Here is a 125,488-nt window from a genome sequence, read left to right as displayed (position 1 = left end):
AATTCTGTTTCAGAAGCTTCTTTTTAAACTATTTTTTAAAAAGAGTGGAAAAAATGTTTGTCTTCTGTGTCTAGTGGCAACATTGGCAAAGTTACTAGTTTAAATGTGAAGTATGTCCTGGAAAATTCTGTCTGAAACCACTGCCTCTGCCATTCCGGTGTCCCTTTTGTCCTATCACTGAGGAGCAGAGATGCCTAGCCAAAGAATAGGACAGCATGATAACAGTAGCAGGATGCAAACAAACACTGCAGTGCTATTCAGCATACTATGGGAGTGCACTGTCATTTTCTTCTCCATTGGCGGAGACAAAAACCCTCAAGTTCAACATCTGATATGAATCACTTTCTTGCTATTAACTCAGTAGATATGTCAAAAGGATGGCTGATATCTTGACAGTGAAAAAGTGAGTAGTGGTAAGCCTTGAACCTGTGTCTTGTCACATTTCTACATAGGTAGCACCTCACTTGCACTATGCTGCTGGCTGTCAAATTGAAAAATAGCAGTGATGTTATTGAACAGTGACAGCCTGCTCTGTCTCCTCCTCCACTTAATAGAATGTTGAAAGATTATGGCAAAACGTTGTGAAGCTGACAGAAACCAAAACCTCATAGCTGCTGAGATGATCCATGTGTAGCTAATTTCATCCTAAACAGTGTGTGGAAGAAACTAGAAAATATTTTGAGAATTGTTTGTGTGTAGTGGGGGCGGATCTATGAGAAAGGGACAATAGCTGTGGCTGTGGATTCTTGAGACCAGTAGATATAGGTGCTAGGGGTGCTGCTGCATCCCTGGCTGGAAGTGGTTTTCTTCATATACAGGGTTTAAAGTTTGATTCAGTGGCTCTCAGCTGTAGGCTATATTTTAGTTCTCTCTGCGGAAAAGCTGTGCATGTTGTCCTTTGCTCCCCATCAGATAACGAGTGCCCTAATTTTTCCAGTGACTATGAATTCTGTATTTGTCCTTTAGGGCTAATCCAGGCTAAGCATCTGGGGATCTTTTGCTTATGCCTAGAAACACTTTGCCCCCATCAGAAGCCCAAGAAGCATAGAGATCCTTAGCTCCTTTAATTTGGGGTTTTTATCCCCCTCTTGCCATGTGCTCTGAGCTGCAAACACAGCTGATGAGAGGAATCCATTTGTATGACTCATCTTCACAGGGAGAAGAGCAGAGCACAATATGAATCTTTAGTCCTTGTATTGACAATTCCTCAATACAGATGTGGGGAGTTTTCAGTTGCAAGATTCAGCTGGGTCGTGTCTAGTATTGATAGGTCTCCTCTTTTAGGAGGAGCGTAACTCTGTAAAAGAGCAGTTCTTCATGCTAATTAATGTCGCTCTCCTATATGACGATTCCTATAGTCACAGAGGCTCACAGTACAAACTTCTAAAATATTACATTATAGTATGGAACACAAATATTACAAATAAGATTCATGCATACAGCAACTCAGAAGTAATAGATACAGTCCAAACACTAAACACATGCTTAGAATTCTAGTATCTTTTTTATCAATATTAACCCACAAGTGAGCCAGACAGATTCCAGCTATGTATCTGTAAATGTCCAGTTCAGACATGCGGACCTTGATATGAGCTGGCACATGGCCAGCCAGTGTCACACCAACATGTATTTCTCTGAACAACGTCATGATTTTTAAGCTTAATCTCCTGATTTTTTGAGGCTGACCTTTGAATTTTGAATGCTTGGGGTTGCAATACTGTAATGATATTTTGTATTTGCAGTTACATAACAGCTTCCATCTGAGTAAAGTGCTTTACAATGATAGATATGTATTATGTTTGTTTATAGGGAAGGAAACTGAAGCACAGGGGTAGCTATGGTCAAATTGTGAATACTTAGTACAGCTGGGAAGAGGTCCCAGGTCTATAGATTATCATATATCTGCTCTATCCATAGACCATGCTGTCTCCCTAATCCATCTGTTCATCCTAATCATCCTTCCTTCCCAACTCAACTACAATATACACTATAGGTCTGTCACATCTTAGGCGCATTTAACTTGCACGATTTCAGCTTTATGCGGTCGGCAAAAACAAGAGAAAAACAAAAAAAAGAGAAATAATTTAAATACTGTTTCTGTAATGCAGGCGATTCTGTCCGCCATTACACTCAATGTAATTTTGACTATAAGTAATTTTCACTTTACACGCTGACTGCGGAACATAACCCCAGCATAAGATGAGACAGACCTGTATATGCTAATTGCAGTGGTGGCAGTTGCTTGAAAGAAGTACAGTGAGTCCTGCCTACCCATCTCAGATATAGTAAAACCACTGACAGTGAAGTAGAATGAAAGTCTCATGGCATTTCAATAGACTGCAGTGTACAGATAGAAATTCTAATTCTAGAGAATTTTCACTTCTAGGGTGAAATCCTACATTCCAGATGACCTCCTGAGGTCTCTTCCAACCCTAATATTCTATGATTCCTTACTAAATCAAAGTCCCCCTTAAGTAAAAGTTGCAGGATCTGCCCGTCATTGAATTACTCTCTGAAAAGACACATCATTTGAATATACATGAGTTCCATTGTAAAACAACTCTACAGGATACCTGTGCCATTGGGAAGCAATGAAAGCAGGAAGATGTTACATTTTAAAGTAATATTTGCAAAATGTAATAATGATAAAATAATGGTTTTACTTTTAACATAGAAATCAGGTGCCTTATTTAGACCTTGTAGTCTGAAATAACATGAATATTATGAATCTCATTAACTATAATGTTGTTAAGACAAACCGCTCTCCTGAGTAGTAAAAAGAAGTATATATATTTATTATTTTATTTTTAAATGCTAGGTTCTCTCTTCAGTTAGGAGATGATTCGGTGCAAGCTGTGGCTGGACCAATGGCATCTTTTGGCAGACACCTTGGCTTGACAGTAAAAGTCAGTTTCAGCAAATATCAGAGAGATAGCGTTTGTTTATTCCTTTTAATTTAATGAGAATGGATTAAAATGGGTGAATAAATCAGGAAAAAAACTAATGTGGCTAATCACTTTTGACCCAGCCTGACTGGTTTATTCCATCAGTCCTGCCTGTTTATCACATTGGCCTCCTTCAGATCTAGTCACTGGTTTTTAATTCATTCCAGTCGATTTAAAGTTAAGAGGAGCTTGAAAACCAAAGGAACCTTCAAATCAAATGGCCAGGGATGCAGAAACAATCCTATTAGTTCACAAAAATTTCAATATATTTAAAAAGAAATGAAGTAGTAGTAGTGCATAAGAAAGTTAGGAGCCTTTGGTTCCTCTGGAAATGCCAGCATGAGTGAATACGTTAAAGTACAAGTACTGTTAGTATGATATCTTTCTATGCCATGCCTCTCTTGTACTTATTCATTCTATGTCCCCCAAATTCTAATGATTTGATAGGTGCTCCAAAACCAACTTATGAATAAAAATGTCTGGTTACACCATTCTTATCATACTTTAATCAAAGTAATGGAGCATATGCCTTTGATTTATAGATGTTAAGGCCAGAAGGGACCATTATAATCATCGTCTGACCTGTGCAACAAAGGCCTTAGACTACTCCCTAGCAATTTCTGCATCAAACCCATAACTTGTCTTTTAGAAAGAGGCCTCCAATCTTGACGTAAAGATTTCAGGTGACCAAGAACCTACTGCCTTCCCAGGCAAGTTATTCCATTGGTTAATGACTCCTACTGTAAAAAAAAAAAAATCTGTGCCTTTCTGATCTGATGCATGCATCTCACGAAGTGGGTATTCACCCACGAAAGCTCATGCTCCAAAACGTCTGTTAGTCTATAAGGTGCCACAGGACTCTTTGCTGCTTTTTCTGATCTGAATTAGTCTGGCTTCAGCTTCCACCCACTGGATCTTTTTCTGCCTTTATCTGTTAGATCAAAGAGCCCTCTACTATCAGAAGTCTTCTTCCTGTGTAAGTACTTATAGGGCATGCCTATGCTACAAACTTTGGTCGATACAAGTTATGTTAGCATAAAGCACTGCAGTTAGTGTATCGCTTATGTGTGTGCAAACTTTGTTCCTTGCGTTGGTGCTGCACGTGCTCACCAGGAATGCTTGTGTTGATGCACAGTGCGGTGCACCTGGGGTAGGGATCCCAGTGTGCAACCCACCACTGTCCAGTGCAGTGTCTTTTGGGAAATTTTAGCAGTGCATGGTGGGCAGAAACGAGTCACACAAGGGGTAACTGGGAGCAAAGGTCAACTTCCCTGTTTGCAATTGTCTCCATCCCATAATGGTATCTATATCCCATAACTTTTGCACCTTTTCAAAAATCCCACAAACCCATGGAGCCCTCCTCATTGTCCACAGTCTGACAGAAGCATGGAGCCTGAACAGCTTTGCACTGTTTTCTTAAGCATTGCAAACACAGGAAGCACAATCCTCTGGTATTTGCAGAACTGTATGAAGAAGGAAATCAGGAAGGAACAAGAAGTTTTCTTGAAGGACAGATTGCTGTGGGACATAGCAAGAACCAATTCAAGGTTGTTGGTGGCATTCATGGAGCAATTACAGATGATGGAGTGCCACATCTGGGTCTGAGATTTGGCCTGCACATCCCTATTTTGGCACCAGACCACCTTGCCACAGAGCACAGGAACAGAAATGGCTACTTTTCAATGGTTATGCAAGCATTGGTGGCTCACTGGGGATGCTTCATCAACATTGGCCAGTTAGGGAAGGTGCCTGATGCTCACATCTTTAAGAACACAGAACTGTTCAGAAAGCTGCAAGCAGGGATTTTCGTTCTTGACTAGTGAATTATCATTAGGAATATTGAAATACCAATAGTGATCCTGGGGACCCAGCCTACTCCTTACTTCATGAAGCCATAGACTGGCCACCTCGACTGCACTAAGGTGAGAGTTCCTTGACAGCACTAAGGAACGATTCAGCAGGTGCAGCATGACAGTTGAATGTGCTTTAATTTTGCCCTTAGAAATGACTGCTCCCCTTAGAGAAGAGAGTGGTTAATTGATTCTTCACAGCTTTGTTCAAATATGGTAACAGTTTGTACTGTGCACAAGCCCACTGGGAGAGAGAGTTCTCCTTAATAAAATGGATATATTTAGCAATCGAGATTCTCTTTATGAAAGAGAATTTCCCTTATAAAATAATTAATATTTAAGCCTACTTATTTATCCATGATCTCTGCACAATGTAAATTTCCGTTATTTAACTTGCCTTATTTGCTACATTTAAAGCGATTGCTATCGGTCATGATAAAAGAGCTTGTTGGCTAGAAAATCCAAAGATATATGACAGCTGCTAGAGTGGTGAAAGTTTACCACTGGATACCACGCAGGGATTGCTTTCTTCTTTTTAATATTTACAACTCATTTGAAGGAGAACAGCAACAGCACAATGCTAACATTTTTCCAGTTAAATGAAAGATGATGATAAAGTGAATGATGAGGGACAGGGGAACATGATGTAGAGATAGGTGGAGCTAGTAGAGCCCGGTGTCAGATCCAGTGAGTGACAAAAGCACACTTTAGACCTAGCCAATATAAGAAGTCTGCTAGCAACAAATACATATTAAGATTGAGAGTATATGAATAGAACCATGCTGCAGGGGAAAAAGGCTTAGGAGGAGATCACAGTGAAACAAGCCTCAACTCCAGTCAGCGTACACAGGATTTGTTATGAGGGGAGACTAAAATGTTTGCACATTATTGCTGAGGCACAGTCTTTCTTGAATTTCCCATGGGGGATATATGGCTCCACACCTCCTACTCAGGCCAATGGCTAAATGCCAGAATTTGACCTTTCAGGTAAAAAGACAACTGCTTAACTTACATTTCTGCCTCATGGAGCTAAAGTGGAGTTTCCTATTGAAAACAAGAGGAAGGTGCTTAAAAATTGATTGCCTGAGGTGTCCTTCTGTATTGTGGAAATGTTTTCCCTAGTCAATGGATTACAAAAAGTTAAGGAAATGAAAATGAATTTAAAGAGATAATTTGCTGAGGTAGGGGGCATGTGGTGGTGGAAAGCAACTCTGTAACACACCTGAGATTAATGGTCTCTAGCAAAATCTCTAGAGAAAAGAGATTCAAATACAAAGGCTTGTGAGACTGAAAGTAGGAGAAAATAAAGAAACCAACACTGACTAGAGAATTTTCTTGAGTTCCCAGAGAAAAGGGGAAGGAAGAAGAGCTTCTCTTCATCTTCTGAGTCTACATTTGTTTAGGGAAAAACAACTGTACAGTCAAATGAGAAACTTAACAGTGAGGGGAAAAGTTCTGATTACAGGCAGGTAACAGCTTGAAACTTCTTGCTGAATTAAAGCTGATTCATACAGATGAATAACAGATGCAAGGGCAATGTGACTATAAGATGGTACATTTTCTCTAAAACCCAGGCTGATGGGATTTTATCTAAAGATAAAATGGAAGGAATTCCCTGTGCAAGATCAGTCTGAAAGGTGCTCAGAGAGAGAGCAGCTGCCTATACGCTCAGGTGACTAATAGAAGGATACGGTTCTATTACACTGTATTATCTCACTGAAGAATCAAGTATGGCCTAAGGTTTAATGGGGACAGTGTCCATATATGACTTGGACTGAAAAAATAAAAGTTCTTTGTTATAAATCATTTCTTTATAAGCATCTAAATCCCTGTCCAAACTAAAACACTAACAAAACAAAACAAATATAGTACTTAAAAATCCCTCAGGTTGCTTTAACACAACCTTTAGATGTCTCGATCAGTCTTTTAGGGTGTTTCAGCACCCCTCCTGAACTGCTATATTGCAAATCCTCTTTAGGCAAGTCCTTGTCTGTAACAGACTGTTCAGTCTCATAGTCAATAAGAAAATCAATTTGTGAATTGTTTTCAGTTTTTCAAGTGTGTCTGCTCTCACTTCACTTGTCTCTGCCAACTCCTTAGTCTTGAGTAGATGCTTACGACTCTTTCATAAGATTTTGCCTTTATCAGAGGTTACTGACTATGAATGAGATGACTCTTCTTTGGTCACTCTAGCTGGCCAGTGCCCATCTTGCCAAATTCTCACCATCCCTGGAACTGATAGCCAACTGCGATGGAACATCATCGTCAGCAATGAAGACCAGAAGAAGATCATCCTGGTGGATGTCACAGTGCCCTTTGAGAACAGGACCCAGGCCTTCCATGATGCCTGAGCTCGAAAGGTGGAGAAATACGCTCCTCCGGCCAACACGTTGAGAACTAAGGGTTACCAGGTTCAGACAGATGTGCTGATCTTTGGATCATGGGACCCCAGTAATGAACGAGTGTTGAGAGAATGCAGAATCGGACAGTGATACGCTTGGCTGATGCGGCAACTCATGGAGTTGGACGCCATCAAGTGGTCAAGGGACATCTACATAGAACACATCACCAGACATCAGCGATATCAGGAGGGATGGGCTGGAGTGCCGATGAGAAGCACAGTGGGGAAAGTAACTGAAATAATTTCCTCATGGATTGTATTTTCCAAATGGACAATCTACCCTAAATGCTCAATTACTGAGGGACAATCTACACTCATCCCTATATTTGCTTTTTTCAACCAACTCTCTGTACAACTTTTCATGAGTGATGTACCCGAGTATTCGGATTCTAATATCTAAAGCATATTGTTAAATTTATTCACCTTAATTTGGATTATTGCTGATTTATGCACTATATGTATCTTATGATTTTTTAAAACATTGTGGATAATCTAAGCACTATACCCAGATGTACAGACACTCTTTTCTTAACTTGTGTACTATATATATTTTTTAACAATAACTTTAATTCATTTTTTAATTCCTTTTTATAGTTTAGGAGCTCAGTTGTGGTGCTCACTATGTTCTGTGCTTCAGTAGCTGCCAGAAACCCATCAGAGCAACCTCATGTATGTAGCTAGATGTGGTGAAGTGGTGATGGGTTAACTGGGTTACCCAGAATATTATGAGATGGAGCAATGCTTTACCCTGTTGGGATTCCCTCTGAGACCTTTTCCACTTGGCTTACCTAGAACACCTCATCCGGTTCTGAGAGAACACTTTATTCAGTTCTCTGAAATCCAAGAAATCAGTTAAACTCCAGACTCATCACTGAAGATTCTTGATTGGCATACAATCAAACTGAAGTTGAGTTGATCAAGCTCAAGTGTAAGGGGTGGATACAGGGTATAATACACATCCAACACACACAAATCATGAATCAGCTCATGAATACACTTACAAAATATTAACTGTTAGTATTAAGTGTATCACACACTTTATGATTTGTCTATTAATTTTTGTAACCAATCCTATGAACTATCCATGAGCTGCAAAATATGGTAGTAAGCAAAGCTGCAGCTGCAAGCTAATTACACTTTACTCATCTTACCATTTCTATATCTACTAGCTACATGTTATTTACAAGGCCACTTATAACTTTATGCTTTGTCTCTTGTTAACCTGTTTCCCAACTTCTCTTCCTTACTTCTTCATGCATTGTTCATACGAGGTCTACACTTCCCACTCTAACTTCCTGTTTGATTCAGTGGAAGGTGCACCTGTACTGTTTGTGATGCAGCTGAATAAAGCAGCAAGTCCCCAGTCTTCAGTCCTGTGAGTAGGCTTTATTATCATTGTTCTTATTTTTGAACTGAGTGGTCCCTTTCAAAACTAGGGCTGGCATATTTGTGTCTGTTTAGTATAAACATGGTTATTTGGGACCCAACTGTGTTCCTGTGGTTTCCTCATATTGTGGTTTGTTGTGTAAAGAGCAAAAGACACAATATCCAGCTGCAATTCAAAATGCCTTGTTATTTGCCTTTGCTGTGGTGTGCCCTCTCCCTTTGGACACTTATTTCAGACAACTTCATCTGACTCTTGAAGAGCAACTTCATTTCCCCCAAAAGGTGTTTTTAATAAGATCACTGTTTGACCTGTAGTCAGTACCTTCCCCACCTCTGTTATATTTCCCCCCCCTCCCCATTTGTAATAGGCGATAATATCACACTAGCTTTAAGTGCCCTGATTTTTACAGATGAAAAGTGTTCCAGCAGCACTAAGTATTTTATTATCACTAGGAGGACAACAATTCCACTTCATGGCAGCTTTTAATGATTTTGCAGAAATTGAATTGTCTCCATTTCCATTTTTGGATTAAAACCTGAGTTTTGCAATTTGGGAAGGCATATGTAGCCAGGTGCCTAAGGTACTGGCTAGGGATATAGGAGGCACAGCTTCAAGTCCCTCTTCTCCTTGATTCAGAGTTGAAATTTTCTTTCCAGATCATTCTCAATCAGCCAGAGAAGGTCCTCCCCTATCCCAGGTCCCTACCCTGGAGCAAAGCTACAGAGTGTGAGAGCATCGCTTGCTCTCTGGAACTGTGGCCAAGGAAAATGTCATAGAAACTGATATGTTTCTGCAAAACATTTTGTCTTTGATGAAACAGCATATTTCAACAAAATGAAAAGTCATTGAAATTGTTCTGACCAGCTCTGTGGCAAGAGACCAGAGCAGAGGATCAGATAAGTCGCTGCCACGTTTAATTTCTATGAATGGAACACATAGAGGAGCAGCCTTGGATAATGCACCATTCATAATTCAGACTAAGTTCTAGACCAGTCATTGTTCATCATACAGCACGGAGCCAAAGATTTTGTTACTGAGAGCATAGCAGCTGATGCTAATTTAGATTTACAGCCAAAGACAATGGCTAGCTTCAGGCCCTAGGCAACCCAAAAAAAGCACCAGTGACTGCACTGGCATTCTGGAAGAACAATTCAGTAATAACTCTTGAGACACAGGAGCTGTCAGTCCTGATATATTTATTACTATTTGTTATTGTTTTTGTGGTTTATGGCCCCCTCCCTTAATTTTTGGACTGTCTTTCTGCCAATGTATTTTGAAAATATTCTCACATGTTGTCTGGTCTGCTCCGGAAAGAAGTGCTAAATTGGAATTAACAATTCTTCTATATTTGAAAGACAGTGTTGACGCTTTTCCTGCTGTTAAGCAACAGACAATAGAGGCTGATCTGTCATTATTTACCTTGTGTGCTCTAATTACACTGCGACGCACACGACACACATACAGAATAAGTTAATCTGTTGAGGGGACGGGGTTGGGACAGGAAAATGTAGGAAAGAGGAGTGCTGAACCAGCCAGCCAGGCACAATGGCTGTAGGTACTAAGGACTTGCAGTTTGTTTGACTTCAGCTTTCATTGTGGGTCCTTAGCCAATCAGAGCAACAGAAGATAAATCCACAACAGATCCTCAGCTGCTGTCAATTGTACCCTGATTTATGGCAGCTGAGAATGTGGCCCATTGTTCTTAATGAATACCTCTACAAAATAGAGCAGTTGGCTTTGTTGGCTAAGCTGTATGCAGGATTGGTACTTTTCCTCAGTCTATACAAGAATATGCTTGAATTTATAAACTTCAGTATGTAGTGTTTCTGATAGGATCTTTTTAGGGAAATCTCCCTTTCTCCTCTTGTTTTATACCCATCATCCTTCACAAACTTCTGCTTCAATCAACTTTCTTCCATCTGGAGATGAAGTTCCTTTTGAAGCCCTGCAGATTAATCTAATGGAGTTACTAGAGGCACATGCCACCCCACCAGAGCTCAGCTTCCTGCTTGTGCACTCAGTCTCTGACAGTCTGGGGTGCAGAAAGGTAGACCCAGAAACAAATCTTTGTGTAGCAGGTCTGGAGCGACAGAACTGGGAGAAAGGAGAGGGCTCATGGGGAAGATAAAAAGATTTTGTTGTGGTTTTTGTTAAAACTAAAAATTGGAAATGTTGGTTTTCGGCAACTAAAAGCCAAAACATTTCCACTCATATCTTCTATTTTTCAGTTGTCAGAAGTAAACATTTTCCAGTTTTTTGGGGCTGAAATTATTGGTTTTCAGTTGCAACGATTCTTTCTCTCCATTTTCTTTTGAAGGCAACATTTACATTGAAATTTGTTCCTAGGCCCAAAAAACATTTCTCAACCAACCAGCTGTACTGAGGACTAAGCTATGCCATTCAGGCACAACTCATTATTGGGGGGCAGTGTGGAGTCACATTGCAATGGGGGATCTTGGGGAGGGATTTCACCTGGGAAAAATACAATTCCTTCCTGAACATGTCTGGTGCACAAAAGGATTGTGCACTATTTTTTTTTTTTTGGTCTCCCTCTGAAACCACTGCTTACCCCAATCCCTTAAAATAATCAGTTGTCCTAGTCTGAACAATGCTGTACAGACCCAAGCCACAGATTTAATGGTGAGCTCCCAGAATAGGATACAGCTGCTCTATCTGCAGTGCAGACATCGGTAATGTGCACCTTTCATCCTCAGACAGTGCTCAGTAAAAGCACACTTGTATTTTTTATACTGCTCAGCAACTGTTTGCTAAGTCTGGTCTATAGCAACGAGTTTCTATAAAGCAGCTGAACAGAAACCTTTTGTCACTCTCATTCTGCTATTTTTAGCAATATTTAGTCTGCACTAAATCTTAACAAATCGTCAAGGTTTATTTCACCTTCCAGAACAATGCACTATGATAGACAAGATAAAGATTTCTGGGAACCATCCCACACAGAAAATTGGTCCTATTTTGTGTGCACAATTTAGGGACTCATATTTTTCTTTTCATTTTTTTAAGGTAAATCAGGAAGTGAAATATGTATTTTTTTAAAATGCAGTCTTTGCAGATATAGCAAATTCATTGACAGTTTCCCCCAGTTTTAAATAGAAAGTGTTGCTCTCTGCATATCAATGCCAGCACAAATCAACACAAACAATTAAGTCATTAGCAAAGACTGTGAACACCAGTAGTCCTAATATTAAGCCTTCTGGTGCTCTCCCTGGAATTGTTTGACTTGATTGCATCCTGTTACATTTACAATCTGTTTTCTGTTATTGGCAGATAGGCTGACAGCCATTTAAATTCTTATTCAGAAAAATCCAAGAACACCCACCTTTTGCTCTCAGAAGGATGAGTCACTGAAATCAGTGACTGATGCAGGGCATTAAAGATAAGGGTCCATTTCTGCGAGGTGCTGAGTACCCTTAACTGAAGACAACACCTCACAGAATCAGGCCATTAACTATTATGAATGAATAGCCTAGTAGAACAGCCTGGGAGAGATGATGACTCTCTTTCTGCACAGTGAAGTGCTATCTGCTCCATTCATTAAAATGGAGCAGATTGTTCCTTGTGGATGCTCACCAGGCCTGTATGTGTGAGACTGTCCCAAACAAGGAGAAGCAGGAGTGAGTAGTTCCTGTGCTCCCTGAAGAACACACTGTTATTGCAAGTAGCCCCAGTGCAGCCATTCAAGGTGTGGGGAGGGAGAGAAGGAAGTTTCTTTCTTGTCTTCCTGCCCCTCTGTGGCCATGAAAACTCACAATCAGGGTTTTAGAGTCCGAGAGAAAGAGAGGTTCATGTTTCCATGCAGTGAAGATTTCAGTCCTTGCTTGTAGACAAATCCAGTATCAGGTGACAAAAGCAATTGAAGGAATAGGTAGCTTTAACATGTATGGAGAGTTCCTAACTATCCAAACAGTCTTTAATTCCTCACTTCACTCTGATGATCCACTTGACATAAAACAAACAAAGCCGATAACAACCAAGAATGTTCTATTCTTGAGCTGACTCCTTAGACAGATTGAGACACGTCCAAGATGCAGGATAAGTCTAATATACCCTTTAGAGCTGGTAACACAAAACAAACTCTACTAACTAGACTTAATATTTCTTCAGTTAAATCTTATCAACCAAAGTGCTCATTTTAACAGTGATTGCTTTGGATTCTTGCATTTGGTGAGATGCGTTTTAAGATCATTCTAATAGTGCACTGGATTGTGATGCCCCAGAAATATGTTCAAGTGGTTCCTTTTTTACCTGTGTGTTTCAGTTGCCTTTGGAGCACTCTCCCTTTCTCTGCATCCAAGGAAGGCCTACACTGGGGTTGGGTAAGGAGTAGATGGGCTGGGCCAGGACTAGGGAGATGCAAATTATACTCACATTAACTCTATCTGTGGGAGTGGGGTTTGGGAAGGAGTTCCTACAGGAAGCAGTAATCAGGAGCTTGGGTCTGTTGGAATCACCCTGTGGAGGTGGAGAGAGAACTGGAGTCTTGTAGTACAGGACAGTCACACAGATGGATTTGTACTGGTGGAAGATCTTCTTGGATCCACACACCTACATGGTCATTCTGTGGAGTGCTGGGATGGGGCAGGATCCTGTCCTGTTGTGCTGACTGTGGTAAAGTGGTTTTAAGGGGTTAACTGGCTTACTTGGAGTATAATGAGTTGGAGCCAAGCTCTACCCTGCCTTACTTCCTGTTCAGTTAGTGGCTGTTTCCCTCCCTACTCTGTTTGTCATGTAATTGAATAAAGAAGCATGTTCCCAGCCTGCAGTACTGTAAGTTTTGTGCATTGAGTGGCCCCTTTACAAAATGGACAGAATTCTCTGGAGGGAACCCTACTGAATTTTTCTCACCAGCAGCCCTGCCAGAGGGCAGTCTGAAACTCTGTTCCAAGTCCTGTTTCCACTGAAGTCATGATAAAAACCACCACTGACTTGAACAAGTTCAATATTTGGCCTACAGTCAGTGTAGCCGGCTGATTTGGAATTAGGTTCTTCTTTCTTTTCCTTGAGGGGTTTTTCAACACCTTGTTACTCTGTTGTGCATGTTGCTAAGCCCATTTTGTTTCTCTCAGTATGGGATATGTAAAAGCAACACTTTCAGGCACAATATACTTTTAGATTAGTATTACTCTACTAATACAGGGAATGAAAGATTTAAAAGTGTTTACCACAATTGTGTTTAGATAGGTCCAAAACCAGGAGTCACCATTTGCTATGGCCAATTGCCTTTAAGTCTGGAAAAAATTGACAAAAAATTATGACCTTTCTTAAATCTGTGCAGTCCCACTAATGTGGGTGTAGGTGTAATTGAGGGCTGGATTTAGTCCCAAATGTTTACTTCAGCATACAGTATATGAAGGATAGTATGAAGAGCCTTTGGATATTGTTCTGTCTTAATCTGTTCTGTGTTTCAAGAAAAAGCAAAGTTTGAAAGAATAAATGTCAGGCTTGCTTATTGATACTTATTCTTTCTGCGGCTAGACTAGTAACTAACTGTTAAACAAATGAATGTGTGTCTTGTTCAGCCTATCAGAACTGATCACAATTGTGTTAAACATTTTTAAATCCTTCACTCCCTATATAACCAGTAGACGTTAGAAGTTCCCCTAGTTATAGCTGCAGACAATTCTCCCTTTTATATGTTTGAACAATGATATGCCAGACAATTGGCATTTGGACAAATGTTGTGGCTCATGTTTCATCTTGCATATCTCATGCTTGAGAAGCAGCCAAGAGAGATGAGCGAGTATCAGCGAGGGCTAAGAGTACAGCTGGGAAAGCCTCAGGAGCACTAGGGGACAGAAGTGGCACAGAGAACAGGTGGGAGGTGCTGACAGTAACAGTGAAGGCCAGTTGTTCAACTAGGAGAGTGGTGGAGCTCTCGGAAGCCATTCCAAAATCTTTCAAACTAAATCTATTCTTCCTCCAAACTTTCATTTCACAGAAAATGAGCTTGAGCCCGCTCCTGTTCAAATGAATGGCAATTTTGTCATTGGCTTCAGTAGGAGCAGTATCAAGTTAATATGCAATTATGTTCTGAAAAATAATTTTGATTTATGTTATTAATTGTATATGGGTGTATTAACTTACCCAAACAGTATTCATTATGCAATAGTTTATGTTCCTTAATAACTTTTAGATATTACTACCAGTATATTGCATGATTCAGGTCTGCCTAAGCCTGTTGTATGCTTCAGGTATTTGTTACACACAGTCTTCTGACATTCTCTTTAGATTTGTACAAGCTAGATCCTGAGTGTGTATGGATCTCAAATGATATTATTATTATAGCACAAAAACTGAGCTAAGGACATTGTACAAAAGTGTAGACAATCCCTGTCGACAAATGCTTATGATCTAAATATCCCCAAACTGTAGTCAGATCATTAACAGTAGGGAATGTGGCTGGGGATCTCAAACTTTTTCAAAGTGTGCATCATATTTTAAAAGAAGGTCTGAAAGATTTTGCACTTGCAGTGGCCATCGTCCCTGACATTAGATGTTTGGATAGGGCTATCAATCACAAGAACTGAACTCACTTGGATTGTGATGTGTGATACTTGTTATAGAATCCAAATAAAAAAAATTCATTTCCTCTTTTCATTCTATTTTCCATCTAAATTTTCCATTCCACCTTTTTCTTTCCCTTCCCTTCCTTGATATCTCCCTTAGTTTTGCTCTAGAGTAGTCTCAAGTGAGCTATCTCCAGGCCAGTTCCCCTCAAATGCTCTATGAATCATTTCAAAGAAAGAAAGATCTTAAAAATCGACACATGCCCTCTCCAATGAGTTACAAGTAGAGCTGCTTGGAAAATGGTCTTCTCTGTGGCAAATTTAGAAAGAATTGAATTTTTTTTTCAAAAATTTCACAGATTTTTTTGTTTTTTGACAAGCATATGAAAAATGTTTAGTTTTTGAAAACCAAAAACCAGAAAAAGTATAAAGAACCAACAGTTTTCCATCAAAATGTTCATTTTGAAAGGCTGTCTTTTGTCATAAAGTTTTTGATATAGACTCATAGACTCATAGACTTTAGGGTCAGAAGGGACCAATGTGATCATCTAGTCTGACCTCCTGCACAAAGCAGGCCACAGAATTCCACTCATCCACTTCTATAACTAACTCCTAACCTATGTCCGAGTTATTGAAGTCTTCAAATTGTGGTTTGAAGACATCAAGCTGCAGAGAATCCACCAGCAAGTGACCCATGCCCCACGCTGCAGAGGAAGGCAAAAAACCTCCAGGGCCTCTGCCAATCAGCCCTGGAGGAAAATTCCTTCCCGACCCCAAATATGGCGATCAGCTAAACCCTGAGCACGTGGGCAAGACTCACCAGCCAGCACTCAGGAAAGAATTCTCTGCAGTAACTCAGCTCCCATCCCATCCCACATCCCGTCACCGACCACTGGGCATACTTATCTGCTGGTAATCAAAGATCAATTGCCAAAATTAAGCTATCCCATCATACCATCCCTTCCATAAACTTATCAAGCTTAGTCTTAAATATTGCTATCAAGTGTAGTTACAAAATTTGTTTGTGCATAGTAACCATGTAGAATTGATTATAGATTAAGATTTATAGGAAATGGTGTACATTTACCTACAGTACTACTACATGTATACACTTTCAGACTAGGGTCTCAAAGTACTTGACAACCTTAAGCTTCACAATACTTCCACAAGGCAAATATTATTATGCCCATTTTACAAATGTGGAAAACTGCAGCCCTGAGAAGTGAAGTGACTTGCTCAAGGTCACAAAGTGAGTCAGTGGCAGTGCCAGTATAAAATTCAGTTCTGTGCTTTAACCATTAGACACTGCCCCCCCCCCCCTTTTCGAGTTGAACTAGATGGTGAAACTGGGAACAGAAATGTCCTGGGGTAAAATCTTCTGATTAGAAATATTGTTCTATTTAATTTGTTTTAACGAAACAAGCAAAATTTTCAATTCTTCCCACAGCCCCTAATCCTGATATTTGAACAGACTACACTTTCTATTACAATTTTGCAGCTGAATGAGTCCTTTGATTTTCTGTTTTCACCGTTTGTCTACCAATCAAGAGAAATCTGTGGTTAAAAAGCAATGTCTACAGAACAGATACCAAGACTAAAATATATCATTCTGTTTCCAAAAAAGACTTCTACCCGAGCAAGCACTTTCTGTTAAAATAGAAGGAGTGTATCTGGAATAAGTGCATAGAGTGTGGTATCTGTGATTAATAAAATGTCTTATCTCCTTTGGCCAGTGCACATCTTGTAATTGGTTAGGAGCCAGGGTGACGTTCACTAAGGCAAACAAGTGCATGGAAACAGGACAGATTTTGCAGTTCATCAGAGAGATAGGCCTATCACACATCAATAACAGATGGTGCTCCAGTTGACTACAGGAAAAATATGACTCAGCTAATACAAAATGGGAAGTTCCAAGGCTGGATTTAAGCAAGGTTGCCTGCCAACTCTCACTCTTTTGCTAGTAATTCTCACTCTTTAAAAAAACAGAGGACATAAAGACTCAGAGATCTCACATGTAACCTAGCCAATATGCCTTGCTGTTAATGATAGCTAGGAAGAAATTACAGATATTTACAGTGAACACGGTAGGGGCCTTGGTAGGAAAATTGTTATCCAAAACTGAGAGGGGAAACTGGAAAGGAAAGGAAAAGGAAAGGCTGCAGATTTACATGATTCTCTTCTTTAGGAAAGTAACAAGATGCAACAACATCCTGAAAGAAGCAGTTAAAATCCCTTAGCTGCCATAAATGAGGAGTACAAAGAAAGAATGGATCAGCTATAAAAAGTGCAGCCACAGACAGACACTTTTGCCCTTCCAAAAAAACTGTTTCAGGTCCTTGCTCAGCTCCCCTGAGCCCTGTACCTTTCCCCCCTTTCTCTGAAGTTGTCAGCAGGACAGAAAATTCTCACAAGCAAGAAGAGTAAAATAATGGCAAGTCTTGAAAAGTCAGAAGGGCCTGATCCTCTTCCCTGTTCCATCCCATCTGTGCCACTGCAGATGCACAGAGGGGATAGTAAGATGGTTTCAATTGCAGTCTGGGTTTGTTTCCCTTTGTGAATGGGAATCCTTAGGTCACGCAGAGCTTTGGCAAGGAAGGAATCCTTCAGTAGTCATGAGGAACTTGAGGGAAGCATGGGAAAGAATATTTTTAAGTGAAGGCATCAAATTTGGGGTCTGCCAACCTGGACTATGGTCATTTAATCCTAATCCCTTGCATGCCCTATTTCGGCTCCCCAGACCTTGGATCTCACCACCTCTATTCTCCAACCCATATTCACCATCTTTCTTATCTTTCCCTCTTCTGTTATGGACAGAACTGGCCTGGCCTAACCCTGCTCCCCACCTAAATGCATTTCTCTTCCTTTGACCCTTATCCCTTTGCTGAAAAAGATTCCGCTAGTGTCTTCTTCATCATTTTACCTCTGCAGCTATCTCTGGCTGTGAGTCCCATGCAGAAGGCTTCAGATAGTATTTGTATACCTAGAGGCAAACCTTGTTCTTTATTACAGCTGGTTGGGGGGAAAAAGTCAAATTTTTTAAATAAGAAGGGACATTTTCCTGCAAAAAAAATTGTGACAATGTTCCTGTTTTCCTACAGCTCTGTTCCTCAGAATTTGGGATCTGTGGTTTCTGTGGGACAGTTTGACAAACAGTTGGTGATGTGATGAAGTGGCTGAGCAGTGATCGGTCAACAGAGGGCAGTATGGTAAATCTGCTGGGGAGGAAGGGGCAGTGTATGTGTAATTCTGCTGCTACTTTTTTCCTCCTGCTCAGGATGGTGATAGGGTTACCAGCAGAAGAAAAATTAATGGCAATTCAGGGACAGCTGGGAGGAGTGATGCACAAAAGCAGGTTTGCTGGGGGCACTGAGAGGAACATGATGCTGAAGGCAGTTGACAGAGTGTGCACAGGGATCCACTAAGTGTTGGGCCCCATAGAGCATTAGCCCTGATATGGCCACACCACTAGCCTGAGCCATTGAACAACTGGCAGGCTATCAGGGACTGCATCAAGTTAAAGGCTGGCTGGGACCCTCACTTACATTACATTAATCAAAGGTGAACTTTTATACATAATTTTGCAGCAGAAATCCACTCTCTGGGCAAAGCTGTGTATTTTCTCAGCAAGTTGCAATTTTAACATTTAAAATTCCCTTTTCTTGCCTACAGCAGTGATTTTTACCTAATACTTCACGGAAAGATGACACCCTACCAACCATCATGTGCACTTTGGGCTGACTTTTAAGGTGTTTATTCAAGGTAAGCTCCCACTAATGTGTGGTGGATTTTTTGCCTGTGTTAGGACAGCAGGATAAAGCCATTGGTTTAGTTGGACTTTTATGTGAAAGACAAACTTCCTTCCTTCACCTTGCAAGTGATCATCACATGGTATAAAACATGAAAATGTTATTTTTTTCTACAAGGTATAAACAAGCTGTAATACGTAAATTACACATATTTTGATATTTACATGCTACTGTGGTAACAAATCTAGTGACCTCAATAACTTTTGCATTAGTTCCTAAAATGTGTGTCTTATTACTGAATCCATAAGCATTTTTTTTTAATATACAGCGCTTAAAAGAGTGTTTTTAAAGAGAAATTTATGCTAGTGAGAAGTTCTGACTTGACAGCTCTGGAACCTAAAATGTTCTGTTTATCCACAAGACAGATACAGTGTGGACAATGGGAGTGCAAGCTTCTCCACCCATATGCTTCTTTCCTATTCTGGGGGCCCCCTAAGAATCGAGTCAATCGATTGATGTCCATTCAGTAGTAGGCCTCTCTGAGGCTGCTAACTAGAGTGCCAGCAAGGCCAACTGTGATGGTTGGATACATGTCCAGTGTGAACAGGATTGAAACCATCAGTTCATTTAACATATGCAGCTGAATGCAGCCAATCACTACCAATCTGATCTAAGTCTCAACCAGTGGCCTGCAGATGAAATGCTCTGCCCCCTCTTACCATTCATATGAACCACCCAGCTCAATCTCTTGACAGCTTTTGCCCTGATTCTGTCAAAGGGCTTGTCTATACAGGGACACTCAGGCAATTTAAGACAAATCAACTAAAGCTATGAAATGAATGTGCATAATCTGAAACATTAAACCCTGGTGTGGATGGATTTACTCAGAAGTGAAGTAGCCTTCATTTGCTGTAGCTTAATCCTTCTTGGATTTACTGCCATGTCCTTGAGGTATTAAGCTACAGTGAACTAAGGCCACTTCTGAATGAAAGCATGCAGATGGGTGCATGCACATGCACACGTAATGTGCTCTCATTTATGCGCATTATTTTCACAGCTCTAATTGATTGGTCTTATCTTTCCTGAGTGTCCCTCAGTAGACAAGTCAGCATTGTCTTGTGTCAGAAGTTTCTGTGAAACTAATCAAGAGAGAGACAGAAGAAGAACACTGTGTAGCTCAAAAACCTGTACCTTCCACCAAAAGAATTTGGTCTAGATAGTACCTCACCTACCCAGTCACTCTTATATTGTTTTGTCTCTCTCGTATCCTGGGACTAACACGGCTACAGCAACACTGCAAAAAACTAACCATTGGTATATTCTGATTCTGATTTGCTTGCCGTTGAAGCAGGTGCCAGATGATTCATCACTACAGTCATTATGACTTTCATTTACGGATTCTCAGGTTAGATAGTGTGACGAACTGGGAAAGTTCTTAATGTTTTCTCTGAGTACTGTGTTGGTGCCTCAGTGTCCCCATGGCAGTTCTTAAGTATCTGGCAGAGCAAAGGGCCAGTGCACCTAAATGCCTGACACTCTGACAGCAACTGATGGCCTGGGCCCCTCCTCTGCAAAGGTGCCAGCTGAAGGTGTTGGAGACAAAGGGATCAGGTGACCTCCTGGCCCGGGAAAGGGGCTGAGGAGAGAGGAGGGGCTGGGAGGGGTTGTTAGTCTGGAGCTGGCTGGGGTCAAGGGTGGAGGGCAGACCTGGGGGTCTGGCTCACTGCCCCCCAGAATGGACCCAGCCGAGGGGTCCGGTTCGCTGTATCTACAAGCTCTGTTTTAGACCCTGTTCCTGTCATCGAATAAATCTCTGTTTTACTGGCTGGCTAAGAGTCACGTCTGACTGCAAAGTGGGGGTGCAGGACCCGATGGCTTCCCCAGGACCCCGCTGGGGTGGACTCGCTGTGGGAAGCACACGGAGGGGCAGAGGATGCTGAATGCTCCAAGGAGAGACCCAGGAGGTGAAGCTGTGTGAACTTCTTGCCCTGAACAAGTCTGCTCCAAGGGAGAGGAGGCTCCCCAAAGTCCTGCCTGGCTTGGTGGGGAGGAGTTCCAGAACATCGCCCGGTGACTCCGTGACAGATAGCTTACTATTTTTTCATCTCTGGATGATTCATCTGAGTAAGTTGACACTACTATCAGAGGCTTCCATCTCAGAACCATTATCTTCTGTGGTCTCCAGCTAGGTGGTTCTAACTGCTCACTCTCTAATCTACTTGCTCTTCTCTTGTGCTGCCCACAGATCTCTGATGAAGGAGATAGTCTTGGGCTTTTGTAACTCTGCTGTTCTCTCATATAGGGCTAGATTGTGACTTGGACTACATGGTCGTAGTGGGGAGCCAATCCTTATGTGGTTATCCAGATCCTGGGTCCAGGCCATTGCTTACTCCCTTCCCAGAGCAGGGAGGTGTGGGAAACGCGTGAAGCCTGGCTTGCGTCTCACCCCTATTCAGGAAGCAAGACTGGGATTGAAAGAGGGGTCTATCTTCAAGGATAAGAAGAAAAGGAAGAAAAGTCTTGTTCCTAGGCCATTCACTGACATTTTCATGTGTCCAGATCTCATTTTCTGAGAAGACATGCATAATTGCTGCTGTCTTATCATTTGTAGGTGACCCTGTGGATACAATTGGTGGCAATAAAAATAGAGACCTCCTTGTGTCATCATATTTTTATACTATATATGTATATATTCTGTAAAATGATTCATATTTATCTAACATTACATTCCATCTGATTGTCTGTGACAGAGCAATACGTCAGGAATGGAAACCCCTTCTGTAATGAGAGACAGTAGCCATACTAGTCTTATATCAGGTTAAACTTTCAGCCATCTGGGTAAATGGTAGAACTTTCTTAGTCTGTTTTTGATCTGGAATACACTTTCCTTAATTTATCTTTTCAGGATTTTCTATCTTTTCTTCAGCCCTTTTGAGCCTCTTAATTTAGGAGACAACTTATATTTTAGTCAGTGATATACACACATTTCATTTTACTGAGCACCTTGCCAAATAAATACATCCAAAAATATTGTAATACTTCATTACTAAAAATACCTTTTTCTAGCAGGTGTGAAATAGTTCTTTTGGATATTCTTTCTCTGCTTCCTTTCTGTCTAAAAACAAGTACTGCAGAAAAACCCTATGTTTTTAACTGAATGTGTGTGCAGAGAATAAAGGTGTAATCTATTATAATTAATGCTAATTAATTATTACATGGTCAAATAAGCAAGAAATACACATGCAAAATCTTTAATTATATGAAAATTGGATAATCAATTGTGCATTCAAATACATGTTTGAGCATGCATGTACTTAGCCCTTTTAAAAAAGATTAGTTAAGATAAAAAAGGCATGAAAATAAAACCCTTCCAAAAATACTTCCTACCATCTATGAAAGAAACAAAACGAGCAAAAAACAGACATAATTAAGAAAAATAGGCCACTTCAAATATAACCCATCTTCAGAAGAGAAAATATTTACAGTAGTCATATAGAAAGGACATCAAGCCAGTTCTGTGATTTTATCATCCAGTGTTAGTCCAGTGCAGGTAGTCCCATTGAAACGAGGCAATGCAGAGAGACAAGGTTGCAGAATAAACTATTGAAACAATTAGGGCAACTTGTGTAATAAGATAAATCTTGATATAAGTAAGGCTGGAAGAATTGGGCACATGTGCTGCATAGAGTTAGCAAACCTGTCGAAATACATCTGTTGTTACAAACTTGTATGGGGAACACCCAGCGGGGTCAGAACCAGAATTTTCTTGTCATCCTGATTTTACTATTCTCACATAGCTTCATGTACATATTTTATGAAAGTCCCTCTCACAAGACCAAAGAGAAGATTTGTCACTAATGGAGATAGTTGGTTATTTATTAAACAACCCATCAGGATTGGTGAAAACAGAATAGGAAAGGCTGCTGCTTGCAGTAGCATAGACCTAGGGCATAACACAGAGATAGAGACGGGCATAACAACATTACCTGGAGCCACAACATCCTGTGGGATGAGCTATACTGCATCCATAAGCAGTATGGAATTTGGGTTTATCAGACAGTACTATCAGAGACACCCAGAAGTGAAAGGGGAAGGTGTTTGTAGAGGGAGGAAAGAGGAAACTGGCCACTGCTAGTGATGTGACTATCAGAGGAGATGAAAGTTCAGAAGTACAGTATGTTCAATACTGACAAACAGAAGCTGCATTGGAAGCAATGCCTACAGGCCTAAATAGCAAACACAACATGGACAGAACAGCAGATATCTGTGAATTACATGGTGATTATTTTTATCAAACTTTCTGGCAGTGCATAAATCAAAAGAATAAAGCTCAAGTGATTGTATAAACAAGAGACCTCCAAAGTGGACGTGGTCCCACATAATTTAAAAATGTACAATTAAAGTTATACAGTGAATGGATTCAAGTCCACTGTAGGCTACTTTAAAGTCCCTCCATTCTGTGTGCCTTCCTCTATTCTACTCACCATTGCTTCTCTCACTCCTACTGCCGTACATTCTCTGCCCAATCTAGCAACCTGGCTTCATCGTCTTCATTTTTTTTTTCTTGCTGTGCGATCACCCATTCTGCTCTTCTGGCTCATCTTTGCCAATGAAGTATCTCACTTGCTGATCTGGTGGTCTGGCCCTTAGCTGGGCATGCGAGGGTCATTTCCAGCTGATGGACTGTTGAATGGGAAATGAGTGGACAGTCCATGCCGCTTGTATAGCTGTCACTAATTGGGACTCTTATTGGCAAGGATTACATGCATGCTGAGATTGAACTAGTTTTTCTTCCCTAAAGGTGGATCTGCCAGTTGAGATTTGAGGGTAGTGAAGAAGCAATTATTGATGCTCTTGTTAAACTGTAGATTGGTCTTGGACATATAGAATATTTGTCCAGGGCTGACAAACTGGAAACTTTTACCACATTTAATTTGCTTAAAATTGTATGTAATGTGAAACTTTGAACAGAAAAATCTATTCTGAGTCAACTTGTGGGCTATCATACAGAGAAATGGTTCACAGATTGGATTTTTAGAAGTAGCCTCTTGTTACCTGCTCCTGTTGAGGGCTGCAGGACTGCAGAAGCAATGTAGTCAGCTGTTTGTTAGAAGGTTGAAACAAATATTTCTTTGGCAGTGACTTCTGGGATGGTGTCATTGATGAGTCCTGAAGGATGTAATCAACTGTGAAACAAAACAAATATTAAACTGGCAAACTATTTAATATGCTTTTCCCTATAGAGCGGGTTGTCATAGAAGCCAGAAACATAAGAGAAAAAAATCACCAATTTCCTTGCTCAGTGGTAATATAAAACACATAAATAAAAAGATGCAGAAACATTAATGCCTTTCACAGTCACTATCACTACGCTAAACCATTCCTGATTTTACACCTTCACCTTAATGAAATAAAGCAGCCTACAAACGATTAAGACAATGAACACCTGTAATTTGAAAAATAGTAAATTTAATCTCACTAGGAGCTGGATTGGACTATGTGCCATCATAGGAGAATAAGAGGAAGTAAAACCTGCCTCACTCCCCTGCAGAGGCTACTTGGTTTCAGTGGGCTGGAGCTGGTTGGAAAATAGGCTTCTATTCCTCAAAAAATGTTGACCAAGCAAAATAATTTTAATAGAAATTTTCCTTGGAAAAGTTCAACTATTAGGTATAAAATAATAATAAAAAAAGATATATTTTGGCAGAAAACCAAAATATTTTGTTTTGGAAATACTGCCATGGTGCCTCTGGGAATTGTAGTTCAGGTTCTGCATGCTTCCATTCTCCTTAATAAGCTGGGCTCACTGTTTGGACTACATCTCCCATGATGCACTATGGCTTTCCCTTCTGGTGAGGGAAGCTGTTGTCTAGCTGGGGAGCCGAGCCTATAAATGACAAAGAAGACCAGAGGAAAGCAAAGTACACTCCTACAGCCTCATGAGGCATAGTGGCAAGATATCAAATCAAAATTTTTTTTCAGCCAAAATATTTTTTTGGACAAAATATTTTGGTGTTTGGGTGTGTTGTTTTTTTTTTAATAAAGAATCAATATTTTCCATGAAAAACAGACACTTTAATAAAATAGCTGAAAACCCGATTTTCTGTTGAAAAGCAGTTTTGATGGACATTTTTTGAACAGTCCTAGTCTAGGCACATAGGTGTAAGCAAGCATTCCAAACCCTTCTGCTTGTTCTTCATCCACTAAAAACTAGTGGGTGAAGAGTGTGCCTTGGCTTTTTCCCATGGAGTGTGTCATAATTTACTGTTGGTATAGGCCAGCAGTATACTGCCGTCTCTCACCCCTGGGTACAAGGGAGATGCAGGGAGGGAATTGTACTTCAGAGAGGTAGCTATAGTCAGAGTGCTTCCTAGGGTCTACTTGGAGGGTGATGAAACTTGCTCTGGGATGTGCCGAAAGGCACAATAATCTAGTCCTAAGAATGTAATTATTATATATTTCCTGACCCTGAAATGTATCAGCAGCGCTGATTTGGGATTCATTGAATTTTTAATCCATTCACAGACTTTAAACCAACTTCAAGGAACAGAGTGGGTGAGTGTTCCCTTTTCACTCCTCCTCTACATGCCTAATGTGATTTGTATTCAATTAAAAATAACTAGTTAAGCCAATATCAATCCCCAGTAGTCAGAAGACCATTGTCTATAAATGATTTTCTGGGGCTTTATATTGTTTGGCATAGAGGTTTTTATATTCTGTCTGTTCCTTGGTAATTAACTGCATAATTCCTCTAGCAATTATGTATGCTCATAAATGATGGTCCCATAGTTTCAAACTTTTTAGGAGCAGCTTTAGTTTATACACTTGTATTATTTGCTCTTTTGGATCAATTCTACCTCTGTTTCCATACAGCATCTAGCCCTTGTAGAATTTATAACGCACAACTCCCACCTCTCCACATTCTTCTTCCATTGTTGATTCCCAATCAAGTTCATGGATTACTATGTAATTTAAATGTTAGAACTACATTACATCTTCTTTATTTTTAATTTAAATGAAAGACTGCATGGCTTCTGCCTCAGACTTAGTTCAGACACCAAATCTTGTTTGTCATGGTTAAGTCATAGTTACCCCTGACTGAAGTGTGGTTACAATCTGTGGTTATTTCAGGCATGTCTAGCTTTATGAATCAGGCCTGACCACTGTCTCTCTTTCCATGTTATTTTACTATATATATAACAAATATTAAACTGCAAGTATGGTTAACAGTGACAGATTTTTAAGATAATATGTGGCCCAGTGTATAGGATACTGGAATGGGAGTCAGGAGACCTGATTTCTATTCCTGGCTCTTCTATTGACCTTCTGTGACTATTTAGATTCGGGATAGGGCCCATCTAATATTACATGCTTGTACAGCACCTAGCACAAGGAAGCCCAGATCTCAGCTGGAATCACTAATACAACGAACGTATCATTTTCATATAAATAACAAAGATTAACTGTTATCCTGTCAACCATGTCAAAATAGCTTAACTACTGAAAAGAGCCTTAGGACAATGTTTCAAACATGAATAGCAGCGCATCACCATAGGAAAAAAATAAAGTATGGGGACTTGTGATGAGTCCTTGAAAGCGCTAGATTTTACCTCACATGTGAGCAAACCGTCCTTCAGAGGAAAAAAATTATAATTAAAAATATAAAATTATTATTTCCCTATAAGGTGACTTCCCTCATAGGCATTCAAGCATAGGTGATGTCTATCCTGTTCTAAGCTGGCACTGATTTTCCTCTTCTCTCTGATTCCATCTCTGTTGCTCTGTACCCTGTCTCTCTCCTATGGGAAATTATGCACCTTATTGAAGTTAATGGGAGTTGAGGGCACTGAGATTCACAGGATCTGGAATAAGGTGCTAAACAGAAGTGCATTCAGCCTACTTTCCATTTCCTCTCTTACCTCCGTAGAGACAGATAGTGGATATTGCCAGGAATTTCATTTCTTCTGTGTTTCTCAAAAATGGTCTTTCTCATGGCGTTTCATGCAAAAGGGACTGAGAGCATAATGTTTGCTGATGTTGGTGATTTAGCAAATTTCCCACATAACAGATGTGTGACTTGGTTCTCTTTTCTAAACAGTTATAACATCTTGTGCTTGTAGTTTGTATTTATAATTAGTCATATAAGGAATGTACAAACAGACTTGTGGTAGAGAGCATTGCATGGGCAGCAGAAGAGGAAGCCGGTTGTGTGGATGTAGTAATAGCATTGACCTTCCTGGTCCACTTTGAGATAGTGTCACAATTGCCAGTTTACTGAAGATGACAGAGATGGCATACACAGTTATATTTGTTTCAAAAGTGTTTACATAACTATGAAAATAACAGAGGGGACACTTCTCTTTCTTCTCTGTCAATGGGAGCTGCTAGTGTGTAGCATCTCAGAAGAAAGCAATTAACTTGAGAGCATACCACTGAGATAAGTCTTCATGGCCACTGGCCAATGACAAATGGTAAAAAACTAGCAGGAACACCTACTTCCTCTAGTGTTTTTATAAACCAGCTAGTTATCCTTTAGCTTTGATGAGTCATCAATGCAATGTTGGCTTGTCAAGTTGTCAAGTTTTAGCAACAGGAAATTTCTTCTGTGAATGCTTAAAACTTTTGATCATTATTTACTAAATAGGTAGAATGAGAGTGAGGATGATACAGAAATGTTTGGAGCTTCTCAGGAGTCTTCCAGACCCTTTGAGATATTAGCAAGTCCAGTGATAAAGTTTTTAAAATGAATAATTTCCTTTAATTTAAAGCGTTTGGCTATTTACCTTACTCTCTCTCCTTCGTGTACCTGGCAAAATCCCTTTTTTCACTGAGTCTGTTCACTCTTCCTTTATTTTAGAAATTCTAATCTATTTAATTCTATAAACTGGATCCTGGCCCTGTGATCTTGGTGGAAAAGATAGAAGAGCAGAAGTAAAATCACACCACCTGAGCTTATTCCTAGAGGTGGGGAGTTGTTGCTGCTAGTCCTGAGATAGACATAGATACTCCAGTAATTAAAGTTAAGTGCTTTTGTTTGATCTGTATAATAATTTCTGCGTTTTCAGGTAATTTCCCTTATGTGCTCACAAGCAAGTTGGAAGAAACTGTTTGCAGGCTGTATTTTTTTTCAATTCGCTCCTTTACTAGCTAATAAATAGGTTTCCTCTCCCACATTTTTATGACATTTTCCTCTCAGATTTAGCATAACTGAACAGAAAATATGTATATTTATAATTTTATGCTTTACATTCCCCCAGATAAATTAACTATCCCTTGGCCTTTACTCACTCAATAACATACTAAAGTACTGAAGACTTTCACAATGATCCAACATATGGCAAGTGTTTACTATTACAAAGTTATAAAGCCCCCCTCAGGATAGGGGTTTCATTGTGCTGGGAGCTATACAAATTCTCCTTCTGAAAAGAACCACCAGTGGTGTAAATAACTGGAACCTCTGAGCCTAGCATACCCCATGCCTCTCACTCGTATCATCTCAGATTCTCCAAACCCCCCACCCCCACCCCCCCGCCGATAATGCAACTTCCAGAAAAGGTGTGTTCATAGATGATGATACCCCATCAGTTACCATTCACCAGATACATCCTCCTTCAACACATACCTGAAAATAAGCACGCTGACCACAGTCAGTATTCAGACAACTAGAAGAGATGTTCCAAAGGGCCAACCTTTTCAAATGAGGGTGCCTATACTTAAATTGGGCACCTAGGTCCATAATAAGGCACCTGATTTTTCAAAAGTGCTGAGCAACAAACAGAGCCAAAATCTTGGTCCAGGTTGATAAGCCAAAAATGTGGCCTACCTGTTGTGTGTTGATGGTAGGTACAGGTGTGGTCATGGATGGAAGACTGTTCCTGCCACATGTATATCTGCTCTGTTCTTGTTTCCAAGCAATCATAAGAAATTTAAGAGAATCATGTTAGCAATGGGTAAGATTTCTTGAATACATTCTGAGCTCTGAGAATGGAGGCTGCCTGGATAAATAACTGGAACTGAAAAATTGTTGGTTTAATATTGTTTGGACAACTGTTCAGTCAGTAACATGGGCACCCAGTAAAAGTGTGTACAGGAAACAAACAGTTGTAATTGGTTATTGGAGATTAAAATCTCTCTCCTTTCTGCAAAGTACATTCCAGTTGACTATTGAAGCTGTGATGTTACTCCTAAATAATAGCTCTCTTTGGGGTTAGTTTTAATCTTTTTGGCCTGACTTTGATGGTATCCCCAAAAGATGCTGCCTGTGATAATAGCCTCCCAAGAGATAACTACTCATTGCTTACTATGACTAACCATTCAAAGTCTCCCATGGTTGTAGGAAATGCCATGAACTTGGCAATGCTATAGCTGAGAAGCATGTTGCCGCATGCATAAAAAGTCTATGTAATTACATTTCAGTTAGCTATTCTTGCAATGAATTTTCAAATAGATTTTAGTCCAGTGAATACTGTAGTTCCCTGGCTACCTGAATTATGTCTTGGATGCCGCCGCTCATCTTAAAGTAAAATATGGGGATGAATTGGCTGAGCAGAGATATGTCAGCGGAGGGCAGTGTGATGAATCTACTATGGTTACTCTCCTGGCTCCTGATGGGAGGCTTATAGCTCAGCCAAGGGGTGGGGTTGGGGAAACGTTCCATGGTATCTGGGAGGGCAGTTGGAGACTTGTGAGGGGGAGGGCAGTGATGAAGGCAGCTGTTCCTATGGCAGCTCTGGGAGATGGAGTCAGAGTTTCAGGAGCTATCTGTGTACGGTTGGATCTATCTGGTTTAAAAACAGCAGGACTTGTGTGCATAGTATAAATTAGGAAGTTACACCAGACTTGATTCCATGATGTCAGTGTCCCTCCAGTAATGGAAACCATCCGTATCACATATTGCTCCAAATTAATCCTTCGTGTAACACCAATGACTTCAGTGGTGTTCCACTAGAGATGACCCTGGTCCTTTGTTTCTTGCCAATGAGAAACGAAAATCTTGGTGCTTGAATGTGTCAGTCTATTGTCCTCCAGAACAGAAATTACACTAACCAAGAGAAATGACTACTGATGTAAGATAGCAATGGGCCAGATTTTCAGCTGGTGTAAATCCTAGTGGCTTCACTGAAATAAAGTGAGCTACAATAATTTACATCAGGATATGAAATGCCCAGAATGTCTGAAAATATGGACTTAGTATCATGTTGGGAGTAGCTCCCAGGCTCGTCTAACATATCATTGTTCTCCTCTAACTTTCACAGATGCTTTCGGTTCCACTCGGGCTCCTAACCCATTGTGACTAACCCTTACTAGACTTTCCCTTTGCTCTTTTTGTCCTCCATGCTTTCTATGGATATTCTCTTGGTCTAGACAAATTGAGGATGATATGACACATGTCTGGACCAAAGAATAGTTAGCAGAATAATGTTTGACAGAATAATTGTGTCGGGAAGTGAAGGAACACTGATGTTTAACTGTGGGCCATGTTAATGTCAATTAGGTGTATAGAGAATGAGTGACTAATAAGTATTTGACACAGTTCATTATCAGTTCTGGTATATTAAATAACAATACATACTTTAACTCACTTAATAATTAGCTACCATCATATCAACTTGATAAAAGAGTACCATGAAGCAAGGCTGACATTGTATTAATACAACGTTTTAATATTTATTTTTTTCAACATGGAAGATTAAGTTAAATCAACTGCCAAGGATTATCCCATTATACCTTTTCCTTTTCCTTTGAAGTAAACCCATTTTTAACAGAGTTAAAGGCTAACTGGAAGTAGTTAATGTTGATTCCTAGTTTTGGACTCTGTCTGAAAGTATTTCATTACTGATTTTACAAAAGTGAGACTCAAACTATATTTCCATGGAAACGTATAAAATTGGATATGGACCTTAGCGGGGACAATAGCTCTTATTTATGTGAAGAAAGCTTCAGGGTATGGTAACAATATTCAGATGACACAAGATCACATGTGGGGAATCAGTAAGAGGAAGGATGGTCTTGTGATTGAGTCACAGGGCTGGGACTCAAAAAATCTGTGTTCAGTTCCTAACTCTGCTGCAGACTTCCTTGGTTACCATAGCCAAGTTATTTCATCTCTCTGTGCCTCAGTTTCCCATCTGTAAAAAAATGGAGATAATATTTCTTCCTCTCTCCTATTATTTATCTGTCATGTAAACTCATTGGAACTGGGACTTTCTCTTACTGTGACATGATAGCAAATTATTAAGTGAGTTAGTGTTTGTCTTGTTATTTAATCTACCAGAACGGATAATGAACATCTTGGAGTACAATCTCTTATCACTGACTGTGTGGAAAGTGTTTGTTTATATTCTGAATATGGATAAAGATTGTATCTGTGGTTGTTGCCAAACTTAACTAAGTTGATTTCTTCTATCACATATCATTCTGATAGCAAAATACAAGTGGGTGTTTTGATGGGGATCAGTTGCTTCACTTATAATTAGGCTTCTGATTTTCACTTTTAATCAATAAATACTGACCACCATCCCTGATTTAAAAAAATGAAATTGATTTTTATTCAATAAACACTGGAAATGGTTACTAGTATCTAAGGGCTTGTCTACACAGAGCACTAATGTGGACTTCGTGGATGTGATTTCTAAAGTGCACTAATGTGTTGTGCTTTAATTGGTCTGTGTAGATCCTCTCAGTGTGCACTAAATGTTCCCTACCGTGCTTTAATGTAGGGTTGTTTGAAGTAATACTATGTTAAAGCACACTAAGGGACATTACAAAGAGATTACTCATTACAGCATATATATGTTACGGTATATACAAAGAGAAAGCCCCAACCTGCCCCCTTCCCTCCCCGTTTTTGGACATCTACATAAAACTCAAAAATTGCTTTAAAAAAACCCCAAAATGAAATTAATAAAGTCAGAAAATCAGAAGCCATACTTATAATCAGGCTGGGTAAACTGGCTATTCAAATTTTCTATTTTCCACTAGTTTGATTATGGGATCTATTGCTAAAATATATAGTCAATACTTTGACTATTCCAGTTCAATTTTAAAAATGTTCAAGAGACCAAATAACCAAGCACAGCCAATATATTGTCTAAAGACTAAGCAGCACAGTACAGGAAAGAAAGCTAATATGTTATAGTCTTTCTAGGAAACAGTTTATCTCAGGCTACGTCTTCACTACCCGCTGTATCAGCGGGTAGCAATCGATTTCTCGGGGATCAATATATCGCGTCTCGTCTAGATGCGATATATCGATCCCTGAATGAGCTCCTGTTAACTCTGGAACTCCACCAACGCGAACGGCGGTAGTGGAGTCAACAGGGGGAGCCGCGGATGTCGATCCCACGCCGTGAGGACGATAGGTAACTTGATCTAAGATACTTCGACTTCAGCTATGCTATTCACGTAGCTGAAGTTGCATATCTTAGATCGATGTCTCCCACTAGTGTAGACCAGCCACCAGTCTGTTCAGTTCACCTTACACAGAAGGCGTGCTCCCAATACTACCTCTATTTACACCAGACCTGTTTTCAAGTTAGGAGAGCTTTCCATTCATCACTGTGTTCTAACACACCAGTCCTTGCAAGTTTTGTGCCTTTCCTTATTTCTTGTTTTCAGTATATTCCAGGTACCAATAGGAGTGAAGTCATCTCCTAAGCATGGACCAGGGCAGAAATTTGTATATCTTGTCTCTGGCCAGGTCCAGACTAGAGCTTTAAATCGATTTTAAGAGCTTTAAATCGATTTTAAGCTGTAACCGTCCACACTACAGAGTGCATAAAATTGATTTTAAGGGTCCCTAAAATCGATTTTGGAACTCCATCAAAACGAGAGGAGTAACCCCAAAATCGATTTTTTAAAATCGATTTTATGATAGTGTGGACGGCCATCGAAGTTAATGGCCTCCGGGACGTATCCCACAGTGCTCTAGTGGCCGCTCTACACAGGTAAAGGTACTCTTCTGCTGGCCAGGTAAACAGGAAAAGCCCCGGGAACTTTGAAATTCCATTTCCTGCTTGCACAGCGTGGAGCTCTCAGCAGCAGAGAGAACAATGCAGTCTCCTGAAAATAGGAAAAGAGCTCCAGCATGGAGCACACAGGAGTTACAGGATCTGATAGCTGTATGGGGAGAAGAGTCGGTGCTTTCAGAACTGCGCTCGAGCAGAAGAAATGAGAAAACCTTTGAAAAAATTTCTAATGCCATGCGGGAGAGGGGACATACCAGGGACTCGTTACAGTGCCGAGTGAAAGTGAAAGAGCTCAGACAGGCGTATCAGAAGACCAAAGCAGCAAAGGGCAGGTCAGGCTCTGCCCCCAAAACATGCCGGTTCTACGACGAGCTTAACGCAATATTGGGGAACAGCGCAACGACGAACCCCCCCTTGTCTGTTGATTCAGAGGTGGGCGTCGTGATTCCTGCAACTACGGAAGATTTATTTGATGGCGATGATCAGGATGATGAGGACCAAGAGGAGGAGGCTCCAGCAGAGAGCACAGAGCATTTTATCCCCCCAAACAGCCAGGATCTTTTCCTCACCCTTACTGAGGTTCCCTGCCAGCCATCTCAAGGCAGTACTCCAGAAAATGAAGCTGAGGGACCGTCCTCTGGTGAGTGTAATTTTTCTTACCTTTCCTAAAACACTGACCCCTGAGGTGGTTTTTAGAAAAGTCTCCATCCTGCTTGTTCGGGGAATGCGAGAGCAAAGAAGGGAAGGAGAGCAGCCTTGCCGCGGTTTGCTCTCCCGTTCCACGAACCACCCAGCAAACCGCAGGCAAGGAGACCTGCTTGTTCGGGGAAGGCGAGAGCAAAGCAGGGAAGGAGAGCAGCCTCGCCGCGGTTTGCTCTCCGGTTCCCCGAACCAACCAGCAAACCGCAGGCAAGGAGACCTGCTTGTTCGGGGAAGGCGAGAGCAAAGCAGGGAAGGAGAGCAGCCTTGCCGCGGTTTGCTCTCCCGTTCCACGAACCACCCAGCAAACCGCAGGCAAGGAGACCTGCTTGTTCGGGGAAGGCGAGAGCAAAGCAGGGAAGGAGAGCAGCTTGATTACCAGTACAATCTACTACAGGGATTACTAGCCATTATTAACTTCCCATTTTCTCCGGACAAGGTCTGTGTGCTTCCCTGACCTGCGTCTGAGCAGAACTCTCTGTCCTCAGCCACAAGCAATAAGTATTAAAGGAATCCTAAGGTGACCTTGTGGTAAAGTAAAATGTTCAAGGTTCGGTAACAGGCACAGGTCAGTGAGGAGAAAGACTGTATGAATGGTTGTGTGAAATGTGTCTCATGATTCTTTTATCACTCTTTCCAAACCCCACCCCCCCACACACAGCTGCACATTTCTCCAGCCTCCCTCTCGCTTCTCATCCACGTGGGGGGGGTATCATAAGAAGATTGAGGAAAAGGAGGACGCGTGAGGACATGTTCACCGAAATTATGGCAGTGACCCGTACAGAGAGAGCTCAGCAGGGAGACTGGAAGCAATTGGTCGCAAAGTACAGGGAGGCTGCCAGTCAACGCGAAGACAGGAGGGACCAACGCGAAGACAGGAGGGACGCCAAAAATGATGTCAGGTGGCAGGAAGATCAGCGCTGGCGAGCAGCAACTCTGGATCTTCTTCGTGATCAGACTGACATCCTCCGTGATATGCTGCAAGAGCTCCGTGGTTTCAGAATACCCCTACAGCCCGTGTATAACCTCCCTCAGTACTCACCCTGTCCCACACCTTCCAGAACCAGGCGTGTAAGAACGCGTGGGGGAAGGCTCTCTACACCAGCCCCCTCCACTGCTGCGGACACTCCAACCAGAAGGCTTTCATTAGATTGAAAAGCCCTTTGTGTCCTGTTTTTTCCCTCCTCTAATGATCCAAACTTCTCCCATGGCACCTTTGCCTATTTTTACTCTCAGGTCATGCTATTAAGGAAGTGTGACTGTAGTTTGATAATGAACTGAAGCAAGCAGCTTTGGAAAGCTGCACGGAAGCTAGTTATCAGCATCAGGATTTGACAATTGGGGATATGGGTAATAAAGGGAAAACAAAGAAAGCAGCCATACCGTACCCTGGTCCATGAGAATTCTTGTTCTGTCTGCTCTGATGCACTTTCTTCTTTCAAACCTCCCTCCCCCTTCCTCCAAACCTCCCTCGCTCCGTCCCCCATAGAGCGCTGAGTTATGAAATTTCAAGCACAGTATTGTAACAACAAGCATGATGCTTGATTGATGAAACGATCTGTTTTTAAATAAAGAACACAATTCTTGTAACACATAGTAATAACTTTATTTTCAATAAAAAAGCAGTTAAGGAAGGTTGCAGGTCCTGTGCCTAGCAGCAGACGGAAGCAGCTAATGGTGGAGGTAGGTAATAATTGGGAAATACAGAATTATATGTTTTCCAATGGACAGCTCTCGCAAGTAAACTAAGCAAGCAATTGAGGAATGCTGCAGGCAAAGTATCTTGCAGCAGCAACACCGCATAGACGGGGAGGGCAGCAATCAATTGAAAGGAAAATCAGCAGTCAAACTGTACCCTGGCCCATGAGGAAGCTACTTTTCAGTGCTTCTCTGATGCGCACAGCATCCTGGTGAGATCTTCTAATTGCCCTGGTGTCCGGCTGCGCATAATCAGCGGCCAGGTGGTTTACCTCAGTCTCCCACCCCGCTATAAAGGCCTCCCCCTTGCTCTCACAGAGATTGTGGAGCACACAGCAAGCAGCAATGACAAAGGGGATATTGGTTTGGCTAAGATCTGAGCGAGTGAGAAGCGTTCGCCATCTCGCCTTAAGCCTGCCAAATGCACATTCTACCACCATTCTGCACTTGCTCAGCCTGTAATTAAACAACTCCTGAGCACTGTCAAGGCTGCCTGTGTATGGCTTCATTAGCCAGGGCATCAAGGGGTAGGCTGGGTCCCCAAGGATAACTATAGGCATTTGGACATCTCCAACTGTTATTCTCTGATCAGGGAAGTAGGTCCCTTGCTGCAGCCGTTTAAACAGTGTAGTGCTCCTGAAGACACGTGCGTCGTGAACCCTTCCTGGCCATCCCACGTGGATGTTGGTGAAACGTCCCTTGTGATCCACCAGGGCTTGCAGAACCATCGAAAAGTACCCCTTGCGGTTAATGTACTGGGCACCCTGGTGTTCCGGTGCCAAAATAGGGATGTGGGTTCCATCTATGGCCCCCCCACAGTTAGGGAATCCCATTGCAGCAAAGCCATCCACAATGGCCTGCACGTTTCCCAGAGTCACAACCTTTCGAAGCAGCAGCTTAATGATTGCTTTGGATACTTCCAGCACAGCAGCCCCAACAGTAGATTTGCCCACTCCAAATTGATTCCCGACTGACCGGTAGCTGTCTGGCGTTGCAAGCTTCCATATGGCTATTGCCACTCGCTTTTCCACTGTGAGGGCTGGTCTCATCCTGGTGTTATGCCGCTTCAGGACAGGAGAAAGCGAGTCACAAAGTTCAAAGAAAGTGCTCTTACGCATGCGAAAGTTCCGCAGCCACTGCGAATCGTCCCACACCTGCAGGACTATGCGGTCCCACCAGTCAGTGCTTGTTTCCCGTGCCCAAAAGTGGCGCGGAACGGGTAGAACCTCACCCATAACCGTCAGGAGCTCCAACGTGCAGGGACCCGGGGTGTCAGAAAACTCGTTCTCCAGTTCGTCATCGCTGTCGTCCCCACATTCAAGCATTCTCTCTTGCACTTCTGCATCATGGGTCAGCAGTGATAGAACGAGAATGCGTGAATTATTTACAGCATTCGCGATCAAGGACAAGAGCAGACCTGGATCCATGCTTGCTGCAAAATGGCGTTTCCCTCACTGCAGCCAGTAAAAACAGCGCGAACTGACTGTCTGCCGTTTACAGGAAGGGGGGGGGGGCTGTACCCAGAACCACCCAGGACGGGGACTTTGATCCCATCATGCACTGGGCTAGTAACCCATAATTCCAAAGGGCAGGGACCCGTGCAGGAACTGTGGGATAGGTACCCAGAGTGCAACGCTCAGGGAAAACATGGACGCCAGGGAACATGGACGCTCAACATCGATGTAAGTAGCCCTAGTGTGGACGCGCAAAATCGATTTTATAAAGCCTGCTTTATAAAATCGATTTTAATAACATCGATTTTACCCTGTAGTGTGGACGTGGGCTTTGACAGGTTTCCTGTTTTCTAATGCCAAAGCTGATTTCAGCTTTGCAAAGTGGTATGGGATACTTGACACGTGTAAACAGAACTGTGGGAGAGCTTAATACATTCACTTGATTTAACTTTCTGACACCTACATTTACGATATCACAATAACAATATGTTAATATTGTGCACATAATACCTATTAATGTGTGTGTAACATCTATATTCGGTAACAGAGCTTATTGCTTTTGCTTTCTAGTAAGCCTTTTTCTTTCCTGTGCAATTTAGGTGGTGCATCAATTTATTTGATTTTTCAGCCCAGTTTTAGAGAATTAATTTATGGAAACCAAATGCAATGGTGTGTACTTTCAAGGCCACAACACTATTTAAGACTTCTCTTGTGGCCTTAAAGGGACACACCATTACATTACTTCTGGTAGGAAATTTGGAGAGACATGGAGTGTTGCTCCATGTCTATCTCAAGGTCCATCAAAGCTAGATTAATTTTAGAAGCTAGATTTAAATACCTTCCTGGTAATGAGATGAGGCCAGATCCTAGAGCTCCTGATTTACACAACATGAAGATCTGGTCCATTATTCATTATATGCCACTTTAATATTTGTTTTTATTGTTTAGGTTTATGCTGCTGTTAAAGTTTAAGCTGTTGTATTGTAGAGGAATTTGAGGTGCCTTCATGGAAGATACTTTAAAATATTGATATTAGTGCATTCCCCAGTAGATATTGACGTAATGCCAACCTCAAATAGTCTAAAATCATATCAGGCCCTGAAAATCATGATACTTAAAAAAAAACATTTTTAGTTCTTTTTTATTTATTTTCTGGTTTTTCTGAAGCCACATGGGCTAGAAATTTGCTTTTGTAATAATGAAACCCAAGGTTCTCATATTATCACCTGACTCCAAGAGCTGAGGCTTTATGAAAAATAAGAAATGTTATAACACTGGTACTGTGATTTCTGAAAATATCTATTTGTATTGGATCAAATTTCTAAATAGTTGGGGTGAAAAGAGGGTACATTTATATTGAAATCGCATGAACAAAGTTCAGACAGGAAAATGAACTCTTGATGAGAGGTTCTAATTAGTATTGACCCAGAACATTAAAACAATAAATTACTTATTGAGTAGGCAAGATTACAATAAGGGAAATTAAATAAGTTAATAAATCAAAATTAATGGGTGTCTGAAACAATTATAGTCATTAATGGAACTGCAGTTACTTTCGATATGTAAAATGAAGTCCATAGGAACTAATAATGTTATTATGCAAAAGACATTTATGTGGTAAAAGGAGGAGATATAGGCCACTTTTTTCTAAATAGGTGACTAAACTTAGGTATCTAATTTAAGTGGCCCGATTTCAGAGGTTGTGAGCTCTTGCGGCAACCCCTGCAAGTCAGAATGTGGGTTATTTTTTCCGGTTGCTTTTTCTGGTAGCTTATATAAAATGCTTCTGAAGCCAGTGAGAGTTGTGCTCTCAGAATATGTCAGAATCAGGTTCTTCTTGATGTGGCTTTTCCCTAGGGATTTGTAAAAATATACACCAGCTAATTAATAAGGTCTAGATCCTGTTCCCTGCACCAAACCAAAATAGACAGGTTCAGTGCTCAGTGACTCAGGGAGGGCTTAGGGGACAGAATACTTTTCCACAGGTCATGAAGCCACTCTGTGGATGCTACTACAACTCTGAGGCAGTAGTCACCCCTGCCACTCGTGGTTCCCAAATGCCTAAAAACCCAGATTGTCCCTGTTTCACTCCCAGACACTGCTTTTGTGTAATGCAACTGCACCAACTTGCAGTTCTAACTCCTTTGTGATATGTTGCAGTTCATAGCTCCTTTGGTTAGAAAACCTACTGCACTGCTGTCCATACTGGAAACAGACTCTTTAGAGAAGGAATAATGTCTGCAATAGGGCTTCATAGACTGCTCTTGAAATCCTTTCCTACCCATCACAGAATTTCTTACCAAGGGGACTGCTAACATGACGTAGAGCCTTGGAATGGGATTTCTCATCTATGGGGAAACTGAAAAACAATCAAGATCAGATTGAAAAAGGCTTATTTACATACACATTTTTGGGGTCTACGTTTGCTCCTGCAATCATTGCAATTGCACACACAAATCAGGTAGCTGAACTTGCAGTTGACACCTGCAGATACCCCACTTGCAAGTATGATCACACATACTTTGCACAGCCTCGTTTTTTTTTGTTTTTTTTTTAAATTAGCTATGAAATCCTGGCTCCATTGAAGTCAGTGGCAAAATAATTTCCCCAAGTTTGCTAATGATGGAATCTAATATATTGCTGTGAACTTTCCAACAAGGAAATGTTCAGTCTATATAAATATATATCCCATATAAAGAGGCTTAGATCCATAGCTAAAGATATATGGAATTTGATTTTTGGTTATGTTGAACTGCCATTGACTTTTTAATTGGAGTTGTGAGTGCTAGACACCTCTGTACATCAGGCCCTTGTAGCCTTTAAGTTTAAAATTAAACGAACTTAAAAAAATAGTGGGGTGTTTTCAGGTATGAAAAGAGACACAAACAAATTCTGAAGTCAATGCTGGGAAACAGAGGTAATGTGTTATGCCTTTGATCTCCCCTATAGCTGTCACACCATATTGTTAGCTTATTTGAAAATGCAATGATGCATTAAAACACAATAGCCAGGAAACTGAAGACCTACAGCCATTTCATATCTAGAAGGAGAGCTGTATAATGTTACGGAGGCAGATTTAATCAACAGGAACCAATGCTGGAGGGCAGTGATAGATAAGCAAAGAAATAAGTTCCAGAGTCATTGTAATTAAAGACATCTGGGTGATGTCAGTATGCATAAAAGGCCATTTCAGAAACAGTTTATAAACATTCCTGAAATGTTCTCACTAAATGGGCTGTGAGAGTCTTTACATTGCATGCCGCTGTACATATTTTTTTAATGCACAGGAATTCAAGATGAGTATTCCCACCATCCCCTGCTGTTTTTATGTTAGAAAGGCATAGCCACTTAGGAATTTATAAGGACAAATTGGTGGCCAGACACTAGAGCAGATGGAAACATTCAGCTAATTCACCTGTCTCATGAATGGACTAATCATAGGTGCATCTTGCTGCTTAGATTTGAGCAAAGACTCTTGTGATCCATAGGCAAAAATTCTCTTATATGAAGTCTCTTACCAAGCCAGTAGGAACAATGAAAAGTGCATCTCCTACACTCCCTCCTCTGCGTTGAACCTGCTCTGCAGAATGGAATTCAGATGATGGTTAGAGCTAACAAACAGCAAGATTATAGAGCTTAATTTCCTTCTTAGGATGTAATAATGCTGTGTTTAAATAGTTCACTCTTCACCCGGAAAATGAATGTTTAATGTGGGAAGAAAAGCTTTGTAATTTTCCTCAATAAGGTAAAGATAACGACAGTAGCTTGAAGTCATAGTTTAAAGTACAAGTTGTTTGAAACAGAGACCCAGGCCAGTTAGATTGCTAAATATTTTGGGAATTTTCATCCACTGTGCTGGCAGGGGCGGCTCCAGGCCCCAGCATGCCAAGCACGTGCTTGGGGCAGCATGCCGCTGGGGGCAGTTCTGGTGGAACGCCTGCGGGAAGTCCACCAAAGCCACGGGACCTGCAGGAGGTCCACCGGAGCTGCCTGCCACCCTCCCGACGACCGGCAGAGTGCCCTCCACGGCATGCCGCCCTGCTTGGGGCGGTGAAATGTCTAGAGCCGCCCCTGTGTGTTGGATCTTGAAAGGAGCTGAGCATGCACTTAGATCTGCTCTCTTTTGGCTCTGCAGGCTCTAAGAATAGAATGAACAGAGACAACCTAGTACAAAGTAGAACTCTCCATTGACCCTGACTAGCTATCTGGGCTCAAAATCCCTCTCTTCAACTCCATCCTAAGGCGAGGAAGAGGGGAGAAGAGTGCTTATGTGCCTCTCATCTTACCTTTCTTTGCTACTTTACCCCTTTGCACATGTGTAAGGCTGGCCTTAGAAATAATCTTTGAATATTCTCTGATTAATATACATCTAAGGTAGGAAAATATGGTTCTTTAGGCAAGTGTATGAGGTGCAGTTGTAGTATAGGAGTGACTTATGAGTGACAGGCACAAACAGATGGAATTTAGGCTGGAAAACTCATGAGAACAGGCGCAAGTTCTTTCTGGTGCCAGTCAGATCAGAAATATTGCTAGGATTTCTTCATCACATAGATTGGCTAATGTGGGAAATTATAAATGAGTGCAAAAGGCAGGAACATTTTCTTTTTTAGGTTAGTTAGATTCTTTGGCCCTCCAAGCAGGTTTAATTTGTGTTTGGTATGAAGGATGGTGACATTTAAAACTCATTTCCTATTTTATCCAGACGGATTTGCCTATTCCTAATAATTATGGTTGTGTAAGGAAATTTATGGATGATCCCTCATTTCAAGGGTTATGTCATTTTCCTTTCTGCCTCATTAGGTACTTGTTTGCCTTTTCACCTGGAATCAATTGATTCCTATTTCCAAAGGATGGGCTGAATGCTAAATGCTGCAGAGAGAGGAGCAGGAGCATTAACATCCTTAATGGCTGAAAGGGTTTTTATAGCTGCAAATTTAATTGCTGTATAATTGTGATTTTTATCATTTATAACTTGTGGTGACTTATGTTGCCATTGTCAATAGTTAAGTTTAACAGCATATTGCCTTGTTTAATGATCTTTGAGTGAAGAAACTCATTCTCATTAATGTTAACATGGGACTGTCAAATAAAAAGGAGCTCAGCTCTTTTTAAGATGGTCTCCTTGTCATTTTATGCATTCTGAGGTGGATGATAGATGCCACTAAATAAAACTCACTTCCCAGCAGAGAACCTGTGTGTGGAAGGGAGACAGTTTAGGGGCATTGTTAATTATCATCAAGGCATGTTTTATTTACAGTATAGTGTCACCAATGTCTCCATTAGTGGGCATAGTGTAGTCAATTACTTGTTCAAAAATTAACCTAGGCGCTATTGTGCAAATGTGCAATCACGCCATCTGTCTGTTTAGGTATTTATACCACATCAACACTGGGGTATCTCTTCGCTTTACAAAGTTCTAAACATCCATACGAGTAGTCTACACTTAAACCTGAATTTTCTCTGTGCTACCTGTTTCCAAGAGCAGGTAGAATTTGGATTGCCAGTATGGTGCAGGGAAAGGGCATTTAAAAAAAAATTAATACTCAATGTAATAGAAGCTGATCCAAACATAATTGAAATCAATGAGATTTTGAATCCCTAAATACAGTGGCATATTATATCATTCCTTCTACATGCCTTTAACCTATGCTTTTTCATTTGGCTTGTCATAGATTGGGCCAGCATTTTCAAAAGTGGTTTCTAATTTTCAATGCTTTCATTTTGGGTTCTCAGATTCAGAACCTTTGCAATTCGTTTTCAAAGTTGCTGAGCACTCTTAGATTCCACTGGTGTTTTGAATGTTCAGCACCTCTGAAATCAGGCCCATCAGGTCTCAGGTTGGGAACCCAAAAATTGCAGCACACAAAATTAGAAGCCTTTTAAAAAAAATGTTGGCCTCATTGTTCAAATATGTTTATCAAATAGGCTCCATTCATCTAAACATGGTTGAATCATGTGGTGGAGCACTCAGAAGGTTCTTGAGATAGCAGGGGATATTTCAAAGAGAGAAATATTGGTTTACCCGTAGAGCTAATTTTCCTGACACTGGATGTGTTAAAAATATTAACAATATTGCATTAGTACATAGTAGATTTTTACAAAGAAGATACATTTATATTTGACATGTATTTGAAAGGAACACTTGTCACACATTCCAATAGACATAGCACCTCTTTGTTTTTATCAAAAGGTGTAATTATGTAAAGGAAAGCAACTCCATGCATTTTAGTTTGTGGCGTCCAGATATATTCCCACAAAGATAGCTTCCATAAACGCCATTTAAGAGTAAAACTCACCCACACAAATCCCTTAAAAGCAAGGACATGACAAGTGAAGGGAAACCTCTTTGCCATACCTTAAACATCCAAATAGCACAGACTCTGCTCTTCCTCAGGGAATTCCCTTCCACATCTAGCAGACACAGAAACACTCTACACACCCAAATTCATCTAGCTCGGACTGTTATGAGAACCTTCACTCCAGAGATTTGCATTATATGCATCAGTTTCACTTTTTCTCTGTGTATAACAATGTACAATATAGCAAGGAACACAAAGAGTAGGATGAGTGGGTTGATGCTGAAGTACAAGCCCTGCTCTTCAGTCAGTTTCCCTTGCTGGCAAACCACCTCTGGTTTGCTGGCAGGGAGACTTGGTCTGACGAGCCAAAGGAGGCACAGCAGACTAGCGCTGCCAATAGATTCATACATGTTGAGGCCAGAGGGGACCATTGTGATCATCTTGTCTGATTTACATAGGATTTCTCTGAATTAATTCCTGCTGCAAGTCCAATAACTGTAGTTGGACTAGAGCTCATCTTTTAGAAAAAAATAATAATCTTGATTTAAACATTTCCAGTGATGGAGGCAGGTAAGTTGTTCCAGAGGTTAATTACCCAGCAAGTTTCCTAAACCCAGGGAAGCATAAATAAGAGAAGGGGTGTTAATGATGGGAACTCTGCAAGAGGGGCCTGGACGGAAGAGTGTGATGGATCCGGGCAGCAGGGCTGGTGCTACCATTAAGGTGAACTAGGCAGTTGCCTAGGGCACCAGGATTTGAGGGCACCAAAAAGCGGTTCCTCCCCGAGTGTGCGGTTGCTGCTCCACTTCTCCTGCCTCCCAGGCTTGCAGCGCCAATCAGCTGTTTGGTGCCGCAAGCCTGGGAGGAGAGTTAGAGCAGGGCGGCGTGCTCCGGGAGGAGGCGGAGCAGAGGTAAGCTGGGGTGGGGAGGTGCCACACGGCTCCCAGGGGGGGAACTGCCACGAGGGGGGTATTTCAGGGTGGGGGGGTGGGGAGCTGCTGCAGGGTTGAGGGGAGACTCAAGGTGGAAGTTTCGCCTAGGGCACAAAACTTCCTTGCACCGGCTCTGCCGGGCAGGGATGGCACCCAACTTCTCCCATGCTGTTAGGGGAATATGGAATGGGTGAGGATGTTTTGGAGGGTGGAGGAGACAAAGCTTTTCTTTTGTGCAAGCAGCTGGTTGCTTTCCCAGTTACTGCAGGAGATGCAGTCTCCCCTACGTGAAACTAGGGGTTTATAATGGAAATCTCTTTTCAACTATTAGTCATAGTGGGTTGCATTGCTAACCGAATGTTGCATAATTGAGAGTGTAGCTGGATATATTAGTGCAACACCATTAATAATTTTTTTCCCCAGTGGGGTGTGTGTATCAGTGTCTGCTGATTTTATTCCCTTGCAAAGTAGCAATATATGTGCCAGCTAAAGATGAGACATACAGACATAACTTTTGCCATCTATAGAGCCTTACAAAATATAATAGGCAAGATCAAAGGCCCGAGTAGCTTAATAGCTACCTTTATCCTTTCTGCTAGCATTTTACTAAGACAGTACTTAAAGTGTAAACCTGAAAAAACAGGTCACAAATGAAGTCATGTGGTTCTAAAGAGAATGATGTTGCACTTTTTCCCCCCAAACCAGGAGAGAAAATCCTGAAAACATCTGCAGCATGCTTATCCAAGAACACACCCATTGCAATAGATCATTAATTGTCGGACATGTACAAACTTGGTAGATCTGCTGCTTTTATGTACTGATATGTCTTCAATTCTTCTATGGCAGTGTATTATAGTGCAGTAAAAAAAGGGCTGTCATTTGTACCTGTTATCATTTCTAATGCTAATCAATCTTACTAAACCCATTCTGATTCACTGGGCCAGATCCTCAGCAGGTGTAAATAGTTGTAGCTTGATCTGGTATCTGGTTCAACATTTTAAATTGTGAAGTGCCTTTCCATTCAGAACCGTACAATTAAAAGAACAAATGAAACACTCAGCAGCAAAATTTAATATAAACATTTAAACCAATATGTTTTGGACAGTGGATTTCAGACAGATTATAAAAGTTAATATTAGAGTAATAAGAGAAGTATTCATATTCCAAATATAATTTTGATTAGCTGCTATCATGTTAAAAATATGGATACTGTAACATTTAGGGCCTGATTCTGATCTCATTTACACCAGTTTTACACTGGTAGGATGTCATAAACAGATAGCTAAGGGTTAATGTCTCTTTCACCTGAAGCACCTGACCAGAGGACCAATCAGGAAACAGGATTTTTTTTTCAACTCTGGGTGGAGGGAAGTTTGTGTCTGAGTCTTGATCTGCCTGCTTTTCTCTCAGCTATGAGGAGTGATTTCTATTTCCTGCTCTCTAATCTTCTGTTTCCAAGTTGTGAGTACAGAGATCATGTATTTACATGTCTATAGTTGCTGGAGTGCTTTGAATTATATTCTTTTTGAATAAGGCTGTTTATTCAATATTCTTTTAAGCAATTGACCCTGTATTTGTCACCTTAATACAGAGAGACCATTTGTATGTATTTTTCTTTCTTTCTTTTTATATAAAGCTTTCTTTTAAGACCTGTTGGAGTTTTTTCTTTAGTGGAGGAACTTCAGGGAAATTGAGTCTGTACTCACCAGGGAATTGGTGGGAGGAAGAAATCAGGGGGGAGATCTGGGTGTGTTGGATTTGCTAGCCTGATTTCGCATTCCCTCTGGGTGAAGAGGAAAGTGCTTTTGGTTTCCAGGACTGGGAACGGAGAGGGGGAGTCACTCTGTTTGGATTCGCAGAGCTTGTGTCTGTGTATCTCTCCAGGAGCACCTGGAGGGGGGAAGGGGAAAAGGATTATTTCCCTTTGTTGTGAGACTCAAGGGATTTGGGTCTTGGGGGTCCCCAGGGAAGGTTTTTCAGGGGGACCAGAGTGCCCCAAAACACTCTAATTTTTTGGGTGGTGGCAGCAGTACCAACTCCAAGCTGGTAACTAAGCTTGGAGGTTTTCATGCTAACCCCCATATTTTGGACGCTAAGGTCCAAATCTGGGACTAAAGGTTTGACATAGGACTCGAGTGAGTTCAGTGGATTTAATTCAGAATAACCCCAGTGTAAGTGAAAGGATACTCTGCCCTAATATACTCTGATAGGTGGATAGACTTATTTGGATTTTTTTTATGTCAAATCTAAATCTTAAATCTTAAATCTAAAATATTTCCAATATTGTCTGGTTTGTTCTGTCATACTGGGTATAAATGGTGGAATTGTCAGAAATGCTTGAGGAAGGGAGGCACCCAATTTCCACTGAAAATGAATGGGAGTTAGCTGTCTTAAGTGATTCTGAAAACTCCATCCAAATATTACATAAGCTGCAATGTAAGATAATTTCCACTTGGGTTTATCTCACTATAATGAATTAACACAAAGACTGGTTGAATACCACAAAACATTTCCCGTGAATATTCTTTCTAATTTACAAATGAACTTACTTTGGCCATTCTCACAGTCCTTTGATGTATGCTAAGTGGGTAAAATTTACCCCAGCGTGGAGAGCTAGTAGAAGGCCTTTGATCCACGTAACTCTCACTTGTGGGTCTTAAGCAGTGCTTAGGTCTTGTGCTGACACTTTGCACAGGGGTGAATTTGAGTGCCAGTGAAGATTCATATGGTCAAGTTTTGCTCACACAAATATGTGTGGAAAGCAAATCTTGTATCCCCATTCTTGCAAACAATATTTTAAATTCACACGTGCAAATATGTGCACCAGAATTGGCATATTTTATATGGGATGGGAATGCTGCTTGATGCAGCCTGGGAACAGTATTCCCAATTCCCTTTGCCAGTGTCCTGGCACAGAGACAGTTAGCTGAACCTGAAGAGATAATGACCCATCTCAATTAGCACTGTAATTCACACAGTTACTTTGTGGGAATATCGTAAGAGAAAATCAATAAACTACATTCAGCCAAAAACTATTACACTACGTTCTCCAGGAATAGAACCTCAGATAAGGCCTATTTGACATGGAAAGGAAAAGGCTTCAAACTTTTCAAAATTCCCTCATCCTATTTATTTGGTACTTCTCCCTGAGAGCTTGAATGCCCCAGGTGGATATCCACCCTTTCCTTCTCATCGTAGCCCAGAATCAGTAAAGTTCTTTATCATGTGTATTACTTTGTCCATGAATAGTCCAGTTTATTTCAATGAGACTACTCATATGGTTACAGTTATGCATGTGCTTAAGTAATTTGGTGCATCAGGACCTAAAAGAGTTCTGATCTTCCAATCAGGGAGCAGAAACAATATCATGAAACTTGTGTGATCAATCCCAACTAAACAACAGAGGTCAAATTTTGACTATCGAATAAAAGAACCTCACAAAAAAAATCACTGAGTAAATCTGAATAACAAATACACTTGAGAAAAATGGCATTGTCAGAGGTAGAAAAATAGACTACACATTCTTGAGGTACCGTATATACTCATTCATTAGCCCGTTCGTTTCTAAGCCGACCCTCCAAGATGGTTAGGTAAAAATAGCAAAAACTGTATGACCCTTTCATAAGCTGACCCTATATTTCAGGGGTTGGCAAACTTTGGCTCTTGGCCCATTAGGGTAAGCCACTAGCTGGCCTGGATGTTTACCTGGAGCGTTCACAGTGGGAGCTGTGGGAATGGCTGGGAATGGCAAACCGCGGACTCTGGGACCTGAGGGGCTCTGTGCCTGCCGACGCTCCAAGAGATCCATTGGTAGAAATGCATGAGGAGATCAAATTACACAGTAGTGGACTGACACCATTGCTATAGTACTATCATTCATTGTATTTTTCTGATTGGCTTGTAAGGCATAGCATTTTGTGAAATGCATGGGTCAAATGTCATGCAGATCTGCAGCACTGCTCTTTTAGTATTCCTTTCAAAGCAGTCTAGTCCACTATACAACACCTTTGCAACTTTAAAAGGCTGCAGTATCGGCATCAAGAAATGGGTCGGCAAACTTTGACTCCCGGCCTGTCAGGGTAAGCTGCTGGTGGGATGTTTTGTTTACTTGGAGCGTCTGCAGGCATGGAGCCCCTCAGCTTCTTGTGGCCGCAATTTGCCATTCCCAGCCAATGAGAGCTGCAGGAAATGGCTCCCATTGCCTGCAGATGCTCCAGGTAAACAAAACGACAATGCATTAGATATTCAATTCAATGGTTCCATAGAGTTTAAAATCATCAAATTTTGGTGTAGACCCATTTATAAGCTGACTCCCACACTTTGATGCATCATTTTTTTACCAAAAGTATTTGGCTTATGAACGAGTATATACAGTAATTTATTTACTTGAATTATTTTTTCAGCTGCAATTTGTAATATCTATCTAAGGTACTTATTTGGCCCCCATCACTGTGGTAGCTGAGGGCGTCCTAGTCTTTAATATGTTCATATTCACAGCACTGCCAGGAGATAGGGAAGTACTATTATCCCCATTTTACAGAGGGGGAACTCAGGTACAAAGGGTGGGATCCATGCAGGAACTTAGGAGTTACAACACTGAGTAACACAGAGACCAACTTTTAGGTGCCTACAAAATCACAGGAATAACACCATGATCCACAAAGCTGAGTTAGGCACGCAGGCTTCCTCTAAAATACAGGAGGAGAGATAAGTGCCTAAGAAAGTGATCCAGAAAGCTACGCAGCTTCCTGCCTAAGCTAGCCAATGGGAGATGCTGACCAGAGGGGTGTGTACTAAGCTCCGCCCCCTCTCAGAGATAGGTATCTAAGTCTAGGCTGCAGGGAAATGCCTCGATCAGTTTAGCAATCTATGAAGGGGAACCAGCCACCAGGGCCATCCTTAGGCATAGGCAACATAGGCAGCTGCATAGGGCACCTGAAAATTTGGGGCACCACTGGGTCTTAGTGTCCACCCTCTTGTTTTCCTATCTCTGTTCTGACCTTTCCTGCAGGCTCCCACAGATGGCTGCTCTAGCCTGGTGAGTCTTCCTTTGGAGGGAATCTGGTAGTTAAAAGTGAAAAAGCTCCAGCCTGCCAAACCTATTAGCACAACATTGAAACTGTTAAAGAGACATTCAAGGGGTAATAAAGCCATTTAACAGGCATCTGCCAACCCCAAGGTATATACTGACAGGTTTCAGAGTGGTAGTCCTGTTAGTCTGTATCAGCAAAAACAAGGACGAGTCCTTTTGGCACCTCAGACACTAACAAGTTATTTGGGCATAAGCTTTTGTGGGCTAGAACCCATTTCATCAGATGTCCACAAAAGCTTATGCCCAAATAAATTTTTATACTGTCAGTTTCTGACTTTACTGACAAAAACAGTTGTGCATTAATGTAATATTTACACAGAACATGTCGGTCTACAGGACCTTAGTTTAAAATTTGCTTTTAAAATATTTCATTAGTGAGCTGGTGAAGATTATAAAATCACATTTCTAAAAAATGCTTGCATAGAGTTTTAGATCTTTAGCCTTAAATGCATGGATCTTCAGACATACAGTTTTTTAAATAAATCCTTCAAAAGACCTCCCTTATCTAAAATACACATTTTAATTACTATAGTTAAAAAAAAAAAGTGCTTCCAAGTTTTCCTGTCCTTTCTGTCCATCCCTTCACCGCCTCTCTCCCCACTGAAGAGAGCCCTTAAAGGGACAACAGTCCTTCCCTTCCAGATAGCTGGACAAAGAGTTTCCCTTTCTTTACTTCTGACTATCCGATGAACTAGTTTTAAAAGAACCCTCCAGCAAAATCAGTACCTTAGTAGGACATAAAATCCTTGTTATACCTAAAATCTTTGGAAACATATTTTTTTTAAGTTGGTGAAATTTCATAACCATGTCTCTTGTTATGAAGATCACACAAAGTAAATTACTGTTCCCTTTTTCTAAAAGCAATGAACATTGTTATGAACACACTAAATCTCTCTGATTAATTTAAAATAATGTCTTTGTTTCAGTGAGTTAAATATGTAGTAATCTGGAATGCTGGCTTAAGGTTTGAGTACATTTAAAATATAAATTCAGCTTAGAAATACTGATTAAGAAAATCAGAAGAGCTGCATCATGTATTCTATTATATGTAATGTTGTATTCAGTAGGACAGCTGACTCACCCTTACTACGAAGTTTTTGCAAATAAATCTCTGACAAACTTCAGGGCATGTCAAAAAACCTATGACTGACATTTTTTATTCCCAAATTTTAGTGTTTTTAATTAGGTACTTTCTTCATGTCCATTCTGCATGAGGTAGTGGGTATGGGAGTCTCTGCAGGAACTGTGGCTCTCCGCCACCATGAGGCAGGCTGGGCATCTCATTATCCTTTGCTGTCTTGTCCCTCCTCCCCCTCCCCCACCGGGCTGTGAGCTTGGGCTGCCATCTGGCATAGGGGCATCAGTTTAATAATACTGTGTAGGGACCCATAAATCCTAAGGACGGCCCTGCCAGCCACCTTCAGTCAGGCAGCTTAGGCGTGTATGCCACTTATTGAGGAATGAGTTAAATGCGTTCTTGGTCCACACAAAGTGCCTGGAGGAGATGCTCACTTTGTGACTTTTAGCCCAGTGGCTACAGCACTCACTTGGGATTTGAGGGATACAGATTCAGTTTCCACCTCCTTGCTAGAGGGGAGAAAGGATTTGAACAGCTGTTTCCCACCTCTTAAGAGAATTCTCTAACCACTGAGCTATGGGATATTCTGATGTGGGGCTCCCTCAATATCTCCTGTTAAAGCTGTTCAACGTTGGACAAGTGATTAAAGAGTGGTTGGAGCTAGAGGACTGGACCCAGGGTCTCCCAGCTCCTTTGTGGGTGCCCTAAGCCCTGGGCTAAAGAGTCATTCTCTCATTCTCACTCTCTCTCTCTGGCCCAGTGACTAGTTAAGTTTTTATCTACAATGGAACATGACACTCAGCACTGCAATACCTAAGTCCCTCTGTAGAGCCCACCCAAGTGACTTGCCCAAGGTCACATAACACTTTTCGTCAGAGGAACTCAAAGTGCTGTACAAATGTTTAAGGAAACAAGTCTCACGATATCCTTCTGAAATATTATTATTAGGTTAATTTTACAAATAAGGAATCTGAGGCATAGAGATGTTAAATGACTTGCGCAAAGCCACACAACAAGTCTGTAGCACAGTGGTGACCACAAAACAAATTTATCGAGTTCCAGTTCTTTGCTTTTAACCTCTAGAACATACTTCCTCAGTCTTCTTAAATTAAAGTCAGGCTTAAGAAAACAAAATGAATAATGATGCTCATGTAACATCTAAATGTTTGAATTAGTAGCCTCAGAAGTACTCAAGTAAAATGTTCAGAGCACTACTGAAAAATATTTAAATTTTATAAAGCCTGCTAGAAAATACCTGTGTTATGGGTATATGGTCAGGTACAGTACATGTAGTTTTGGAGGTATCTGGATTGTGAAAATTCTGTCAGTCAGAATGGAAGGTACTTAGCTGATGAAAACAAATAGAAGTATGTCAATGAGTTATGGTGGACGCTACAGATGAAAGGTTTATTAATGTTGATAGCAGTTGCTCTTTCATGACATATTCCAAACCTCAGGTTAACCTTTTACAGTGATGGTTCATATCTTATGGTCTAGGATTTCTGGTCAAATAAGCACTCTAGAGTCTATGTTGTTATCTTAATTGCTTTGGCCTGGAGATCAGTCTAGAACTAGAAATTGTACTGCAGGGGTCGGCAACCTTTCAGAAGTGGTGTGCCGAATCTTTATTTATTCACTCTAATTTAAGGTTTCGCGTTCCAGTAATACATTTTAACGTTTTTTAGAAGGTCTCTCTCTATAAGTCTATATATTATATAACTAAACTATTGTTGTGTGTAAAGTAAACAAGGTTTTCAAAATGTTTAAGAAGCTTCATTTAAAATTAAATTAAAATGCTGATCTTATGCCTCCGGCCTGCTTAGACCGCTGCCAGCCTGGGGTTCCATTCACCTAGGCTGGCAGCAGGCTGAGCGGGGCCTGTGGCTGGGACCCCAGCTGGCAAGAGGCCGGCAGCCAGAACCCAGGCTGGCAGTGGGCTGAGCGAGGCCTGCGGCTGGGACCCCAGCTGGCAAGGGCCCGGCAGCCAGAACCTCAGACCGGCAGCGGGCTGAGGGGGACCGGCAGCTGGGACCCCAGGTCGGCAGTGGGCTGAACGGCTCAGCCCGCTGCCGGTCTGGAGTTCCACCCACCAGCTCCTGCCAGCCAGGACCCCGGCTGCCGGCCCCACTCAGCCTGCTGTCAGTCTGGGGTCCCGGCCCTGCTCATACAGAATGGGTACCTACCTTGTCTCTGGTTCTGGCCCATTCTCTTCCTCTCTCTCTGCACTGAGCTGAGGGTGGGGGTGCACAGAGCACAGGGCTGAGGGTGAAGGAGCAGGCGGGGGGTTAGGATGCAGAGTCTGGCCAGGAGCTAGAATGAGGGAGGGGCTCAGTGTTGGGGCAGGAGGTTTGGGTGTGGAGTGCTTACCTGAGCAGCTCCCATTTGGTGTGAGGGGTGCAAGTCGGAAGGGGGAGGGTGCAGGAGCTTCTGTTTGGTGCTCAGGGTGGGGTTGGGGATGTGGGAGGTGCAAGAGTCAGGGCATGGGGTGTGGGGGGTCTGGGTATGTGTGAGGGGTTCAGGAGTGAGGGCAGGGGATGGGGGTGCATGAGGAGGGTGCAGGAGTCAGGGCAGAGGGCTGGCAGTGTGTGAGGCGGGTGTAGGAGTCAGGGCTTGGAGTGTGGGGGAGCTGGGTATGTGTGTGGGGTGCCAGAGTCAGGGCTGGGGTTGTGGGGGGGGGTGAAGAGGTCAGGGCAGGGGGCTGTGTGTGTGCGTGGGGCGCAGGACTCAGGGCAGAGGGGTTGGGGATTGTGGGGGGGTTCAGGAGTCAGGGCGGGGGGCTGGGGGTATGGGCTGGAGTCCTGGGGATGCTCCCAGACCCCTGCCTCGAGCAGCTCACCGGAGGGGGCTGGAGGGGATATGCCCTAATTCCACCCTCCTTCCCCAAAGCCCAGTCCTCACCTCTTCTCTGGAGCAGCAAGCACGCTGTGGCTGTGGTTCCGGCTCCGCTTCCACCTCTCTCTCTCCCTCTCCCTCTCCAGGGCCATCAGCTGTTTGGCTGCAGGAAGGGAGTGGAGGAGGGGCAGGAACCCAACATGCTGAGGGAAGAGGCAGGGGAGGAGGGAGCTTGGCTGCCGGTGGAGGCTGCCTTGTAGCAGCAGCTGGCAGGACCAAACTCCTGCCCCTGGCCCCCTGAGGAGAGAGCGGTGGGCGGGGGCAGAGAAGAGCAAGCTGGGCCGGGCAGGATTTTTAATGGTACTCTGTTGCCTGCTGGGGTCCTGGCTGCTGGCCCCACCCAGCCTGCTGTTGGTCTGGGTTTGGCAGGGGGCTGAGCGGGGTCAGCGGCCGGGACCCCAGCAGGCAGCAACATGCCATTAAAAACTGGCTTGTGTGCCATCTTTGGCATGCGTGCCATAGGTTGCGATCCCTGTTGTACTGAATAATAATCTTATACTTAGACAGTTTTTTTCCTCCTGGAGAATCCCAAAGCACTTTATGAACTTCATCATGTGGCACCACTCAAATGCCGCCACCTTCGGAGTCGGAAGTTGCAACTTTGCAAATAAAAAAAAAAATTAGTGACCAGCACTGCACAAATTGATGGAAGGAAATTGTGTGCCAAGGACACCAGAAAAAGCCACGACTCTTACAAAAAACCGAAACAGACAAATATGGGAACTTAAAGGTTTTTGCAGAGCAGTCGGGACATATATATTGAAGGTCAACATTGCACCTGACTCTTCTCCTTTCCTCCCTTGATAGTTCTCAGGTTAGCTAGGTTGAAGGCTGTAGGGCTAAGTTATGCCTGACAAGATTTTTGGTTCCATACAGTATTTCAAAATGGTTATTTATTCCATTAAGAAGAAGTGTTTTGGTGTGTGGGGGAGAGAGGGACACTGAGCAACTGAACAAAGGTGCTCTTGCATAACTTCCAGTTCTTTCTAGTTTTGGCATGATTGAGTAGTATGGAAATTGCCTTTGGTGATATTCTTGGATGCCTTTAGGAGCCAGCACTGATGACATAATTTCCTTAGTCATTTGTCAGTCAGATCATGACTGGCTAGTCATTTGGGGCCTGCTCCTACTCCCAATGAAGTCCATAGCAAAACTTCTATTGGTGCATGTTCGAGTCATATTGGCCAAATCCTCAGCCCACACCTAGCCCAACTAGCTGATCTGGGGTCAGTGCAGAAGAGCTGAAGGAAAGGACTGCTTTCCCTAGGATGCAGTGCGGCCATGGAGTTGCCATGCTGAGGCTACCTCAGCCAAATGGCTGGAATAGTGCTCCACAGAAAAGAGCATGGACAAGCTTGATAGATCCTCTGTCTTTGTCCTCTCTCACCTCTGCCTGCCCTTGACCAGTGTACTGTGCAGAGAGACCTCTGCAGCCGAGCAGTGCACCATGCCATGTGCAGACCCTCTCTCTACCTTCCAAAATCCAGTATCCCCATCCCCACAGAACTACATCGATTTTGTTGTCAGAGAGCAGGCAAGGTTTCTCCGAGTGGTCTTCAGCTTAGTTACTGAACCTTGCTTTTATCTGAGGAATTCAGCTTCACCGCATCAACCTTTGCTGCTTAAATAAATACTATTAATAATACAGTGCAATGTTACATTTTTTTTGTGCTCCCTGTTCCCGTTTGCTCATAGCCTGTCACACATTGAAACTGTTCGAAGAAAGGTGAAGCTAAAATGGTGAAAGTGTAATTATGTATTGGGTGTGGGAAATGAACCGCTTAGGCAAGCATCTTGCTATTAATAAACTTATTATAAATTTTGCTGTCATGGCTTGTTCATATATAGTGTATTTATATAACCCAATAAATTAGGCCAGGATAAAATGCAGCTAAACAACATGCTTAGCAGCAAGAGCAAAATACAGGCTATCCTCTCTGGGCTCTGAGGGTCTCCAGGAAGTGGAATTTGTGTATTTCCATTATGACAGGTTTCAGAGTAGCAGCCGTGTTAGTCTATATCCGCAAATAGAAAGAGAGTACTTGTGGCGCCTTAGAGACTAACACATTTATTTGAGCATAAGCTTTTGTGGGCTGCAGTCCATTTCTTCAGATGCATAGAATGGAATATATATTGAGGATATATATATACACACACACAGAGCATGAAAAGTGGGAGTTGTCTTACCAACTCTGAGAGGCCAATTAAGTAAGAGAAAAAAACTTTTGAAGTGATAATCAAGATAGCCCAGTACAGACAGTTTGATAAGAAGTGTGAGAATACTTACAAGGGGAGATAGATTCAATGTTTGTAATGGCTTAGCCATTGACAGTCCCTATTTAAGCCTAAATTGATTGTATCGTGACACCATCATAGGACCTAATCACATCAGCCACGCCATCAGGGGTTTGTTCAGCTGCACATCTACCAACGTGATATATGCCATCATGTGCCAGCAATGCCCCTCTGCCATGTACATTGGCCAAACCGGACAGTCTCTTCACAAAAGAATAAATGGACACAAATCTGACATCAGGAATCATAACATTCAAAAACCAGTGGGAGAACACTTCAGCCTCTCTAACCACTCAGTGACAGACTTGAAGGTGGTAGTTTTGCAACAAAAAAAATTCAAAAACAGACTCCAAAGAGAGGCTGCTGAACTTGAATTAATATGCAAATTAGACACAATTAACTCAGGCCTTAACAGAGACTGGGAATGGCTGGGTCATTACACTAATTGAATCTATTTCCCTATGTTAAGTTCTCCTCACACCTTCTATGGGTCATCTTAATTATCACTTCAAAAGTTTTTTTTCCTCTGCTCATCTCAATTGATTAGACTCTTCCTGTTGGTATGCATACTTCCATCTTTTCATGTTCTCCGTATTTATAAATATCTCCTGTCTGTGTGTTCCATTCTGTGCATCTGAAGAAGTGAGCTGTAGCTCACGAAAGCTCATGCTGAAATAAATTTGTTAGTCTCTAAGGTGCCACAAGTACTCTTATTCTTTTTGCGGATACAGACTAACACGGCTGCTACTCTGAAACCTGTATCTAGTTTGTATATCAATTCTAGCTCAGCAGTTTCTCGTTGGAGTCTGAAACACTATCCCCGATAATGTCACAGCTAAGCTGGTGGCTGAACTTTGTGACTTTGTCCTCACTCACAACTATTTCACATTTGGGGACAATATATACCTTCAAGTCAGCAGCACCGCTATGGGTACCCGCAGGGCCCCACAGTATGCCAACATTTTTATGCCTGACTTAGAACAACTTTTCCTTAGCTCTCATCTCCTAATGTCCCTACTCTACTTGTGCTACATAGATGACATCTTCATCATCTGGACCCATGGAAAAAAAGCCCTTGAGGAATTCCACCATGATTTCAATAATTTCCATCCCACCATCAACCGCAGCCTAGATCAATCCACACAAGCAGTCCATTTCTTGGACACTACTGTGCTAATAAGTGATGGTCACATAAATACCACCCTATACCGGAAACCTGCTGACCGCTATATTTACCTACATGCCTCCAGCTTCCATTCAGGACACATCACATGATCCATTGTCTACAGCCAAGCTCTAAGATACAACCACATTTGCTCCAATCCCTCAGACAGAGACAAGCACCTACAAGATCTCTATCAAGCATTCTTAAAACTACAATACCCACCTGCTGAAGTGAAAAAACAGATTGACAGAGGCAGACGAGTACCCAGAAGTCACCTCCTACAAGACAGGCCCAACAAAGAAAATAACAGAACACCACTAGCTGTCACCTTTAGCCCTCAACTAAAACCTCTCCAGCGCATCATCAAAGATCTACAACCTATCCTGAAAGATGATCCCTCACTCTCACAGATCTTGGGAGACAGACCTGTCCTCGCTTACAGACGACCCCCCAACCTGAAGCAATTACTCACCAGCAACCACACATGACAGAACAAAAACGCTAACCCAGGAACCTATCCTTGTAACAAAGCCTGATGCCAACTCTATCCACATATCTATTCAAGTGACATCATCATAGGACCTAATCACATCAGCCATACCATCAGGGGCTCATTCACCTGGATATCTACCAATGTGATATATGCCATCATGTGCCAGCAATACCCCTCTGCCACGTACATTGGCCAAACTGAACAGTCTCTACGCAAAAGAATTGACACAAATCTGACATCAGGAATCATAACACTCAAAAACCAGTAGGAGAACACTTTAACCTGTCTGGTCATTCAATGACAGACCTGCAGGTGGCAATTTTGCAACAGAAAAACTTCAAAAACAGACTCCAATGAGAAACTGCTGAGCTGGAATTGATATACAAACTAGATACCATCAACTTAGGCTTAAATAGGGACTGTCAATGGCTGAGCCATTACAAACATTGAATCTATCTCCTCTTGTAAGTATTCTCACACTTCTTATCAAACTGTCTGTACTGGGCTATCTTGATTATCACTTCAAAAGTTTTTTTCTCTTACTTAATTGGCCTCTCAGAGTTGGTAAGACAACTCCCACCTTTTCATGCTCTGTGTGTGTGTATATATATCTCCTCAATATAAGTTCCTTTCTATGCATCTGAAGAAGTGGGCTGTAGCCCGCGAAAGCTTATGCTCGGATAAATGTGTTAGTCTCTAAGGGTATGGTTACATTTGGAATTTCAAAGCGCTGCCCCGGCAACGCTGCGGGAGCGCTGCCGCGGCAGCGCTTTGAAGTGTGAGTGTAGTCGGAGCGGCAGCGCTGGGAGAGAGCTCTCCCAGCGCTGCATGTAAACCACATCCCTTACGGGTGTAGCGTGCAGCGCTGGGAGCCATGCTCCCAGCGCTGCCGCCCTGATTACACTGACGCTTTACAGCGCTGTATCTTGCAGTGCTCAGGGGGGTGTTTTTTCACACCCCTGAGCGCGAAAGTTGCAGCGCTGTAAAGTGTGAGTGTAGCCATGGCCTAAGGTGCCACAAGTACTCCTGTTCTATTTCCATTATGTAGACTGTGAGGGCAGGGGCTGAGGTGTGAGAACTACATGGGAGGGCACACATCTCCCACATAACATGAGAGACCACATAGACATTTAGGTGCCACAGGCAATCACAAAACCACCACTCCGCTATCGCCTAATCTTGTAGGCATCTAAAGTCCTAGGTGCCTGTTTCCACTGGCAAAGTTCCCATGGCACCTAAACGTGTAGTGGTGGGCATGCAGACATCTGCCTAAGTCCTTCAATCAGCCCCAGCACCTCTGTGCCTACCTCATGTCTAAACCTTAGTGGGATTCACAAACTAGGTGTTCTCCTGCATATCTGGGGTCTAAACTGGTCAATATGCTCAAAGGCTGCCTAAGAGCTTATCTACTGGAGTGGGTCCTGCACAAAACATAGTCAGAGGAGGTAGTGGTAGTGCCCCCCCTTATATCCAATTAACCCACTGCTTAGAGCACTCATCTAAGATGTAGGAGACCTAGGTTCAAATACCCCTGTGTCTGATGTACAGCGAGGACTTGAACTCATGTTTCCCACATCCCCAGGCTATAGGGTATTCTGGGATGGGTCTTTCAGTCTCTCCTGTTGAAGTTGCTTCACTCTGTATAAAATACTTAAATATTCACTGGTACATGAGCCGGAACCTGGGTCTTCCAGGTGGGTACGCTAACCATGAGTCTATAGAGTCATTCTTACTGTCCCTCTGGCCCCTGTGTGAGTCTACTCCTGTCAATAACCTTAGTCCCAGATTTGGACCTTAGCGTCCAAAATATGGGGGTTAGCATGAAAACCTCCAAGCTTAGTCACCAGCTTGGACCTGGTACTTGCTGCCACCACCCAAAAAATTAGAGTGTTTTGGGGCACTCTGGTCCCCCTGAAAAACCTTCCCTGGGGACCCCAAGACCCAAATCCCTGGAGTCTCACAACAAAGGGAAATAATCCTTTCCCTTCCCCCCCCCCCCAGGTGCTCCTGGAGAGATACACAGACACAAGCTCTGTGAATCCAAACAGAGGGACTCCCCCTCTCCGTTCCCGGTCCTGGAACAAAAAGTACTTTCCTCTTCACCCAGAGGGAATGCAAAATCAGGCTAGCCACTTCAACACACACAGATCTCCCCTGATTTCTTCCTCCCACCAATTCCCTGGTGAGTACAGACTCAATTTCCCTGAAGTAAAGAAAAACTCCAACAGGTCTTAAAAGAAAGCTTTATATAAAAAAGAAAGAAAAAATACAAATGGTCTCTCTGTATTAAGATGACGAATACAGGGTCAATTGCTTAAAAGAATATTGAATAAACAGCCTTATTCAAAAAGAATACAAATCAAAGCACTCCAGCACTTATATTCATGCAAATACCAAAGAAAAGAAACCATATAACTTACTATCTGATCTCTTGGTCCTTACACTTAGAAACAGAAGATTAGAAAACAGAACTACTTCTCCAAAGCTCAGAGAAAGCAGGCAGACAGAAAACAAAGACCTCAGACACACAATTCCCTCCACCCAAAGTTGAAAAAATCCGGTTTCCTGATTGGTCCTCTGGTCAGGTGCTCCAGGTGAAAGAGACATTAACCCTTAGCTATCTGTTTATGACACGCCCCCCAAATTGCAGACAGTGGGGAAGCTCACTGGTGGCGATTTCCTTCTAGAACTTGAAAATAACCAGATTAATACAACACATGCACCTTTACATATACTACTAAGTATATAACTAACAGACTTTTACATTTTAAGAACACTTTTTAACTACTGGATTCTGGGAAACTCTCACGGGAGAGTGCATCAGCAACTTTGTTAGAAGCTCCTGTGATGTGTTGAATTTCAAAATCAAAATCTTGGAGAGCTAAACTCCAACGAAGAAGTTTCTTGTTGTTCCCCTTGGCAGTATGAAGCCACTTTAGTGCAGCATGGTCAGTTTGTAGTTTGAACCGCCGTCCCCAAACATCTGGGCGTAGCTTTTCCAGGGCGTACACAATGGCATAGCATTCCTTTTCACTGACTGACCAGTGACTTTCCCTCTCGGACAGTTTCTTGCTGAGAAACACGACAGGATGGAAGTTATGATCTGTTGCTTCCTGCATGAGCACTGCTCCTATACCACGCTCAGATGCATCCGTGGTTACTAGGAATGGCTTGTCAAAGTTCGGGGCCCTGAGCACAAGGTCAGACATGAGCGTTGCCTTAAGCTGGGTAAAGGCTTTTTGACACTCATCAGTCCACTTAACAGCATTTGGCTGGGTCTTTTTGGTTAGGTCAGTCAATGGGGCAGCGATTTGGCTGTAGTGTGGTACAAATCGCCTGTAGTATCCGGCCAAGCCTAAGAAGGATTGGACCTGTTTCTTTGACCTTGGGACAGGCCACTTTTGGATAGCATCCACCTTGGCCTGTAGGGGGTTTATGGTTCCTCGACCCACCTGGTGCCCCAGCTAAGTCACTCTGTTTTGGCCTATTTGACACTTTTTGGCCTTAACAGTTAGTCCTGCCTGCCTGATGCGCTCAAAGACGTTTTCCAGGTGTAGTAGGTGTTCGGGCCAGGAGTCTGAAAAAATGGCCACATCATCGAGGTAGGCAACTGCAAATTCTCCCAGTCCAGCTAGTAGACCATCTACCAGCCTCTGGAAGGTGGCGGGTGCATTTCGAAGGCCGAAAGGAAGGACATTGAATTCATACACCCCCGCATGGGTGACGAATGCTGACCTCTCCTTGGCAGGTTCATCTAGCGGTACTTGCCAGTACCCCTTGGTTAAGTCTATTGTAGAGATGAACTGGGCACGTCCCAACTTCTCCAATAGCTCATCAGTGCGTGGCATTGGATAGTTGTCCGGACGAGTTACAGCATTGAGCTTACGGTAGTCCACGCAAAAGCGTATTTCCCCATCTGGTTTGGGTACCAGAACCACTGGAGATGCCCATGCACTGGTAGATGAGCGGATTATACCCATCTGTAGCATGTTCTGGATCTCCCGTTCTATAGCAGCTTGGGCATGAGGAGACACCCGGTAGGGTGGGGTTCTGATTGGGTGAGCATTACCTGTATCAATGGAGTGGTATGCCCGTTCAGTCCATCCTGGGGTGGCTGAGAACAATGGGGCGAAGCTAGTGCACAGCTCCTTGATTTGTTGCCGCTGCAGACGTTCCAGGGTGGTTGAGAGTTCATTACACTTAAAGCATCTTCCATCTGATGGGTCACTGGGCCGAGGTGAGTTACTGGAGACTGGTGAGGTGGAAGAGTAGGGTGTTTGTGGCTTTACTTGGGTGGTATGTGGGGTCTTTGGCTGTCCTCGGTTGTAGGGTTTATGGTCTGTGTGCCCCCTGGGGTAATCGTTCCCCTTGACAGTAGCTTTCTTGCTTTCTGCCAGTTCCATCCATTTGGCTCCAATCTCCCCCGCCTCAGCGAGATCTTTGGGTTTTTCATCTTGTATGTACCGGGTGATGTCTTCAGGAACACCATCCAAGAACTGCTCCATTTGTATGAGGAGGTTCAGTTCTTCCAAGGTTTGAATGTTGTTTCCTGTTATCCAGGCCTCATAGTTTTTTGCAATGTAGTAGGCGTGTTTGGGAAATGACACCTCTGGTTTCCACTTTTGGGTTCTGAAGCGCCGACGGGCATGATCTGGGGTTATCCCCATCCTGTATCTGGCCTTGGTTTGAAAAAGTTTATAGTCATTCATTTGCTGCTTAGGCATTTCAGCTGCCACCTCTGCTAAAGGTCCACTGAGTTGTGGCCTTAATTCTACCATGTACTGGTCTTTGGGGATGCTGTACCCAAGACAGGCTCTTTCAAAATTTTCCAAGAAGGCCTCGGTGTCATCACCTGCCTTGTAGGTGGGAAATTTCCTGTGCTGTGGAGCAATAATTGGCGCCGGGTTGTTAGGGTTGGCTGGCACATGCAGCCCAGCTTTTGCCAAGTCCAGTTCATGTTTTCTCTGTTTTTCCTTCTCTTCATTCTCTTTTTGTTGTTTTTCCATTTCTTTTTGTTGTTTTTCCATTTCTCGGCGGTGGGCCACCTCTTCTTCTTCTAGTTTTCTTTTGTGTGCTGCCTCTAAGGCTGCCTGTTCTCTTTGGTAGGCTGCCAGTTTGATGCTTTCTTCCTTTTCTTTTAGCTCCAGTTGTCGCCGGTGTTCAGCTTATTTGAATTGGTCTTCGGCCTCAATTTTTGCCTTGGTAGACATGGTTCCTGTTTTCTTGTGTTGGGGTGCCCTCCGGTGTTTATCTTCCAAACTGCAGGTTCTCTGTTGCCTCCTGAAGTCTGCCTAGCAACAGTGCCTTTAGCTAATCTTCAATGTTAAGTAAACCTGAAAAACAACTTTATTTGCATTTATATAGTGCTGGTATGACTCTCAATGGGAGTGCTATTGTGTGACAAAAGACTGTTAATAGTCTGGTAATGGCTTCTTGCTTAACATGCAAGCCACAAACTGCCAGAGAGAGCAGAAAAAAAATTCTCTCTGGTTCCCTTTTAAAACCAACTGTTTCTCTCTGCTAAAAAGCCCTTAGCAGAGAAAAGAAAAATATAATATTCCTACTGGCTTCTGGATTCTGTCTAGATCCCACCCACTGCCGCCATGTCAATAACCTTAGTCCCAGATTTGGACCTTAGCGTCCAAAATATGGGGGTTAGCATGAAAACCTCCAAGCTTAGTCACCAGCTTGGACCTGGTACTTGCTGCCACCACCCAAAAAATTAGAGTGTTTTGGGGCACTCTGGTCCCCCTGAAAAACCTTCCCTGGGGACCCCAAGACCCAAATCCCTGGAGTCTCACAACAAAGGGAAATAATCCTTTCCCTTCCCCCCCCCCAGGTGCTCCTGGAGAGATACACAGACACAAGCTCTGTGAATCCAAACAGAGGGACTCCCCCTCTCCGTTCCCGGTCCTGGAACAAAAAGTACTTTCCTCTTCACCCAGAGGGAATGCAAAATCAGGCTAGCCACTTCAACACACACAGATCTCCCCTGATTTCTTCCTCCCACCAATTCCCTGGTGAGTACAGACTCAATTTCCCTGAAGTAAAGAAAAACTCCAACAGGTCTTAAAAGAAAGCTTTATATAAAAAAGAAAGAAAAAATACAAATGGTCTCTCTGTATTAAGATGACGAATACAGGGTTGCTTAAAAGAATATTGAATAAACAGCCTTATTCAAAAAGAATACAAATCAAAGCACTCCAGCACTTATATTCATGCAAATACCAAAGAAAAGAAACCATATAACTTACTATCTGATCTCTTGGTCCTTACACTTAGAAACAGAAGATTAGAAACAGAACTACTTCTCCAAAGCTCAGAGAAAGCAGGCAGACAGAAAACAAAGACCTCAGACACACAATTCCCTCCACCCAAAGTTGAAAAAATCCGGTTTCCTGATTGGTCCTCTGGTCAGGTGCTCCAGGTGAAAGAGACATTAACCCTTAGCTATCTGTTTATGACAACTCCTAAATTTGTAAGCTTATTTTTTTAACAATACTACAATGAATATGTTGACTTTATTAGAGGAAAAAATTAATAGATGATAAGGAAAAGTTTGTAGAAATAATTTTTTCAAAGACAGAACATGTAGTCTGCTTCCATCTCCACCCACTAAACTACTTTTTTGCTTTAAAACATCTTATCAAGTTGAATACAATTGACAGGTCATGTCTCTAGGAACTGAGCCAAAATTTTCTTTTCTGTGCTGGTGTACTCTTAACCTTGAGCAATGCAGCTGAATGTAATAGCCCCCAAAAGCACCATTATTTTATTTTATGTGTTGCTTTTTAAAAAAATCCTAGCAATTTGGCACCAAAACATGAGTAAAACATTCATTTTCTCCCAGTGCTATAAATAGACAAAGAGCATCTTGTAAAGGTACCTGAAAAACAAAGATGAGTTAAATCGATGCTCCTATGCATTAGTCATAGTTTTGCGCAGTGAAGTTAAAGGCCTTGGTTATTCAAGACTGTAAGACAGACCATATATAGTTTTTACCTTTTTATCTTTATTATTATGGTAGCATGTGCTAGGCACTGTACACATGTAATAAATTCATTTCCTGGGGCAGATCCTCAGCTGATGTAAATTTCCATAACAAATAATTTGGGGCTATGTAACGATGGCAATATACACCAGCTGAGAATATGCCCCCAGCCTCAAGGAGCTTACGATCTTCACATATGATTTTCTACACAAAAGCTACCTAAGATTGCCAATGACTGTGCTTTATATGCCCTGATGCAAACTCAATTGTTTTCAATGCTCAGTTGAGTTATGTTAATCAAAGATAACACAAAGCTTTTTCTTCCCTTTTCAATGCATATCTATTGACTGTACACCAAGATTTTCAAAAGTGTTTAGTGATTTTGCACACCTCCCTTTTTGGATGCCAACCCTGAGGCACCTTAAAGGGGGTCTGATTTTCAGAACTTGCTGAGCACTGACCCTCTGGAAATCTGACCTTTCTATGGTTTATTGTTAACCTTTGGAAATTACCCGTTCTCTGTCCCCAATTTGGCAAGGCATTTAAGCACACACTTCACTTTTAAGCACATGAATAATCCCATTGAATTCAGTGAGAATACTCTTATTGAAGTCAGTGTGACTACTCACCTGTTTAAAGTTATGCACATATTTCATCACCTTGCTGAACTGGGGCCACTATATATGTATAATACGCACAATAATTCCTGACCTAATTTATAGATGTCACTTCAATTTTGAATGGGTAATTGAGAAAAGAATTTGGTCTCTAGTCTGTTAAGTACTTTTGGATCTTACAGGATATCTCTATGAACCTAAATTATTATTCTTAATAATGATTATCATAATTTCCAGTGTAGGTAATATAAATCTATCAGTTAGTCTATACTCTCGTAAATTAGATGATGATAAGGTCACTATCTGATATAGAAAGGGACTCAAGTGGGATCAGCCTTTAAAATGTAAAATTTGAATTATTCTCTTCTCCATGACGAGGAAGAGGCATGTTTAAAGACAATAAACTCTCATGATGTAAGTAGTATCGTCTTTTCGTACGAAAAACCACAGGTTCAGATTACAGAGGTTGAATGGGCCCAGTGGAGAAGAGTCTTCATTTTAATCCTACCAGACTCTCTAACTCATGATATGATGTTGAATGCAGATTTAAGAACGGAGAATTAAATACATTATCTTGTCTAGTTAAAAAAAGACCATTGCAGTAATCGAAGAAATTATATAACTGTGAGGAAACAGTTTAAATCATAGTTGACAACAAGCTAAGTAGAAATGCTAAGAGCTCATGGGAGGAGCTCAAAATTGCAAACCCGAATAAGGGTGTTGGATTTTTTTGGACTTTAATAGTCAGTGGATTGTGAAATCTTCATAAAACAGTTAAGCTCATATCATGGTTAATATATGATTCTCCTATTATTTGGGACTATACTAAGGGGTTTAATAGTTATATGAATCCTATCTTGTGTTAGAGCTATTGAATTAAATGGGAACTACCACTGAAAATTAAAACTTCCTTCAAGAAGGCAAGTGATACCAATCTAATCTGTTAGGATTAAGCTAGTTTTTATACATTACAGTACCCCATGTGATAAACATGTGATATACAGGTCTTTGTTTTCTGGCAAGAGACTAATCTTTATTTCTTGAATCTTGTCATGTTAAATGGATCAATGTTACAACAGTTTAATTCTGTAATGGACCTACTGGCTTATTAATGTACTAGCCAGTTAACACTCAGCCAGTGGAGAGCTTCATAATCCTTTTGATACTAAAAAGGAAGTACAATTTGAAGTTAGAGAGCACCACGCTTGGAAGGGCTGCAGGTTAAGAGCAGGAGTGGCACACTTGAGACTGCCTCCTGGTAGCTGGCTGAGGAGGGAAGGCCAAGCAGCTGGGAGCTGGGACTGAAAGGCTCAGAGTTAGGCTGACACTATATTGCTAGCAAGGAGGCAGCAATAGGGAACACGGGGCAGTCAGAAGAAGTCTCAACATGACTCTTCTGACTCCTGTACGGGACTACCTTAGGGCCTGAGTTAGGAATTGTTATTTGGTCTCGTAACTCTTAAAGTAATTGTGCCTAGGGTATTTGAAACTTTTATTTCTGGCAACCTAGTGAAACAATTCCTCAGCTTGCTCAGTGAGTGTTCATTGTAACCCACTGAGTACTAGAGCTTAAAGAGTTGGCAAGACTTGGTCGCTCTGAGCTTGTGGTACAGAGTATGCCAGCACACATCTAGAGCAGTGGTTCTCAACCATGGGTATGTGTACCCCTGGGGGTACGCAGAGGTCTTCCAAGAGGTACATTAACTCATCTAGATATTTGCCTAGTTTTACAACAAGCTACATAAAAAGCGCTAGTGAAGTCAGTACAAACTAAAATTTCATATGGACGACGACTTGGTTATAATGCTCTATATACTACACACTGAAATGTAAGTACAATATTTAAATTCTAGGGCTGTCAAGCGATTAAAACAATTAATCATGATTAATCACACTGTTAATAATAAAATACCATTTATTTAAATGTTTTTGTATGTTTTTTACATTTTCAAATATATTGATTTCAATTACAACACAGAATACAAAGTGTACAGTGCTCACTTTATATTTATTTTTGGATACAAGTATTTGCACTGTAAAAAAACAAAAGAAATAGTATTTTTCAAATCACCTAATACAAGTTCTGTAGCGCAATATCTTTATTAGGAAAGTTTAACTTACAAATGTAGAATAATGTAAAAAAAATGCATTCAAAAGTAAAACAATGTAACATTTTAGAGCCTGCAACTCCACTCAGTCCTAATTCTTGTTCAGCCAATCCCTCAGACAAATAAATTTGTTTATATTTTCAGGAGATAATGCTGCCCGCTTCTTGTTTACAATGTCACCTGAAAGTGAGAATAGGCATTATCATGTTGCAGCTGTGTATCACAAGATATTTATGTGCCAGATGTGTTATGTCCCTTTATGATTCAACCACAATTCCAGGGAACATGCGTCCTTGCTGATGACAAGATCTGCTTGATAACAATCCAAAGCAATGCGGACCAATGCATGTTCAGTTTCATTATCTGAGTCAGAAGGTTGATTTTCTTTTTCAGTGGTTCAGGTTCTGTAGTTTTCGCATCAGAGTGTTGCTCTTTTAAGACTTCTGAAAGCATGCTCCACACCTCATCCCTCTCAGATTTTGGAAGGCACTGCAGATTCTTAAACCTTGGGTCAAGTGTTTTAGCTTTCATTAGAAATTTCATCTTGGTACCTTTGTTTTTTGTGAAATCTGCAGTGAAAGTATTCTTAAAATGAACAACATGTCCTGGGCATCATTCGAGACTGTTATAACATGAAATATATGGCAGAATGAGGGTAAAGCAGAGCAGGGGACATACAATTGTCCCCCAAGGAATTCTTTCACAAATTTAATTAACATGTTATTTTTTTAACGAGCTTCATCAGCATGGAAGCACGTCCTCTGGAATGGTGGCTGAAGCATGAAGGGGTATATGAAGGTTTAGCATATCTGGCACGTAAATACCTTGCAATGCCGGCTACAAGAGTGCCATGGAAATGCCTGTTCTCACTTTCTGGTGACATCGTAAATAAGAAGAGGGCAGCATTATCTCCTGTAAATGTAAACAAACTTGTTTGTCTTAGTGATTGGCTGAACAAGAAGTAGGACTGAGTGGACTTGTAGACTCTGAAGTTTTACATTGTTTTGTTTTAGAGGGCAGTTATGTAATAAAAAAAATCTCCATTTGTAAGTTGCAGTTTCATACAAAGAGATTGCACTATAGTACTTGTATAAGGCGAATTGAAAAATACTATTTCTTTTGTTTATCATTTTTACAGTGTAAATATTTGTAATAAAAATAATATAGACTTTGATTTCAATTACAACACAAAATAGAAAAGTTGAGAGCCACTGACCTAGAGGGACTTGTACCAGAATGTTTGCAGTGACATCCTACAGTGGGGTCAGTTCCAACACTCTGGCCACATGGCAGGGGTCAGAATTCACTGACTCTAGTGCCTTCTGTTACATTTTTGCCTTTTACAAAATAATTGTAATGAACCAAAATTCTAACTAAAAACAACCATCACCACAAGCAAATACAAACAAAACATCTCTACTTTGGAGGTTAGTGTAGGTAATCTGAAGATCACTGACAGATGACAGGATATTATTTGACATCTGTCAGTAACTTTTCCCTTTGGATCTCAATGATTTTCTGATCACATGCCTGATCACTTCTTGTCCTCAAAGCAATTCCTTCTGCAGTGGCCTGTTCAAGTGCTGAGGTGATTCAATCACCTGGAGTCTGCGGTGCCTGATGTTTTTTACTATCAGTAACTGTCAGTAGCATTCTGAGTGTCTTCAGGAAAGTGAGAACCAGTGTACTCCTTGAAAGTGTTTAGAAGTCTTCTGTTCCTCCTAGAGGGGTGACCCTTAGCATTGGTTATGACATATCAACTTGGTCTGAATGGCATAGCTTTTACAAAGGTCAGTTGGCAGCTGCGTTCTGTTTAGAATTTTAAATTCTCTCTTTCTGCATTTTTGTCATCTTTCTTCTGTTTTAGTTTGCTGGTGAATAGCTCTTTTGAAATGACTTCACAGTTAATTGTCTGGCTCAAAAAGCTTTTTAGATGCTCGAACAATTAGTGTCTGAACTGGCAACCTTAAAAAAAGCACTGTGAGGTTCGTTTTCTTCTTTCCATCATATATTATTATTATTGTTAGTAGTAGTAGTTATTATATGAGTACTGGACAGTGACTCCATAATCAGGATTGCATTCTAAAATGAGGCATAAATTCCTGTTTTCTGTAAAAGGAGATAGTCAATTGGAAATTTCACACAGGGCTAGTTGTGCCCATTGAATTTTCTGTGTAGGTTTTGTTTTGTTTCTCTTCATAAACTTTTAATAGGAAGTATTTGAAATTGAACTCTGGCTTCAATTTGTCCTTGTTTTTCATGAGGGAACTGTTTTTTTTTTTATATTGTCTTTCTTCATCAAAATTGGCAGAAGTGGATCTTGAGTATATCTGATGTGAGATAATTTTAAAAGAAAAACTTTGTTTTTAGGGTAATTTTTAGCCATTATTCACATTATAGCTGACAGATTCTATGATGTGCAGTAAAACTTGAGTGACAGGGGCCCAGTGCACATAAAATCTTCTCTATCAGATAAGATCTTGTCCATCTGAAACTCCACTATTCTATTGGATTTTATCTATGGAAGAGTAGCTATGTGGGTTAGATCATCAGCTAATAAAATCTGAAGGATTTTGTTAGAAGCCTCAAACTGCTAATACTGTAAATGAAATGAGGTGTTATTGTATTGTATTTCATTCTGTCCTTCCATAATTTTTAATTGTTTTTAACTTTGGGACACTTAAGCTTTTGATGTGGACTCTGTGTCTGGTTCTTACTAATGCCAGTTTTATACTGCAATAACTCCTATGGGCCAGATCCTCAACTGTTCCATTGTCTTCAGTGGAGCAATAGCAGTTTACACCAGCTGAGATCTTGGCCTTATGAAGTTACTTTTGATTGACACCAGCATAAGTTCAATCAAGACCCAGTACATTCCAATACAGACCAAGATCCTGATGTGATGTAAATGGATGCCCTTTACTTAGAGCTGTGTGCATTTACTTTTATACACTACCACAATCAGCTGACATTAGCATCCAGATGAACATATTAAAAGAGAAAATTAACACTGCAGCTCAGTGGTGACATTCAAATACAAAGTCTCCATCATTTTCTTGACTCAAATTTTGCAATTACACAAATTAGCCTATTACGGGCTTATGATTCTTTAGATTGTAGAGCAACATTCTATCAATAAATAAATGAAAAAGGAGTAAAGCAATAATGAAACCACATTTTGTATTCAAATAATGTTTGACACAATTAAGTATAATTCATATGCATCTAACCTTCAGATCTCCATTCAAGTGCTTGACAACTGCAGATACATTTTTTATTATAAAGCAAAGTACATTTTGCCCCCTTCTATGAAATGTGGCTAGATTTTCCTCTCCTGTTCAGAATAGACTAGAGAGCTCCAGGTGTGCTTTGTGCTTTATTGAGACATTTAGGGACTGATTTGCAGAGCACCAGCTGCTCCCATTATCTTCAGTTGGAGCTGTGGGTGCTCAGCACTTCTGAAAACCAGGGCCTAAACTGCTCGCTGAACAAACATTTCTGGTTTAAAATAGAATGTTGATTATTCTCTGAGTGTGCAGCGGCCATTTTAGGGAAATGAAAAATGAAGTCACATTACATTTTTGATCATTTTGTTATTTGTATTACAAATATTGTAGCCCCAGGAATAAGAGGGAAATAATCCTTTCAGTGAAGTAAATCAGGCAGTGGGTTAATCTATCTAGGAAAGCTGTCAAGATACCTTAACTTAATGGAGTAGAGAGAAAATTAGTCCTTGGAGCCTAATTCTGGACCCCTGTGCAAAACCCGTTATAAATGGGCCATGCTCAGGGATTCTCCACAGGTATAGATGAGGATGGAGTGAATCTACCTACAGAGCACCAATGCAGCAGCTACTGCAGGCCATGGGTTGCAAGTGTGTCCATATCTACTGCACTCTTCTCTACATAGGGATTTGGCTAGTGTGTCTGTGCAGAGGTGCATCTCTTAGCTATTCCCCTGCTCGTGGGGAGAGAGATATGTGGGGCATTGCTCTGTGTGGGCAGCAGGGGTGAGTTCTGCTGATAAATTCAGTAGTCAGTTGTTTGACCATACATTAGTTTATGAAATATATTCAAGAGACCAAATAACTAATATTTGTCAGGTTTATTGTTATAAGCCAATAATAATACAGTACAAGAAAAAGGTTCAATACAGTACTCATCTCTGGGAAGCCATCTCATGCAGCGTTGTTACATTCATCTTAACAGAAGGCATGCTACCAAAATTGCACCCCAAAGCCATCTTTTTATATCCTACCTTTTTACAAGTAAAAGGTACTGTGCATGTCATCTGAAAGTAGATTTAACCAATAAGCTTTCTACCTTGTTTTTCTGGTACCATGGTGTACCTCTTATCTCTTTGTTCTGAACACAGCCTTTCCAGGTACCAAGAACGTGAAAGGTCCTCCTAGGTCTGGGTCAGGGTAAAACAATTGTATGTCTTGTACTCTTCCATGGAACATATCAGTACAGGCCTGTGAGAGTAACTCCCTTTCTGTTTGTATGGTAAAGCACTCCTAATCTTCACAGCACCCCTATTTAGTCTAAGCCAAAACTTACTTCTATGAATGAAATGGGTCATGGGATAGCTCGTGCATATATATAACCAGCATATATTAGTCAACAGTTCCCCATGTGAATGCCTCCACTATACATGCAGTAAAGACTTGACCCAGTGGCACACATTAAAGTCAGTGGAAACACTCCCATTGACTTCAGAGAAAATAGGATCTGAGCCTAAAACTGCTGCTGGTTTAGAGCAAGATATGTCCACAGAACAAGTAGAGTGGTGGAATTCCTGCATTTCTTAAGCAAAACTGGGGGCTGATAAGCCAGAATGCACCTTTCCATCTAAAAGATAAAACTCCTATGAAACCGTCTTGCATCCTTCTCTTCATCTCCTCATCAGCCCACTTTTTTCTATGAGTAATCTCAAAGGAATATTTGCGAACAAAGTCATGTTGATATCGTTTTAATAACAAATGTGCTCCTGTACAGTATTTATAACCAGCTTTCAAAACAGAGTTACAGAAGTCAGAGTGAAAAGAAGGATGAAACATAATTATACTGAAAAGTAATTTAAAATGCAAATTAATCAGCGAAACTGCAAAACCTAATTGTAGTTTTCTCTTCTTATGAGCACTTCAAAAGGGCTGTGTGTTACTTCCTCCCTTTAGGAAGGCCCAGATTATAGCTCTACTGCCACACTCCGACCTTTCCGGCGAAATATGTTTGACCTGAAAAAAAAAAAGGCACAAAAATCTTAACCCTGTGAAGAAACAGAGTGAAATTCAGTGATACATGACAGTTCTGCTGTTAGTTCAAAAGGAAACGTGTCTGCCTGAGTATGGAGACCGTGATAGTATATTATAAACAAAAGGCTGCTAATTTGTACACCTGGAGAGCATTAACCTATTATATGCACTTTCAGAGCAGTTTTGAAGAGACAAAAGCTTTCATAATTATACTTTCTGAGACATGTTTTATTGAGAAAGTTTAATAGGCTTCAGTTATGGACAGGCCTTTATGTACAATACTGTGAACAGATAGTTTAATAGATAACTATCAAGCAAAATATTGGTAGGGTTGGTGAAAGGTATCCTTGGGGACTGGAATCCTCCATCTATCAGTGGAACAGGAATAGCAGCAGTGTAAACTTCATCATGATGTTCCCGTGTCAGTTGTAGAGACCAGTAGGAGAAAGGAGGTCATTCTCCAGGCCTATTCAGTCTTTAACGTTTGCTGAGTCTGTCAATAAGACTGTCAGTTAGTGCCAACCATTATGTGGACATATGTCCACTGGCAATATGAACTAGACTATCTCGTGTCCCAATGTCCACTGACTTGTATCAGATGGTAAAGAGTTTGGGTGCAATCCTGGCCTCTGTGGAAGTTAGTGTAACTGAGACGGGGATTTTTTTCACTGAAGCAACTTCAGTGGAGTTACACAAGTTTAATTTTAGCTAGAATTTGGGGCCCTTCAGAACATGAACAAGGAGAAAGACCAAGAACAGAGAGCGTGCTTGCTGCAGGACAGGCCAAAGGACCAAAAGGTGATTGGGAAATGCATCAGAATGTAATAGGGTTGCTTGGGCAACAAACACATAGGTTGCAGAGCGAGGTTGACCATCAGTCCCCCAAATCCTGCACTCAGCAGTAGAGCCCTGCACAGATACAAAATTTGCATCCGCATCCAATCTGCAATCTGCAAACGTGGTCCGAGGATATCTGCAGATTTGCAGGGCTCTACTCAGCTGCTTTTGCAGCCCTTGGAGAATTCTATGCTCCCCACTCTCCCAAACATTCCTTCTGGCACCGCAGTGTACATACTTACCACTACCACTCCAAATTAGGGGACAACAAAGAGAACCATAGCTGCACATAAACCGTCCTGTGAAAACCACAGGATAGTTTGTATGTAATCACAACAGATGGCATTGAACAACAAACATAGACATAAATGTTTGTAGTTTACTTCCATTTTCTCTTGGGTTTGTTAGCAAAAGGGGTTTTTTAACCTTGTTTATGTTGGTTTGCAATTTACTTTTGTCAACTGCTGTTTTGCACACAATCAAGTTTCCATTATTAGTTCACAGCAAATGTTACAAGATGCATATGAGGCAAAGACCCAACCATATTTATATATGTGCATAACATATAAAACACTGCAAAAATGTCCCAAAAGGCATTGCGCCAAATGGTGGCGGAGGACACACTTTAATATCTATCTGAGTGCACCGCTCTGCACATGAATATTACACCATGAACCCCTGGGGAGTATATGCAGTACCAGTGCAACCAGTTAAGTGTGCATGCTCCTGAACGATACACAGACTTTGATGATGCTTTGCCAACGTAACTTGTGTCGACCAAACTGTGTAGTGTAGACATGGCCTATGTCACTGCATTATTCTATCTTTTCTAGCCTTCCATAAGGCAGAAATGAAACCGTCTCTTTGTTTTTCTTTTCTTTTTATTTTGTCCTTTACCCTGTCTAAAGGACACATGACATAATTGGAGGGTCTAGTTGGCTACAGCTCAGCCAAAGGAAGGAAGGGAGATTATTGTTTTGTGGAGAAAGTGGATTCCTCTTTATCAGCCTTGAAATAGAAGGTGTATTTTACCTAACCAGGAAATGCCAGCGGCTTTCTCTCTAAATAGTTTGTCCTATCATCTATCTACTCATCTCTTTCCCTTCACTGCAGGGAGAGGAGCCCTTAGAGCCCTCCTCAGATCTCTGAGGATTCCCCTCTCCCCACATTAACTTTGCTTCTATCCCCACCCAAAAGATTCTTGCTTCATAGGGTGGGAATTCCAAAAGCGCTCACCATTGGCCTCACTCCGCTCCCCTTGCAGCCAATGGAAATTTTACCAAGGGGAGCAGAATTAGGCCAACTCTGATTACATTTAAAAATCCCACCTATGGTGGCTATTCCTGAACCCAGGAAGGGCCAGACACAGCTTCCCTCAGAACCCATCAGTGCCCCTCCCAAAATATTATCAGGGAAGGTTGGTGAAATGGGATGCAGAGGGCTAGGAACTCTTCTGTCCATGCCTTAGTGCCTTGCACACAGTGTTTGTTTGACTAAGGACTACCGAGCTCTGGAGAATGATTCTTTATTGCAGGAGAATGTAATAACTTCAGCCGTGCTCTCTCATTACTAAATATTTCCCTTTCAACTCTCTCCCTTTTTCAGACAACTAATAATTAACAAATGGGGCTGGGGGAGGTGAGGAAAGTGAAGCTGTATTCTGACATACTGAACTATATCAGGCCTCAAGCTAGATGATAATGATTCAGTAATCACAGCTCTCTGTGCAAATGTGCCAGAAATTCAGACACCTCTGGCAGCTATCACTTCAGAGAAGTGAAGTTTGAGAATAAAACAGAAAGATAAACATCTCTTAAGTGCCCATGGTAGGGGGAAAAAAGAGTCCAGGATTTTTTTTGTTGTTTTTTTCTCTAGAAACTTTCATGGGCTTCAGCCAAGCTCTGGGCTTCTGTACCCTCTAAGTTACAGCTAATGGGTGTGATTTGCCTCTCACTTACAGAGGCAAAACTGGAGTAACATCCATGGAGTAAAACTGGTGCGAGAGGAGAATCAGGACAATCATTTCTTGTGGTTAACTTTCCATTACCTTTATGTAAATGAAATGAGAAGTAGCCATCATTCCAGGTACACTAGAGAACTTTGGTATTGACACCATTGGTTTGAACACCTAGATCATACATGAAATTAATTTTGTACACACACTGAGAACATTTTACATGTGTTCCCAGTACGGGCAGGATTGTCCAAGTTCTGAGCAAGCCTCCACCTTCACTAGTTCCGTTTGATGCAGTATTAGTGTAAACAGGTAATGTAGGTGTTGCAACTGCACCAGGTCAGTAAGTTCTCCCGGTACAATGTTAGAACCCTACTGCCTAACCCATAGGAGCAGTCATTTGGAGGAATCAGGAGTCATGTCACCCCCAATTTTTTCCCTAATCTACTGATGTCTCTTTCATTGCAGTTTCAGGACTCTTGCATTTTCATGCAAGGTCCCCCTAATTTTTTCCATGTGATTCACTGATGGCCCAAACTTCAGTGACAGCTCAGAGCACTGGCTCTGTTACCCTCCCCTCCACCTGACAGCATCAAAATGGTACTTGCCCAACATAACTTCTGCCTGGTGCTCTCCAACTTTTCTCATTCTGGAAGATCTGAGAGTAGCTGAAGCAATATGAGATGCTCTTGGCTCTGTCCAGTATGTTCCTAACATCCCAGTCCCTAGAGGAGTAATACAAGTCACAAACCGCCCCTCTCCCCCACTTCAGAATATTATATTTTAAATGTTACTGTATGAGATCTGAAAATGAGACAGTGAATAAACTAGGCTGGATAATATGGGCACACTAAACCATTTCAGGAGTGCATAAATACTCAGCTGTGATGTTTAACCTCTCACCTTTAGGGACCTAAGAGTGAATGCAGAGTAGATGTCATAAACTCTTCTTGTCTATCAATTGAAGTGATTCCATATCAGTGATGAACACTACAATGGACTTCTTGAACTAAGCACAAGACAGGGAGGCCAGTTTAGAGAGGCTGAGCGTCACTACCCCTGGCAGCTGATTACCTTGCTTGCATTTCATTTGTGTGTATCACAATCCTGCCAACTCCCATTACTAGGATCTGACTTTTATGGTCGCATCCAGTCCAGTGGCTCTACTTCTTTCCAGAACTGAATGGATACAGGAAGCCAGCTATTAAGTGTTCAGTGAACTTAAGTCCATCCTTGATTCCCTGTACAACTGAAGTATTACTCAAATGGAACAAACACTTGCCAAGTCTCAGCAGCTCCAGATGCTGGCTCCTACGTGGTCTGATTATTGCCTGCGAAATACCACTGCACTGTACAGCAGTAACAAACAATGTGCCTTTGTGGAAACTGACTTCTCTTCTGAGTCAGAACCTGTGTCATGGGACATTTGTGACTGAGCTAGTTCTGTGGTGCCACCACTCTGCAGCAAAGAGGGCATACGGGATTTGCAGAAAGGCTGGCACGTGCATCATTATATAGGCTGCTCATGTAAAACTATCATTGCTTGGCACATACAGCCAAGCCTAACCGCCTGAACAGCTTGTAAGCAGGTATACTGCCAGCTGAACACATGGCCACAAATGTAAGCAGCAAGGAGGAGAGAGATCCAGTGACTAGTGAGGGACAGAGGCCTGTGTAAGAGCCTCCCAATTTATCTGAACTGAAGTTATATACAAAAGGGAGGTGGCACTTTCAATTCAGCCTTCCACTAGAGGTAACAAAAGTAGTTTGTGTTGCCACTTATTGTTATGAGCCAGGTCCAACCACCTTTGTTTACCTGGATCAGTACCTTATTCTGAAAAGTACTTAAGTTAATACTCAAAATGAACATGGTTAGGAGAATCTGGTACTGCATGAATTATTACTATTAAATAAACAAGTACGACGCACCATTGCTTTGCATGGGATCCCTGCCACATAATGTAGGTCCATTGTGCCACATAAGACATGGCTTTTTGCTTAAGACTGGAAATAGCAGAGAAAAGCTGTACATTGAGTTTGGTGTATATTAATGATTCTCTGTTTCTGGCAGCACAAAAATAGGAACAGGCCTTTCCCCTAAAAGTTACAGTATATAATTTCTTTAATCCGAGGATCTCAGAATGCATTGCAGATATTAATTAATAGGACTCATGACATCCCTGTGAGATGCATTGGTATTATAGCCAGCCTTTTCAGGGCCAGATCCCCAGCCACTGTAACTTAGCACAGTTCTTTCGAAGCCAATGGAGATTTGTTGGTTTATACCACCTGAAGATCTGACTCTCAAACTTTGATGCCTAAAGTTAGGCATCTAAATCAAAATTTAGACAGAAGCCTGATTTTCAGAGGTGCTGAGCATTTGCAATTCCCACTGAAATCAATGGGAGCTGTGGGTGCTGATTAAGCAGGGCTGGCTCTGGCTGTTTTGCTGCCCCAAGCAAAAAAAAAAAAAAGGAGGGGGGCGAGGCCACCAGACCAGCAAAGCGGGGAGGGGAAGAAATGGCACGGCTGGAGTAGCAAAGTGGGGGGGGGCATGGCGTGGCTGGAGCGGCAAAGTGGGGGGGAACAACACAAAAACTGCATGGCTGGAGCGGCAAAGGAGGGGAACATGGCACGGCTGAAGCAGCAAAGCGGGGGGTTGCAGGGGGAGAAACAATGGCGTGGCTGGCAAAGCAGGGGAAAAACAAAACAAAAAACCCTACAGGGCAACCGGAACAGCCAACAAAGCCAAAAAAAAGGAGAAAAAAAAAAGAAAAAAAAAAGCATCTGTGCCGCCTAGGTTTGGGCGGAAGCCGCCCCATAGAATCTGGCACCCCAAGCATGAGCTTGCTCAGCTGGTGCCTGGAGCCGGCCCTGTGATTAAGACTTGACAATTCAAGAGTTAAGCAAAAGCTTTATTTGTTTTAGTCTCCCAAACTTATAAAGACAAAATCCTCTGACCTGCTCTCTTCCATGCTGATTGATGATGATGAAAAAGTGAGTGATAATTTAGTTATCTTTCAAAAATGAAACAAAAACATATCCACCCTGGTTAAGTAGAATTTTGCAAGTCTGATTGATTTTGCCATGGGCTTCTGTTAATAGATATATATTTTTAAAGGATTTCTTTTAAAACAAAACTGGGTAGTGAGTAGGAATGCTTTCCTGCAGGCTGGCAGAAGGACGCTGTTGGTATCACACATTTTAGCAGCTGGCGTGTTAATGAGACCATTTTTATTGAAATGAGATAAATACTATTAACATTTGTGGACTCTCAACTGATTTCTAAAGCATTTATTGAACTTCAAAAAGTTCTTCAAGATTCAATTAAAATATTTTTTAGATTCAGTAGACAGAAAACCAAAGAATAGTCTGTAGTCACATTTATACTTTTCTAAACTGAAACTTACCTTTGTGTAGTTGACTTTAAATAGTTCCCTCTTTTTAAAATTTGTGCTCCAAATAATGATAAAAACAGTGTCTTTGAAACAGTTATAACATAGTTTTAAAAACTAATAGTTTATTGTTGTTGTTCTGCTTTCCCATCCTTAGCAATATGGTTATTGTGTGTTTAGAGAATAGTATATGGGCTGCCATTATGCGATCTTTCTCTTGGCCATTTTGTAAGAGTCAGTAAACTCTTACAAATAAAGTAATGGCAAGCAGATACAAAACAGCTGGTGAAAAGAATAAAAAAATTTCCTGTCTAGAGTGATAAAAGGAGCTGGTATCAAACTTCATCTCACATTTCGACTTTCCTGCAACAGGATTAGAATGCATTTTTTTTAGTTTTAATTGATAGATTGTCAAGCAGCCCAAAAGGCTAGTCCATTCTAAAGATATCACTATTGATCTTCTCATGCTGGCAATAGATCTGACACGACAGACCAAATTCCACCCTATTGTTAGCCCATGAAACTCCATTGACTTTAGCGGAGTTTCATGGAGCTTCACCAGAGCTCAAGCTGGCCTAATGCCTTTTGGTTAGTCTTCTGACACATTCTTTTATCGGTAGGAAGGAGTAAATTATCCAGTGCTTTGATACTATGGTGATGGGCACTCTAGAAATAGCTAACACAGACAGATTGACAGCAACTTTAAAATATTTAAAAGTAAATCAAACTGTGTTTTGAAGACTATGTTAATCTAAGCAACATGTTAGACTGCAATTGTTCAGTGGAGTCAAATTATAGACTACTAACCTACAATATTTTATTTGCTTAAAACACCTTTTTGGCATAAAAAGTCAACCATTGTCTGCAAATGTGCATAAAGGTTGTAGATTACAACACATTAAAAATGATGGACCCCTTTAGGTGGCAGCAAATCTGATTGAATAGCTGAGCTATCGGCCCAGCTCAGTCACTGGCAGTTTTGCTTTAGTACGTAGTGAATAAGGAGATCTGGGGAGGTTTGGGGTTGATAGAGGTGTATAAAGAAATACCGCCAGACTTTCAGGTATGACATTGCTGGCACAGTAGCAGCAAAAAATGATTTTCCCTGTACCTGAAACTCACATGAAAGTTAGTGGGAGTTCTGGGTGTCAAAGAAAAACAGAACCAGGCCTGGTGTGTCTACGGTACATGGGAAAGGTCTCATCATCATACTTTACATAATCTAAGTGCTACATAAACATTAACTCATTAATCAATCTTCACAATACCCCTGTGTATGTTTAGTTATAATCAGCCCCATTTAACAGATCCAGAGACCTAAGACAGAGTGCTTAAGTGATCCACCCATAATCACATAGCAAGTCAACTAGACTTAAAATTCAAGAGTTTCTGGCTCTCAGGTCTGTGTTCAGTTGACTAGACCACAGTGTATCATAAACATGCGATTATTTGCAAATTCTGTGCCAACCAAAACTGGGAACAGTTCTGCTTTTCTTATATGCATAATCCAAAATTATACCACTGCTTCTGGTTTCATCTCAGAGCTAACATGCTAATTGTTGGCCACAGTGCTTGTATCATCTTAACTGCTGCTACCAAAGTAAAAAAAGCCTACAACAAATACAAAAATAAACCAGTAGGTAATTCAAATAAAATAACACTTACTTCATCCTATAAATATAGCCAAAGGCAGCTGATTTTGTCATCCTGCTTGAATCCATTCCCAAACTTTAAAAATAGAACCAAAGGAAGAAAAAAGGAAACCCAAAGAAACACACTGTCACTCCTGTGTTTTTAATAATGAACTTCCATTCCCCAAAATCTCCAAGCAGTCATAAAACCAGTACTTATGTGGTAAGAGTATGATACACAAGCAAGAGCAACCAGATTTCACATTTTGGGGAGGAAATGTGCTTCTCCCACTTAAAATATTTAAAGAAACAAATTAGTTAACAATCTATAGGGACAGGAGGAAATGGAAGAGGGAGTTCTCCTTGGTAAATGTGTAAGTGGCTTATCCTCTTTGGGTGCACTGAAGGGAATGCAGAAAAGAGGAGAAGAACCATTCAAAGGGACAGATGAGAAGACAGAAAATATCACAATGCCACTATATAAATCCATGGTACATCCACACCTTGAATACAACATGCAGTTCTGGTCACCCCATCTCAAAAAAGATGTATTAGAATTGGAACTGGTACAGAGAAGAGCAACAAAAATGATTAAGGGCACGGAACAGCTTCCATCTGAGGAGAGATTAAAAAGACTGGGACTGTTCAGCTGAGAAAAGAGATAACTAAGAGATGGGGGGGGGAATGTGATAGAGATCTATACAATCATGAATGGTGTGGAGAAAGAGAAGAGAGAAGTGTCGTTTATCTCTTTCACATAACACAAGAATCAGGGGTAGCCCAATGAAATTAATAGGCAGAAGGTGTAAAACAAACATAAGGAAGTAATTAATCATACAACACACGGTCAACCTGTGGAACTCATTGCCAAAGTGTCTTGTGAAGTCCAAAAGTATACCTGGGTGCAGAAAAGAATTAGATAAGTTCATGGAGGATAGGTTCATCAATGGCTATTAGCTAAGCTGATTAGGGATGAAACCCCATGCTCTGAGTATCCATAAACCTCTGCTTGCCAGAAGCTGGGATTGAAAGACAGGGGATGGATCATGAAATAATTACCCTGTTCTGTTCCTTCCCTCTGAAGGATCTGGCACTGACCACTGTTGGAAGATAGGATACTGGGCTAGATGGACCATTGGTCCAACCCAGCATGGCCGTTCTTATGTTCTTATGAGGGTGTACAGAGCCGCTTCCATCCCCAGTCCAACCACACAGGACCCATGTAGAATACAGACATTCGTGCTTCAGGGAGAGGACCACTGGCTAGTATGTGTGCTACAGCACTCCAAGGCCCCGCCCAGTTTGAGTTGAGCCCCACGCTGTCTGGCCATGTTTGTGTCTGGCCTCAGTTTGCTGGGAGAGCACATTATGCTCCATCCTGCACAGGCAGCCCACCTCCGTGAGACCGCATACACATACACATGCACCAATGGACACACCTCCCCTCACCCAGTGCTCCAGACTGGAGCAAGGGCAAACTGACTCTAAAAAATTGTTGTCTGAACCCAGAGGGAGAAACTATTTGATCTGATTTTGGATTTATTACCTGGCAGCACATTGCTGCAGCTACTGTTGCTACTGTTACTACTAAATGAATAACCACCTATTGTAACCAAGACTTTTTTGTAGACCCTAGTGCTACTCCACTCTACTGTCAGAGTGCTGTAGCCATCAGCAACAGAAATAAACTGTCTACTCCCCTCTTCCTCATTATGGATTCTCTCTCTTGCTGTATAACTTTTTCCTCATTGCAAACTTTAGGCACACAAAAATGGAGCCAAATTCTGTCTTCAGGTGCACTGCACAGCCCCACTGACTTTAGTGACATTGCATGGGCATAACTCAGAGCAGATATGGACTATAGAGTGTGCATGTATGCAAAAATATTGTTGAGAGGTGAGAATTTAGGAAAACTATATTTTCACATCCTCCTGAGATAGAATGAATTGTATGTGTCACTTGTGAAAAGAATACAAAATGAGAGGACATAGGTAAATATGATAGTTGTTTCATTACACATTGAAACTGCATGTTTGTTTTCACTATTTAGCATTCTGACAGAATTTGATTTATATCATTGTTGCTGCTACATGTATATAATTGGATCAAACTTAGTTGTGTGGAAGTTTTTGTCCTGTACTGGAATAACCTGCATTGATTATTTTTCTCATTTTTGAAGTGCATTACCTGTGCTTCGATGTATGACTTTAGTAAGATATAGCCACTGCACCAGAGTAGCACATTGAATTAGCACCTCCAACCAATAGCCCTATGCTAAAGGCCTACAGGTCCACTGTAGCCACACCCCAGGCACCTGATTGCAGCATTGGTACTTGGACAATATAAAGGCCCCAAAAGGAAAAGGAAGCTATCTGAGCAACAAACAGTTGCCTGTTGGCTGTTTTACTTGCTGCCATGCTTTGCTGCTTTGCCTGACCTTGCCTTGCTGCCTTGTATGACCTTACTTCCCCAATGTCCTGCCCCAGTCCCTTGAATTGGATCTTCTGGCTACTGACCCCTGCGAAAACTCTGACCAGCACCTGGACTGCCTCTGATGCAGAGTGACCTGCCTGGTACCTGACCACCTGCGCACATGTGACGACTGCTCTGGACTGCCCCCTATCCTGCCTGGGCCACTGAACGTTGCAGGAGTTGACATGGTTGGAGAGGCCAGAATCCAGTTTCATTCCCATCTATTTACATACTACTTCCCTGTTCTATTTTATTCGCTACACAGTGCTAACTTCCACATCCCTCCCCCCGCCAAAGTCTTTGCCTTTACCTATTTTTGTTTATAAACTTCTACCTTTGCCCATTTCTACTTTTTAAACTCCCTTTGCCTCACACATTTTGGTAAGAGCTTTGCCTTCTTACTCAACAGCTGACTTTAGCCCCTAGGAATGCTGGGGATCCCCATGGTGGAATCCTCCAACACAGATTTAATTTTTCTTTCTTTCTTTCTTCCTTTCTTTCTTTCTTTCTTTTAAAGGAATATTCTCTAGTGGCAGGGACCTGCCCACCCGATCCAGCAGGTCAAGACAATCAGAGCCAACAGGAGCTCGTTACAATTTGTCTTAAGTAGCAACCACTTATCAAAATTGAACTAGCAATGGATGGAATTGCTGACTAGTATATGATCCATGGGAACTCCTGGGAACTGTTTAAAAACCAGAGCTGGTTCTAACACATAGGAAAAATGGTGGCAGTTGAATGGCAACAAAATATTTAATTGCAGTTTTATCATGTGGGGGACATACATCTATTTGCCTCTGGCAAAGTGTACTCCAGAACTGGCACAGGTAAAGATTCTGTCCCTGATTACTCTGCCCTTTGGCTGAGTTCTGGTCAAATGCCAGGAGCAGAAGGGGAAGTGGTCTGGTCTGAGACTTGCAAGGAGGGTTTCCAGAACAAATGGCTGGCTGAGAATGAGGAATCTGAGACACAGGGCCGAATTCTGTCCTGATTTACACCAGCATAGTCCAATTTGTCTCATCATTTTAAAGATGGAATGAAAGGAAGCCTTTCTGGGAAGGATGGATTTAAAAGACAGCCTAAAGACTTAGATAACCAACCATAATAAATGCGGAGGAGATGCAGAGAAATACTGAGCTGATGAAATAAAAAAATGAAAGAGTCAATCCCACCAAAACCAGACACACTGGAATTAGACAGCAGTCTGTGGTCTTGTGATGACTGTTGTTATTGAGCAATGACATTGGGCTCTGTCTGGCCCAAAGAGCGGGCTAGATTTTGACTTAGATTCATGACTGCAGGAAATAAGAACTCCCCTCCACCCCTTACAGCCATATTCAGGATACCACAACCTATTCACCTGCTTGCTTCTGCCCCAGATCAAATGAACAGGGAATATTTGGAGCATTGGCTCCTGCCCACATCCCTACTTGATGGCCAGAGACCGGGTAGCTGACATAGCACTGGGTTTAGGGGTAGTAATTTGTAGCTATCATAGATCAGCAGTAACGTCCAGACCCTGAAAGGTATTTAGGCACCTAACGCCCATTGATTTCAGTGAAAGTTAGGAGCTTAAATACCTCTGTGGATCTGGGCCTAAATAACTAATCCCAACTCCCCTCGAAGCAAGGAGGAAGTAGGGGAGGGATTCTGACTCACAGTTGAGTCTCTGAGTCACAGTGCCTTACAGGGCTACTCCAGAGTTGGTGCAGCGTCTGCACCAGCTTTTGCTCAGGGCCATGCCTGAAGGCAGAATCAAGGAAGCACAGTCTCTGCAGGAGAACTGTAGGACCCAGTTCTGCCAGCCTTACTCATGCTGAACAGTGTCTTACTCTGCCAGGAGTCCTATGGACATCAGTGGGACTCTTCATGGAGTAAAGCCCCTCTTGGCATAAGGGTGCCAGAAGCCGGCCCTACAGAATTTCCGGACAATGGGCCTGCACCATACACCAGCTGAGAGTCCGTCTTGAAGTGGTTCAGTCATCTTCAGGGGAATGATTGTTGAAAGTTTTTTTTCAGAAGAAATGGTCTCTCAGCAGAGAAGGGTCCAAAATCAGAACCTTTTATCTGAACTAGTCTTTCCCCTGAACTGTGAACTGGCACCTACATCCTATTCAAACCTGATTTCACAAAAACAACTGATGAGGTGTGGCAAAATTTAAAACTTCCTTATCAATAGTGCTCACAAATATGCCAATAAAACCAGTTACACTGAAACTTTTCTTAACTGACCACTCAAGGGCTAAATGATCTGCTATTAAAAGTGGAGCAGAATCATATTCAGTATGTCTGAGACCTTTAGGGTGAGCTCTTACATCAGGGGGCTACCTAATAAGATATATAATAATACTCAGCTCTTATATAGCACTGTTTGGCCCAGATCCTGAAAAGAATATAGGTGCCTAACTCCCACTGATTAAAATATAATATATTATTTTTAAAAACATCATTATTTTTAAGTCAATCTTATTATTTTGGGGGCCCCTGACTTGAGTTTTGAACCCTTGGCATTGTCAAGTCAGTTTTCTTCAGAAAATAGTTTTGGTGCTTGTTTCTCAAAGCCACTTTGCCCAGTTTAGATATTTCTTTAAAAATAAAATGAGCAGGAATGTTTAAGAAAAATCTTCCAAATTGATTATTGACCATGTAAACTAGAACTGCCGTGACTAGTAGCTGTAATAAATTGCCCAATTGTATTGTGTAGTTAAAGATAGTCATAATACTCTAGTTGTCTTGCAGGTTTCCCACTCCTTAGTGAGACATCAATCCATCCCAGACCACTACATCCTACTGATAGCTGTTTATTTGTTAATAAATAATGAGTCATTCTGCAGTTCTTCCTATGACTTGTACAGCTGCTTTGCCAAGTTTTCCTCTTCCAGAGATTCAACATTTTCTCTGGTCGTCTGCCACCAAAGCTAAGTGAAATGATCTTGCTAGGTCTCCTGCCTGCACAAACACATTTCAGCAATGGAATGGATAGAGTGAGTTATTCTATTTTTGTTGGTTTTTTTTTTTTTTTTTTTGCTGGAGTAGACTCCCCAACAATGAAATAATTTGCTTTCATTAATAATAAAATATCCCTTTGCACTTAGGGCCTGATCCAGAAATCAATAGAAAGATCCCACTGACTTGAATGGGCTTTGGCTCAGTCCCATAGAGAGTCTTTCATTCAAAGATCTTAGAGCATTTCAATTATTACAGTTTTACAACACTGAATTAAATATTATTATACTCATTCGTAAATGGAGGCACAGGAAGATTAAATGACTTGTCCCTGATCACAAAATGGATTCAGTAGCAGACTCGGGAATGGACGCTAGCAGTCCCATCTCCCCACTACCTTGCTAACAACATAACACACTAACCAGACCCCATTCCCTATCTTAAATATGTAGGAGTGAAATCCAGAAAGAATATAAAATGCATAGGTTAAGTGGAAATGGATCTGGATAGATGGCAGTCTAAAGGACTGATTTCTTTAAAAAATATCAGCAAATGCTCAAATAACCTTCACCTTGACACAGAAAACAACAGAACATGTGAAGGCTAGCAATCTAAATAGTTTATGTAAATAGTCAGAGACTAGTGGATTCTCTTTCCTTTTAATTTAAAAGCATAATCCAGTATGTGGCATGTCAGATGTTCATGAGGTCTCAGGGCATGGCTGAATGTTTGTGAATTTCTTATTGATACATAGCATGCAGTCCAGTATGCCTGGACTGATTGTATAAAGATGACTAGTACAAAAGATACTAGTCTATAATAACTCATAAAATAAAATAGAATTCCTGATTTGATTAGTGTTTAAGCAAACTATCTTGCAACATATACATGCAAAATATTTCCCGTGTGACTTTGTATACCTCACTTCACCGCTTTCTGCCTCCATTTTCCCGATTTGTGAAATGGAACTAATAGTCCTTAACTCTGGGTGAAGTAGTTATGTAAAAGCACTGAATGGATATTATCAATGTCAAGTGCTACATAGGGGCTAAGTATTATTTGTACTGCAGGTGACAGGGCAGAGTAGTGGCTGAAGCTCCCTCTCTAACATATCAGTGCTGTGCATGAACTCGCTAATAGATCTGACTGGAGGACAACAATTCTGTTCCTTGGCAACTTTTGAGGTTTCACAATTTGTTTTTGTTCCACATTGGAATGAGCACAAACCCTTACAGAACATTGATTTTCATGGTGTGTGTGAGTCACGCTGTTGCTGGGTGGTTACAGTACTTGCATGGGATGTGGGAGACCCAGGGTCAAGTATCGGCTCTGTAGGATTTGGATCTATTAGTGCCCTTATATAAAGCCATGGTACGCACACATCTCGAGTACTGTTTAGAGATGTGGTCTCCTCATCTCAAAAAAGATATACTGGCACTAGAAAAGGTTCAGAAAAGGGCAACTAAAATGATTAGGGGTTTGGAGAGGGTCCCATATGAGGAAAGATTAAAGAGGCTAGGACTCTTCAGCTTGGAAAAGAGGAGACTAAGGGGGATATGCTAGAGTTATATAAAATCATGAGTGATGTGGAGAAAGTGGATAAGGAAATGTTATTTATTATTCCCATAATACAAGAACTAGGGGTCACCAAATGAAATTAATAGGCAGCAGGTTTAAAACAAATAAAAAGAAGTTCTTCACACAGCACACAGTCAACTTGTGGAACTCCTTACCTGAGAAGGTTGTGAAGGCTGGGACTATAACAGTGTTTAAAAGGGAACTGGATAAATTCATGGTGGTTAAATCCATAAATAGCTATTAGCCAGGATGGGGTAAGGAATGGTGTCCCTAGGCTCTGTTTGTCAGAGGATGGAGATGGATGGCAGAAGAGAGATCATTTGATCATTGACTGTTAGGTTCACTCCCTCTGGGGCACCTAGCATTGGCCACTGTTAGTAGACAGGATACTGGGCTAGATGGACCTTTGTTCTGACCCGGTACAGCCGTTCTTATGTTCTTATGAGTGATCTGGGATGGAATAAAACTCAGCTGTGAATCAGGCAGAGCACAGGCTTGAATCTGGCTTTCCCATCTCCTGGGCCTGTACCTAACCTGCAGGATATTGAGCATGAGCGAGTCCCTCTCTTGTATTCCTGGCAAACTTTTATTGAAACAGATACATCTCTGTGAAATGATCCAGCTTCGATGAAATTGCTTTCTTTCGCCTATAGTGCCATTCTGCTGTGACTGAATGCACCCCTAAATTCACACACTGCACACCCCTGTAATCTTTGTACAAAATATGCCTTGTAAGGTATCATTTGAACACTAATAACTTGCTGGTCAATAATATCATAGTGAAATATATGTAGCAACATTATATGTAAATGTATGGACTCCCCCAAATGATGTTGGTAGTACATGTTCAAGCCCATGTAGCCCCAATTAGGCAGAACAAAGGCATGTGTGTTTACATATAAGTAAACAAGGTACTTAAAACAGCAAGCCTGAGACAAGCCAAATCTTTATTTTAGCAAACAATAGGTAAACAAATGGGTGAATGAAATTACTATATACCAGTCAAGGGGCTGGAATATTTCTTCTCTTGCCCCTTTCCCAAATCCCAGGTGGTGGATGGGGTTAATGAGAGAAACTTCCAGACGAGATCCAGATCCACACCTTTTGACAAAGATGCCAAGTGCCTAAACCTCCTTGGCAGGAAGAGTTATATTTTGACTGTCCGTCAGTTTCAAATAGTAAACTACTGAAAATGATTTTAATAACTATGCAAAGCTTACTCATTTTATTAATGATTTGCCACAGGACAAGGGGGATCCATTCCCAGCCCCAGTTTCTGAGGGCTAGCTGATAGCAATGACTTCTTTAAAGGCTGCTTTCAAGGCTGCTGAGACAGCTTCACATTCTTTAGCCACTGCTATTGTGAGATACAAAACACAGTGGAAAACCTCCCATTCAAAGGACAAAAGCTGTTCAGCTGTGATACTGACCCCTCACTTCACTGCCTCAAGGATTCGAGGGCTACCCTGAGGTTGGAATCTACATATCTGGAAAAGAAACATTTCAGTAAATCCCAGACAGCGCGATGACCCTGGCCATTCCAACATCAACAACACCAGGCCTAATCCAGACCTACAGAGACTCCCTGAAGGAGATCCTGGCCTCATAGGAAAGGGACAACTTCAATAACAACCTCCCTACTCAGGCCTGTCCCAAACAGCCATTCTGATGGCCTGGTCAAGGGCAACAAACAATCCCCTTCTCTGAATGTGATGTGCAAACCCAACCTCCACCTCACACATTTCCTACCCTCTTGGGAACTTATCACCATGCACAAGTGGATTTCAGAGGTTGTGGCTACAAGTTACTGCATCCACTTCCACTCTTCCTCATTCCTCCCACTTTCCCCTTCAGGGACCCCTCTTAGGAAAATCTCTTGAAACAGGAATTTCAGTCCCTCATCAGTCTGGGAGCAATACAGCCAGTTCCTCCAGAATTTGTGGGAAGAGGCTTTTACTCCAAATATTTCCTGGTTTCCTAAAGAAACGGTGGTTGGAGACCAATTCTAGACCTCAGTGATCTGAACACCTGTGTCCTTTCACCAGGGCTGGCTCCAGGCCCCAGCACGCCAAGCGCATGCTTGGGGTGGCATGCCACGGGGGGCGCTCTGCCGGTTGCAGGGAGGGCGGCAGGCAGCTCCGGTGGACCTCCCACAGGTGTGCCTGCGGAGGGTCTGCTGGTCCCACGGCTCCGATGAAGCTTCCGCAGGCACGCCTGCGGGAGGTCCACCGGAGCCGTGGGACCAGCGGACCCTCTGCAGGGATGCCTGCGGGAGGTCCACCGGAGCCGCGGGACCGGCGAGCAGCAGAGCGCCCCCCCCGTGGCGTGCCGCCGTGCTTGGGGCGGTGAAATGGCTAGAGCCAGCCCTGCCTTTCACAGCCTTTCAGGATAGAGACTCTTGCTACCATAATCCCATCCCTAAACCTGGCAGATTGGTTTACTGTACTCAAACTTCAGGACATGTATTCTGATGTCACTATAAATAGACATAGACATATTCTGTGCTTTGTCATTGGCTCAGAGCGTTATCAATACCATGGCCCCTTGGGTTTTTCACAGAGGTCCTCTCAGTAGTTATAGCTCACCTACATCAGGATGTCATTGCAATCTTTCCCTACCTAGCTGACTGGCTTACATAAGAACAGCCATACTTGGTCAGATCAATGGTCCATCTAGCCCACTATCCTGTCTTCCGACAGCGGCCAGTGCCAGATGCTTCAGAGGGAATGAACAGAACAGGTAATCATCAAGTGATCCATTCCCTGTAGCTCATTCCCAGCTTCTGGCAAACAGAGGCTAGGGACACTTCAGAGCATGGTTTTGCATCCCAGCCCATCCTGGCTAACAGCCATTGATGAATCTATTCTCCATGAACTTATTTATTTCTTTTTTGAACCATGTTATACTCTTGGCTTTCTTGAGGGACACTTTGCTCCTGAAGTACCATCAGCATTCCACAGAGCCCACAACTTGTTTCAGTCTCTCAGCCTCCTTATCAACCCAGGGAAGTCCACACTGATTCAGAGAATAGATTTTATTGTCACTGCCCTGGCTGCCCAAACTGCCAGAGCCTATCTGCTGGGGAACAGGTTCTCTACCATATCCAATTTAGTCACTAGCCTACAGATGAGGTCTCAAACAACAGTAAGGCCCTGCCTTCAGATCTTATGTGGGCCTTAGCATTTATTACGCCACATGAGAAACTACATCTTTGATGTCTTCAGGCTGGGTCCGAATTGTATATACCAAATATAAGCACAGCCTTGCCAAATAAGTTTACATACCCCCACAGGTTCTAGACTCCCTCAGGAAGTGAAAAGACCCCATGAAGATATGTGTGGGAGTCCCATTCTCTTGCCTGCCACCAACATGAATAATCACAATGGATGCCCTTCCTCCTAGGGTGGGGAGTTTACTTATCTTTCAGTAAGTAAGTAATTTCCCATCTTCCTTTCCCTGTGCTGTGGAGCTTGGAGTTCTGTAGTGGAGAAGGAACTGGAGTGATCATGGGTCCATTCCTCCTTCTGTGCTCTGGGGCTTTGGGGCACAAGGCTGACTGGTGCACAGGTGCAGATCTGTGGACACTGCTAATTCAAATCTCCAGTCAAGAGTGTGTGGGCACATGCACATCCCATGGGGAGCACACATATGGACAAAACACCCTGAAGAACTCAAGTTACTGAAAGGTATGAACTCTCTCCTTTGGCACCTTAATTAGTAACCTTACTTTCAAGTGCCTGAGCACCAAGCAGCTCCCGTTGACTTCAAGAGAGTTATTTGTGAAGTCAGAGTATCACCAATTGCCTCTACCCCAGTTACTCTGTGCATAGTCTCCTTTTTAGAAAACTGCAGTATTATGGAAAAATTACAACCAGTTTCCATTGCTGCTCTGAATGGAAGCCTATTTCATAACCTTCCTGCCTTCTTTATATGTCTCTGTTTTAAAACAGACGGCTGCTCTGCTATCATGCCACTTGGGCTATGGAATTTGTGTGCTTGTAGGAGAACCCCCTTCAGGATCATAGATCTCCTTTGACCCTGTGCTGCTGTTCACTGGGCATCAATGGAAGGCGAGTTTGGTTGGAATTAAGCAGAAGTGGCAGTCCTAGTGCTCTGATGTATTTGTGAAATTCACGGAGTCTGAATATTCATCTTGATTTCATAGTTATACAAGGAAAAGGTCCTGATGCCAGCGAATAGCAGAGATGGAAGCTACAAGTTGCATATACATTGCACAGTATGGAACAAAGTGGATAAAAATTGATGATTTAAAAATATATATATATATATTTTAATTTAAATTGGATTTTTATTTAAATTAAATATATTTTTCTTTTTAAAAATAAGCCTATCTAAAATGACATTTGAAATTATGACAACATCTGTAAAATAATTTACACTAAATAAAAAAATATGAAGCAATACATGTTTGCTGCTGAAGTTTCGAAGAAAGCTAAACCACTGAACTGGTAGAGGACACTGGCTAAGCACCTGGAACTAGAATGTGCTGAACTGCTAACCCAGCTTTTGACAGCCGTAACCTCTTCTGCAGGGGCAAGGATTATATATACTTCATATCAGTTTACTCCACTAGTTCAGTTCAATGACTTGTTCATTCAGTGGGGAGTTGAAAAAGCAGAAAACCTTGTTTTCCTCTTCCTATCTATCTATAAAAACTAGGTGTGAGAGGATGAGATCTAAAATATTGAAGGACATTGTGACTAGAAAGAATCACTTTTAGTCACTAACTACAGATCATACTTTCTTAGTTTAATAAATCAGTTAGTTTTAAATGAAACTGTTTGGACAACTTTTTTCTCAGCACATTTAAGTAATCAAAAAAAAAATTAAAAGCTGTTCTTGCACCTTTCTATTTGAATTCCAGTTTCCATTCAAATAGAACTTGACACAAATCAGAAATGGTCATTATCTATTAAATAAGAAATACATCACTCACCATTTTCTAATATCAAAATTTAAAAATTAAGAATTTAAACAAATGTATGTTAAGGTAAATAAATGGGTAGAGTTATAGTGTAACTTCTTGGTTAGCAAAAAGTAGTACCAAATTTAGTGTAAAGGCTCTATTTAGTTGCAAATCAGCATGTTTTAATGTGTACCAACCACTGAGTATCAACCTTTGTTTTGGAAAATAACAAAAAAGTACAAATGAAAACAAGATTAAAATTCATTATTTCAATCAAGGTTTTCTGATTGCAGATTTAAATCATGATTAAAATCAGGGATTTAAGTAATTTTTTGTTTAAATTAATTCACCCTGGTGTAGATACACTGGTGCTGCTGGTCTCATTAGCAAGAATTCTGGAAACAAAACACAAAGGGTCAAACTGAGTCTTCATACTCTCAGTCCGGTGAGTTCATTATCGCTCCCAGGTGTTGTGGTACTGATTTGAGCCCTGAATGCTAATACACTACACTGCTGTGTGAAGCATAATTAGGTGTTGTAAGCACATCTGCAGCTAAAGCCATCTTCATCTTGATTTGATTAACTTGATTTTTCTTCCCCTTCCATCTTTTCAAATGAATGTCACATTCTACAAAGGTTTCTGTTCTTTACATTGCAATGTGCAATGCAATAGGGTGCCTGTTTCGTTTTTTTAAAGGGTGGAAGTTGAAAGTTCCTTTCCTCAAACTGATATCTGATTACAAGAACAAGAAGTGTAACACAGATGCATTAATAACCCTCACTTTGCCTTTTGATGAAAATCAGTTAAGGATTCTAATTGCTGCGGGCAGGGAAAAGGTGAGATATTTTAGTTATTCATCTAAACGATAATTTCTTGAGTCAGTCTGATGTATGAATTTCCAGAGACAGATTCTGCCATTTCTTCACCAGTTCTTGTGACAAATAAGAGAGGAATTCAAAATGGAAATGGATCCAGATCCCAGTTTTCCACAAACTTGCAGCATGTTTGTATTTGAAGCTTGTATCTATCTTTATAAGGAGTTTAAATAAGCATCATGAATCCAATCATTCCTGAAACTTGAAGAAACCTGAGATCAAGACCTGAACCTCATGACTCTGGTCTATCTGTCATATAGAAATAGAAAGATAGTGGCGTGTCACTATGAAAATTCTGTGTGCTTAAAAACTCTGAAAATCAGGCAACTTATTCAGGAGCCTAAATACTTAATTTAGGTACCTAGCTTTAGGCACTTAAGTCTGAAATTTTGGGAATACAGCCTACATGAAGATTTAGGATACATGGTCCTTATTCTCTGTAAAAGGTTTACTTTGTTTCAGTGGCCAATTTGTGTTACATAGCTACCAGAGTGGAGTTGTGAAAATAATTGAAGAAGGAGAATGAGCTTGTTGTAATAGATATCCAATGTCATTGCATGGACAATTGTTCTCTCTTGATATATAGGGCATGATTTACATGTATGAAGTCCATCTTGATGTTTGTGGAATACCATTTAACAAACATGTTAATTCTTCCATTTTCTGTTTCAGTATTCGCAGCATTTTGTTGTTTTAAGCTCCTGAGCAATGACGAAAGCAGCACAGCACTCTCCTTCAGAATCACCTTCCTGACTCCTTCTCATTATAAAATCAACCTACTAATAAAAAAATTGACTAATCTTTGCTTCTAGGGATGTATAAGTCTAAGCTTGGAAACATATGAATAGATTTAGGAGCCATTTTGGTTTGGAACTAAGAATTCAAAAATGAGTCCGTAGCTTTGAGGTGTGTGAAAGAGAGCAGAGCATGTAGGAAGGAGGTTATCTTGGAGATGGGTCTGCTTCCAAGTTATTCAGAATTAAACTAAATTAGCCACTTCATCATGTAATTAAAATAGCTCAATTGGAACCTCCATGAGTAAGATTTTTGTTAGCATGGGTTTCACATTTTGACCTTCTGTTAATGTAATGTTTAATTAAATGTATGAAAACTGGTTTTCTAATTGCTTCTTCCTTTGCGTGTTCTCTTGTGATCTCTACTGCAAACATTGTGTAAATGTGTCAGGATCAAAAATAAAGTTAACTAATTCAAACTTTGTGTTTGCACCTCCTTCACAGGTGGGGATATCATGAATATGGATTACTTTAATAAGAGAAATTCTCAGCATATTGATCAGTATGCTGTTGTCTGCTCTCCCCTGAGCATATTACCCTGCTGAGAAACCATCTAGAAATTGGGAGGATTTACTGACAGCTTATGTCTGGGAGTACCAACGCTACTGTAGGCTGACAGTCTGTTCAGGAGGAGCACTGAGTCCTTTTGCCTGTTGACATAATGTTACTGTTCTGTCTTGGAATTTGGAGTGTTGTATGTCTCTAGTTTCAGATGTAATTCCCCCTCCCAGCTCTGTGACTTCATCTGTCCATCCTGTATAGATTATGATAGGATTTTATTGGTCAGTGTGTCATCCCACCATATTTCAGAAATAACAGTTTTATAGAGTATCAGAGAGGTAGTCGTGTTAGTCTGGATCTGCAAAAAGTGACAAAGAGTCCTGTGGCACCTTATAGACTAACAGAAGTATTGGAGCATAAGCTTTCATGGGTGAATACGCACTTCATATTCACCCATGAAAGCTTATGATCCAATACGTCTATTAGTCTATAAGGTGCCACAGAACCCTTTGTCACTGTTTATAGAGTCATAGTCATAGAAATGTCGGGCTGGAAGGGACTTCAAAAAGTCATCTAGACCAGCCCCCAAGCCAAGGCAGGACCAAGTAAACCTTGACCATCCTTGACATGTGTTTGTCTAACTTGTTCTTAAAAACTTCCAATGGCAAGGATTCCACAACCTCCATTGGAAACCTATTCCAGTTTAAGTATCCTTATAATTGGAAAGGTTTTCCTAATATCTAAACTAACTCTTACTTCCTTAACATTAACCCTATTACTTCTTGTCTTACTATGTGCAGACATGAAGAACATTTGATCACTGGCCTCTTTATAACAGCCCTGAACAAATTTGAAAACTGTTACCAGGTTCCCCCATCATCTTCTTTTCTCAAGACTAAACATCTCCAATTCTTTTAACATTTCCTCCTAGGTCTAAAGTTTTTATCATTTTTGTTGCTTTCTTTGGACTTTCTCCAATTGATCCACATCTATTTTAAAGTATGGTGCTCCAAACTGGATTCAGTGCCGAGTAGAGGAGGACAATTACCTCCCAGCCACCAAGGGCAATCAAGCCCACAGCCTTGGCATTATTAACATCACACTCAAGCTAACCCCCAAGAAACATGCCTCCCAAAGCTATTTTGAGGACTAATAAGCTGGCATGGGGGGACTTTGCAGCTTCGGGCACATAGACTCATAGACTCTAGGACTGGAAGGGACCTCGAGAGGTCATCGAGTCCAGTCCCCTGCCCTCATGGCAGGACCAAATACTGTCTAGACCATCCCTAATAGACATTTATCTAACCTACTTTTAAAATATCTCCAGAGATGGAGATTCCACAACTTCCCTAGGCAATCTATTCCAGTGTTTAACTACCCTGACAGTTAGGAACTTTTTCCTAATGTCCAACCTAAATCTCCCTTGCTGCAGTTTAAGCCCATTGCTTCTTGTTCTATCATTGGACGCTAAGGTGAACAAGTTTTCTCCCTCCTCCTGATGACACCCTTTTAGATATCTGAAAACTGCTATCATGTCCCCTCTCAGTCTTCTCTTTTACAAACTAAACAAACCCAATTCCTTCAGCCTTCCTTCATAGCTCACGTTCTCAAGACCTTTAATCACTCTTGTTGCTCTTCTCTGGACCCTCTCCAATTTCTCCACATCTTTCTTGAAATGCAGTGCCCAGAACTGGACACAATACTCCAGTTGACGCCTAACCAGTGCAGAGTAAAGTGGAAGAATGACTTCTTGTGTCTTGTTTACAACACACCTGTTAATGCATCCCAGAATCACGTTTGCTTTTTTTGCAACAGTATCACACTGTTGACTCATATTAAGCTTGTGGTCTACTATGACCCCTAGATCTCTTTCTGCCATACTCCTTCCTAGACAGTCTCTTCCCATTCTGTATGTGTGGAACTGATTGTTCCTTCCTAAGTGGAGCACTTTGCATTTATCTTTATTGAACTTCATCCTGTTTACCTCAGACCATTTCTCCAATTTGTCCAGATCATTTTGAATTTTGACCCTGTCCTCCAAAGCAGTTGCAATCCCTCCCAGTTTGGCATCGTCTGCAAACTTAATAAGCGTACTTTCTATGCCAACACCTAAATCGTTGATGAAGATATTGAACAGAGCCGGTCCCAAAACAGACCCCTGCGGAACCCCACTTGTTATACCTTTCCAGCAGGATTGGGAGCCATTAATAATTACTCTCTGATTACGGTTATCCAGCCAGTTATGCACCCACCTTATAGTAGCCCCATCTAAATTGCACTTTCCTAGTTTATCTATAAGAATATCATGCGAGACCATATCAAATGCCTTACTAAAGTCTAGGTATATCACATCCACCGCTTCTCCCTTATCCACAAGGCTCGTTATCCTATCAAAGAATGCTATCAGATTAGTTTGACATGATTTGTTCTTTACAAATCCATGCTGGCTATTCCCTATCACCTTACCACCTTCTAAGTGTTTGCAGATGATGTCTTTAATTACCTGCTCCATTATCTTCCCTGGCACAGAAGTTAAACTAACTGGTCTGTAGTTTCCTGGGTTGTTTTTATTTCCCTTTTTATAGATGGGCACTATATTTGCCCCCTTCCAGTCTTCTAGAATCTCCCCCGTCTCCCATGATTTCCCAAAGATAATAGCTAGAGGCTCAGATACCTCCTCTATTAACTCCTTGAGCATTCTAGGATGCATTTCATCAGGCCCTGGTGACTTGCAGGCATTTAACTTTTATAAGTGATTTTTTACTTGCTTTTTTTTTATTTTATCTTCTAAACCTACCCTCTTCCCGTAAGCATTCACTATATTAGACATTCCTTCAGACTTCTCAGTGAAGACTGAAACAAAGAAGTCATTAAGCATCTCTGCCATTTCCAAGTCTCCCGTTACTGTTTCCCCCTCCTCACTGAGCAGTGGGCCTACCCTGTCCTTGGTCTTCCTCTTGCTTCTAATGTATTGATAAAAAGTCTTCTTGTTTCCCTTTATTCCCATAGCTAGTTTGAGCTCATTTTGTGCCTTTGCCTTTCTAATCTTGCCTCTGCATTCCTGTGTTATTTGCCTATATTCGTCCTTTGTAATCTGACCTAGTTTCCATTTTTTATATGACGCCTTTTTATTTTGTAGGTCACGCAAGATCTCATGGTTAAGCCAAGGTGGTCTTTTGCCACATTTTCTATCTTTCCTAACCATTGGAATAGCTTGCTTTTGGGCCCTTAATAGCGTCCCTTTGAAAAACTGCCAACTCTCCTCAGTTGTTTTCCCCCTCAGTCTTGATTCCCATGGGACCTTATCTATCAGCTCTCTGAGCTTACCAAAATCCACCTCCTGAAATCCATTGTCTCTATTTTGCTGTACTCCCTTCTACCCTTCCTTAGAATTGCAAACTCTATGATTTCATGATCACTTTCACCCAAGCTTCCTTCTACTTTCAAATTCTCAACGAGTTCCTCCCTATTTGTTAAAATCAAGTCTAGAACAGCTTTCCCCCTAGTAGCTTTTTCAACTTTCTGAAATAAAAAGTTGTCTGCAATGCAGTCCAGGAACTTATTGGATAGTCTGTGCCCTGCAGTGTTATTTTCCCAACATATATCTGGATAGTTGAAGTCCCCCATCACCACCAAATCTTGAGCTTTGCATGATTTTGTTAGTTGTTTGAAAAAAGCCTCATCCACCTCTTCCACCTGATTAGGTGGCCTGTAGTAGACTCCCAGCACAACATCACCCGTGTTTTTTGCCCCTTTTAGCCTAACCCAGAGACTCTCAACACTTCCATCTCCTATGTCCATCTCCACCTCAGTCCAAGTGTGTACATTTTTAATATATAAGGCAACACCTCCTCCCTTTTTCCCCTGTCTATCCTTCCTGAGCAAACTATACCTATCCACACCAACATTCCAGTCATGTGTATTATCCCACCAAGTTTCAGTAATGCCAACAATGTCATAGTTGTATTTATTTATTAGCACTTCCAGTTCTTCCTGCTTATTACCCATACTTCTTACATTTGTATATAGGCATCTAAGATACTGGTTTGATCTTGCCTCCCAGCTTTGCCCTGACCCTCCTTTCTCTCTGCCATTATAGCCCGTGCTCCCTCCTGTTTCCAACCCATCTCCGAAGTCTTGTTCCCCACTTACCTGTTGCTCCCCTGTCCCCGTCGAACCTAGTTTAAAGCCCTCCTTACTAGGTTAGCCAGTCTGTGCACAAATAAGGCCTTTCCCCTCCTCGAAAGGTGAACGCCATCTGTGCCTAGCAGTCCTTCCTCGAATAGCATCCCGTGGTCGAGGAAGCCAAAGCCCTCCTTGCGACACCATCTTCGCAGCCAGGCATTCACCTCCACGATGCATCTGTCTCTGCCCGGGCCCCTACCTTCGACAGGAAGAATCGAAGAGAATACCACCTGCGCTCTAAGCTCCTTAACCCGTACTCCCAGAGCCTTGTAGTCACTCTTGATCTGCTCAGTGTCACACCTCACAGTATCATTTGTGCCCACATGGATGAATAGCATGGGGTAGTAGTCAGAAGGCCGGATAATCCTCGACAATGCCTCTGTAACATCTCGGATACTGGCCCCTGGCAGGCAGCATACCTCCCGGGATGAACAGTCGGGGCGACAGATGGGTGTCTCTGTCCCCCTCAGCAGAGAGTCTCCAACCACCACTACCCTACATTTCTTATTATCAGTGGTGGCAGCAGACCTCCCAGCCTTAGGGGTACGAGGCTTCGCCTCCTTAACTGTTGGGGGTGATTCCTTCTCTCCTGTATCAAGAAGAGCATAACGGTTAACTATTACCACAGCAGGAGGGTTCGCAGCAAGGGTGGAGCACTGCCTGCTGCCAGAAGTAACCAGCTGCCAGTGTCCACCCTGAGCCATCTCCTCCTCCACTGGTGTGTCAGTAGTCCTGTGAACTGGGACAGCTACATCAGCTGTCTCCACATGGATACTGTCCAGGAATTGCTCATGGATACGGATGTTCCTCAGCCTAGCCACCTCCTCCTGTAGCTCTCCCACCTGCTGCCTGAGAGATTCCACCAGTAGGCACCTTTCACATTGGATGCCACTCCCAGCCTGGATATCAGTAAGTGGAAATTGCAAGTTACAGTTTTTGCAAGCCCACACCAGGATCTGGGTAAAAGCATCCATGCTTTGGTGCTCTGTCTGGCTACAGGCGCAGGTGGAGGAGACAGAAGCAGTGCTGCCACAAATGTTGCGGGTCCTCCTCACCATCATAAGCCTCCCTCTGTCAAACTCTCTCAAATTCCTGTCTGCAGCTCCCTGTCCACTCTGCTCCGCTTTAAACAGAAAGGTTTTGGATGTGGCTTGGTGGCTTGGCACATGGGTGTGCCAGTCTCTTATCAGGGGCTTTAGTTCAATGGTAGAGCCCTTGCTTAGTGTGCAAGAAGGGGTGGATCGAGGCCCACATTTTCCAATGGCAGTGGATCACCAATCCCTCCCTTTTGCTTTTTTGAAGGCATTGCCAGCCACGGGCCTGAGTGCCTCCAGTGCCCCCTTCCCCATTCTCCCCACTTGGCCTCCCAAGAAATGAGCCTGGCAGGGTGGAAAGCTGCACGGCCCTGGCCTGCATCCACCTTGCAGCAGCGACATGGTGAGCTGTGGCTGAGGGCCTGGGGCATTACCTCAAGTGGCAGAGTGCTCGTGTTGCATGTGAGGGGACTGATGCCTGTGTTCTCCACCCTGCTCTACTGCAGCGGGGAAACAGGCACATTCTTGTTGCTTTGCTCAAGACCTTGGGAGCCTCTGCCTTACTGGCACCCAGTAGGTCAGCCAAAGTGATAGAGCCCACACTTAGTACATGAGCAATGGTAGAATTAATGCCTGCATTGCCAGGGTGCCAGTTCTTACTTGGGAGTGGGCTGGCTTGCCTCCTTCCCTTGTTTTTGCCCCACACCACAGTCTGTGGCAGTCAGACAAAAGAGCAAGAACTACTCTACCAACAGGGTATTAAACCCACAACCTCAGCAGTAACAGCACCACCTGCTAACCAGCTGAGCTAGGCAATCCACAAAAAAAATGACTTGTCATGGCTGTTTTGGAAAGGAGCAACAAGCTGCTGAGGGAACTTTGTGGCCTCTGGCATGACGTAGGCAGTATGGGACTAGTCTTCTCTCAGGGATATCAGCTAAAATGATAAAGCACTTGCTTTGCATGCAAAAATAGCACAGATAATGCCCTCTGTCAGGACATGTGATGTTGATATCTTGTTTCCCTTCTTCTTTATTTGCCCCCTGGCTATGGCAGTCAGGCAAGAGAGAAAATTAGCTGCCAACACTTGAACTAAGGGAACCACCAAGGGGCATGAACCCACATTCTCAAGGGCTTGGCTGCCTCACTCCCCTGTTTTGGGTAAGTGCACATGGGTCACTGTGGCAAGAATGGAGGCATTGGGGAGCCATACAAGGATCAGTGAGGGTGAATCTGGAGCTAGTTTGGTCAGGAAGGGGAAATTTGGAGGCAACCAGGGTCACCCAGGGACCAATGAAGGCATGTCAAGAGGGAATGGGAGGCGGGTCACAGAGGGATCACTGTTGATAAGAATTGCAGGAATAGGAGGTCACAGGAAAGGGCAATGAAGATGAGGGTTGAGCCAGAGCTGTCACAGAGAGCAAGGCTAGAGGGGGTCACTCAGGAAAAACTTGGAGGAAATCAGGGTCACTGAGAGCAACTCTATAGGCAGTGGGGTAACATGGAGTCATGAAGAGCAAGGTCATGCAAGGGCGAATGAGGATAAATTTGGAGGCAATCAGGTCACAGAAGGAGAATTCCAAGGCAGTGGAGTCCAAAGGAGGTCATAGAGTGCAGACTGCAGCCTGACTCTTCCAGATCCCATGGGACCTCATTGCTTGCAGAATTTCTCTCAGTGACCACTCTATGACCCTGCCTTCCTCCAAGTTTTTCCTGCTTGACCCCATTCCCTCTCCATTACCCCATGTGACCCTCACTGCCTTTGGACTTGCTCTCTCTGAACCCTTTGTGACCCTGAGCATGTCAAAAATTATCCTTATTGAACCCTGAATGAGGCCATAGCATCCAGCCTTGCTCTCCAGAAACTCATGTGATGCCACTGTATACAGAAGTGGTCTAATTGACCACTGTGTACCTGATTGCTGCCAAATTTATCCTCACTGACCCTCGCATGACCCCCACAGACTCCAGCCTTCCTCCTCATACCCTCATGTCATCCCACTACAGCAGAGTTGCACTCAGTGTCCCCTCCCTGACTGTGGTTTTTTCTCAATGACTCCTGTATGACCTCATTACCGCCAGCCTTGCAATTCATGCCCCCATGTGACCCCACAGACTTTAGCCCTGCTTGCATTAAACTTATTGTTGCCAAATTTATCCTCACTGACCCCTGCATTACTCCAGAACATCAAGCTTTGCTACCCATAACCCCACAACATTCATAACTGGCTAATTGACTCCTCTATGACTCTAACAGCAGCCGAGTTTTTCCTGATTGACCCCTGCATGACCCCCACAGATTCCAGCCTTGCTGTTCATGACCTCCTTTGACCCCATTTTCTTTATGTGCCAGCTCTGTGACCCTGATTTCCTCCAAATTCATAATAATTCACCTTGACATGACCCCCACAGATTTGAGCCTTTCTCTACGTGACCCCCCCACTGGCATCAGACTTGCTCTTATTGACCCCCACCCCGTGACCATGATTATCGCCACATTCATGCTCGTTGACCCCATTACTTCCAGCCTTGCAATTCATGACCCCATGTGTCCCCACTGCCTTTAGATTAGCTGTCATTGAACCCTCTTTGAACCTGATTGCCTCCAAATTTCTCCTCATTGACTTCTAGTTGACCCATTAGTCTCCAGTCTTGCCTTCCATGACCCCATGTGAACCCGCTGGCTTCAAACTTTCATTGACCCCCTCTATGACTCTGATTGCCTCCAAGTATATACTGATAGACTCCTGTCTAACCCCACTACTCTCAGCCTTGGTCTACATGATCCCTTTTGACCCCACTGGCAACAGACTTGTTTTCATTGAACCCTCTGTGACCCTGATTGCTTCCAAATGTATCATCAGAATGACAGTGAGAATTACAAAGGAGTCAACTAGAGGAACTCTGCAAGCCCTGGGGTCACAGAGAGCAAGGCTGGAGACTGTGGAGTCATGCAGGGGTCAATCAGATAAATTTGGAGCCAAATAGGGTCACAGAGTGTTCAATGAGAGTAACTCCAAAGGCACTGGGGTCACACGGGGTAATAGACATCAAGGTTGTGGTCTGTAGGTCATACAAGAGTCAAAGACTTGAATGAGAGGGACTTGTCAAGGCAGTTGGCTCAAATGATGTCATGAAGAGCAAGCCTGGAGGTAGTGTGTGTGTGGGGGTCATGCCAGGGGCAATCAGGAAAAGCTTGGAAGCAGTCAGAGTTACAAATGGGTCAATTAGATCAGCTCTGCAGGCAGTGAGGGGTCACATGACGTCATGGAGAGCAAGGCTGGAGTGTGTGGGGTTATGCAGGTGGCAATGACCGCATACTTGGAGGCAATCAGGGTTCCATAGAGTTCAGTGACAGCAACTCTGCAATTAGTGGGGTCACATGAGGTCATGAAGAAGCAATGCGGATACATTTGGTAGTTATTGGGGACACCAACAGGTCAGCGAGAGCAAGTCTGAAAACAATGGGGGTCACATGAGGTCATGAAGAGCAAGGCTAGCAAGTATGGGGTCTTGCAAGGGTAATTAAAGGAGAGATTTGGAGGCAACCAGTGTCACAATGGCGTCAATGAGGGTGAATATCAAAGCAGTGGGGTCAAACGAGGTCATGAAGTGCAAGTCTGGAGGTGGTGGGGTCACCCAAGGGTCAATGAGGAAATACTTGGAAGCAGTCAGAGTTACAAAAGAGTTGATTAGACCAACTCTGCTGGTAGCGGGGTCACATGGGGTCATAAAGAATAAATGTGGATAAATTTGGGAGTAATTGGGGTCAATGAGGGCAAGTCTGAAAACAATGGGGGTCCTGGAGAGCAAGGCAGGGGTGTGTGGGGATATGCAGTGTCAGTGGCCATATACTTGGAGGCAATCAGGGTCACAGAGGGTTCGATGGGAGCAATTGTGCTGGCAATGGGGTCATACGGGGTCATAAAGAATAAATGTGGCTGAATTTTGAGGTAATTGGAATCACCAAGGTGTCAATGAGAGCATGTCTGAAGATAATGGGGTCAAATGAAGTCATGGAGAACAGAGCTGGAGTGTGTGGGGTCATTCGAGGGTCAATGAGAAATTTGGAGGCACTCAGTGCCACAATGGAGTCAATGAGGGTGCATATCAAGGCAGTGAGGTCAAACAAAGTCATGAAGAGGAAGTTTGGAGGTTTTGGGGTCATGCAAGGATCAGTCATGAAATGCTTGCAGGCAGTCCGAGTTACAAATGAGTCAATCAGACCAACTCTGCAGGCAGTGGGGTTACATGGGGTCATGGAGAGCAAGGCTGGAATGTGTGGGGTCATGCAAGGGTCAATGACCATATACTTGGAGGAAATCGGGGTCACAGAGGGTTCAATGGCAGCAACTCTGCTGGTAGAGGAGTCATAAAGTGTCATACAGAATCAATGCGGATACATTTGGCAGTAACTGGGTTCACCCAGGTGTCAATGAGAGCATGTCTGATGGCAATGGGGTCATATGAGGTTACGGAGCACAAGGTTGGAGTGTGTGGGGTCATGCAAGTGTCAATGAGGAAAAATTTGGAGGCAATCAGTGTCACAATGGAGTCAATGAGGGTGCATAGGAAGACAGTGGGGTCCAAGAAGGTCATGGAGAGCAAGCCTGAGAAACCATGCAGGCAGTGGGGTGGTGGGGAGGCACATGAGTCACTTAGAGAAAGGCTGGAGGGTCCTGGAGGGTTCACTCAGGAAAAACGTGGAGGCAATCAGTATCACAGAGTGGTCAATGAGGGGGCCTATGAAACAATGGGTCAAACGAGGTCATTAAGTGGAAGACTAGAGGTAGTGGGATCATGCAGGTGTCAATCAGGATAAATTAAGAGGTAAATAGGGTCACAGAAAGCAAGCCTGCATGCATGGAGTGGGAGGCTGGAGGTAATGGGGTGCTGCAGGGGTCATTCAGGAAAAACTTGGAGAAAATCAGGGTCCCAAAGGGGTTAATGAGAACAAGTCTAAGGGCAGTGGGTTCATATGGGGTCATGGAGAGCAATGCTGGGGGTAAATGCAGGGTCACATATTCGTCCATGAGAAAAAACTTGGAGACAGTCATGGTCATGATGGGGTCAATGAGATCAAAATAGCCAGTTTCTCGTTAGGGGTATTAGCGCTTACTTCATATGCAGGAAATACCTGCATTCTCCAGGTGCTGGGGCAACAGTTCTCACCTGCTCCCTGGTTGTGGGGGAAGGGAGTTTGCCCACCTCCTTCTCTTTTGGCCCTTTGCCTATAACAATCAGGGGAAAGGGCAAAATCCACAGCGATGCCCAGCTACAGGGAGCTAGTGACCACTATAGAGACTCAAACCTGAAATGTTGATGTTAGTAGGACCCTATTCCTACCAACTAAGCTAGTCTCCCACAGCTATTTCTGATATAAGAATCAGGCTGCAATGGGATGATGTCAGAGTGGGGCCCTATTTTTTTGGTCCAGTGGATTAGCTGAAATAATAGAGGGCTCCTTTTGCATATGAGTGGTAATGAGCTTGATGCCTGTATTCTCCAGCCTGCTCTACTGTGGCAGGGGGAGCCATGCCTCCCTTGCTGCTTTGCTCAAGACCCCGGAGCCATCTCTTTGTATCACTGGCATAAGACAAGTCAGCTGAAGATGGGAATAAGCTCAAGACATAGAGAGTTCTCCAGGAACTGGGGAGAAGTCTCTTGGCAGCCAGCCTGCCTCCTTTCCTATTTTTTGGCCTGCCTGCTCAGAGCAGTGAGGCAAAAGTCACCCCCTGAAGGTCTGTGTCCATCAAGAGGCTCAAACCCACAAGCATGGTAATAGTAGCATCACATGCTAACCAACTGAGCTAACCAACCCACAAGAAGATTAGCTCCCATAGCCACTTCAGAAAGGAGAACAGGCCCCCTCAGGTACCTCACCGCTTTTTGTGTGACATAGGTGGGCCAAGGATAGATGCCAGCCAGGGGATTAGTGTAAATAGGAGTTTGTTCCACATGCTAGCAGAGATGGGACTGAGGTGTATGTGGTGACCTGATGGCTGTACTAACTGCGAGGAGAGGTTGAGACAAAAAGTGTTTATCTTAAATGTTGACAACTTTATAAGGGAAACCCCCCAAATAGTATCAGGAGCATAAACAATACAGAACATTACAAAGGACTAATAAACTGTAGGTTACCAACTCCTTTACGTTTGGGAGCCTGTATGCATGGTGCAGTTTGCATCAAATGCTTTGTTATTAACAAGAAGATTATACTGTGTCACTTAGAAGAATTAGCTTTTCCACTCCTTGGCTGCAAGTCCAGCTCCACTCTTGCTGTCCCATTCTTTGCTTCTTTTGGCTTGAAGAGCTTCTTAGATTCAAGGCTCCTGTGGCTGCACCGAGTTTATCCACAAGCTGAGTTCCTTCTACTAGTGGGCCCGCACTTGTCCAGGAGGCACCTTTGAATTGTATTCTGTCAATAGTGTTCATTCATTCTTACTGTTCATATACTTCAGGTCCCTTGGGGGGGGGGGGGTTTCCTCATTTACCATTTTCAGGATCTGTTTTTATCTAACAGCTTTTTGATCAATTCTTTCTTTCACCAACTATATTTCCTTCCAGGTTCCCCCCCCCCACCCCAGCTTGATACTCTTTCTCTGGTAAGTCTGTAGATTTTTATTTCCCCCTACTTCCCTTCTCTAATTGTGCCTGCTCACATACCCAGGTGTGACTGAATGCAGCCCTGTATTCACACCCCACAATTTTTGTACAAAATATGTGTTGTGAGGTATCATTTGAAAACTAACAACCCCCTAGTCAATATCATCACGGTTTAACATCTGTACAAAATGAATATTAAGAATTATGAACAGAAGCTGAAATGATGACTATGCGTTTATCAAACAAGTCTGGGGAGGGGGTAAACCTGTTCCTCAAAGACAAAAGAGAAGCTGATGCCTCTAGCCAATGTCATCAAAGCTGACGGGAAATCACCAGTCAAGTGGCCATTCTTTGGCAGCAAATTGGGGCAGGGACAGATTGATCTGCATTTTAGCACACAACCAGATGGAACGCCATGTCTCTGTTCTTACAGGCGGAAAGGAACATGAACTAGGTGTACCCATCAGAAAAATGCATTTCAAAGGGTGACTGAACTATAAAAGTTTTGGGGCAAAAACATCCCAAGTTCTCTCTCCTTACTCATCTCTCACCCCAAAGAAAACAAAAGAACCAGCCTATGGACTTCAGGGACAGATGTGGACCTGAACTTGGTCTGCAATGTTACTGGGAATCTGTTGTAACAATCTCACCTTGAACCAAGTCTAGTTTGTTGAGTTTCGGAAGCATTTTATCTTTATTTCTCTTCTAACCATCCCTGACTTAAATGGCTTTGTACTCATGTAAAATCTCGCTCTTTATAGTTAAATAAACTTGTTTTATTATTTTACTAAAACTAATCCAGTGCTGTGAACAGTTTGGGTAACTCCATTTAAGGTAGCAGACTGTTGTATATTGATTCCCTTAAAGGGAAAATGGACCTAATATGTATGGCCTGTCCAGGAGAGTGCTGGACAGTGCACAAGACACATCTTGTGGGGAAATCCAGGACTGGGAGTGTGTTGAGGTCACTCTGCAAGTAGTAACAAAGGCTGCTGGAAGCCAGAGTGTGGCTGGTGTTTGCTGACAGGCTGCAGGGGTCAGAGTCTCTGGGCCAGGGCTGTGGCTGTCTACAGACACTCAGGGTATGACCTGTGTGGTCTTTGTGAGGAGCCCAGGTTGGGAGTTACAGAAGCAAAGCATTGCGAGGCACTCCAATTTGCACTGTAGGTGGTGACAGAGCCCCTCACTCGTCTGGACTGCACCCTGCAATGTCATATCCCCCACCAGGGCAACCTACTCTGTTATTTATAGATATTGTATACCCTGGTTTTACTGTGTCCTATTGAGTATCCTCACTCCACCAAGTTTCTGGGATTCCTATTATACCAATAACCTCATTTAATACCAGGCACTCTAGTTACCTATATCAGTATTTTGATTTCTTACATTTGTATATAAGTACCTGTACATTTTGTCCCTATTCAGTTGCTTGCCTTCATGTGTCATATTTAAATAAGACTCTTCTGTCTGACTCTTTGTCACTAGCTCCTACCTGTAGTTTACCTACATCTTTCCAATATAGGCTTTTCCTTACCCAAAAGGTTTCTCAGTTCCTAATAAACCTAAAACCATTCTCCCTACACCATCATCTCATCCATTCATTGAGACCCTGCAGTTCTAGCTGTCTTTCTGGCCCTGTGCATGGAACTAGAAGCCTGTCGGAGAAGCTATCTTGGTAGTCTTGGACTTTAATCTCTTACCTAGCAGCCTACATGTGGCCTCCAGGACCTCTTTCCTATCTTCCTCTATTCATTGGTATCTTCACGTACCATGACCACCAGCCCCTCGCCAGCACTGCACATAAGTCTGTCTAGATGTCTAGTGAGATCTGCAACTTTTGTACCCAGCAGGCAATTTATCATGTGGTTCTCCCCGTCATCACAGATGTGACTGTCTATATTTCTGAACAATCAAATCCTCCATCACTATTACTTGGCTCTTCCTAGTAACCTGGTACCTGTCACTTTCCTGGCCTGCCCACACTCCTCCTCTCTGGGCTTCAGCAAAGGAAGTCACCAAAAAGCTTTATTCTGTGGGTAGATAAGGGGACAGAGAATACTTCTGCGTAAGCTCATCACTTCCCAGTCCCATTAAAAGGAGCACTGGATGTTTGGGAAGGGGGGTCTGGCTGTGAGGAAATAGGGAGGTTCCCTGTTCTGAGCTCTCTAGGAGAGCTGAAACAGCATTAAAGCAAAGAAATCATCCTTACACTTAGTCTCAGCCTCAGTGTTTTTTGATGTATTTTTGAGGGGATGGGTTGCAAAATACTTAGTCCTGCAAGGGACTGGATTAGATGATCTCTTGAGGTACCTTCCACTCCTGCGATTCTATGAACATTTGATTTGTTAAATAGTTTTCAAAAATATGATAATTATAAAATTAATCAGTCTCCTCCCATTATAAATTTTACATAGCTAGCAGTTAAAAATAAGTGATTTCCTCATAAATACCATTTTAATAGCCCAGTCAATGACATAGCCTCCATCATTCTGAGATTTTATCTAAAAAAGGGGGAGAAAAACCTTTTCTGTGAATTTATATTGCTGCAGCAGCCATTGCTCCTGCTCATTATTTGGTGAGTAATTTTTTAGGGAAAAATATTCCTCAGACATAGTCAGCCGGTGAGAAGTGAATACCAATGCTGATAAAACCTATCTGGACTGCACTGTTTTTTAAAACTATAACTGGAGGTGCTGCTTATTTGAAAAGAAGAGTTGTTCTGTGCTGTTCATTTGGGGGCTTGAAACTGTAACTGCAGCAGTGCCTCATCTAGGCTTCTGGGAAGGGTTTTGCAGCCACAGTTTAGCATTGTACAAAGTATATCATGACACATGAAGGTCTTGGTGCTGCTTTAAAGTAACCACTGCAGAGGGCTGTGGACCTGAAACTTGCTTACAGCATATGCACTTTTGCCACCAGACATCGCGCGCGTGTGTGTGTGTGTGTGCGTGAGAGAGAGATACCTGCGGCATTGATGGAAAAGCCACAAGGCAACCATACTGCCACTACCAATAGCTACAGTGGCATCATGTGAAACATTTAGGATTACTTCGAGAGGGGACAAACTGCCTGTACCCACTTATCTAGCAGTGAAAATGGCCATTTCTGCTACTAGTTTGCCTATGGAAAATAATAGCTTTTGGTTATTGTGGGCCGATGTGACAGGGCAGTCAATGCCACACCAGCTGAGAAGAAATCACTTGCAGTTACAAAAACAGTAGTACCAGAAAATGGCCTCAAAAGTAGCTAGTGTTTAATTTCACTGTCCCTTTATTTCCCCTAAGTATTATTTTGTTATTAATATGCTCCACCTGGCTTCCTGTAGGAATGAGTTTACATATGAGTTTCTGTGACCCTTCAGTTTTTGGTTTCTCTGCTGAACTTGCCCATATGGATGTTCTGATGGTAACCGTGGTGATGTGGGCGTCTGTCCACTATGGCCTATCATCTTATTTTACAGCTGCCTCACGGTAGCAAGTTTTGGTCTCTGCTAACCCAAAGTGGATTCAAACCCATGACCTGATAGATAGCCGTAGCGCCATATCTCATTATCAATGTGACTAGTTACCTCAGTTAAGTTACATCTCAAATAAAATTTGGAATCCAGTTCTCTATAGATTAAAAAAATAAGGCTCCATAAACATTCTGTAGGGAAATGTCTGAGATGGTAAATGTTTTATTAAAATTTTATTTGTTCAGATATATTGAAAAAGGATTTGTTTTTGTTCAGATTCTAGCATATCTTTGGATGCAAAAAAAGTTTCAATAATATTTTGGCTGCTAAATGATTTTCCTTTTTGGTCAGGTTTCAGAAAAGTCTGCAATACTTTACAGTTCCAGCAGGGGTCAATATGTTTTCATCATTACAAGCCAAAAGCTCAGTGAGAAAGAAGCAAAAAGTGTTGATGCTAATTGGAGCAGACACAAGGATCTTCTATAATCCTCTGACATCCTTTTCAAATAATAATTCTTAGGTGGGTGGTGGGCTGGTGGCTGCAATGCCAGTGCAGACTTTTCTACAATGAAGCCTAACCATTGTCAATTATTTTTGATGTATGCTAGCTTAACGGAAGGAGCCTTCTTACAGGTTTTTCTAGCCCACCGACAGGCACTCCTCCTAATTATTGCGCCACAATACACATATTCTATACTAACTGTGTCTTATAAAACACTCTTTCCTTCATACGTACAAGTGGACAGATAAACAGCTGAGTTACCCTCTGATATACTACTAATAAATCTAGTTGCATTGTTCCAAATGGTTCTTTTTAAAAAAAAAAAATTGTCAATGCCAGTATTTTCCAGACAAATGACTGAACAGGAGTATGTACAGCAAGTATCGCTTTACATCTAGATCTAGAGCACCAGAAGGGTTAGTAATTAAGTTAAAAGGTTTTTGTTTTTTTTACTGGAATACTGGCTAGCTTGGCTGTTGTGTGCAAACATTGGCATTGTTTGTATAAATATTACAGGGTATGGTAGCTGCTGGAGACAGATTCCAAACCCAGTGATAAAACCCAACCCTCTAGGCTCAGATGAAAAATCTGAGCCTTGTTAAATTTATTTGTTGATTTTTTTGTTTGCACTGAGCCAAGCCCTGGTGGGGCACAGGAATCTTTTCCCCTTCATTCAGGACAGAAAAACAACAAAGATTTTCAGAAATCCAATTCAAGAAAGCTGGTAGGGTTTTCTAAATAGAATCCAACCCAAGTGAATCATATTCAGGGATATTTAACAGCTTGTGTGCTGCTGAACATACCTGATATGTGGAGCAACGAATGGAATGGATGCTGCCCCATTTACATGGTCATGGTGAAAGACAGATGCAAAGAGGGTTAAGCAGGAAGGCCCAGATTTTTAAGGGTATTTAGGCACCTAGTAGTATTTTCAAAAGCAGCAAAGTACCAAACTACTATTGAAATCAATAGGAAACAAGTACCTGGGTGCTTCTGAAAAATCTTTAGGGGCCTAAATACCTTAGAAAATCCAGCCCAAGGTTACTTGCTGGTATGTTTCACATCTGTCGTCCATGGTATACCTCAGATGTGGTGGGGTGGGGGGGAATCTCTTTTAGGTCCTGTCACCACCGAGAAATGTTTTGCACTGTAAAGGTCATTAAAAAAAACAACAACAACAACCTTAATGGTGTCAATTCTGGTGACAATTATCCTGGGCAACATGGATGGGAACAACCATTTTTAAAAAAAGCATGACCCATTCAACACCAGTTTAACAAGTTTGTTATATGAAATCTTATATTTTCAGGGCATTGTCAGTTTCAGACTGCAGACATGGCCCTAGTTATGAAGAAAAGTAATTTGGATCTTGGAAAGAAAAAAAAAACCAACAGATATAGATTAAGCATGTTCAAGTCATGTGCAAAAAATCCCTTTTCTGGACTCTGCTCTTAACAACAATTTAAACCATTAAAACTGCATTTTAAACAGCTTGTTTATGTTTGTTTACATTGCACCTTTTTCTCAGCTTAGACCAAGGGTTCCAAACTTTGTCAGTGGGGGCCACATCTCAGAGATATTGGGCTTGAACGTTCTCTCTCACAGGGCCAGATCACACCTTTAGGGTTAAGCAAGAAAGATGTGTTAACTGCACCAGCGCAGGAGAGTTGTGAGAGGCAGTATGACTCAGAGGTGCCCTCCCTAAACAATAATTCATTCTCTGCTTCCCCCTTGCTACAGGAAAGGGTGTAGTAATTTACTACTGGCCTGTACAACATCCCTTCACCATGCCAGCGCAGGTGCATGGGCCAGGATGGGGGGCTGGCTGCCAGATCCAAGGCTCCAGCACCTGCTCCTGGGAGGGACTAGCTTAGGGATAGTCAATTACTTTTTTTGGTCAAGGTCCAAACTTCTTAGTCAGGGCACAGTCAAGGTCCAAACTCCAGAGAAAATAATAAAAAACCCACCCAACAACAACAATAAGTAAATAAAACATTTTGGGGTCTGTTCAAAACATCTGGTGGCCCAGAGTTGGTCCACATCCGCCTATTGCCTACCTGTGGACTAGCCTGTGAAGAGCACCCACTTACTTCAACATGCAGACACTTAAGGAGGATTTCTACTCCCTTGCATGGGCACGTAGTCCAAGTCCAAGACCCAGTCTAGACCTATTAGGGACTGCCTTGCAGTACATACATGCATGCTTCAACAGATTTGCACCATCAACTGTGGATTTTCTAAGAAGCTTACATTTGTTAGTAAACTCTTCAGGGCTGCGATCCTGAGCCTGATTCTGATCTCATTTACATCCATGTAAATCCAGAGTAAATGCCATTGAAATGAATGGAGTTACCTAGTATAGAACCCTTGTAAACAAGATGAGAATCAGAATGCTTATCTGCAAAAGCACTCAACAGACTGTTGGAGCTATACACATTAAAAATAATGTACACTTGGGTTGTCTCCCTTTAACCTGTAAGCAGTGGATCTGAGAAATTGGTTGGCTTCCTCCTTCCTAATGTTATAAGCTCCCTAACCAGGCACCCCAGAAGGACTCCCATGAACCCATGGAGACATAAAGGTCTTCTGAAGTCCTTTCCCTGGTTCCATAAAAGGGTCTGGGTAGCCACTTGTATCTGGATTCATTCCACAGGATTCTAAAAGTTTTAACACTATGTTTAAAAGCAGAGCCCCAGTAATCTGCAGCTCAAGCTCAGAGCTCCAGCACCGCCAGCAGTGTAACAATACAGTGGTCTTAAAGAGACGCATTGTAACATACCTCCTATAATATTTTATAACAGGGGTTCTCAACCTTTTTCTTTCTGAGGCCTCCCTAACATGCTATAAAAATTCCATGGCCCGCCTGTTCCACAACAATTCTTTTCTGCATATCCAGCAGTTTAAAAGTCAGGGCCGGCACAAGGGGGCAACTGCTTGGGGCCTTGCACTATAGGGGGCCCACAAAGCTAAGTTGCTCAAGCTTTGGCTTCAGCCCAGGGTGGTGGGTTTTGGGCTTCAGCTTCATCCCCAGGCCCCAGTGAGTCTAACCCCAGCCCTCCTATCTAGTTTATTTTGGCAGACCTCCTGAAACCTGCTTGAGGCCTCACACTGGGTCCCAGACCCCTGACTGAGAACCAATGCTTTATAGTCTAGCAAAAGGCCATTAAAACAGCTCTCTCTAGCTTTGTTCTCTCAGGGTGAAATTGTGCCATTGAGGCATGCTATGTTAGGGCTTGAAAGGAGCACTGAAAGCATTCTCCATCTCTCAGGTGGAGCACATACACTTTACCTTTAAGGAACATAGCCTTCTCCCCACTCTGTTGGCATGTGTGCACATGCATGAATGGGGTGGTGTAAAGGCATAGGTTCTGCCTACTTTCTGCCTCATCCTGTTCTTCCCCTTTGTATTGCTCCCTGTGCTCAGGTGGCACCCCAGAGATGACAATTCTTGGCCCCTACATGGGCCGTAAGAGGATGGTGGCAGGGAGCGCCTTGCGCTCTCCTTATCTCATTGTATTTTCATTAGGGAATGGGCAGACTCTAGCCCATAAGACGACTGCCATTCTCAAAATCCTACTGAGCTTTATCTTACTGCTTTTTCCACTCCCATCTGAAACAGAATTACAGGTCTCTGCTCTTCAGAAGTTTTTAGCTGCCTGCTGTATTTCAACAGCCTTCCTGAATTTTGCATGACTTTTATCCCCCTATGAAGCCTCTTTGTTTCTTCTCTGGTGTCCCAGAATCACCTGAAATGGAAGGCAGGATGTATATATTTATCTTTGCTGTTATACTGTCAATGAACATTCAACATTCCCATCTCCAACAGTTATTTTCTCAGTGTCTGTGTTTACTATTGGAACTTCACTTGCACTCTGAGCCCCTGCATGTTTTAACACCTGTTTAGCAATTCTCTTTTGGAAATCCATCAAATTTTCCCTGCATCTTCTGGAGTTTTTTCAGTCTCTTCCTTTTCACTCTGCATCCGTTTGAAGTCCTGATTCTGCTTTGTCATGGTGTCTTCCGACTGCTTTGTGTTGGCTGACAGTTGTCTCTTCACAGACTCACTCTTTAGCCTTTCCTTTTGCACAAATATATTCCAGACAATGTTGATAGCAAACCTTGAAAGATCTCTCTTCCAGTTCTGCTTTCAGAGCTCTGTAGTTTGGACAGGTGTAAGCTTTCTTCTAATCATGTAAATAAGTTTTTAGCTTTGTCTAACACAGCAGTGTCTTCTCTATAGTCATTGGGTGACCAACCTGAAGTTCTTGCACCTTGGCTATACGTCTACCTTGTCCATAGCATATGACTTTCCTTTTACCTGTGTAGCCAATGATTTTAGTTTATTATCCATTTATTGTGTGATGTTATGATTAATCAATGTGTTATATTTAGGATTGTCAAACAATTAAAAAAATAATTATGCAACTAATTCCACTCAAATAATAAAATGCCATTTAAATATTTTTGGATGTTTTTCTACATTTTTAATTGTATTGACTGCAATTAAAACACAGAGTACAAAGTGTACAATGCTCACTTTATATTTATTTTTGTTTACAAGTATTTGCACTGTAAAAAACCAAAAGAAATAGTATTTTTCAAATCACCTAATACAAGTACTGTAGTGCAATCTCTTTATCATGAAAGTTGAACTTAAAAATGTAGAATTATGTACAAAAAACTGCATTCAAAAATAAAACTAACATTTTAGAGTCTGCAAGTCCTTAGTCCTGCTTCTTGTTCAGCCATTCACTCAGACAAACAAGTTTGTTTACATTTGTAGGAGATATTGCTGCCCACTTGTTTAGAATGTCACCTGAAAGTGAGAACAGATGTTCTCATGGCACTGTTGTACCTGGCATCGCAGGATATTTATGTACAAGATGCACATGTCCTTTCATGCTTCAACCACCATTCTAGGGGACATATATCCATGCTGATGACTTGTTCTGCTCGATTCAAATCAAAAGCAGTGCAGACCGTTCATTTTCATTATCTGAGTCAGATGCCACCAGCAGAAGGTTGATTTTCTTTTTTGGTGGTTCGGATTCTGTAGTTTCCGCATCAGAGTGTTGCTCTTTTAAGATTTCTGAAAACATGCTTGACACCTCATCCCTCTCAGATTTTGGAAGGCACTTCAAATTCTTAAACCTTGGTGTGATGAAGTGAGACTGCTCTTAATGTTTCCTCTGAATACTGTGTGGGTGCCTCAGTTTCTGGCCGGCACTCTTCTGGCAACTAATGGCCCAGGCCCTTCCCCCCTGCAAGGGAATGCTAAAGGTGTGGGAGAACAAAGAGGTCAGGTGACCTCCTGGCCTGGGAAAGGAACTCAGCAGAGAAGGAGGGGTTGGAGGGGGTTTCAGCTGGGAGCTGGCTGGGGACAGGAAGTGAGGGCAGACTGAGTTGTCTGGCTCGCTGGGCCCCAGAATGGACTGGCTGAGGGGTCCCGTTCTCTGTACCTACAAGCTCTGTTTTAGACCATGTTCCTGTCATCTAATAAACCTCTGTTTACTGGCTGGCTAAGAGTCATGTCTGACTGTGAATTGGGGGTGCGTGCAGGACCCTATGGCTTCCCCAGGACCCCGCCTAGACGGACTTGCTGTGGGAAGCACAGGAAAGGGCAGAGGATGCTGAATGCTCCAAGGTCAAACCCAGGGAGGTGGAAGCTGTGTGAGCTTCTTGCCTTGAAGACAGTCTGCTCCAAGGGAGAGGAGGCGCCCCAAAGTCTTGACTCACTTTGTGGGGAGCAGTTCCAAAGCATCGCCCGGGGGATTCTGTGACACTTGGGTTGAGTGCTATAGCTATCTTTAGAAATCTCACATTGGTACCTTCTTTGTGTTTTGTCAAATCTGTAGTGAAAGTGTTCTTAAAATGAAGAACATGTGCTGGGTCATCATCTGAGACTGCTATAACACGAAATATATGGCAGAATGCCGGTAAAACAGGGGACATACAATTCTCCCCCAAGGAGTTCAGTCACAAATTTAACTAACATTTTTTTAAACAAGTGTCATCAGCATGGAAGCACATCCTCTGGAATGGTGGCTGAAACATGAAGGGACATATGAATGTTTAGCATATCTTGCACGTTAATACCTTACAATGCCGGCTACAAAAGTGCCATGCAAATGCCTGTTCTCATTTTCTGGTGACATTGTAAATAAGAAGAGGGCAGCATTATCTCCTATAAATGTAAACAAACTTGTTTGACTTTGCGCTTGATTGAACAGGAGGTAGGACTGAGTGGACTTACAGACTCTGAAGTTTTACATTGTTTTGTTTTTTGAGTGCTGTTGTGTAACCAAAAAAAAAAATCTACATTTCTAAATTGCACTTTCACAACAAAGATTGCACTACAGTACTTGTATGGAGGTGAATTGAAAGATACTCTCTTTTATCTATCTTTAACAGTGCAAATATTTGTAATAAAAATATACACTGTGATTTCAATTACAACACAGAATACAATATATATGAAAATGTAGAAAAACATCCAAAATATTTAATAAATGTCAGTTGTTATTCTAGTGTTTAGCAGTGCAATTAAAATTGCTTAATTGATTGCTTAATTGATTAATTTTTAAAATCGTGATTAATTTTTGAGTTGATCCTGTAAATTCACTGCAATTAATCAAGCCCAGTTATATTACATATATTCATTGTATGTTAGAGTTAATTTGTAGGATTATAAAAGTATAAGATTGATCAGTATTTAGAGGAACCAAGTATTAGACATGAGTAAGACAAGCTGAAAGGCAAGAACCCGTATGTTGAGCTCTGCAAGACTTTAGCTTAGCTATTTTAAGCCTTGGAGACAAGCAACAACAACTTAAATCAATGACAGAGAACTAACCCAATACCCTAAGATTATGGGAAAAGAGGTACCAAGTGGTAATATTGTGCAAAATTACCCAGATTAATATTAGATTATAAAAATACTGTAAAGGTGCATCTGTCTCAAACATATGTATTGAGCCACGGATACAATTAATGCTAATGAGAACAAAGGGACCTTACACAGCCTATAGAAAATTGGGGTCCCTTAAGTTTCCAGGGGACAGAGACCAATAAGAGAAAAGAGGGTTGACACTTTTATGAACATACACAGAATGTAGGTATAGACAGAATCACATTATAAAAAGGGGATGCCCAGAACAGAAAAATTGAGCTCCCTATGGAAGACTCCAGCAGAAACCATCCCTCTACTGATGACCAAGCCACGAGAGACCCATCAGACTCTAACACTAGTGTTAAGGATACTGTATTTGTAATAAGTTAAGGATACTGTATTTGTAATAAGTATAACTGTATTTGTAATTTGTGCATAGGTCTATATAGAATTTCTATATGCTTGTATAATCATAACTTTAATAAAACTTATAAAATAGACTAGACTTTGTACTGGTAAATTTATTTGTGGTCACTACCAGAGCCAGCTTTAGGAAGTGCATGGCCCAATTCGAACAGTGTCGACAGGGCCCCGGCAGGGATGACTAAACAAAAAAAAAAAGCTGCACACACATACACACACATGTAAAAAAACACGTGGGGCTTGTACTCACTGGGCGGTGCTCCGAGTCTTTGGTGGCACTTCGGTGGTGGGTCCTTCACTCGCTCCAGGTCTTCAGCGGCACTGAAGGACCTGCCATCGAAGTGCCGCTGAAGACCTGGAGCACCGCCAAGTGAGTAAAAATTAAAAAGATGCTTCTAGCCAGGAAAGAGATTCTCACTGGGCACAGGGTCCTCTTAAACGTGGGGCCTGATTTGAGGGAATTGGTGGAATAGGCCTAAAGCCGTCCCTGGTCACTACCCTTGGTCTTTATGCATTCCTAGAGACTCTAACTCTAAAGAAAGTAGCAGAGAGGTGATTTTCGCTCTGTTAAGCTTTAAACTGTAATCACCAGAGCTGAACCCACGATGGTATAATACCACATTACAAAATTCACTTGAAATAAAATAAAAGGCTACACCTGATTTAGGATTGGATTCTTACATCTGGCATAGGCCATTGGGCAAGGAATTGTTTTTTAACTTCCCATATTTGACACTTATTTCCAGATGCTGGACATACTGAGTATCATCCTGGATATGACCCATCCTTCTGTGAATGTTTTGTAACCTAAGATCACTTCCTTAGGCTTGGCTTGCAGGAAGAACAGGCTCGCATGCCTTTAGCGCACACAGGTTGTACAGTTTTACATAGTCAGAGGCAGTAACTATGCTACTTCCATAGCTCTAGTAATCTGTCCAGTGTAAATGTTGGTTCTTTAAGAGTTGTTCTGCAAAGCAGAGTTGTTCTGCAAACCAGATTGCATAATTTGCATCCTAATCTCATGATCCAAATCAACAGATTCACCTCTGAGTGCTAGCTGGTGGAATTTGGCCTAACAACCGGTCAGTGTCTCACCTGGCTCTTCCCATACATACATTGCTTTCCAGAGAAAATTGGCCATTTAGACACTAAGGGCTTTTACAATCAGACCTTCCTCTCTGGCTATGGTTTTGTTGGGCAGTGAATTATAAATGTCACTTACCTCCTTGTCCATATACGGCAGCAGGTGTGCAACTTCTATTTTGGATTGTCAGTTCTGAGTGCAACCCACAGATTTCTGAATTTTGCTTGTTTTTTTCTGTCATTGCTGAGCAACTATCCTATCTTCATGGATATTAATTCACTGGTGGGTTGGTGGATGCAAGTCAGACCGTTCTGCTGTTTCTTTTTGTTATTAAACTTTTTTTTTTGTTATTTTCCCCTATTTCTTTACGTCCAACAAAGCTAGTTCACCCAGGAAGGCTCTTGAAGCCAATCAAGCTCTCAGCAAACTATCCAGCTACAAGGCCAATGTGCTGAAGAGCTGATAGAGCTCTATAGTCAATTGAAAATTACAACCCTTTGGCCCTAAACTGCCCCCTTACTAGCACCAACTGCCAAGATCACTACTAGCAGCACTTGCAAAGGCCCTGACTTGTGGGGTCCTACAACATTCCATCTTATCCCCTTCAATATCTTCATGGCCTTGTCAGGTTGTGTGACATCATGGACTTTGTTGCCAGCATTACCCAAATGGCACCTAACTGTGTATCTCATTTTTCACAGATACAAACAGGATATAATAGTGGCTACAATGAAGCAGCTCCTGGATGAGGAGTTGCTACCTCAGACTAAGCTTGGAGAAAAAACAAAATTTGTTAGTTGGAAGTGGGAAAGTACTTTGATGAACTAGCTGGGGCACTGCCCTACTCTTCAATCAAAGGCATCTATCTCCTCCCCTCACCAATTCATCTGAGAACTGAAAAGCCAGGCAGTCCTGTTACTTATGCTAGGATTAGGTAGCATCCATGGCGTAAAAATCCTTCTTCCATCTTCAGCTTTCTAGGAAACTTTGTTCCTTCTCCCCAGACTTGTCCATTTGTTACCTCCAGATTGAACCATTGTAACTCACTGGAGCAGAATAGGGAAGCAATGCAAAGGTTCCAGCTTGTGCAGAATGGAGCAGTCTGCCCACAAATAGACCGGGCAATTGTGAGCACATCACCTCTGTATTCCAAGCTCTTCACTTGCTCCCTACGTTCTTCAATTCTAGATTAGGACTAAGGCCATGAATTGACAAAGTTAGGAAAGGTCAAGACATTTTGTCTGTGACCAGTCGAGACAACTGCCCTCCCCTGCAATAGTAGGTCACAAAGCTCAGCTGTGAAACAAGCTTCCTGAGCACACCAGCTTAACCTAGAATTGGATATTCTCCTCCTTGAGAAAGCATTCCTGCCACAACCCAAGATGGAGAATAGCCTATAAAATATCTGCCCCTTGGACCAAGGAATAGAGAAAAGCAATAGATTCCATGAAGCCCTCAGCAAAAAAACTCATAATGCAAAGCTAAAGTACTGAGGAAGTGTTTTGATATTATTTTAATGGGAACTATAGAAAACAAGTAGGCAGGCAGACAGACTGACAATGCTACTAACATTATTTTAGGCAACTTTCCCTCTGAGCAACAAAATCCACAATAAGCAAGGGCAGTAGTGGGGCAGCAGCCGGCAGGAGGCTACAGGAGCTGCACTCCTGAACAAGTTGTGCTGTTATGGTAGGCCTCAAGGAGTGGAGAGGAGGTATGGGTTTCTGAGCAAATGAACCCTGGCCTCACAGATAGTTGCTGAAAAATGCATGTTTGGGTCAACCAACAGCAGTTGTGAATTTGGGCCAAATTCAGCAAGTAGATTCAGAGGAAAAATATATATTTAAGTCAAAACATTTTGTTTGGACACTTTTGAAATGAAGGGTTAGCTTTCATATTGAAACAGTGTTTTTGGTGTTTTTTTCCCCAAAATTTAGCTAGATTCATTTTTTTTTAAAAAAGGGTCAAAATCTCAAAATGAAATGAAAAAAATTACATTTCAGGTCAAATGAAATATAGTTTAACTTGAACAAGTTTTTCTTCTTTTGGTTTGTTTTTTCTTGCCAAGACAACTTCTATTTTGGGTAGTCCTCAAAACAAACACATATTGGAATGTTTTTATATGGTCACTAAACTGACAAAAAAAATCAGTTATTTGCTCACCTCTCTCTCTGTGTTCTCACACACACACACACACACACACACACACACACACACACACACACACACACACACACACACACACACACACACACACACACACTTCAAGGTTTTCAGGCTTTCCCTGAAGATCTCAGTGCATCTGTATATTATGAGAGTCACAGCTCCTGCCCCCTTGCAGGGGAAGACGGAGGGTAATCCTGTTCAACACAGCATACATTTCCTGGACCATACATGGCTATTTTCCTCAGAGGGGGATGATACGGCCCTGAGTCATAATGGCAGGATTTATGTTTTATGTTTGCTTTTCTTTCTACTGATCAGTTTTCCTCCCCCCCCCATACAATTCTTTCTGTAGATTCTTTTATAATTAAATGCACCATTTTGTTTGCACCAACACATTTGAGACTCTTGACAGCTGCTTGGCCTGCCAAAATGAAAATTTCAAACTTGCATATACATATTTTGTACCAGTTTGAATGTGGCAAAGCAGTTTCACTTACACACAGATTTTTGCAGGTACAAATACACATTCAGTTATCTGATTTGTCCATGCAAATGCTCATCATCATACACTACTATGAGTTTTGTGCCTGTAAAATCTGCATGCACAAGTTTACAAGCCCACAAAGTCTCTGCACCCAACATTGTCACAGTTGCTCAGCTCTTCCAATAATTACAATTTTATTAGATCCAGCATTCAAAACTGCCTCTAACATTTAAACAGAAGTAATTTAGTGCTAGTAAAAGTGGTAGATTCACAGTTCAAAAGATTGAAGTCCTCTGTTTATCCACAAATCACACAGAGCATGTGAAACAGCAATGCAAGATTCCCATGCTGCCATGTGATTCAACCTGACTTGGAATGACTAACTCTTACAGGGGAGCACATAGGTCATTTTCCATAAGTCTCTCTATTAAGACTACCAAGAAGGGTGCTAATTATTGCCAATAATTATGATTTTTTTCTGTAATATGTATCCTTTTTCACTAGGAAAAAAAAGACTGACTCGTTGCATGACAGCCACTAGGCTGCCCTCAGCTGACAACAACTTTTAGTAACTCTGCCATGTTCTGGATTGGAACACCAGACCAGGTGGTGAAGGGCTCTGCAGCCCATTACCAGTCAAATCATTCAGTCTATTGCATGCTAGCCACCAGACTGAGATTACCAATTCATTTAATAAAGGCCAAGCATGTAAAATTCTCTCAAACTAGCAACTGCTTGAAGAATCAAAAGGCATCTGATTTTGGAGAAATATCTTATTCTGCTACTGAATTTTTTAAAAACTCTACCTCCTGACAAATGAGACTTTGAAGCAGCATGGAGCTATTATTACATAAGGTTGTTCCCTCTATTTGCCTAACTGACATGCGGCATTCCTCCACTTCCAGAGGTGGGCGTTATGGCTAACCTTGAGAGCACTTCCAAAAATAAGTAGCTTGAGATTAGGGCTGGGCTTTCCAGTGACATTTCCTAGAGATTAGTCTGCTGGGCCTTCATTTCCCATTGCCTCTCACCAGCCACTCCTCCCACACCGGGACAGCCTGCCCTGTGGTGGGTGGTGACTCAGCCCCCCAGCCAGGTCATAAGTTTAGCTCATCCACTTCCAGGGTAGCAGTGTTCAGACAACTGTAGAAGGGCATCCTCAGGACAGGGAAGGCCTTTCAGTCTCTCTCTTGGCCTAGGGGACTTGTCCTTGCCACAGGGTTTTCAGCATCCCTTCCCTCTTTTTGTTTCTGAAACGGTGTGGAAGTAAGATTTATACCCATCTATGGTCAGGGTGTTAGGCAATGGACCCCAGGACTGCCACTCCAGCTGGGCCCTACAAAAGGCAACAAAGTCAAGCATCCTGGAGTGTCTCCAGACTGGCTCTCTGGGCCAGTTATGCTTGCCAGGTGTCGAGTTTTCGACCGGAATGTCCAGTCAAAAAGGGCCCCTGTGGCACCAGTCAGCACAGCTGAGCGAGCCACCAGAAGTCCAGGTGGCCGCAGTGGTTGACTCTGCGCGGCTCCTTGAAGAGGTTGGCATGTCCCTCTGGCTCCTAGGCTCAGGTGTGGCTGGGCTAGGGGTAGGGGTGGGGGCTCCATGTACTGCCCCTGCCCACAGCGCAGGCACTGCCTTGAGCACCAGCTCTGAAGCTCCCATTAGCCTGGAACTGCGGCCAATGAGAGCTGTGGAGACAGTGCCTGTGGACGTGGGCAGTGCACAGAGCCCCCTGGCTGTCTGTGAACCTAGGAGTCAGAGGGACATGTCTGCCACTTCTAGGAGCTGCCTGAGGTAAGTGCTGCCTAGAGTCTGCACCCTAAACTCCCTCCTCCACCCAAACTCCCAGAGCCTGCACCCCACACCCCCTTCTAAGCTCCAACCCTCTGCCTCAGCTCTGAGCACCCTCCTGTACACCAAACCCCTCATCCCCAACCCCACCCCAGAGCCTGCACCCCAACCAGAGCTCACTCCCTCCCACACCCTGAACCCCTCACCCCTCCTATCCCAGAGCCCCCTTCTGCCCCCCAAACATCTCATCCATCACCCCACCCCAGAGCCTGCACCCCCCACCAGAGCCCTCACTCCCTCTCACACCCTGAACCTCTTGGCCCCACCCAGAGCCCCCTCCTGCACTCAAAACATCTCATCCATGGCCCCACCCCAGAGCCTAAACCCCCAGCCGGAGCCCACCACCCACACCCCAATCCCCAGGCCAGTGAAAATGAGCAAGTTTGGGGAGAGCGAGTGACAGAAGGAGGAGAGATGGAGTGAGCAAGGGACAGAGCCTTGAAGAAGGGGCAGGGCCTCAACAAGGGTGCTCAGTTTTCTTCCAAGAGAAAATTGGTAACCCTAGGGCCAGTTCCTACCATTCACTCACCTCCTCAGTCTCAAAGTCCAATGCAACAGAGCAAAATAAAAAGAAAAAAAAAAAGCGGTAACAATATTCTGCCTAGCTAGGCTCAGCTGATCTGCCCTTCCTCACACCAGGGGCTTCTATGGATGCTTTGTTCAGACATCTCAGCATAGACCACTTTTCCTCCTCTGTCTACCCCCTAGTGAGCTGTCTGGCTCCCTTTTAAGCTCTTTCCTCCAGCTACAGCATGCTCTGCAGGGACAGGTGGGGCAGAGATTCTAATTTGGTGTTTAAGGTATCAAACCTTAAGAGGCACATAGAGGAATAACTTGGGCTTGATTGGGAGGAGAGAATGGTGAATTCACTCTCATTAGTTCTCCCTTTGAGGTTGCTAGGCTCATCTGCTGTTATGATTGGTAATCAGAGAGTACGCAGATGCTGGATATTTTTCTTTTTTTCCCCCTGTGTCTACACTGATTTTTTTTCCACACTGCAAAATGCTAAAAAGTCCCAAGACTGCTGTGAGAACCGTGGGTGGTATTTTCAAAAGCACCTAAATCACTTAGGAACAAAAGACCCTTTGGCTTTCAATGAGATTTGTAAGCTGTTGAGGCACTTTTAAAAATAATTTTCTCTGTCTTTATTTCTCATATCAGACATAGAGACACTGATAGTGGGCGTGCTGGCCTTTTGGCCTGGATTCTCATGGTCTGGAATTCAGTAGCAACAATCAGTACTGAGAGGATTATCCTTCATGTTTTTGCATGAGACCTTCAAAATCGCTATCCTGTCTGTTCTGGCTGAATATTGAACATCCCATTGTACATTGCATGAGAGTAGAGCTTCACTCTGATACCTTTGCTCAAACATTTTCTTTCTGACCCCTCATGTGTCCATTTTGCTAGCTGACAACAACTTTCCACTCTAGAGTTGGAAAAGGAAGGAGGATCCTGTGGAAAAAAGCATTAGATTTAGGTTCAGGACACGTGGGTTTACTTTCTACCTCTAGGATAAACTTCCTGTATGATTTCATAATTCCCCATCTGTAAAACAGGCGTAATGAAACTTCCTTTTTGCTGCCTTTGCCTGTCTATTCTGTTTGGAATGTCCACCCTTGGAGACAGAGACTGTCTCTTTATGTGTGTACAGTTCCTAGCACAGCGGGCTCTTGATCCGAGTTGTGGCTTCTGGGACACACATACAAATTATCTGTATAAATAATAATACTGATGACAGCATTTCAGTGGCTATATAAAGCACTTTGGGATCCTTTGGGATGAAAGGTGCTATACAAATATAAAGTATTCTTGTGTCTAACGTGTTTATATAATCTTAAATTCCTTCCTTGGCATTTCACTATGCATCTTAGGACATAGCAGAGCTTTCTGAAACACTGACTGTGTCTAAACAGTGCTGTGCCTTTTGCTTAATTGAAAACAAAACAAATATTTTAGTACAGAAATGAAAACAAAACTTGACCTATACAAGGCAGGCCTTCCTGCTATTTTTAGAATGAGTTATCCTGGACTCCATGTTCATATTTTACAGACCTGTGTATAATTAATGATGTGTGTCCTTCCTTCCTCTGCTAATTGATGCACAATCTTTTGGGAGGTGTATGTCATTATTTAATGTAATCATGCAAAAAATGTGGAAAGAAAAAAACGTTTAAAAAAACCTTTAAGTCTTATCTCAGTTGAAACGGGATTTTCCCACTCCCCCATTAAGTTTACAAGTTCAGGACCTTATATGGTCCCTGAGATCCCTACTCTTTGAATATCTTTGCTCTTAAGCAAAGTAAGCAGTCATGGGATAAGAGGGAAGGTTCTCTCATGGATTGGTAACTGGTTGAAAGATAGGAAACAAAGAGTAGGAATAAATGGGCAGTTTTCAGATTGGAGAGAGGTAAATAGTGGTGTCCCCTGGGGGTCTGTACTGGGCCCAGTTCTATTGAATATATTCATAAATGATCTGGAAAAAGGGGTGAACAGCGAGGTGCCAAAATTTGCAGATGATACAAAACTACTCAAGATAGTTAAGTCCCAGGCAGACTGTGAAGAGCTACAAAAGGATATCTCAAAACTGGATGACTGGGCAACAAAATGGCAGATGAAATTCAATGTTGATAAATGCAAAGTAATGTACATTGGAAAACATAATCCTAACTATACATTTAAAATGATGGGATCTAAATTAGCTCTCATCACTCCAGAAAAAGATCTTGGAGTCATTGTGGATAATTCTCTGAAAACATCTACTCAGTGTGCAGTGGCAGTGAAAAAAAAGCAAACAGAATGTTGGGAATCATTAAGAAAGGGGCAGATAATAAGACACAAATATCATATTGCCTCTATATAAATCCATGGTACGCCCACATCTTGAATATTGAGTGCAGATATGGTTGCCCCATCTCAAAAGAGATATATTGGACTTCGAAAAGGTTCAGAAAAGGGCAACAAAAATGATTAGGGGTATGGAACAGCTACCATATGAGGAGAGATTAATAAGAC

At 42.2% G+C, this 125,488-nt stretch overlaps 1 long non-coding RNA gene across 2 annotated transcripts; it reads left to right on the top strand.

Annotated features, from left to right (window-relative positions):
* Positions 1–3,883: 3,883 nt before the first annotated feature.
* On the top strand, positions 3,884–93,547 carry LOC115652498. 2 transcript variants are annotated; one of them, XR_004000659.1, is made up of 4 exons: positions 3,884–3,921; positions 8,505–8,571; positions 18,777–18,866; positions 93,176–93,547. It is a non-coding gene; the product is annotated as an uncharacterized LOC115652498 (long non-coding RNA). The 2 variants fall into 2 exon arrangements; XR_004000658.1 differs by lacking the exon at positions 3,884–3,921 and having other exon boundaries at positions 7,847–8,571.
* Positions 93,548–125,488: the final 31,941 nt, after the last annotated feature.

This window comes from Gopherus evgoodei, chromosome 5, assembly GCF_007399415.2.
Source record: "Gopherus evgoodei ecotype Sinaloan lineage chromosome 5, rGopEvg1_v1.p, whole genome shotgun sequence".
NCBI lineage: Eukaryota > Metazoa > Chordata > Testudines > Testudinidae > Gopherus > Gopherus evgoodei.
This window is presented reverse-complemented; position numbering and strand designations above follow the sequence as displayed.